Raw genomic sequence first — 115,711 nt, 5'->3', positions numbered from 1 at the left:
TTCATTCTTATCTGACATTTTATGGACAAAACAATTCATTTAAAAAAATAAACAAATGAAGCTAACTAGACTAGTGTTGGATCAGCCTTCCTTCAAAGAAAAAAGGGGATGCCACAAGGTTCTGCACTTGGTCCACTCTTTTTTGTTGTTGTACATGCAACAACAAAATTACCCTACAACAATACACATCTATGTCCCCTTTTGTGCTTATGGCAAAATTTAAACGTGTCTATTTCAAATCGAGTCATATTTAGAAAGATTCTAGAGAATCTTTTAACGTCTTTTGGAAATTGGTGCATGGTCTGATAAGTATCTGGGTGTTTGGTTTGATAGCAGTCTTTTAAACCTCATGTGGAGCAAGTGGCAGAGGATAGAAATTGGTTTCTTATATCAGAACAAAGTGTGCATTTCTCCTGAGGACAGAAAAATTATTGTGCAATCGACCATCATGTCTGTGCCGGACTGCGGAGATATCCTGTATTCTCATGCGGCTCATTTCACCTTACTAGCATCAAGATGAGAACTACACACTACTACTATTGTTGGTGAATATATCCTACTAAAGCAGCCTTATTTTTAAACTACAGTTCGTCAAACCAGACCCCAGGTGGACAGCTCTTCAGGTAAATGCTGAACTGGGGCTGTCTTCCAGTACTTGGCACCATGTAAATGGTATGAAAACACAGGACTTTAAATTTGAAAGTGTCATCCCACTACTGAATTTAAACTTTTAAGTGTTTTATATATGTGTGTCTCGGTTTCTGTTTCTGTATGACTGGCTACTTTTTAATTGTTGTGCCTTATCTGTTTTCCCCTTTACCTGCAGAAGATATCTTGATCTCAATGTGACTCTTTAAGAAGGAGACTTATTATGAAGGTTATGTCACATGTCATTCACTCCTTAAATTTAATTGTTTGGAAGCAGCTAAATTAGAAACGGAAATTGTAACTTTTTAGACTCATCAAGCTTTTAGTCTTCCTTCCTAATCTTCATGTCTTTGAATATATACACTCATGTATATCTGCTCACATACATGCTCACGTGGATCCACGTGTGTACAACATGTACATTCGTGCACTACAACAATTTTCCAATTGAATTTTCTTGCATGAGCTCATTGAGCACTACTAGAAATGGAACTGTACACAAGAACAAGGCAAGCTTGTATTTTTGCTGTTCCCATAATGAAGAGTGTGCAAGACGCATGAAACATTTAGTGGGATGATATCAAGTTTGCTCACACTGGGATTATAAATTCAAGAATTTGTCTTTTTAAATCCTCAAATAAGTCACATTTTCAATTTCAAATATTTCAAAAATGATTTCATATTGAGCATCTACTGTAATTGACATTGGATTAGCACTTTGTGGTGACTTTGTTTTAACTTGCCCCCAGCTGCTTCGCATCCTTGTTTTAAAAAACATTAGGTGACCCACAGTATATTAATATATTAAACAGCAGGCCTCTTAGTTTGGGTAAATTATTGTGATTATTGTGTTGTGTTCGGTGAGATAACATTATGGTTTTCCATGCTGCTTTTAAGTGGAAGAAATTATTCAGGAAATTGAGCTAAGAGACAACCTGCTGCTAGACAAAGTCTATGTTTGCATTAAATATGAGAAGCATCTGAGATTAAATATAAATGCTGGTCATGCTATACATTTGTTCATGTGAATAATCACATCTTTGAGTCTGTAGATGCCCTTAAAGTGTCTCTCTGCTGTACAGCTCCATAAGAAATGACATTAGTCAGGTCTCTTGATTGCTGAATTGGATTGCATACAGGGATTTGCCACTAAATTTTCCTGCGGCCTCCCCCACTGTTAATAATAGAGCATATTAAAATAGTCACCAGAACCACATTAACAGGGATCAAGTAAGTCCTAAACTGTGTGTGCGTCTACAGAGGCACGTGTGTGTCCATGTGTACGAGGGGCATTGAGTGCATGAAACGTATGATTCTGCGGTGTGTAAAAGAGATAAGAATGTGTGTGTTTGTCTGAAGGCAGGTGATGGATGAGATGGTAGGACGTGCTTCTTATTGCCTCCTCGGCTGGCTCCTATTGTCTGCTGGCTTTGGGAGTGTTGAAACAGATAGCAGCTCTCACTGTATTAGGCAATCCCTGTTTGCAGTGGACCTGCGTCTCATCTCCACAGTGCAGCCGCATCAGAGCAGAGGCTAAATGCAACCACAGCATGTAAAAAGTAAATTATTTCCAGAAAAATGACAAATGCATGAGGCATTTGAAAATCTTTTATCATTGAAGGTGTTGTTTTTGCTATATTTTGACTATTTGCATGCTGTAGGGTCACTCGAGCACATTTCTCTGCAAGAATGACAGAAGCTTATAATTATTATATTAAATTTTTCCTCAAATGTTTATTAGCAGGGACGCATATTTAGCTTACAAAACGCCCCACACGCCTCTAGCTTTATGTATGTGATTGGAACACCGCCCACAGTGTTCCACTTCAAGTAATAGACAGATGGGAGTCACTCACAGCGTCGCTATGATGGAGAGAAATTACCCTACTGAATACTGCCCTCCCTCCCACACTACATCAAACTCACTGGACGCTCAATATTCACCAAATCACTCTATTTTTCTAGTCATGATTGCCTTGTCTCGAGGACAAGACAGCTTAATGCACTGAAATGACCAGACATTGCATTGAGAAATGGGTGAGATTCTGTATGACAGGTTTTTTGGGATGAATATTGTGTGTTCATCTGGCTTAACATGTCAGCTTTTAAACATGTGTGTGTCTGCTTACAGCATGGGGATGTCAAAACATTGAAATCAAGGTCTGGGTGAGACAGCTTTGGTACATTAACAGTGTTCATAATATGTTTAGGCAGTGTGCGTGTGTGCTGGGATATGTTTTGTGCCATGTTGTGGCCTAAAGTTTTGTGCCATTCAGCCATACTGAAGTAATTAGAAGGTCATATTGGAGGATTTGTGTAGTAGACAGTGACTCCACAAGCATCACACAGCTGACTAATGTGTAGTGTTCATCATTTCCCCATAGTCCATTTTAACAGCAGTGACTCATTTCATAATAAACCAGCCTGCCATAAATCCACATGTTGGTAAATTGTGCACAAGTCTCATCTTAATTGCATCACATGTACATCACAGCAGCTCAAACCAATCAGATCGCAGTTGAACAATTTCCTCTAAGTCAGAGAAATCTGTGCTGATGTCAAGGCAGCAGTTTCCAGTGAGAACACTGAAGTCATGTGCTTTATTGGTTATAGTTTTAACATCCTGGAGGGTATTGTCTACAATAAAATAAAAAAAACACAAACAGTGGGGATTTTCATATGCCGATCACAGAATATTTTCTTTCCTCATTATATTTAAATGTGACTTTTTTAGGCCATCAGAAGATTAATAAGTAAATAGTTCCCTACTTCTTCCTGTGCCAGAATTTAGTTCCCAGCAGGGTGGGTGGGTTTTGAAAAGCATTTAAACCTTCATGGGAGGAAATAAAAAATTACAGAAAATATAACTGAACAGTTGACACAATGAATAAAATATAAAAAACAAACAAGCAAAAAGAACTGTGAGTTTTCACAGTGTGAGGGATTGAGCTCCCCTCTTGATGTGAATTCAACCACATGTAGCCTGGGAAAAGAAAAATGCTGTTGCGTTAGGTCTAATGGAAAATACACAGATTGTCAAAGGTGCCACTTAGATACAAAAAAGGTGGGGGGAATTAGCAGCATCTCATCATCTGTGTGGGAGCATGACTGCACTATGACAAAGCAGCATCGGCAGCAGGTCTGTTTCTTTGAAATGACTCAACCAGGAGGTGCTTCCCCACATGGTCTGGCCTGATCCGTAACACCGGGAGCTACTTTATGGCCAGCAGCACCTTGAGCAACACGTTCACTAATAAGTAGCCTACAAATAAATAGGAAATAAAACAAACCAAAAAAATAATAAAAAAATAGGGGGCAGACTGCCGGGGCTTGCGTCCAGCAGAGAGACATCAGTTTGTGTTTGTGATGGATGAAACTACCATGCAGAGAGAGAGAGAGTATTTGCAAATGTTTGACACATTAGTGTTGACATAAACGAGTCATGTGACGACCGTGAAGATGGCGCAGCTTATGGTATATTGCAGTTTTCTCAGCGTCTCCTCCTCGCACCGACTCGACAGCTCGGATCGGCGAACGATACAGCGACGTTAATATTAGCGACTAATTACCGAGCGATCGAGCCCCGTTCACGCTGGATGAGCAGCCTATTGTGGATCAGCTGGACTTGAGCGCGATTGGCTGGGAGGGGGGAGGGAATGGAAGAAAGAGGGAAAGAGAGAGAGGGAAGGAGAGAGAGACAGAGACAGACAGAGAGGGGGTGTCAAAGAGCGAAAAACAAAGAAATTAGATAAATAAGCTTCGAGGAAAAAGAGATCCATCCGGTCCATTGAAATGCTGCAGTAGCCTAACACATTTGTTTTGTTTTTGTTTTGTTTCCCTCCCTCCCTACCTCCCCTCTACTGAAAACCGCGTGCGTGCGTGCTTTCATGCGTGCGTGCGTGCCCGTGTTGATTGCGCGTGTGCGTGCGTTACATTAGGTGGACACGGAGACTGCATCAGACTGGAGACACACGCCGGGACATAACAGAGCGGAGATATTGAAGCTTTGATGGTCCTTCCTTCCTCACCCCCACCTCACCTCCCTCCCCTCCTCCTGCACACACACACACATATACACACACACGCACACACACACACACAACAGACACACACTCATACAAACGTCAGGGTACTGATTCCGGTCGAGACATGTAGTCCTCATGTATGAGCAGCCAGGATCGTTTGTAGCCCTCAGCTCTCTTGTTTTTTCAGCAGCATCATCTCTCGGTATCGACATAATGTGGCTCGTTGTACCGGAGGGAAAATAACCAAATATGTGGATACCTACAGAAGAGGAGAAAATCGGAGTTGGTGAGTCCATCTCTTCCTTTTTTTAATTGCTAATCTACTACGTTTGGTGTCGAGCTTATTCCCTTTTTTAATATAATTGACTTGAATCATTCAGCGTCAGGATGTTGCAGTTTGTGCTTGAGGAACACCCAATTTTGCCCATCGACATTTCTATCTAACACCCCCCCTCCCTTCCCCCACCCCCCATACACCCCCCCACCTCCTTCTCCTTGTTATTATGGCCATTACACCCAATGAAAAACACATATACTTATAATGGCTGATATACACGACCAGTGACTGCATAGAAGGGGGGAATTGCGTGGGATGATACAGACTACAACCCACACCACCACCTCACTGATGCCATCGCAGCCTGTGTGCACAGCCGCCGGCGCTGCTTTAAATCAGGCTCCTGTTCTTTAGTTTTGTGGTGTAGTTTAGTTAAATAACAACAAAAAAATCAAATGCGTCAGTGTAGCATTTTAGCCTTTTCTTTCCATAAGCATATCAGGAGGGGGAAGAGAGAGAGAGGGTGAGAGTGAGAGAGGAGGGGGGGGCGCGATTCGTGTTAAAACCACGAGGGGGCATCGTGACTGCGTACCTCCAACAGGTGTAGGCTTGAGTGAAACTGGAGTCTACCTGTAGACAGAGAGCAGAGAAACCCACCGCTGCTGCTGCTGCTGCTGCTGCTGCAATGACAGGCTGCACTGGAGCTCATCACTGCACAGTCCTTCCTCTGCTTGTGAGCACTTTGACCTTTTCACAAAGAGGCGACAGCGTTAGGTGCAAGATCAGCACTTCTCCAGTCAGATGAATATTTTATGATAAAAAAAAAATGTTAAAACGAGCTTGTGAAGCCTGTGGTGTGCTCTATAGCCTACCCACCATAGGGTTATTATAAAGTGGCTGCAGAGCCCCACAGTCACGGCTCAAGTGTCTATATACCCCCACGATTATACTAGAGGGTTTTCATTTGGGGAATGAGTCATGTCCAGATGCTCCACAGCTCGTTACTTGCAGGGCTACTCATGCTGGCTCGCACATGATACCACCCCCACCCCCTCCTTCCCTTACATACACACGCCCACACACACAGGCCTTATACACTTTGTTTAGATGCGTTACATTACATTTGTCCTGGTGGTTTCGTAAAGACCGCAGGATGAGAGCGCGGTGTAATCGCCTGTAATCTCGCCACTTTCTGGTGGCTGTAAATAGTAATGTTATCGCGTCTGAATCGCTCCTGCGTTCACCCCCGTGCAGCCATCATGGAATCACTGCAGTTCTTCTTTCTAAACGAGAAATAACAGTAGGCTTATTTTTGTGAGAGATGGATGGATGGAGGGAGGAGGAGGAGGAGGAGGGGGGCAGAGAAAAGAGGTAGTTGTGTGTGATGGAGCAACAGTTCGGCGCAGCCTCCGCATCAGTCGGTGTGGACTGACCTGGCGCTGTCCGTGGTGCTGAAATGCGGGGAAAGCGCGGAGCCTGTGTGCCTCCACAGTACATACTGTACCTTGTAAAGGCAAACCAAGGGACTCCAGTCACCTCCCTCCTTGCTTCATTCTCCTCAGACAACGTGTTGACATGCTATATATTGAATATTTTTCTCTAAAAAAAAAAAATCATTGTGAAAGATGAAGCCCACCCTGCTGAATTCAACTCACAATGCAGCCCCCCCATGGTCTGTTATCATTTCTTCTCCTGCTTCATCGGTGTCATTGTTGGCACCATTTTTGCACATTCTTTATCTCCTTGGCTAATTTTGTCATGTCCTGTAAATTGTCTCTCACCAATATTACCATAATACACCGATATGAAACAGAGCAGTGGTCTGTCAGCGGCCGGTCAGGCCTTTCTGTTTTTTTTTCTTCTTCCTCCTGGGTTATCTTAATGAGCTCTGTCTAAACAGGAAACAGTTGGAGACCACCTCATGAAACGTTAATGCCTCTCTTAGAATCGCTGCCTATTCATTATTTTCTTCTTGGGTGTGTTTATACAGGAAATAATATTAGTTTGTAAATCACTTGTGGAGGGCCAGCGAAGGCCGGCATTGTTGTGTTGCCCAGCTATTTCCCTCTGGAAATGCAACTGATGATTATTTCAATTAGTAATTAAACAATAATGGCTTGTTTTGTTCCTCAATTAATAATCAGTCAGTTAAATGTCAAAAGTATCCAAAGGTAAATGGTTACTATGCCTAAAAAAAAATAATAGAAGATAATCCTGAGGTTGTACAGTGTAAATATCTGGAGTTTCAGTAGATAAATGACCAATACATGATCAAATTCATAGCCATTAATTCAATAATAAACCCTCATTCCCATCTTCTTGAAATTCTCCTCTAAGTTAAACTTTTTCATTCTCTTATTTGCAAATGAGTCACTGATGGATTTCGAAGCAATATTGAGAGAATTTCTTTCCACTTTTATTGGAGAGAACTGTGACTGTAAGTCAGTACCTGCCCACATGAGAGAGAGTGAAATGAATCAGCTGGCTTCATCTGTGGCCACATGGACATGAGTCAGACACAAACTACTGTAGCAGTAGATGAAATAGTCGAGCCAACGAGGCCACCATTATCTGAAATGGACAACTCTGGGATCAAATGTGTTCACAACGGAACAAAAGATAGAGCTGATGTTCAACCGAGAGTCGGATTAGATAGAGAAATGTAGCCCAAAGAATAATTTGTCCATTATTTTTCAACCTTTTACCAAATCTCCAAATGAAAGCTAATCAACCACATTTGGGTGAGACCCTCTTCATTCATCACAGACCCTGGATCACAAAGCTACTTACATGCACACCAGCACAAAGAATAAATAAACAAATGTATGATTGCATGTGACGATCATGTTCATGTCATTTGAAAGTGTTTCGTGAAGTTTCTGATCTCACAGCTGTACCACTGCACTTGGATAGCATGCTTAGATCTCTGTGGCACTGACTGGAGATCAGATTTGGTAAAATGCACCCCTGCATGTGTGGCAGAAATCCTGAGGTTAGCAGGACGTCAGTGCAGTAATTTGCCTGAGTAAGTGTCCATGCATTGAAGGCATGCTGAACAACATGACTAAGTGGGCGAAGCCCAAAGACCGTTGTGTAATTTTTAACTTTGCTAGATCTGGGACAGAACTACTCAAGCCAGGAAAGCAGGACCTTCATGGTCTGCATACTCACATTGCATAACTGGAATGGTTTAAGGAGGAGCTCAGTAAGAAGCTGAGCTTCACTTGCACCAGTTACGATTGAGACTGGAACTAAAAGGACTAAGGAAACCAAAGAATATAAGTTCATTCCAGTGCTGCAGTTGAGATGAGCACAGTGTCCTTTTTAATAAAATGTTCCTCAGTACAGTGGAGCCATTAGCACACACAAAAAAAGCAGACCATTTATAAGCCGTAATAGTGTTTACTGTTGTTCTGGCAGGTTTTTGATGATGCCTCTCCATTCTCTGCAGAGTATTTCTCCCCTGTGGGTCATTGTACAGTTAGGTACCATGTGTGTGTCTTACTGATTCAAAAGCAAGGTCATTGGGCCATGCATGCTCGGCCCTAGGCTTCACTTATATTACATTCACTTATATATATGTACCACAGATACATTTTTCAAGACATAGCAACATGTAACAGAATGTACATTGAAAGGTGATATCAACCTCATGTCCTCTGTTGTATGAAAAACAATAACGTTAGGTTTCATAAGGTAAGATAAGAGAAACAGGTCAAAGGTCAGGCTCAAACAACTGAGCCTTACACTGACAGTTGTACAGTGAAATCATTTTTTCCTGGGCTGAATATACAGTATCCTCAGTGAATACAGTACGTTGTCAGTGGAAGTTGAAGCTTGTAGGCAGGTACACTGTAAATGAGACTCAGACATACACAGAACTTTGAATGGTTTTACTGCTTGCGAATGTGATGCAAGTGTGTGCTTGTGTTACAAAGACAAACCTCTCAACATGGATACAATGTTTGTGGTGCTACAAATCTCTCTCAGTGTGAAGAGCTCTGAATTGCCACATTTACCTGCAATCATCACTTAAAAGCCCCTTTTACACTGCAACACTGCAGGATTCCTTCAACAAGGGAAGGGAAGGTGGAGGTTTTTAGTATTCACTTTCCTACTTAGGAGGTTTCCTACTTAAGAAAAAAAAAAAGCAAACACTGAGTCTGCTCCCACATGACATGACCATTCTGGTTATATTAGGCTTTTTTCCTACGCACCATGGGTGGCAGCACTGCTGGTAAAGAGAAGCAAGTTAGAAAATGAAGGCACAACAGAGAAAAATGATATTAATTCTCACGCAGGCTGTCTAAAATATTAAAAAACTTCTTTTGAGCCAAGTCTATTATTTATTTTAAACTATGACACTAAGTAATTCCTTAGTTACAGTTTCCAGTATTAAACCATAAATAAAAGGGTCCACTTGATAACTTTTTGCATGAAATACCCAAAGAATACTGCTGTTGTAGCCTTGTAGGATCTGCTGCTGCTGCTGGTGTGGTTGTGAGTGCTGCTATGATAAATCAACTCCAGCTTGTGTTCTTACTTTATGCATTGCCAACACACAAATTTGGACTATTTTCAAACGGTAAAAACCTTTTAGTAGATATCTGAAAAACACACGTGAACAGGGAATAGACAACGTGTGGATGAGCTTTGATACATATTAAATATCCTTAGTCTGTCTAGTTAATTAAATGAAAGCATTTATAATCAACACCTCCAATATTGTTGCATTTGTAGTTTTTGACTAGAGTGATTCAGGCATGTTGTTGTCACGTTACCACTTTAGTAGACCTCATCCTGTCAACTCTAAAAGCTGTAGCTTCTGTGTTGTATTATTGTAAGTGTTGTGTTGTTATAGTGGGAGTAAAGTAAGTTCAACAACTTAAGGCCCCAGGCTGAGCCATATATTTGAAGAGTGTAAGTGGATATGCATACTCTACATGTATACAGCAGTGTGTATGGATCTATAGTGAAGTAAGAATGAAGTGGAGTCCCACAGTCTCCTCCTGTGTGTTCAAGCCCCTTCATACCAGTGAGTTACTGGTTACACAATAAGGGCCATGTGGACTATGAAATCAACTGAATGGAGGGACAGTCTGGACTGATTTTACTGTTGCTAAGTAGAAATGTTTGCTTTTGCCAAGCAATTTCCACGGCCTGTCCTGTCAGTCCTTCCAACATCCTACGTGCAACATGCTGAAGTCTAAGAGGTGAATTCTGTTGGTTTTGTTTTGAGGATATGTTAATGCTCGGCTGCTTTCCTTCACAGTGAAAGAGTGTTTACACAGCTTGGAGGTTTTGTGAGGGAGGACTATGAAAATATGAGCCTCTGTGATGCGCTCATCTCCCTTGAACATGGCAATCTCATCTTGTTCTGACGTGGTATCCACTGAAGAGTTTTCAAATAGTATGAGTGCAGGTTTTGCAATTCAAATGAAATAGAGGCCATTAAAGAACAGGAGGCTCAAATAGGAAATACTTAGTCCTGGCTGGGAAAGGGCCCAAGGCGGACTGAAAAAGGTGACGAGGAGGCTTTTTAAGTCTGTCCATCTCTCTCCCTCTAATACATGCCCAATACGCTTGACTTGAACTCCAGTGCCATGCAGCATCCATAAGCTTGCCATTTAAAAATGCCCGGATCCCTGCAGCAGTTACAGTGAAGAAAGCCCTCTAGTTTGTAGATGATCTGTTGCCATAGTTACCCGAGCACAGGAACTGAGCGCTCGTTACCCTCAAACAGGCAAGGGAGCTGAGCCCAAGCCCCTCCTTCTCTTCCTCCCCCTCACTGGGTCCCCTGGCTAGTTCATTAGCATAATGATTCACACCAAACTCTCCTTGAAGGGCCACCATTTGTAGGTTTTTAAAATTATCAGTGGAGCCCTGTCATTATTAAACAAGTTTGTCTTCACTGAGGCTTGTACACTATATGTTACATGACTATAACCGCAGTGCTACGTCGATGAGGACACGCTCAGGAAGCTATCCTATGGTGAAGGCCTTTTACTGTGGCATCTATCCCCTCAGGAGTAATCATGTTCTTAATCAGGCTTTGAGTCACAAGACGTTGCTGTGTTGTTTGGTCAAAGACTGCATGATGCTGCAAAAGCGGGTGGCACAGAAGGTCTGTGCTAATGCCGACTTATAATAAAGCAGCATTTAGCCATACTACTCAGCAAGCCTGTGTGGGCTCTATTTTGGGAGACAGTTCAATTAACTTAACATTGCACAAAAATCAGGCCGCTTAAGAATTAATTGCCTATTAAAATGACTACCCACTTCAGGGTGGGAGCTTGTTTACAGTTCGCTAAGCAGTGGTTCCTGTGTGACACAGTGTTTAGATGTTTGCATTTAACAGCTTATTAAAAAGCTGCAGTAGATGCCCTGCTACAAGCCCAGAATACATGCCGTGAGGAGACACAAACGCGTAGAGGGTGTACCTTGCCAAACCAGAGATCACACGGGTGAAACCAAGCATCTTTGTAATGTAATTTTGTAAAATATTTATCCGTCACCGTGGTCTCCTGATTTTTTTTGTATCTTTTCTTCTCTACACAGTGATCTGCAACTTCCGGTCACCAATATGTCAGGCCCTGGTCCTGGAGATTGGGGAAACTGTACAGATTCTGGAGAAGAGTGAAGGTAAAAGCAGTGATGTATTCTGTGTCAATACATGCCTGTCATAAACAGTGCATCAACTATTGTGTTTGACTGTAAACAAACTGCAGGAATTTACTGTAAAGGTTAAGACATAAATGTTATATTTTTCTGGGAAGATGGAGGTTTTTTGTATGAGGGCTTGTCGACATTCTTTAGTAACATAAACATCATTGCTATTTTTAGGCTAGTGTTGTTAGACTCAGTATAAATTAGACTACCTTTAGGCCATATAGGCCGTATAGGGTCTAGTATTTCTTCCCCAGAATTTTATTCCTGAATGGAGAGGACTTACGAAAAGAATTTAGATTTTTATGTTAAGAAATAAAAAGTTAACAATTAATTTTACAGCTCCATTACTTATTAATGATTTGCTTATTTATCATCAACTCCTCATTCATTATAGGACAAACAGGCACATTATACTATTTCTTTGGTTTCTAAGTTCTAGGTTAAGCAAATATGAAAAATCCAAATTAACTTCACCATCTTGCCTCGATGACATAATTGGTAGTTTCTAAGTGAATGGTGGCTAATTAAACCCTTTTTATTTGTGATTTCATGGCCAGTAAATTAAGAGACTATGAAGAATCCACAGCATCAGTTGAAATAGCATGGTTTGCATTTTAATAATTTTTCAGTGAAAATCACATAGGCTCTCTTGCAACATCCATTGCTGAGCTACGCTAAGCCAGGCTAGCCAAGTACCAAGTACCACAGCAAAATGGTGTAATTGTGCGCACTTCATGCAATAATGTGTTTCATTGTGAGTTAGCAAGGTTTTCTGATGTGCATTCTTATTTTCCTTTAGGTTGGTACAGAGGCTTTTCCACCAAGAAGCCATCTATCAAGGTAATTATAACAACATACGCAAATAAATGGTTTATCATTGTACTCATTCCTACAGGCTACTGACAGTATTGTGTATTCAAATGAATTCAGAGTGAATAAAATGCATCACAAGACTCCTATTTGCAAGCACAGGATGTAAAAAGACACAAAAAAAACACCATCATGTGATTTGTAAATTAGACCTACATTAATAACGCTGAATTATTCCAGCCTGTTAACTAAAATTGTTGGCCACCAGTGTTTGATATGAGGTTATATGTGTCAGACAAATGAAGTGATACCAGCACATCAGTAAAACCGGTTGCTCTGTAAAACAAAGTGGTCTCCACTTCAAGGTTTCATCAAAGCCCACTGCATTTTTGTGAATGATAATGTGATGTGAGAGATGTGCATCCCAGAAATAACTGTCTAGACAACAAAGACCTTAATGACTGATTAACTTATTGAATAGAGCTTTGATTTGCCAAAAATAGAAATCTCCTGACCTGCATTTCCAGAGGTGCATTTAACAGTAGTTTGGACTTTATAGCACACAAGCACTAAATGTAATGTAATTTTTTAAGTATACATTATGAAAATATAAAATATACAGCACTTAATATGATGAAAAAATACCAGCTGTACATATTGTGAGCACATCACATGTACATGATGCACATTGTGGTATGAGACCCTATTATTCTCTATTAAACTGTGCGACTGCACTTTACAGATCACCGCAGCATCATGGACCCACCCACTGAGAGTATGCAGTATTACTACTGCACTGTTTTCCCTCCTGTGCAGAATTTGCCAAAAGTCTAAATTTTGTTTTCTTCTCTGCCAGCAGATGGTGCAATTAGTAATGTGAAAACCAGTCATTACACTAAAACAAGCATTTTTCTAAATAAAATGGCAGTTCAGTCCAATCTATAACACTAAAGGACTTGTTTCCGTCACTGACTGCTGCAGGACAGATGCGGCGACAGTCTATGTGGTGTTATAGCAAAGCATAAAGAAGGTTCAGATGGAAGGAAGGATGGAGGGATTGAATCTCAGTTCGGAGTTCAGAGTTTGTTCATTCAGCATCGTTGTGATAAATCCTCTGCAAAACACTCAGTAAGAAGCGATCATAGTTGCAGAAGGCCCAACAATACAACACCGTCACGGTTAACAAAAATCAATACTCTGCACTGCAGTAAATGGTTATTAAATATGACTGACACATCTTCTTCCCATTGGATTTATTGTTCAGTAAAGGATGTTCCTGGCAGGCTTCGTTCTTGATAACCTGTAGCAGAGTAGTCACTGTACAAAGTTAGAGAACAAAGATGTGGAGCCTGTCTGTCCACACAACAGACAGAAGAATAACCAGAGTCACAAATTATGAGAAACATGGAAGCAGCGGGTAATTTTTACTACTTTGTACGTCTACCCTGTTTGAGGTCGACATGTCAGAAGCTGGAGTGTTATGTGATGCTGCTAAAATGTTTTAAAGAAAGCACAAAGCTGTCCAGTCCTGGTAAATGTAGGTGTTAGTGGCTACATGCTGTCCTTCTCTACTCTCATCAGCTATTTACAGTTCTTACTAACACCCCTCCATTTTGTTATGTGCTGCGCTGCCCACATTCAGTCGCCCCCATACTCTCTCTGTGCTGAAAAGAATTTGTTGTGTTCACAGTGGCCAATTCTTCACATCTGGTAGATTAGAATATATAAGACGAACTGCAAAGTTACCAGCTGGCACCACTCAGGCTCTCATGCCCTTCCCCTGCTAAGCCAAGCAACAATAGGGTCCCTTGTTTCTTCATTTTGTCTCTTTAGTCTATGTAAACAGTGTGTGTTTTATTTAAATAATTGTAGCAGCCAACATAATTTAGTTAAGAATACCTAATAACAACATAATACCATGTACAGTGTCTACTATGAGTACACAGTGTTTACAATATGTAAATGTAATGTGTAATGCTGGTTCTCTGAAAACTCAGTGAGGAATCCCTGTGCATGTATTTGTAGACTGTGTGCCCTGAAAAAGCAAAGCTCACAGCCACATTTAAATGCTTATGTGAAAACATACATCCTACACACACGCATCTCCTGAAGTGAAGCAGTCCCCTGGTTGAATCGAGTGGAACAGGACATTGTGAATTTGTACTTTTGGAGGTGGCAACTGATCTGGAATTAGACACAACTCACCTCCCTTCAGTGGGATTTAGGAAATACCAGGAGTACTAGAAATCCAGATTCATTTCCTCCTCCAGAACAATTTGGATCGCCCCTGGGCTTAGGAGAGAAGAAATTAGGCAGATCTATTGCGAACTTAAAACCTGTAACCCCTGGCAACCGTTGTCAACACCCATGGATGAGTGGCGCATGCACACCACTCTTTTGCATGAACAACCAAGGGCCTGGGGCTTGATTCTTCTGAGCCGGCTGCGACAGTGGTGTCTTTATTGTCTGACCCTGAAAAGTGCTTGATGTGAGCTTTACAAGACAAAATCTCTCTCTTCCCTCTGACCTGACCCTGTAGGATGTGGTGGTGGGCCATAACTGGGACATGGCTGAAGTCCCCCTCCTGTTGTTGAGCCTCTGTCCCCACAAACCTCACCACCTGAGTCGACAATCACGGGGTCACTGACACCACTGATTGTTGCACCACTGGGGGTCCATAACCTCACCTTCCACAAATATCCAGCCCTGCATATAGCCCTCTACAGAAACACTATGCCTAAAGGGCTTGTCCTAATAATGCCTCATCTCCTTCATACACACTGGGACCGTGAGCAATGATTTGCTTAGCAAAGACCTGACAGGAAGCCAGAATCTTACCATCATATAAATCTCTGTCCTCTCTTTTATCATCTAGTCATGCAGGTCAATCGATAGCCTGGCTGCTGCCCACTTCCACACCTCATGTAGGTCGACCTTGCAGGGTGTGGGGAAGGACTTAGCCTCTTCTTAGAGGAACAAAAAAACCTGATCTGTCCCAGAGAGGCTCAGGGCAGAGAGCTAAATGAGTGCTAAGTGATGTGCTCCGTCTGCACCAACCACAGCTCTTAGGTATTAGCTCTTAAGTGTTGTTTCTTCACTTGTGATGGGTGGGAAAGATGGTTCGATTCGGCAGCAGGGGTGGTGGCGGTGGTCGCAAAATACTTTTTGCCCCACTGCTGTTGGCCCTGGACACCCTGCTGGTGTGTGTGTGTGTGTGGTAGGTTTGAAACAATGGGTCCAAAACCTGAGTGGGACGACAGTAGCTATAGTGAGGAACCAGCTTCTCCAAACAAAACCTTAGCCTCGTTTAGTCAAAAGGGAAAACTGTGAGAACCTGCTTATCCTGGTCAGACAGGTTGGAAAGATTAACACACAGTGATCTCTCTCCTGCTGTGGCTGGGCCCATGTGGCCACAGCTCTGCGCTGCACCTCTGGATACATGGAGGATTAAGTCCATGATGGCAGACCTGGACAAGGTGCTCCCAAACCCTCACCATTCACAATCAACCCTTATGCCAAAAAGGCTTGCCCCAAATAATAACACCTCATCTCCTACATATACGTACGTTGGGACTGCAGACAGGAGCTGCTTAGTAAGGACCTGAGGAGAAGCCAGATGTTTACCATCATATACCTAAATCTCTTTCTGCCAGATGAGCTGAGGGACGGATGGCATCCTCTGCATTGGCCTCAATCTCCTTAAAGAGTAGATCCAAATTAACATCCTCCTCTTCCTTTCTGCCACCATGCTCCCCCCCAACCCCGAACCCCCCTACCCTACAACTCAAGGAGCTTGTCCAACAAAGGGGGTCTTCCTCCACAATATCCCACCAGCATTTGCCAACCAAGACCACAGAACATCCAGACATTTGTCGCCACTAACATTGCCCTCACAATGGCAGCCATGGGGGAGCACAACAGTAGCTGAACCGTACGCCCACAGAAGCGCTCGATTATGTGTAACACAAGGTCCAGGTCCACCAAGAAACAATAAGCGCCACCTGAATGAAAACTAACCCTTGATTAAAAGATGCTAAAACTCTACAATCACCACGCTCAAAGACTTAGCTTGATGGCTGCTTCAATGACACCTAACTGGACAATCTACAGTCAGGATAGCTGAGGAGCAGGAGCGACCTTCAAGGGCAGGAACACTGTGTGCGGACGGCCCCAGGCGGCTATTAAGGAGGACTGGCTGGATCATGCAGCTCAGATGATTGGTTTGTCCCCTGACAGACAAGGTAGTAGTGGAGCTTCCATGATAGGTCGCACCAGAGGGCGCATCCCATAGTGAGATACAGAGGGAGGTTTGAAATAAGGACACAGTATACTGTAGGTTGCAGGAGAATGAAAACGTATACCTGTCACACTCACTAACGTCTCTGCTCCTTCTTCTGTCCACAGGGTATTTTCCCAGTCAGCTATGTCCACTTGAAGAAATCCACAGTGACCAACAGAGGGTGAGTTGTTGTGTGTATGTTTGTGTTTTTATTGGGGCTTGTGTAACATCAGAATTAGGGACCCACAGATCCAACCTATTTATTGTATTATTAGGTATGTGCCCTGTCTTGATATACTCACAAATATACAATAACAACTAAACAAAGCAAAGCAAAGCAGAAAAGGTTGCCAGAGTAGCAAATTATTGTCCTTGGAAACCTGGCTGCACGGATAGAAAAATCCATATTGGCTGGGGTTGCTCATGAGTTTTGACAGCCTGAACATTTAGTACAACTCAACGGGAAGTTTGAATTACAGTTTTACAGCTTGGGACAGGGAGGAAATCCTATCATTAGGCCACTTCTTAAAAGAAGAGTAAGATTACAGTTTAACTGTTTTAGCTGCTCAGTCTGACACAACATTTTTTCTCTTGATACTGAGTGTGATAAATTAATGCAAGGGTGTATCAGGGGTGCCGGTGATCTGAATTCCCCATATTTAGAGTTTATATAGCTGACTGTGTGGAATTCCTTGGAAACATATTTCCATATTTCTGACTTGGCGGCTCTGTGTGAATGAATTGATGAATGAATGTGACTGATGGCAAAAACACAGAACTTTACACTGAGGCTTACAAAGAAACCGTATTTCAAGGCCTAAAACCTATTTTCTCAACTAGCTTTTTACTATGAGTGATGGAGTCCCACAAAAAGTCTCTATTATTTCACAAAAGAGATTCACACATTCATTTTTTCAGCCTTGTTTCTTTCACTTTCAAGTGGGAGGAGCTCAGTGGAAGAGGGTGATGCCATGCATCTCTCTGCACCAATCAGAGTTCATTAACATTTGAATCAAAATGTGGAACAACTTTGGGGTAATATGTTGCTCAGCGGTTCAGAGGCTTTAATCTGGTTTGGTTATGGATGGTGGATGGAACCTACTTTGTTTAATAAAGTAGGAGCTGGTGTTGAGATCCAGTATATCCGACTGGTTCAGTTCTAATTATCATTATGGCAAGGCTTTAAAAAAGCCACTGCAGAAATTCTGCAAATATTTTGAGATATTGCAGATATAGGAATTCATGCTAGAACTTTTTCTTGTACATATTATTGCTGTAATGTGGTAATATTGGAAAGATGTATATTCATGTCAGTTTACTCGTTGGTTTGTTCAGTGTCAGGGCAGCTGTAAAATTGCCTTGATTTATGGCTGTAAAAAAACAAAGTACATCTCAGTGAAAGAGTTTGAGGATAAATACAAACAAAAACAGACTTGAGACTGGTTTGTTTAAACACTTGGGTTGGGCAATACGACAATGTAGTGGAATTAGATGGCAATATATCTGACTGTACCATGCTATATCAGCAGGAATCCCCATCTGTTATTCCAGATAAACACTTTCTCAACTGAATTACCAGAGAATTCAGTATACAGATATTAAAATATCTACATACAAGATGAATCTGAGCCAATATTGCATCTATGCTGACCAGCTGTGGGTTAGACTGAGGGAAGAACTTTTGCATACATACAAAAAGTATTTTATGTATGAAGAGAGTGCAGTTTTAAATACTGAAGAGCTGTTGTACACAATGGGGGCAATGGTCTCTTTCTACAGACCCATACCTACCAGAACTTTACTGAGGACGTACTGGAGGCCTACATAAGCTATGACAATAAAAAAAACTATTTAAAATTGTATTCTCTAAGTGCCAGGAACTCTCACTGAGTACATGAGTGAATGAGATACAGATTCTTCAACTGATCAATGTTAAGGTATGCACATCCCTCCCTGCATTGTTATCTAATTTCAGCTCACCGCTGATTTGTGACGATCTAATCTTCAAGAGAATTACCACCTGGCAGCTGCTGACACAAACACACACACACACACATACACACACAGACACTGGGGTCATCCAGAGATTCTGCCACAACAGCCGTCCGTGGCTGCAGAGGCCAGAATAAAGACAAAGACAGGAAACAGAGCTCTTTATCAGCCTGAACTCATGGTGCTGAAATCTGCAGGCTGGGATCTGTGGCTCAGTGTGGACTGGGAGTTTGCTGTTACATCACCACCCTCCAGTTGAGTTACCACATAGCAGGAGCACTCAAACAATTAAAAGTGCAGACTTGGAAATTGACATTATTATACTTCCTTGCTCCGGGAGTTGCACTTTGGGAAATCTGCTTTGCTGTCTCACGGAGTTAATGAGGTGACACACCTACTGCGTTTCTGTACTTCTCCCAAAGCATCCCCACCACAGACTATCACCCTGATTCATTGTGTAATGGAGATGTTTCCCTTGTTGCGAAAACAGTGATACAGTTTCAAAGTTCACTCTTTTCAGCACAGGTCAGAGCTTAGTGAGCAAAATGCTAAGTGTCACAAGAGAGCTAACCTTTGGTTTAATGTTTCTCTGTGAATGTGGTCACACAGGAAGGGTCTGTGTGTTGTGGTTTTTATTGGACAGCTTCACCCTCGGAAATATTACCTCTCTGTCCTTTCATGGTTGTTAAATCCTTCAAAATGTCTTGAAGCAGTGCCATGCATACATGTGTGTTTTTGTATGTTTGTGTACAATACAGTGTTACAGTGTTACAAAGGCATGTTACATTAAAAAATGTAATCATAACAAACTGCTCAGAAACTGCTGAAAAATCTTCTGGGGATGTATTTCAGACTGCATCTACACCAAACAGTGCAAAGTCAAAGATCTCAAGACCATAAATGATAAAATTAATGGAATATTATTATTTGCAAATTGGTTCATTACTTTTTTTGTGTAATTCCACTGAAAATCAATCAAGCAAATAAACAAGCAAACAATCATGATTGGAAACAAAACCACTGTGGCAGAGATACATCACGTTACATCTCATGTTTCTTTGCTCTCAGCTCAGTTATTTTGAGGAATTGACTAGTATTAATTTAGTTTCTGTTTTGTTTTAGTCTTGAATTTAGTTTTTCAGGAGGAAAGCAAATTTGAGGGATTTTTTCCTATTAGTTGTATCACACAAATGTCCCAATCAGTCATTTCTACAAAAACTAAGCTAATTTGACCTGCAATTCAGTTTAGTTTTATTTCGTTTTGCATTGTTCATTGTAGTTTTTATTTAAAACATCAGTCATTTTTAATTCAGTTAAGTAAATTATTTTTTACTGTTCGTTTTTGTTTTAGTCTTAGTTTTATTAACTATATAACCCTGCTTCAAAGCCTTCATACCCATCTTCTCTAATCAACATATTGAAATAGAAAACAAGACATTTTAGTTTAACAAGCAGGCAGCCTAAAGGTTTGGAGCTATTAACTGACCATCAATAGCTTACTTAAGAGCCAGAGGGCTCCTAAATGTAGCGCTACCGAGGGTAACAGCAAGTCAGCAAAGAAGACACAGCATGTCAATAAGACAACTTTGAAAGTTACCAGGAGGTATATTTGTCCTCTTGGGCTAGCGGTTAACAACATTCCCACACCCACTGTGGCAGTGTTGTGTGGACATTTACTGTGGTCGTTGCTATTAATGTTGTTCAGCCTTTAAAGTACCTGATAATATTTGAATACTGCACATTATCATTTAATTTCCAGGCAAACCACAGTCACAATTTCTAAAAGTCCTGACGCAGATCATCAAAAATACTGTGCCTGGAAATATATACAGCATCAAAATATTTTTAAACAGTGAATTATGTGAATTGTCACTTTGACTTAGAAATAGAAGTGATTGTGAATGAATGTTTGTCCCTATATGTCCCTCCTGTGATAAACTGCTCTTGCCCAATGTCAGCTGGTATGGCCTCTAGCCCCTCCCCCACTGCCCTATAAAGATAAGCAGTGTTGGTAATGGATGGATGGATATAAAGTGTCATTTTACATGTTACAGAGACCCTATGGTCACACTTTGTGATGCTCACAGAATATGGATTTACATGCACATAAAGTAAACTGATGTCAACCATCCTTCAAACCACCAGTAATGAGGCGTGACAGGGGTTTGGGTAACTGTGCTGTAAGACTGAATTTCAAATGGTGTAAAACCTTCCCTTTCCCATGATTTGAAAAAGTAATCACATTACTGTAACACGTCACCAAGTTAAAATTACTTGCCCGACACTGACATTTGTGTTTTTTGCTGCAGGCTGTGCGAGACGGTGGTGCCCCTGGAGGACCCTATTATCACAGAGACCACCTCCTTGCTGCAGGAATGGGGCGTCTTGTGGAAGCAGCTCTATGTGGTCAGTGATAAACCATTATAATAATACAGTTCTTTTCACACACGTCGAAACCAAATGCTAAGCAATGAATATGAGACTGGATCTAAAATTACCAAGATTTTCACGGGAGTTGGAAGAAGAAAAAAAGCTTTTGCAAAAGAAATTGCATCCGTAGCTGTTTCATTTGCATCCTCCTCAGGGATAGGCTTTTCTAGTTTGTATGTCCTCACTGCACCTAATTCAACACCTGGTATAACCAGCAAAAGTGTTGAATAGCCTGAGCTGTATCCCAAACATACAGTGACAGCTCCTTTAGATATTTCCCCATAGCATGTCGTTCTGACTGTCACCCTATATTTCCATATACTATCTATGTAGGAACAGAAATGGTGGTTGGACACAGATAATGGCCTACAGACCTGTCATATGCAATTTCACGCTTTGTCATTCGACCATTGATTGAGCTTGGCCTGCCTCTCATAGTTTCTGCATCATCTTAAGATCCACCACCTTCAGTCAGCCTTTACTTGCTGGGCAAAAGTGATTACTGGAAACCTAAAGCATCCTTAATCCTGCTAAGTGTCGAGGGGGCAGGCAGAAGTGGTTGGTAGGGCTTTGAGTTTGGAGCGGAGTGGATACGTTGCAGAGCTGGCAGCAAGTTTTTACATAACCTCTCGCTGAGGACTGCTCATGCTCTGAGCAACTAAGGAGCCGGAGGCATTGGTGTGGTGATGTAACTTTCTCTGAAGCTCGACTAATGTGAAGGGCTGATTTAACAGTGGCTCGTTTTGGTGCTCACCCCCTGTGTGATATGGGCCATGTTGCCACAGTTGCGTCCATAATAATAGGATGTAGCAATGGCTGGATGTTGATACATTTCACCTTATTGTTGCCAATTAGAATTCATGGTACTACTTCGGGGAGCAATGGCCTAAGCATAACTGTGTATCTGTTGTAATGTACATAATTAGCCCGGGCAGAACAGTCGTCCGAAAGGGCTCATCAACCCTGACAAAAATCTTTGTTTTTCTGCAGCAACCAGCCTTTGAGAACATGTAATGTTTATCCTCATTAAATTTACATGGGCATTGTGGTGGCGCTTAATCTTCCCATTTATGTAAACAAACCTGGGTGGTAATGTGGGCTTGTCCTACCATTAGGCAGAACAGAGAATGCCTGAATTAAAAGGGTTGTCCTTGGCCCATGAGAAATGGTGATGAAATTAATTACCGTGAGGAGGTCAAAGCAGCCTTGCAAGAGATATTTATTATTTTTATTTCATTAACAAAATCAGTGGGCTTAAATCTCAGCGGCAATATGGTTATACAGTAGTGTATTAGTCCTGATCATACTGTAACCTGAGGTAAAATAAATTAAGATACTTTTTGATTTTCTTTTCCTCCGTTTTAGTTTTGTAGTCATATTCACAGACGATTTACATCCCAGGTAGCATGAATGAGAGTTAAAATCTGGGATGAATCTCATTAATAGCCTTTACATGAATGCTGCAGTAGAGGGAGATCTCATATCCTGACTAAATCTTTTATTGGCTACGTCAACAGAAACACAAGGTGGACCTGTTCCATAAGCTCCGTCATGTGATGAACGAGCTCATCGACCTGCGCCGGCAGCTGATCCAGGGTCATCTCGCCCAGGACCAGACCCGTGAGATCAAGCGGCACATCACCGTACGACTCGACTGGGGCAACGAGTGAGTAACTTTTACACTGAATGTACTGTTTTATGAAAGTTGAGGATTGAAGACTTGTTCTCCAAAAAAAAAAAAAAAAAAGCTTTGTATTTAGCTGTTGGCCACCAAAGAATACAATATTTCCTTGGCACTGGAGAGATCTACAGCACTGGGTGAGTGGGTGCGTAATAGCATCCTCTATGATGTCATTTTATGGTCATTTAGCAGATGAGTGAATTTCAAGCAGCTTAAAGTCAATGCACATCCCCCTGGAGGAACTGTGAAGCCATACTCTTACTGTTGCCAGTTTCAAACTCGATCCAACCGAGCAGTGACAGGCATCCATAACAGAGATAAAGATGTGAGGGCTCCAGCTCGGCTGAGGAAGAGCTCTATGTGGAGGGCCCATCTGTCAGTTTCGTACAAGATTCACTGAACAATTGCACATTTGAACATACACGCATATAATCTCTTTGAACTACATTGCTGTATTGGCCAACATTAGTGCGTGTCATGCTTGAACAGTTTTACTGTATTTGTTTTAACTCTCAGAAGTGGAGCCTGAGATGCATAGTATTAGTATTGCATTCACCACGCATGTCAGTGCTGTGTGCCACACTCTGACCTGAAAGCTGTAGTGATTTGATTTCATGGTCACTGCAGGAATGATAGTAGGCTACTCCATGATTCGAGGCTGCACAATTTAGGGTTACAGTAAGGTATACAACAGCATGACATGAAGCAATGGTGCAAGTAAGCAAAGGGTATATTTACTCCAGTGCTATACTTAACCTCTTTATTCCTACAGACTCTGTCAGGAGGTTTGTGAGTATCAGATCATGTTGAGTGGTCAAGCACTGTTGGGAAAAAAAAGGCCAAATAATTCTTAGGAGTCAGAATAAAACGATTCACAAGACAAATCTAAAAGTGCCCACTGGATGTGAGGATGTCGCCATGAAAAATGGAGTCTCTTGTTTGAATATTTCATCCAGTGTCACTGATAGATCAAACTGTAGCTTGCAGCAAAGTTATACAGAGCAGTTATACAGTTTTAATAGAAGTTACACTGGTGAGAGAGCAGGCACTTTCATTATGTATTTAACATTTTGTTACATTATGTTTTTACTCCTCTTTATTTCTGAGGCAAATATCACACCTATTATAATAGACAATCCAATTATTTTACAGTATGGTCTGCATGTGTGTGTGTTCTGTATGACACAAACAGTGATATTACACAATGCTTCAGTAGAATTTAATGTTGGAGCAATGCAAATCTACTATATGAATTCATACCATTTGATACTTGTGCTTAAAATCATTAAGTAACGACCTTGAAGAAGTCTGTTTCATTATCTGTGGTGGCAGCTAAGGCCGTACATGGTAATTACAGGTTTGTTTTACGAACACATGCCACCAACTTAGTGTTAGTGACTCGTGTCCCCTGTGATTTTGTGGGTGAGTCATACCAGACACCCACTTCATAAAACTGTGAAATGCAGGGACTTCTGTATAATTTCATTAGAGATAGATAGTTTGGTTTAAAAAGTAACTTATTTAAATGAAAATCTTCGAGATTGCCACTTAAAAATGAAATTTGACATTTTAGGAAATACATAACATTTTAACGACCAGTATTTTCTTGGCCTTGAGCAGTTGCCAAGCAACCAGCACAGACTCACCATAACTGTAATACCCTAGTAAAAACGGGCAATTCTTGTTTTGTTGTTGTTTTGTTGCTTTTGAGATTCTGGTAGCCAAGCTAGTTGTTTCAGTCATTTTGCTTATACAGGAATGTGAGCTGTGTCAGTACCTCAGAATTATAAGTACAATATTTAATTAAATGTTTATAAATGAGAGTTTGATGATTACCCTTAGATTACTGTACATAGTTGAATAAGACAAAAAATAAAACAACCTGCAATTGCTGTATAGAGCTTCACATCTGATAAACATTTGAATTTTGTAATATGACATTGTTTTTACTCTCTTTTTCTCTGATACATCCCTGGTCTTATTTTCTCCAGGCACCTTGGCTTAGACCTTGTTCCCAGAAAAGAGTTTGAAATGGTGGATCCAGAGCAGATCAGCGTATCGGAGCTATACAAACTGGTATGTTGGCTGGTTTTATTTTAGAACGAGTGTGTGCAGTACAAGTCCATTCCCTGAATTATTAAATGGATTAAATTAATGAAGTGAATGTGTATTCTTTGGATGATTAAAATGCAATTGTATATATCCCTCCCTGCAGCATGCATTCTCTGTATCTGTAGCGATGACTCAAATGATGCTGTCTTTACACACAATGAGCTGTTGTGTCCGCTGTGTGCGTCTTTTTTTTTCTTTTTTTCTGTTGCACAGCCTGGTTATACATATACGAACGTGACGTTGGATGTGTAGGGATGTGTGAATGTACCGATTATCAAATCATCCATAAGAAGGTGACTCACAAGAGAGCGCACGAGTCAGCTGTTGGAACTGCCTCATGTGACCTGTTCTTTATGCTTATCTTACCGCCATATTGAGTGTGTCCCTCTTCTTGCATCAACGTGACTCTCACAAGCGTGATTGCTGGCTAGCAAAGCAGACATAATGCAAAGTGACAGGGCCAGGTGAGGCGACGGGAAAATGAATGAATGATGAATTTTTAATTTATTTATTTTTTCCCAAATAAATTACATATTTTAGTCTTAGTTGCTCTAAACCTCCAACCAGACTGGGGGATATATTTCCATAAATAAATAATGTCTCAGATGTATTTTGGCTGTAGCGATGTGGGACTTCCAAACCTGTACACAGAGAGAGGGAGAGAGGGAGAGAGTGAGAGAGTGAGAGAGTGAGAGAGTGAGGAAGAGAAAGAGGAGACTTTCTGTAGCAGATCTAATTTTAGCAATATGCGATTACAGCACAGATGTTACGAAATCTAATGTAATGCTGCTGGAGACAGTTATCTAGGAGGGGGATCCTTTCTGGTTAGTTGTTGTAGCTCCATATGCTGATCAAAACACTTTCCAACTGCCCCGCAGCCTCCCATTATCCCATTGCCATGTTTCTCAGCTTTGCACGCAGAATGTTTGTGCACTAAATGCTCTGTCCAGAAACAACAGCGTAGCTCCTCCTTGCCAAAAAGCCTCCTGACTCTGTCGATGAAAGTGAGCTTGTTTTTGGCAGGGCATAAGGCCTTGGCACCTCTTCAGGTAGGGGAGTAGAGGAGTTCTTTCAGGCTGCTGAGCAGAGAGGTGTGTGTGGGCGATACTGGCTTTGTCCTCTCCTCTCCCACATGCTCACGTTTTGCCTCATGTGGGCTTCTTTTAGCACCACAGGAACAGTAGTATAGCCACTCTGCAACGTACGTAGGTTGACATTTTGTCAGATTTGAAGCCTCAGCCGATGCATTGCTCAGGCAGCGTGCGTCTCAAGCTGCTATAAATTAAATAACACAACGCTGCATGGGAAGAATAAAGAATGGGCCGACTGATCTGACATCTTTCCTTTGAACTTCACTCTTTTACAGCACGTATCCAGCAGACACTGTGGTCAGCAAAGCACAAATCAGGTACAGTCTCTGCAGACCTGTTTGTTTACAAATTCATCCAAACCTTTCATACTCTTGTCTGTCTCTTCAACTCCCATTTTATGTTTCTCCTCCAAATACGGAACAGTACATTTTGCCTATTCTCCTACAGACTCCTATTGTTGCTCATAATCCTGGTGATCTGGGGATTTCTCTCATCACACGGAGAATAAGAATTCATAGGGTTAAAATCTCTAGGTATTAAATTTAATTACAAGGTGTCACCGCTATGCTCCATAAGAAACTCACACCGCTGCTGCCAGGATGTGAGGGTTGATTCCCACTGGGACCACATATGCCCAAATGTATGCACAAATGGTACAGTAGAGCACTTTGCATAGAAGAGTCCACTTCATTTTATTTGTTCAGGAACACCAGGTTAAAGACCTGTTACACTGAAGCTTCACCGAGCCCTGTAAATATGAATTAAAGGCAGAAATTGCAAAATTACAAGTCACTGTATCTGAAAATAATAATAAAAGTATTCCTTCAATATTTACCTTGAAAGACTAATTTGCTGAAATGCATTGGGTGGCCATGATCACTGCACACGATCCCTGCAGCCTCTAACCACACGTACAGCTGCAGCTCTTCATAACTAATTCATCATTTCTTTATTTTGATGACGCCAAGTATGTCTACTCAGACTACTGTAAATAGCATGCACTTGTGACAGATTGAAACATACAGTGCACCAGTGAATTATTCACCCCCTTGCATTGCTGCCATTGATCTGTTAAATAAGCTTATCTATATACAGAATGGCAGGTACTTGGCCTCGCTCGCAGTAAGGACCTGTCTTGTTAGCGGTCACTTTCTTCTTCGTTCCCAGGGTGACAGCACGAGACAGCGCCATGGTGACGGTTGCCGTGTCCCCGTGTCGCACCATCTCTTCATCAATCTGAAGAGCTTTACTTACAACAGTATCAGCGAGGATGCAGACGTCTTCTTCTCTCTGTACGACACTCGCGAGGCCAAACAGATCAGGTACACGGAGGAATCTGAACAGATAACAGCCCCGAGTTGACCTGCAGCACGTACTGTTGCCGTGCGCATGCATGCAAGGGGGCTCGCACATGTCTACACACGCGGCCACTGTTGTTGATTGAGGCGCTCTGTGGTTGACTGAGCGAAACTGTGACCTGGCTTCTTTTTTTTTGCAGTGAGAAGTTCATGGTGAAACTGAACAAAAACGGAGGACCAAAGAATCCAGAGAAGATTGATCGTCTGTGCGCTCTCTTCACGGTGACGTCCCTGCTCCTTCTGCTTACAAATACCAAAAGCCTGTATTTCAACTGTGCACTGACATCTCTCTTGGCTTCCTATTTCTCTTCAGGACCTGAGCAGTAAAGACTTGAAGAGAGACCTCTACATTGTTGCACATGTCATAAGAACTGGTAAATCAGCGCAGTGTCCAAAATGCATGTTTAATGACAGCTTGTTTTTTTTGTTTTTTTTTATGAATAATACACGTTTTTTTTCTTCTGCTTTTTTGTCCAGGTCGTATGCTGCTGAATGACTCAAAGAAAGGCCCTCCTCACGTGCAGTACAGACGGCCCTATGGCTGTGCTGTGCTTGCCATGAGTGATGTTTTCCACACCATCACAGACCTCAAAGAGGAGAAGGACTTTGTGCTCAAAGTTTACACGTGAGTGTAGATGTGAAGCTCTTCTTCCATTTATTTACTTGGATCATAAATCCCTCTGAAACTTTATTGCGAAACATTGTTTGGTATGCATATGACTGTGTAATTGCCTTGTTAGTAGACACATGGCTTGTGTTCTTTTGGAAAATTTTAAGTGTCTATGTAGTGGGGTGGGAGTGTGTAAATGTTCTGCAAATGTCATGCATGATAACGTAGTGCTTCAGCGTTGATGCCTGGTGTGTTTTGACCAGAATGATAATGAAGTGTCCTCTGGAAAATCAATGGTTGCTCACCCCGGGCCGGTGATGGGGCACTTGGCGTGTTGTGAATCTGGCTGCTTCTGTTAGGCTGTGCCATAGAGAGCCTCTCCTGTGCACCAGCCGACCCAGTGAAGAAAGGAGAGACAGAGGATGAGAGGGAAAGAGATTGAGAGAGATGACACATGGATAAATTAGCTAAGTTAGAGGATGGAGGAAAGTAACATCGAGCTCAGCATTTTTCTCCTGTCACTCAACGGCTGGAGTGTCTCTTTGTGTTAATGCCGTCCTCCTCGGCGTCCGCTCTGGGTCGGAGGTCGTTCACACATGTAGCCATTTAGATATTTTAGACTTCTCTTGCATGGTTTTTCCAGGATAACAACACATCTTTGGTGTGAAATAAAGATTTCTAGAATAGAGGGCTGTCTTTTTTATTGGATTTCTGTGCTGAGGCGCACAGCTCTTCCCTTTAAAAAGCAAGCAGTGATTCAGTGCTGAGCTGCCTCCAAACTGTCGGCTCCTATAACGCTCCAGTCTGTGCAGTTCCCCATGCTTTTCCCAGGGGCCTACGGGCCCACAGTAATGAAAAAGGCTGGTAGAGAGCTAGCTGTCAGGTTTGCTTAGTGTGCTGTGCATTTGGGCTAATGTGCTGCTTGATAGCACCTCCCCCTGCTGCTACCTTTTCTCCAGGAGGAAATCGGCTCTGGGACACATGCTGTTCATATAGTCCCCATGCACACAGTCCTGATCCCTCCATCTGGACCCGCTAATGGGTGCGCTGTTAACAGCACCAACCCGCTTGTCTTCTCTCTCCAGATGTAACAATGAGAACGAGTGGTACCAAATACACGAGAACATCATCCGCAAGTCCAACACCAAGTACTCTGCTCCCAGCACCAACTACGGTAAATATGTCGCCTCTGCAGATCTGTTGCGTGTTTGGTCTCCTGGTATTGAACTTTCACATGTTTTTCCTTTGTAGTGAGAATTTAGAGACAATAAAAGTCAAAAGACAGTCAAAGTTAGTTGTTTATGTTTTTATCCAGAGGAGCAAATAGGATGGATGCTGATGGATGTATATTTGCTCCATAATAAGACATGTAATTAAAATACAAAATACAGCCTCAGTGGTATTCTGCTTAGATTTTCAGAAACCCAACTTTGAGATTTGGAGATGAATGGATTTTCTGTTTGTGTTGCTCAAAACAGTGAAAATAACATTTAAAATTCTACATCAGCATCTCTTTCTAGAAACAGTGTCCCAGTTTACTGTGGCTAATCCGCTGAGCACACTGTCACAGGTTTTTTTTTATAGGAACTATTTCCTTGGTAGGAAGTAGTTCCAAGTAGAAAAAAAAACTGTGCATTGTGATCGGATGATTCAGAGAAACCATTTACCCCCTGAGGGTAAGTGAGAGAATATGTTTTGTGTAATATGTGTGAACCATCCTTTCAATACCTCATAAAGGGAAATTAGACATCCTTCATCGTGATACAGTCTTGATCACTGTGACGGGTTGGGTGAGAAGTGCCATGAGATGATTTTGAAAGACTGTTTCTTGACTGATGCAGTAACTTGTATTCTTCATACTTTAAGAGCAAGTACAAGACATTTATGTTCTCTCCGCAAGAACTGGAACAGGGCTGCCAAATATACACCTGATGACAAATTTTGTTTTTTTTCTCTCCTAGAAAACCACCAAATAATATTCACAACTTCATGCATTTTTGTTTAAGACTTAACCCGATTGAAAAATTGTTGTTACCTCTCTCTTGATTGACTATTTGATTGATTGAGACACGATTTCTTTTATAAAAGTGCATGTGTTTATTTCCTAAAAATGCAAAGCAGTTCCTTTAATTCACTGGATTAGCCAAACACAGGCATTCACATCTAATCATTTTATCTGAAGGTGGTTGTACAATTAAAATTCTGTCCAATTAAAATCACTTTAATTACAGATTGGTTGCTCACCTCTGCTGGTGCAATAATAACCACCTGAAGGAGAAAACATATTGGATCTGAAGCAGCAGCTCAGCCAGTGGGTTAGATAAACCAAAGATATTGGTTATCTCTGCTTGTAAACAATCCATCTGAGTGGAAGTTTAAAAATTGGACTTGCTTTGAGGCTGAGCTCTGTCAATTCCCTATTACTTCTCTTCTTATAAGCGAGTCACACTTTACGTTATGACTCATGCCTCCCAGAAATCTGTCACTAGATTTGTGTGGTACCCGTATTTTTCTTTGCTTCTTTGCGTAATTCCACAACCCTGTTTCTCCTCCCTCCCTCTGTTCTCCTTGGCTTCGATCACGTCTCTCCATCCACTCTCCTGTCTGTCTTCTCCTCCCCCACATTCTGACTAACGTCCCTTAAATACTCCTCTTTCCCTCCCTCCTCCTCCTGTCTTCCCTCCTTTTTCTCCCTCCTACAACCCCACACCTCTTCACTTGTCCTTCCCACCCCATTTTTACACACACACACACACACCAACCCACAACCACCCTCTGCCCCCAGGCCTCATCATTTCCCTGCAGCTGCTGCGGGGAGAGCTGGAGCAGATCAGACGGGAGAACCAGGCTGTGTTCAACAGGGCCCTGGCACTTACACGCAAACTGGGTTTCCCAGATGTCATCCTGCCAGGTAAGGAGGCAAAGAGCAGTATAGGCAGTAATTGGGACGGAGAGGGTCAGGGAGGAGCTGGAGAGCAGAGGCCAGATGGCTTGGAGGAATGAAAAGCACTGGAACGGGCAGATCAGGGTTCAGAGGATGCAGATGAAGGAGGAGAGAGATGGGAGTGAGGGGTGAGGATGGTGCTTAAAGACTGTATAGAAGAAAACAGCAGGAAACAGAATTAGCAGGGGAGTGGGCTGGGTTATGAGTCAAATATACATTACTTTCACAGCATGTGATGGTGAGTAAATAAGTACATTCACTCAAGCAGTGTGTTTAAGTAGAGTTCGGATGAGGATTTCACATTTAACACACTGGATGGATAACATAAAATTACCAAACGTTTGGCTTTGACAGAAAAAGCAGTGTAATAGTATAATGGAGTACGATTTCTGTTAAAGTGAACAATCTTAATACTTAAAGGACTGGTATTTTGGAAACTCTTTAAGTTGTGAGATCAAGATTTAGGGAAGGGATTGTGCAAAATATAAAGAGCAGAGGTCTTCAAAGATAATTCAAAGAGAGAGAAAGAGAGAGGTGTGTGTTTATTTCCATATATTTCATCAGCTAACATTGCTGTGCTTGGTGTCTGATGAGCATGTTATCCTCCTCCTCTCCTCTCCTCTCCTCTCCTCTCCTCTCCTCTCCTCTCCTCTCCTCTCCTCTCCTCTCCTCTCCTCTCCTCTCCTCTCCTCTCCTCTCCTCTCAGCCTGAAATACCGCCCAATATCACTCCTTGTGACTCATCTATCCCCAAGGAAATGACTTGGATATAAATAACTATAATCTGATTGTATAAATAACTGCAATATCTTCCTCCACTGTTGCCACTGATATTTATTCCATTAAACACTGACCTCACAAAAGGTGCTGAGCCAGTCATGAGCTACGGTGTATTACAGCTCAGCGGGGTCATTTCTCATTGACAAGAACAACGACGTGCGGTGCACATCTTAGTCTGCACAGCGGCTTAATTTATGTTGACCACTCGCAGTTCATCTGTAGAGCAGCGGCTGTCATGTACTTATTAACATTGCCAGGGAGGAGACGTGTTTGTAATCATGGTCTGGGAATTTCTGAGATGTCCAGCTGTTGTTGGTAAAATTGAACGTCAAGCTTTGGGGGGTGGGCGGCTGAAATGATACTGGAGGGAATTGAATTTGCATCATGACATATAGTGAGTCAATCTTAAATGTGTGTTCAACCAATTTGGCGAACATTTTCAGACTTACAACGGACAGTTGTTGGGCAGAGATTTGACTTGAATGTGTGAAATGTGGATTTAACTAAAGTCTCTCCTGTGTAATTACCTCAGGTGATACACGTAATGACCTGTACCTGACCCTAGAGCGGGGGGAGTTTGAGAGAGGCGGCAAGAGCGTCCAAAAGAACATCGAAGTCACGCTCTATGTACTCTACGCTGACGGGGACACGCTCAAAGTATGATGCATATTTACATGAGATATTATGCACCATATGATAAATCTCTGAGTCATGATGAGTGTAATGTTCCTTCTTTCCATCCACACATTCATTTGGGGAACTGCTTATGTCACTAAAATTCGTCTTCCTGCGTTTTTTTTTTCTCCTCAGGACTGCATCAGTTTGGGCAGCGGGGAGCCCAACGCCAGCGAATATCGCTCATTTGTCCTCTACCACAACAACGGCCCTCGCTGGAGTGAGATGGTCAAGCTGCCCATTCCCATAGATCGTTTCAGAGGGTCCCACCTACGCTTCGAGTTCAGACACTGCTCCAGTGAGTCAGTAATGCAGCCCAGTGGCAGCCATCCCTCAGTACATGCGTTCATGAGGACATATCGAATCACACTCAGACCTGCACTCTTTTGGTTTGTGCAGAGGAGATACACAGCCTAATACATGTTAGTATGATGTGTCTTCTTTCAGCTAAAGACAAAGGAGAGAAAAAACTGTTTGGTTTTGCCTTCACGCCCCTGATGAGAGAAGATGGGACCACACTGTCAGATGAGAGCCATGAGCTCTATGTATACAAGGTATGAGCAGCTTTAACACACATTGATACATCATGTGTGGTTTTTTCCCCCCTGATGAAGTGACTCGACATAAAAAGTGGTTTTAAAGACACATTTAGTTGCACCTTGTGATGATTACATTAAAAGTGTCCGAGCTGTGGGTAGGTTGTTTCGGTGGCATCCTGGGAGTCAGCTTCATCTTCTCTGACACTGACTCTGACAACATGTGAATGTTGTGCCGTGTGCCATCCTTTCTTTTCTGCTCCCCATCATCCAGGAAACGTGCAGCTGTGGATGACCTATCCAACAGTATCATACCAGGTGTTTTGTCCATAGGCTACTGTCAGCCTTTACAAGCTTCACCTCACTTTCCGTCCCCTGATTTTACAAAATGACCACAGCCCTTGGAGTCATACTGATAAACCATATTTCATACTATTTTCCAAGAGTATTCAGAGATTTCTATAAGCAGATGATTAATACTGACTTGTATCTCAAGTGTGTTTACATGTGCACTAGTGCTAGTATTATAATTATTATTATTATAGTATCCCTTGGTCATGTGGTCATTTGGTCTAATCATTTGAAAGTGGTTCAGAAACCTGGTTAAGATGTTTTCACACCACAGTATCCTGGTTTCTATTGGACTACTCTAGGTTTTTTTTAAACTGGTATAGGGCCTCATCCAGATTTCTGAAACCAGGATTTAAAAAATGAAGCACCGGGAATCTCAAATCATTACCTGGATGCTGATGCCCATGTAAACAGGTTCACTTTTAGCATAAAACAGCTCCACATTTGCTGTTGAGCCGGGTTTGGGAAGTACACGTTACTGTACATCCCTGTCAGTTTTGCATGCTGTCATTATTACTATGCTAGCATTATGTGTTCGTAACATAATAATGTTAAAATATAATTACTATGCTGTAACATGTGGAAAGTAACAATTTAGTTTAGTTCTTATTTTATTTGATAGGATCATCTAACAAATGTGATTCACAAAGAGCTACTTTTAGTTTTCGACACCTGTCGTTAGTTGGGCTTTTACATGTTGAGTGGAAATTAAAAAAAAAAAAAAAAAAACACAGAATAAAAATGATAATACCCAACAATTAGCTGGAGACAAGAACAGTCTGAAAAGAAAGAACAGCACAAGAAGCTACAAGAAATCAAACAAAAAAAGAGGAGTAGAGCTAGCTAGCTTTAGCCACAGTTTGTTGTGAAGGAATCTATGGCTTGGGGTAATTTTATGTGAGTATGCTAAGTTATTATGACGTAACATGCTATTATATCATATATTTTATCATATAATGATATGAGATAAAACATATGAAGGATGCATATGATCATGGAGTGAACATCCAGATTGTTTATTGGTCAGAAGCAGCTCAGGACGATTACTTTACCAGTGAAAAGTGTCTGTGCTCTCCAACCTCCTGCAGCAGCTGAGGCTTCTGTAACCACAAAGTCTTAACGAATCCTCTCTGACCCCCGTGTGTCCGCCCTTTAGTGTGATGAAAATGCCACCTTCAGTAACCAGGGTCTGTACCTGAGTCTGCCCTGCTGTAAAGAGGACTTCAACAGCTGCCCCAACCTGCCCGCCAACCTGCCCTTCCAGAGAAGCCCTAAAGAGACCTTCTGGGTCTCCACGATACTTTGCTCCACCAAACTCACACAAAATGGTAATCTAACGCCGTATGCTGCTCTCTTCATATATTTTCACCTCCTGCTCAGTTCAATTAAACCCGGTTTGATTTTTTCTTCTCTTTTCAGTCGACCTTTTGGCTCTTCTCAACTGGAAGGCACATCCAGACAGGGTGTTGGACATACTTGGTCGACTGCGTCAGATCAGCGGAGAGGAGATTGTCAAGGTCACTGTGTTGAGATAATTTATCTGATAATGTGAAAAATGTGAAAATATTTACCCTGAGTGCAGCAGTGTGATGTAGCAGGTTTCTTCGACTACACACTGCATTAAATATTTAGATTCCCTCTCTTGCAGCATTTAGGCTGAGAAAGCAAAGATATTTTCAGTTTTCTAGGATGAAATTCAAGTGTGACTTTATCATCTAATATTATGAATAAATACTGAGTGATCAGATTAGGTATTGAGCCAATACAGCTTTAAGTTTTTCATATGATTTTGATTTACAGTGCGTTTTCACAAATAATTCAAGTCAAACATCTGTTACTGTGTCCAACAGTGTGTAAGTCACATTAACAGAATTCAAAGAAAGGACTCACTGCCATGTTTTCCGGATGAAGGGGCTACCCTTTGTTTCTATTTTAGTCAACAGCGAGGCCTTTCATGTGACGGTTGTGCTGAGTGTTGTTTCTTTTTTTTTTCTCCCTCACAGTTCTTGCGAGATGTCCTGGATACGCTCTTCTGTCTTTTAGATGACAACACTGATAAATACGGACCGCTGGTTTTCCAGTCACTGGTAGGAAATTTAAAGTGGCACAACTGTACTCGTAAATTAAATTATGCATTGTGACTCGAAGCAGCAGGAAACAAGGGATAACGTCTTTATATACACGTGTGTTCAGGTGTTCATCATCAATCTACTCAGGGATAGCCGCTTCTACCACTTCAGACCCGTCATGGACGCCTACATCCAAAACCACTTTGCCGGGGCTTTGGCTTACAAGTACGACAAACATTTACTCCGTTCTTCTCAGTGAACATGAAAATTACAAAACCGAATGTGATATCGACTCTCACCGTTTCTGCAGAGAGCTGATTCGATGTCTGAAGTGGTACATGGATCGCTCGGCCGAGGTCGTGCGACAGGACCACATCCAGGAAGCCATGAGGGTAAAGTATCAAAGCTCACACACACATATACACACACACAACTTCTCTCTGGTTTAGTTTCAGAGTAGCAGAGTGAATCGAGGATGTCCGGGCTCCTTCTACTGGGATTAATTAGTAAGACGTACAGAAATGGTCAAGCAGAAGGGCTGATAAGGAGTAATGTGACACCGTATGAGGCCTCGGGATGCAAATTGCCTGCTGAGAGAAAAGCTTATGAAAGGAAGTTCAGAAAAACCGCAGCAGATATTGACGTATTACAACATTTCTACGTGGTTTCTGAATTTCCTCTGTGATTAGATCACATGAAGAGATATTCTGTAACATTTCCTCCGTGTATGGAGTTTCAACCACAAATCCATCCCGGCGCTTCCTGTTTATTTTATGTTACGGAGCTGCTTGTACAATATGACGTGTACTGTACCTTAGCTTAGCTGACTGCATGTCTCCATCTGCGTGCTGCCACAGGCCCTGGAGTACCTGTTCAAGTTCATCGTCCAGTCTCGTATCCTGTACTCGAGAGCCACCTGTGGGATGGAGGAGGAGCAGTTCAGGGCGAGCATCCAGGAGCTCTTCCAGTCAATTCGCTTCGTCCTGAGCCTGGACAGCCGCAGCTCGGAGAACCTGGTGTTCACACAGGTCAGATAGTTCACACCTCACGCCAGAGAAGGGTTCATTGTCTGCTGCTCTGACGCCGCATGTCACCACGTTATCTTTGTTCATAGATGATTTTATGTTTTTTTCATTTATTCGTCATCTAAGTCTGAATTCATGTTTCATTGATTACTTTTTTATTTGTTTCTCGTCTCATTCTCGTTACTTTTTCCACCTTTCATTCTGTACATTCTGTGATTGATGCTTCAATCCCTCTACCTCCCACCCACCTATCCACCCACCTACCCCCCCATACTGTTACCACATCCTTGGCTTGCTCTTGGACAGTTTAGGGGTGTGACCAGCTGCATGCCTCTCTGTGGTCACGCTCTGGGGCTCTCGTCCATCTCAGTAAGTCACAGCGCCCCCCTGTGTTGGTTCAACAGTGCAATAGAAGCTGAGCCTACACCAGGCTGCTCAGACAGGATGATGATATATAGTAACTGTCGAGTAGTGAGGATAGATTTGATTTTTTTTTTTTTTTGTGGCTGATATTGGACAAACTGAGATTATTGATGTTCCTACATTAAGATACCAGCCACATTCATAAAGCAAGGCAAGGCATCTTTATTTATTTAGTGCATTTCATACCAAGGCAACTCAATGTGCTTTACATAAAGACAAAACATTTAAAAAGAACAGTATAAAACAGCATAAAAACAAACATTTTTTTAAAAATGAAAAAAAAAAATCAAACATAGGGTTAAAAGCAAGAGCAAAGAAGAAGAAAGAAGTAGAGATAGGAAATAGATAACTGTTAGCTAAATTCAGGGCTCGTCTGTTGGCTTATAATGTTTTGAATAGTGTTTATGTATGTAAATGCAGCCTCTTTGAAACTGCTTATATATTCCATATGTACACTACAAAATCCCTCTCTGTTCTCTGTGTTTTCCCCTCAGGCAGCGCTGTTGAACAGTTTCCCTGATATCTTTGATGAGCTGCTGCAGATGTTCACTGTTCAGGAGGTTGCCGAATATGTCAGGGGCACCCTGGGGAGCATGCCCAGCACAGTGGACATCGGCCAGTCTATGGATGTAGTCAAACTGCAGTCCATTGCCCGCACAGTTGAGAGCCGCCTCTTCTTCTTCCCCGGTGAGAAAAATCTGAAGTTTTTACAAAATGTTTTCATTCTCTGAAGAAACCAAAACAAACATATATGTGAACCTAATGTTTATCCAGCATTTTTCACCCTCATCCTCACTCTGTTTTCCTTTTTCTCTCTCTTCCCTCAGAGTCTCGCAGTATTTTGCTGCCGGTGGTTCTACACCACATCCATCTTCATCTGCGCCAGCAGAGGGAGCTGCTCATCTGCTCTGGGATCCTTGGCAGCATCTTTTCCATTATCAAGACTAGCTCAATGGTTCAGTATCTTATTCCACATGTTTACTCAACATAGATGAATGAAAATCACAGTTGATGACAGAGAAAGTCAAATACAATGAATAAATACAATATAAAATTCCCAAGACATTATATTGCAGTAATGCCACTGAAGAGTTTCTCTTAGGCAATGTATTTACATCTCTGTTGTTCATTCTGTGTTTCTCTACTTGTTCTCGGCGCCCTAGGAGTCTTCAGTTCAGGAGGAGGTGGAGATGATGGTGGAGAGCCTTCTGGATGTGCTGCTGCAGACCCTGCTTTCCATCATGAGCAAGTCTCACTCTGTGGAGACGTCCAGAGGACAACGCTGTCCCCAGTGTACTGCAGAGATCACGGTAAGCTTCTACTCAAATGTGCCTCTCTCTCATGTGCTATCAAATCAAGTGGATTCATAGTGAATATTTGATGGTGAATTTTTCTAAATACGCGTGTCCGTATCTTCCTTTGTGCAGGGGGAGTATGTTTCCTGTCTTCTCTCTCTGCTCCGACAAATGACAGAGCTCCACTTTCACCATCTTCTGAACAACTTCCATAGCAAGGAGGAGCTGAAGGTCGGAAACTCTTTGAGTCACAGACCCAAGCATTACAGGATTTTCACTGTGGCCTGTTCAGTACATACCCAGACTCCATAAACATTGTTAATATATTCATGCAGGAGTTCCTCTTGAAGATCTTCTGTGTGTTTCGCAACCTGATGAAGCTGACTATCTTCCCCCGAGACTGGAGTGTTATGAGACTTCTAACTAGTCAGTGAGTCTGCTCCTCCTGTTCTGTTATGCAGTCTTTATCCTAGAGATGGTAAGGGTACACGCAGCCAACCATTAGATCAGACTCTCCTCAGATAATCCTGCCCTGAAGGTGACGCTTGTGTTGGCAAAAAAAAAAAAAAAAAAAAAATCATCTATTTTTGGCTGCTACCTCGTTTTGTAAGCTGACAGTGTAATGTTTGCTTTCTGCAGCATCATCGTAGTGACAACACAGTTTCTGTCCCCGGCGCTGCACAAGAACTTCTCAGAGGCAGATTTTGATTTCAAGGTGTGTGTCCCAACATCGGGGGGTTTGGCACGAAGAAAACCCGCTACACAATAAAAAATATCACAAAATACCGAATGTTTGTAATACTCGTATTATTTGTTCAACATAACATTAGCTTTCTGTTGTTTTTGTCTGGTGTCTGTGTATGTGTATGTGTGTGTTTGTGTTTCAGGTGTGGAACTCCTTTTTCAGTCTCACTGTACTGTACATCAACCAGCCCAGTCTGCAGCTGGAGGCACTCGGCCCCGCGAAGAGAAAGAAAGTCCTCGACAAGTGAGTAACCATCATACATTCATTCACTGACTGCATCCTCAGTGACACCAGCTCAGTTCTTGTTTTAACTGTTTTCACCTGAATATCCATTCTTTTACTTCTAGGCATGGAGACATGAGAGTGATGATGGCGTATGAGCTCTTCAGCATGTGGCAAAAACTAGGTGCTCCATCATATGTACATGTATAAATATACACATGGACAACATAATATCCATCTAGATCCTCATTACATTCTCCCACACACACGTCACACCTGCTTTTAAATCAGTATTAAACTAATGAGATCATTAACTTCTATTTATGTGAAACCTCTCCACAATCCAGGCGACAACAAGCCTCACTTCATCCCAGGAATGATGGGACCCTTCCTGGGAGTCACCCTCGTCCCTCAAACTGAGGTTCGAAATATCATGATCCCGATCTTCCACGACATGATGGACTGGGAGCAGAGAAAAAATGGCAACTTCAAACAGGTCATTATGACATTATCATGTTGCGTAACACACACAGCAATGCATTACAGCAGTTGTTGCCGTGGAAATGGACAGCTTTTTGTCACATCCTGAAACATAGCCCATCTTTTGGCTGAATGTGTTTGCGTATGTGTGTGTGTGTGTGTGTGTGTGTAGGTGGAAGCGGAGCTGATGGACAAGCTGGACAGCATGGTGTCAGACGGGAAAGGCGATGATAATCACAGAGAGCTCTTCAGCCTTTTGTAAGCATCAAACCTGTGTTTAGAGAGCCTGTGGTGATGCTCAGAATAATGCTGCTCTTTTTAATATTTCATTCTAACAAACTCGTCTCTGTGTTGATTTGCTGTCACACCCCAGGACTCAGCTGTTTGGTCCTTATCCAAGGTGAGGAGCGATGCCTTCACAGCCAAAAGCCAAAAGACGTTTTGATTAATATCTGTTATGTCTTTTGCTCATTGTGTGGACTAACAACATCTGACTGTGTTTTCCGTGCAGCCTGCTTGAGAAGATCGAGCAGGAGACCTGGAGAGAGACGGGAATCTCATTTGTCACATCAGTCACAAGACTTGTTGAGCGACTGCTGGATTACAGGTAAACTGAGATCGCACAATACGCACAATGACATTATCAGTTATGGGATGAACTTGTGAAGCAGTGAGAAAAACTGTCTTTATTATGTTTAGGGACTGCATGAAAGGTGATGAGGTGGAGAACAAGAAAATCAGTGGCTCCGTCAACCTTATGGTGAGACGTTCATGAGCATGTCTGGATTTTAGACTAACTAATGTAATGAATATTTACACATAACATAAATCTAACAAATCTTTTCTTTATTCAACCCCAGAACTTCTACAAATCAGAGGTCAACAAGGAGGACATGTACATCCGTTACATCCACAAACTGTGTGACCTGCATCTTCAAGCAGAGGACTTCACAGGTAACACAGTTCATTTCTTTGTGGTTCATAGTGGAGGCTTTATGCAGTGTTCTATATGCAAGTTTTGAAGTCTGATAAAACCAGGCTTTGAGTGGCAAATTTTTAGACTTGCACTGATTTAAACTTCATTTAGCTGATTAAATGTCTTCTGGAAGTGTTGTCAGACGATATAATTCTCCGTGAAACAGCCTGTCTGGTTTACTTAGTGCAGACTTCAGACTTTTAACACAGAATATCGTGAGGCTCTCAAAAGTCTGGTCAGTTGTCGACACACACACACACACATTGCTCTTTCTTTACTCTTCTTGTACGGCTGCAAAGCAAAAACAGCAAACAGCAGCAGATGGATGCAGCTTGGTTGTAGCTGAGTGTGAGGACAGTGGCCTTGGTTAATGGCAGTTCAGTTAGCTTTCACACTTTCACATGTTTACAACTCTGTCTGCACCATTCTGCTCCTTGTACCATCCTGCATGTTTTTTTCTTTTTGCTACATGATGCAAAGAAAAGTTTCATCAGGTAAAATCTGCTCTCTTCAGGACTCTGTGAGCAGGTGCCGACTGTATTTGATCGACATCTCAGTCGTACTCAAGTTTGTTTTGTTGCTCCTGTCAGGGTGGGACAGATTTAATCTTTTGCGATTTTGTGTATTATTGTTATGGGAGCATAGACCATTAAAGGTGATAGTAGCAGGACCAGTTATCTCTTTTCTTCAGCAAACAGAGCAGCATCATATGAAAACCGGTGAAGCTAAATATCACAGAGTGCACAGACACCCATTAAAGGCTAAATGTCAGGCAGAGGTAGGGAGAGATTATTAAGTGCTTGTAGTTTAACATTTAGACATCAGGCTGTTGCTTGACAGTCTCCACAGTCACCAGTCATCACGTTAGAAAAGACAAACCGTGTCATTTGAAGTGGGGTTGCAGTATGTTTTACTTAAGCCTGGTAATACCACTTTAAATTATGTAAACAGGAAATCAGAGGAAGTTGTCACATTATGTAATTGTGTAAATAGATCAAGTGTTCTTGCTTTACGCTCATCTTTGGCAGTAGAGGTTTTATTGTGTGCATGTGACTATAGACAAATACAACTCACTGAATCCAGCCTTAACCCTGATGTACAACAAACAACATATGATTATATCGCACACTGTGAATGCACTAGATTCATGTCAGGATTTTATTCATTTTTCTAATCAATTTGTCCTTTTGTCAATTAATAAATTAATTCATTATTTGTCTTTATAATGACACCAACATCTTTCTTGTTTTGTCTGATCGCCCAAATATTTAATTAATTATCCAAGAAGCTGAAGGTTCACAAGTGAGAACATTTTATGCTGATCAATGAATAATTTTCTTTAACCCTTTATATTTTTTAATGATATATAATTTTTCAATACTATTTTCACAATTTCACATTTCATTCAGTTCATTGGAATAATCTCAACCTTCCTCCTGTATAATTGAGCACCCTCTCTTTGACACCACTGAACATATTTAGGTTCTGTATAATAGAAATATGTGCTACTTTGTGACATTTGGATTAATTTGTGACCATTTGATTTAAACATTAGAGAAACTCTGTAACAGGGACTGAGAGTAGACGGTATAATTTCATCTGTGCAGGTGCTCTTTCCACCTCTGGCCACTAATATACCAAAACATACTCGCTGTGCTTTGGGCAACTTGTGCTTTGTGCCACTGACTGCGCTTTGTACCACTCGCCATCTGTTCACAGAAACCGGACCCAAAATGTCTGGAAGGTTATCAGTTCATCACTGTGGCCAGATTGTGCAAAGTGCTTTGCTACATATCAGATAATCACGATGACACGCTTTTCACAGCGTTGACTTTTTCTGACCTCTGCTACAGAGGCAGCTTTCACCCTGCTGTTGTACTGGGAGCTGCTGCATTGGGAGGACCGGCCCCTGAGGGATTTCCTCCACTACCCCTGTCAGAGCGAGTGGCAACGCAAGGAGAACCTGAGTCGTAAAATCCTCCACTACTTTAACAAGGGCAAGGCAAGTGAATGTTTTATGGCTTTATCTCCCACTGCTGTTTTCACTGGTTTCAAACCACTGTTTCAAGGAAATGTTAAAAGCCTATCATTTTTGACATCTACGGTGGCCCTTAGAGCTACAGTTATTGCACTGCATCTGTAGAAAACACATGCAAATACATACACGTGCTGTAAATTCAGAAAACATCCTCATCAATCTGAAAACACACTGACAAGGGAAGTGTTTCCATGGTACACTAAAAGGTGATGGACCTGGCAGGGAGGCTGAGACAGTTTTAATGAGCTTGTATAGTGTTGCTAAGTTAAATCAATGCATTATAGTTTATTAACTGTTCACATGCTTAATCTGTAAAATCACAGTGAATTTAGTTTGATAAATCTTGTCAAGTAGATGTAGATGATGCAGTGTTAAATGAAAATATTCAAGTAAACAACAGCAGCATCTTTCCAGTGATGTTATTAATTATCATATTGTCATTACTTTTGACATATGCTACATCATGAAAGATGTTTTATATATTTATATATATGTATAACACTGACTATCATGATATGCGTACTAACAAGTAGCCTTTGTGTTAGTGTTGCTGCTCAGTAAGGGTCAGGTGGCTCAAATGTGATTTGCTTCCTCGAGTCACTCCTCCCTGGCTGCTGCTCATCCACAAAATTAAATTAGTTGACTGGTGTCTGTACTTTGAGGAGGACAATGCCCTCTGGCCTTTGGGAGCAGCTGAGGAAGAAATAAAAGTGGCTTCCTTCATTAACTCTTTGTCATCTCTTTGTATTTATGGCCACCCTCCTTTAAAAAAAAACACAAAAAAAAACACAAAGCTAGTCTGTGTGTATGTGGAAACCCTTTTCTGCTACGAAAGTTAAAGCTGATCCAGGACAAAAAGAAAGTCTAAATGCTCTTAAACACAAACCTGCAGGGTTGTGATTTAATGGGAAAAAAATGTGTAAAGAAACTGAATTATGAAAAAAGGAAAAAAATCTATTGAAACTTCAGTAATATCTGGAAGAAAGAACCTTTTGAAAGGCAGTTTTCACATTGAATCACTTCAGAGAACATTGAAGGACAAACGCTTTAGTTAGGTTTAACACATGAATAGGTGTTGGCTAAATCATCTGGAGGTTATTAAATGTTAGAAACCACAGCACAAAGTCCATATCCACGTTTTTATCAGATCAAAGCAGATCATGTGGTTTTCGAATAATCATTTCCATGTAAAACTAAGAAAGTAAACGTACAAGTTGCTTTTAAAATTGCTTTTTTTTAATATTTCACTACCATTATAATACAACATATAGATGCATGTCAATGCACATGCACCCTGGGACAATCTGACACCATATATTCGCCTCTTTGCTGTGGCCACAAATATTGTGGGTGATGTTCCTACTGTTAGTGCTCACCTTTTGGATGCAAATGTGCTTTTTCCTACTTTCACATATTTTATTTGAATGGACTAAGATGATGATCTTAGTTGTTCTTCCTACAATTAATGCATGTATTAAAATCTATATGCGAACAATCTTAAAATGACAATTTAATGCCAGTTTCCCAGGTTTCCAGACTTTGTCATGTTTATCTCTTGTTTCTAAATGATAAATAAAGCTGTAACGTTTTCTTTCATTCATCCTTTATCGCATTTGTACCTTGCAGTGCTGGGAATATGGAATCTCTCTCTGCCGGGAGCTCGCTTTCCAGTATGAGACTTTATATGATTATCAGAGCCTCAGCTGGATACGGGTGAGTGAAGTCTTGCATGCCTCCTCTCTCTCTCTCTCTCTCTCTGCTGTTATTATCAAACAGGCATCCTCTGTGATGCTGGGAGGTGAGATTTTTGGCTCCCTCTGTCATTGTCATCCTCTGTTATGGGGTGTGAAGTGTGCACAACGTCAAACACAAGTGTCCTAATTACCTGCGCACGCCCACGCTCATCAGGAGATGCAGAGGATTCAGTAATGTGTGTGATTAAATCATTATTTGCCCTGACTCTTCTGTATGTTTATCACTCTGTGGCAGAAAATGGAGGCTGCATACTATGACAACATCATCGAACAGCAGAGGATTGAACCCGAGTTTTTCCGAATGGGCTTCTATGGCAGGAAGTTTCCTTTCTTCCTCAGGGTGAGACTTAATAAATCTCCTTTTGTCTGCACTGACACACTTACGATTATGCTGAAGCTACAGATCTCCTTCATGCCTCAGCAGGAGACGGAGTTGAAATAGACTAAATATGTAACATTAAACCCAAATCCATTCCTGGCAGCATGGTGCTGCAGACTTTAATTACCTGTATCTTATATATGTGGCGTTGAGCTGAGGAACAAATGTAGCATATTCGTCTTTCTAGTTTCTAAGTGCTACACTGGGATGTGCTGGCATAAAGATCAGCCGAGCTACTGCTGTCTCTCTGCCAGCCATCCTGGCATCGTCATGAATATGTATCACGAATCTCATCTCAGTGTAACAGAACTTTATCTGTAAAATTTAACTACAGAGATCCATCAGCCTCCACATTAATATTTACCTACGGCTCCTGAGACCTGAGGGGAAACGCTCTATCATCTTCAAATATAAAGAAATGTGTCCACTACGCTGTCGCAGTACGTCAAGAACGAGCCTAAATGTGAAACTCAATAAAGCAGCGGGAGCTTTGTCATGTTCTTCAGCAGGGGTGCACAGAAAACAAAAACATTATGCAGCTGGGAATCCAGTCGCAGACACTAAAGCTAAAACATTTACAACACTTCTGCTAATATCAAACCAGCAAATGTGACTTGTTACGATGATAAAGAAAAAATCCACAGCAGAGGAGTGAGAGAATGATCTGTCTTCACACATGCATCACTAAAGCAGCTTTCCTCCACCTCTGTTTCTAACACACACATTCATCTCACAGATTATGTCACTGTAACATGCTTTTCTAAGGTTTTTGGACTCTGTAGCATTAAAAGCGTTAAACTCACCCTAAATGCAGCCGCTAGATATTTAACTGCAAGCAACAGCTTTGAACAGACACAACACCATATCTGTATTTTCTCCACTGGCTTCGTGTTTTCGTCCAGGTCAGACTACAAACTGCTATTTGTTATCCACGGAGCCCTCCAGATATTAGCACCGTCCTATTTGGCAGAACTCCTCAGACCTTTTACGCTCTCAGTGCTCTGCAGTTTAACAAGCAAATGTGGGCAACAGCTTGAGAAAACTAAGTTACAGAAACACAGTGTAAAGAAACAGAAAACACGATCAATGACAGGTCATCCAGAAAACAACAGAGGCTTATAGGAGATTCTTAAAAGGGATAAACACCTACACATCTCTGTTGCCATGATTTATGTTCACGATAATCATACATTTTGTGAATCTGAGTCAAGTCAGTGGTGCTGGAAAGTCATATTCAAAATTCTGATGGCATTATTGAGATATTATTTTAGTTCTTTGCCTTAAACCAACTATTTTCTCCCTGTACTCTGCTGCTAGACTTTACTTTTCCGACCCTCAGAGGCAAACACCATTGAGACTGAAAACAGTCATCACCAGCATGAGCTACTCCAAGTTGTCAGCTGCCAGTTTAGCGTGTCAGTGTCAGCCATGTGTACATCCACCTGTTATCTTCCCCTCTCCGCAGAATAAGGAGTTTGTCTGTCGTGGTTATGACTATGAACGGCTCGAGGACTTCCAACAAAGGATGCTGGGGGAGTTCCCACAAGCCATTGCCATGCAGCATCCGAACCAACCTGACGACACCATCCTGCAGAGTGACGCCCAGTGTATCCTTCTAGTTTTACTCTGGCTATCATTTGTTTTAATCGTATTTGTTATAGATAAATATAAAAGTTTAATTATTTTTTTCTGTCTATCTTATTTAGACAGCTGATTGGAAAGGATTTTGTCTGAACAATAGTCCAGACATAAGATGGATAACTTGATTTTTGATATAGTTAATTGTTTTTTAATTGATTAATCAACTAATGGTCACAGGCATTGCAGTTAACTTTATGTATTAGAGATTATGAGGGATCACATAAAACCTCTGAGCTCTCACCTCTGTGGAGTTTGACGTCCAGACTCTGAAGCGTTTCCCCTGAGTGTCCCTCCTGCTCTTCCTCCCCTGTGAGTAGTCGTGTCTTTCTGTCAGCTCCTTGACACTCGGTCTCCAGATCTGCAGATCTATGCGGTGACTCCAGTATCAGACATCTCTGATGTGCCTCAGCTGGAGCGTGTGCCCGAGAGGATCAAGAGCTTCTACCGCATAAACAATGTCAGCCGTTTCCACTATGACAGGCCTTTCCACAAGGGGCCAAAGGACCGCGAGAACGAGTTCAGGGTACTGTGAGCCAGCAGTGCCACTCTCAGTCTCGTCTCTGCCTCACGGCTGAATTCAGACGTAGACACTCGTAGAAGACACAAAATAGATGTAACTGCAGATGATTCATGCAGTGATTTTTTTTTCGAGATTAATCTGGCCTCTCAGGTGATGTAAGTGCATGTAACTCCCCCTGGTGGCCATAGAGGAGGAACTAAAGCGTCTCAGCAGAAACGCCTGTAAAATCTTAAGTACATGTCCATAACTTTGAACACTAGGGACTAAAAACTCTCTTAGACAATATTTATTAACACTTAAAAACACACACACAAATGCTTTACCAGGCCTGTGTGGGTGTGGTTTGATCAGATCTGTTTGACAATTGCCAGATAACAAACAACCCACAATCTGTCATCATATTTCGATGAGGTTTATTGTCATGCTAGAATCAGGTAAACATCAATATAATGTAATGTCAATCATGTACGCCACCATGATTTTGAACACATTGTTAAATCCTCTGTAGCAAGGGAGTCGCTAAAAGTTGTGTTGAAAAAAAAACGTGATTGTAATACCAGAGATTCATCCAAGACTAATGTGTATAGCAGTGTATAGCAGTGTATGTGCAGGTGTATTAGTCATAAACACTGCAAAATGTCCGTCAATGACAGTCAAAAACTGTGTTAATTTAGTCAAAGCTTGTTTTGTGTGACCCAGCGACTGACTTTGTGATTGAAAAACTTTGACTTAAATGATGTAATAGTTGTCAGAATTATTGATGATTCATCTTCTATTGATAAACAAACTGATTTAGTGACTGACTGACCCACCCCCCGTCCTATACAGTACATGGTGCTGAATAATCAAACAACAGCAGGTCTTGGACCAGACAAGATACAATAGTTTCCTCTGACACAATAACCTGAATTTGAGTTTGTACTTTTTACTCTTCACTGACCTGACCTACATGCTGCACTAAAACACTGTTGTGGAGGGAATTCCTATTGCAGCCTGGTTATTTATCTCTTATTACACAAGACAATGCCAGATGTTTTTTGGCAGTTAGACTGCATAACATCTGTTCTCTTGACGTTTAACAGAGTCTGTGGATCGAGAGGACGACCCTGATCCTCTCCCGTCCTCTCCCCGGGATCTCCCGCTGGGCAGAAGTGGAGAGGAGAGAAGTGGTGAGGAGCTGAAACATTATTTCTGTCATCTTATACCGCACATACTGTAGTTTCCTCTCAAGGAATGCTAGAGGGTGAATGAGTGTATTTGTTTCCAGGTGGAGGTGAGCCCTCTGGAGAACGCTATTTATGTGGTGGAGAATAAGACCCAGGAGTTGCGGAATCTGATAAGCCAGTACCAACACAGGCAGCATCATGGCAATATCAACCCGCTCAGCATGTGCCTCAATGGGGTCATAGATGCTGCTGTGAACGGAGGCATCGCCAGATATCAGGAGGTAATGTTGTCGGGAGGGAGGGAGGGAGGGACGGACGGGTGCAGAAATGATGAGTGGTGGTGAATCTGTGTTGTGGGAGATGTTCATCCTCATCCTCTTCTACACCAGGCCTTCTTTGATAAGGATTACATCAGCAGTCACCCAGAGGACACAGAGAGGATCACACATCTGAAGGATCTGATGCAGGAGCAGGTCAGACTCAGCTTTCATCATATGGAAACTGCCAGTTTAATAAACTCATTTTATTATTATTATTATTATAACCTTTATTTAATCAGGTTTGTCCCATTGAGATCCAATATCTCTTTTGCAAGAGAGACCTGGTCAAGAATGGCAGCACATAAAGTTTCAACGCATAGTCACATTAATCATAGACAAAAAAACAAAACAAAAAACAGAATACAAATAACAATTGAATTTACAAGATTAGTTAAAAGAATTTACAAGATTAGTCAAAAAAATAATGTGATGTGATGAGGGAGTGAACATCTTTGTCAGTGCTTTGTTCTTCTGGTTTCTTGTAACAGGTGCACATCCTTGGAGTGGGGCTGGCTGTTCACGAGAAGCTGGTGCATCCGGAGATGCGCCCCCTGCACAAAAAACTTGTGGACCAGTTCCACATGATGAGGACAGGTTTACACCATGTGAGTTGTTCCACCTGTGGCTCAGGTTTTCTTGCTTCTGTTCATTCTTTTACTTTCTGACGTGGATGTGAATGGTTCCTTATTTGCAGACACATCGCAATATGTGATAGTGTTTGGTGCTGTGATGCGTTCACGTGTATGCAAGGTTACACTGTGTTTATGTGCATGTGTGAGCAGTCTAATTATTCAGAGCAGTATATGGTTGGGTCCCAGCAGGGTGTGCAAAGCGTGGATCGATTCGGCCCTGCAGGCTGCCCAGGGGTCAACTCTCAAAGAGGCATCCTCTCCTCCCACAGCCACATGAGCCCTGAGAGTGTGCGCCTCATACACAGACACAGGTCAGTCATGCACACAGACACACAAACACACGTCTGTAATTACAGCCCAAACCTTACAGTAATTTGCAGATCTAAATTTAATTGTTGATGTTCACATGTGAAAGTAAGTCCTTTATCTGAAACTGTTCCTGCATGCGTATCCCAGCATGCACACACATTTGATGACACAATAGATTATATCAAGCACAGGCATAAAGTTTACCATTCAGAGTTGCAGCCCTGATGACACACGACTACAGGCTTATAACACAGTTGTATTTTATATCCAAAAACCTTAGTTATAGCAGTTTTCCCACAATGCAGAGAATAATGTTAACGTGAAGTGCAACCTGACCTTCTCTTGAACCAAACCACTCACTATAAACTGTGATATTCAGTAGCTGTGCAGCTTCTACAGGCAAATTCCCGGATGCTTTTACAATGTCCAACATTGTCTCTGTCCTACAGCCCTCTGAACCTTCAGGGGTCCATCCGTCACTCGTCCTCCTCCCTGTCCTCACACACGTCCAGTGAGGCAGGAAATCTGGTCATAATGACAGACGGCCTGATGGGAGAGCACCCCGAGGAGGCAATGCACATGCAGGTAAGATCTTTAAGTGAAAACACACACTAGTCTGGATGACACCATGAAGTGTAACTTTATAGAATTGCTGCTATTTAGCTGTAAATTATAGGAATAGATAAATAAACTACTAGAATATTTGCTTGCAATTTGGTATTTACAAGGAAGATTGAGTATTATAATGTGTGCAAAGGGAGGCAAAGTGCTACATGGGCGTCAGACACATATAGGAGCCATCCCCTGCAGCTGTAACATAACAGAAATAGTCCATAATAATGGTAGTTCCTATAGTTGTGAAAAAGCCACTTGCTATATTCAAGTTTTTAAGAAAGAAAAGTGATATTATGTTGCATGAAAGTGGAAAGTAGTCCATACTGTATAGTGCAATATAATAAGCAGTGAAAATGTGTTGGCTGTTTGTGGAAATTATAAAGAGATTTTCAAGGAAATTAGCTGGAAAATATAGTACCTGTAAAATAAAACGTTCCCCTGCTTCTTCAGTGCTGCTGCTGTGATGCACATAAACTTTTATCATTAGTTTCCTGTCTGCTAGATAAACTGTAAGAGATAGACAGAGGGCTTTTCTTTTCCAGATCAGTGCTTTAATAGTTTTAGTTATATTTACAATGTGTTGTGTTTTGCAGCCGAGCCCCTCCTCCTCCAGCCTGAGCTCAATCCGCTCCAACTCTTCTCAGATTATTAACTCTGCTCCCTCGAGTGCCAGAGGTAAGTAACGCAGCTGCAGAAAGCCACACTGGAGATGGAAACAGACTGAAATCATCATTACCCTGACCAGCCTCCATATTTCTCGGTGTATATTTCTGTCTTGACCAACCGCCGGGGACGGAGGTTGTTATAAGTGGAAATACTAAATTTTCCACTCCTCCTCTCTGACCAGGCTCTCCATCTTTGCCTGATAAGGCCAAACACAACAGGGAAGTGATGATACTGTTGCCATCTCATCGTGAGAGGGCCAACAACTCCATGTACTACAACGTGGCAGAGAATGGACAGGTGGGACAGAACTGGGAACAGCTGAACATGTCATTTTGATTAAAAACCAAACTGATACGGATTCATCACTGTACATTTTTTCTCAAAATTCATTTTTTTTTAGAACAACCACATGCAGCGTGCCTTACTTCAGCAAGTTAGCCCCTGTAAGCCGTGTGCTGATCCTCACATGAATCTGCCAGAGAAAGGTAACACGCAAGGACAGATTCAAATGTACAGTGTGATCAACATGATGTGTATCACGGCGTGTGGTGACACATCTTTGTTTTCTCCCTCCAGTCTTTCCCAATGCTCCCAGCAGCTGGAGTCTGGATGGAGAGAACAGGGAGCAGGTGTCCTACATGCCAGCTTCTACTGGAGGCGTGATCATGCCCCCTGTCCCACCCAGGTCCTTCCCACCAGGTACTTTCTCTTTTCACTTCACCATCAAGTTTTTTAATTAGCGTTGAGAGCGTGTGAGTTCACATTTAAATGTGTTTCACTTTGGCCCGAGCCTCAGTGACGCAATCCAGACTAAAACGAGTTCCACTTTGAAAACCCGGAAAGCTGTTTGCAGAAAAAAAAGGGAAAAAAACATTGTATATAATGTGAATATATATACAGTATATTGTACATTGTTCAATAAAAAGTTGATCACAAAAAAAGAAAAGCTGGAAAGCTGTTTATGACGCCTCCTCCTTTGATTTCTATCTGCAGGACACTTCCTGATGCACTGTGACGCGTTTCACCACCAGAACAACGAACCTCCCCCCGCCCTGCCTGTCCGCTCTCTCCGAAAGGTACATCCATCACAGAAACACCTCAGTAGCACCTTTTTGTTTTTCATATATTTTACATATTTGTTGCTTAGTCAGTTTTGTGCATGAAGTAGTAGTAGAGTAGCACGTCTTGAAAGAGTCGTGTGCTATTGGTTGATGCTGGTACTGTGTTTGTGTTCAGTTGGTTGTAGGGATGTCACGATTACTTGTTTTCACAATTAATCTCAATTAATTAATCGTAAAGGTTCCTAAATACTGACACTTTCCAATAAAGATTATGTCAGAACCATATCGGCAGATGTGAGCCAAAATAAATAAATGCACAGATACTGTAACCTAACATTGAACTGGTATAGGAATTTAAATGTTAGCGTGTCATTTCTAATGAAAAAAAAAACGATTAAAATAAACTTAAACATTTGGTATAGATGACAATTAATGACTTGAATATTTCAAACACTTCCCCAGGGGGATCAACAACTGGTCCTATATTAATAAATACTTGAAACATTTTGTGTAAATAATTTGTAATGTAATTATATTTTGCCTATATTTGATTTTATAGTGTTGTGAAATTAATTAATGCAAAAATAATCATGATAATTGTAATACCGTGATTATTTCTCTGACAATATTCGTACCAAGAAAATCTATAATCGTGACATCCCCAGTTGGTTGAACTGGATGCTGCAGGCTGATTCAGTCCATTGTTGCAAGGCAAACTGTGGCTCTGTCTGTTTTTCTTTTCAGTTTTCTCTCTCTCTTCTTTGCTGTTGTTCCGGTTTATTTGCATTTTCATAAATACATCATAAAGATATAACACTGCTTTGGACAGCACGTTCAGAATATTTCCTGACGTCACAAAATTAGTCACTTCTCACACGATGCCTTCACTTACAGTCAATTTATTAATTATACGCCACTTCAATGCAAATGACTCATTGCATAATGCCTATAATAATTACAAAGCCATTTAGTGACTCTAAGTAGCTGGCTGCCTGTCTTCTGTCATGTGAGACTTGCATTTGCAATATTTCTGTCGGCATGTGAAGGCAGCACGAACCAGTGTTGAAATTCAGGTTGTTATGACAACACTGCACTCTGTGTCCTTGACTGGAGGTCAAGAGAAACAAACCCATGATGCCAACAGTCTCTCTCTCCCTCTCTATTTCTCCAGTCTCCTCTCCACCCGATCCCTGGCTCCCCCACCAGTCCTCAGTCAGCGTTGGGGGGCAGTAACTCCACGCTGTCCGGCAGCGCCAGCAGCGGCGTTTCCTCCCTGAGCGAGAGCAACTACGGCGGTCAGTATCCAGACCCCGGCCCGATCAGGAACGACGCCTTGGAGCCTCTTCCCAGCCACCTGTGGTCCCCTCCCGACGAGTACCTGGCCTCTCCCTACATGCACCTCCACTACGGCGGCCCGGAGATCGACTCCGTGGACCCGGTTCGCCCGTTCCACTACCGCAGCCCCGCCTCGCACCCGCACACCCACCCGCACCCTCACGCCCACGCCCACCCGGGGCTGGACAGCCATTCCCACGGGCCGCCGCCGCCTCACCACCACGGCGCCCCCACTCACGGCCCTCACCACATCCCGTACCGCCGGCCTCAGCCTCCCGCCGTGCCGCCCAAGCCCTACCTGAGAGAGGGCTGCATCCCGGAGGAGGAGCTGACGCCTCAGCCCATCCCGCTGCCTCGCAGGATCTTCCACTCCCCTCACGGTCACAGGGAGGACCAGGGGAAACACGCCTGGGAGCAGTGCATCAGCGAGGAGCACGAGGAGACGCAGTGATGAGGAGGCTCGGGTTATGTTTCAGTTAGAGCTTTCTTCTCCTTGTCTTTTTTCCCTTCGTGTGCACTGAGTTAAAGGAGCGGTGATAGAAAGAGTCTGACGTGAAGCGGCAGAGTGTGCTCCGCTGACCCTTCTCGCTCCGTGTTTTTAATTTCAGCGCACATGAAGGGAAGAAACGAGCGACTGAACCTCGATGAATCCACAGTATGAGGCACAACTGCCGTCACTGCTCTGCGTGGCCTCTTAGATATTATTAGAAGAAATTTATCTGTTGGGACAGATCAACTTTGTTCAGAAATTGATATTTGATTGTACACGACTGTACAACTCGTCTGTGAGCATGTTTTTTCATTTGAGAATAATAAGACAACAGTTTTGTGAAATATGACGACCATGGTCATAACCAACATGATCCCAGGTGCAGTATAAGCTCTGACCTCCCTTAATTTTGCTTTCATGTCATTTTCACAACACGGGGCAACTACAGAAGGTTATTACTCACAGAGAAGCCACTTCTCTGCTTTAAAGGCTTCATATATATGAATTTCTTATTTTGATAAATTTGCTACATTATAGTGTTTTCAAAGGCTTATGTCCATTGTGTTTTTCAAAACACTGTTAAGTGCTCCTTAATAGTGAATCATATCAAATGGCGCACTGTAATACGTGTTGCTGACGGGCTGTCATAACTCGTAGGTCTCTAAAGGTTGGACTTGCAGCTCTCCTCTTGGACCGGCATCTCAAGGGACATGAACTTCAGTCAAAGACAGACTGATGATTCCCCATCCGCACCGTGCGTATGGAAACCTACGTGAATGTATTCAGACGAGATGTTCTACTTGTATTGCACAAGCTGCAATCCAGTTTTATTATTTGTTTATTTTATTTTATTTTATTTTATTTTTTTGTTCAAGTGCTTTAAGTTCAGTCCATGTTAAAGAAGTCTCTATTTGTCTCTTCTGTGTGACAAAGATATCTTGAGAGCGGTGAGAGCGTTCAGTGGACTGAGGGGAAGCTGAGGACAATGACAGGCAGCACCCACACCTGTCACATTTCATGTTCATGGTGAATGAAGAACGAAGGACTTATCCACTTCACACCTCAACCACCTGCTGGACACTGAAAACCAACACCAGTACCATTCCTTCTCTCTCTCTCTCTCTCTCTCTCTCTCTCTCTCTCCCTCTCTCTTTCTTTTTCTCCCCTCCATCTTTCTCCTTCTCTGTATGGTTGTCAGACCATGTTAAGCAGTGAGGGCTGAGCCTGGACAGCTGCAGTGACTCTGGCGTCACGCCTGATGCTGATGACACTGAAGCCCGCCCGCTGAGTGGCCAGTTGAGGAACCCACTCAGACAGCGTTGGAATTGCCTACCTGCCTTAAGTGCACTCAAATGCAGTTTGACCCCCTTCATCCAGACTGTGAGAAACTCATTTATCGATGGCCGCTCTCCTTTTCATTCTGTTCACTATACACTTCCTGGAGGAAAACAAAAAAAAAAGAGATATCTACCTACAGTAGTGATGTTTTTGTATGGTTTCGTCCCGCTTTGGTTTCAAATTGTTGTTTGGTTTGTAGCGCTAATATTTCTTATTCTGCCTGCGGCTCTTTCTCGATCACCTTCTGCTGTGTGAAAACTGATGATGTGTTCCAGAGAGGGGAGGTTTACTTTGAACACCGCTGTTTATTGCGACGTAGTGGGTTGGAAGGATATAGCTAATATTTTAACAATTAACTTGTTTTCCTGGTTGTTTTTTTGCAGGTGGATGCTTTGTGTTACTGTACATCAAGTTGTCAGCTGACTAGACAACATCTATTTTTGTATGTGAGATCATCAGTTGTGTGAACATATTTCAGAAACCGTACCAAGTCAGAAGGTACTGCATAGGCTGCTGTACTTTGTATGGAGATGATCCTGAGGTTAGATATATACAGTATGTGAGTATCTCTTGTGAGCTTGATGGCACTGAGGAAACTGGTGACTGAAGTGATACTCAAAATATAGGTACAATAGAATTTTTCAATGTAAATTCTGTTATTGTACATACAGCAGTATTGTGAAATATTTTTGAGAATTATTGCAGACGCCCCAAAAAAGGTTTATCGTTGTTTTGTGTATATACATGTACTCCAGAGATCAATGTAATTGATAAATATCTATAATCAGTGTTTGAAAAAGGACAAATCCATTAGACTGTGGCTGTCTCCACCGTTCTTGACTTTGAGTCTTCTCATATAAATACTTTATACACTTTTCAATGTGCTTTCCTGTACATATGGTGTTAGCATGATCGAACAGTGTTTGGTTGTAAAAGTGGTTTTCCTACTCCCATAACTGCTGTGGTATGGAATTCATTAACGATGCCAAACATTAAAGACAATCTTTTATCAGCTCTAACTCCCTCCATCCTTACTGTACATTTGCTGTGCTGTGATTTGACGAGGCCGAGTGTGGAGACGGAGACCGGCAGCAGAGGGCGCTGTCTGAGAGTGGAAATACATCACTGTGACACTGAGATGGTGAGAATGCAAAGTTATGGTAATTTTCTCAATGTTTTTTTTTTTATTCGTGTGTGTGTTTGTGTGAAGTACATGTGTGCATCCCTTGCTCCACCACAGATGAAAATACATGACAAACTCTTCAGATGCACTGACAGCCAAGGTCCCAGCTCTCACCAACTCAAGCTTCACGCTGTCACCACTGTCCCACTTTGTTATTCAGATGCAGCACATCTTGTTATTTGATGTGCTGCTGGTAATTCAGCGGGAGTTTAAAGTTTGAACTTTTCTTTGTTCATATGATGGGGGGAAAATAATTATGTCTTTTCTATTAAATGTGGGGGAGTGCTGTTTACAAATCCTTGAAAATCATCAAGATGGATGTGCTCCGAAGTCAGTTCATCGCATTTCAGTGAGAAGTGTTGTCTGTGCCCACAGATGGCACAAGTGACCCACTGAGACCCTGAGGACCACTTTTAAAACACATGATGCCTTCAAAGACTGAAAGAAATATCAGACTATAGATAGATAGATAGATAGATAGATAGATAGATAGATAGATAGATAGATAGATAAAATAGTCTCAAGGCTTCTCCTCTTTCTCTTTGCTACTAATTTGACTTCAACAGTGAAGGTGCAGGTGTTTTTTGTGTGTTTGCCTCTAAGAGTGAATGTCTTTGGCACCGATGAGGACTGTGCACCCACAGTGTCTTGCATATCCATGATGCAGTCACAGAAGAAAAAAAAATGGGGGTGGGGGTGAGGATGAAAGGATCCTAGCTGCCTCTCCGGAGGATGATGATGCTGTGGTGCATGCTGATGCAGATACTGAATTTTATTTTTGCAGCATCACTGAGACGCCTCTCATTTTTCTACTTCTCTCCCTCTGTTCGTGTCCTTTTCTTTCTTCCTGGCAAAGCCTGTATTTTGTCTTGAGGGACGTTCGGTGATTGATTTCCGTATTATAACTGGCTCTCCACACACACGCACACAGAACAGCGTGTGATTCAGGATCTGCTTTTGTCTGTGCTCACTTACATGCATGTCAGTGCATTGCTTGGCATGCTGGCAGTGCCTCTGTCTCTTCTGGGGTTGCACTGTCTCATTCTGCAGTTATTGTTTGGCGCACAAGAGCACGATGATATGAAAAAAAAACAAAAAAAAACACCTCATAAATTTTGGCAACCTGAATGACAGGCTGCCAACCAGACTCTGTTTTGGAGAAAAACAAAAATAACCTGGCTCTGGCATTGCATCTGGTTGTGTTTGTTTCCTCCTGAATGTGTGTCGCTGTGCTGCTACATTAATTTATCCCTGATTTGGTTTAAATTCGCTCTGTGCTGTGAGAGAACCTGTAAACAAACTGACGGCAAAAACAAACTAGGAGACAAATAAATCCACCATGTCAGGAAACAAAGACTTTTAATAAATGAAACAATACTAATAAATAAAGATTAAACAAGTTGCTCATTCAAAACAAAATCCAACAAAATGAACATAACACTGAACGGTAAAGTAGCACAGATTATTAAAAAAAAAATCCCCCCAGACATTTACAAATTTTCTTAAAAACTTCAAGAGGCAAACATAGACATTGTATAAAAGCATCATACAGTAGAGCATTTGTCATCTGAGTATAATTTACAAATTTATTGAGGATAAATACTCACAGCTGATCCCTCACTTGGGATACACATGTGAAAACTGTTATTTAAACATGTGTCTCTCAGGTGAGGCTCCAGCCCTTTTTTTAGTGATCAATAACAGTGATGAGGTGACGATGAAAGCAGTCCATCAAGTCATGGGAAAACTCACAAATTATGTATAACTGTAAATAACTTTTAATAGCTTTATCCACATCCCCATTGGTCTCTTCTCTGTTGGTGCATCATAGAATAAAAGTCAAGAACATCTCTGCCAGCGGATATGGCTACATCAGGCGTTTGTGGAAGAACACTGCGCAGCTGCTGCCCTTCGTCTCGCTCTCCAGACACGGGACGCAGAGGCCGCATCAGTACGGAGCGAACTTCTGTCTCTCTGGCTTTTTGATGCAGTTGGCTGAGGAGATTTTGGCGGTGTAGGCGGCCAGACTGGTGTGGGAGGGTGCTGCGGTGACAGCCACGGTGGGGGCGGGGCTGGACAGAGTCAGAAAGGGGACGGACTTCACCCCCAGCAGGCCGGAGAGGGGCATGGCGCCGTATGGGGTGCCCAGCATATGAGCCGGGGTCAGCGCGCCCATAGTGGCCAGGGTGGGTGCGGGAGAGGCAGCTGGGGAGGCCGACTGGGTGAAGGCCATGTTGAGGTCGACCGGAGTTGCCATGGTGGCTGCCTGGGCTGTGGATTTGGCTGTCTCTAAACTATGAGGGCAGATATAGGAGGAGGAGGAGGAGGAGGAGGGAGGACAGGGAGACAGGGACGGGACAGAAAAGGAAGATTAGAGGATTATACTGTTGCTGCAACACTGGGTGAAGTTTCTGGAAAATCATTAAAGGGGAACTCCACCAATATTACAAAGTCTGTTTACAGGCTTGGAGCTGCTACTGCGTATGAGGGGGAAAAAAACGTAGAGCAAAGACTTATGTGGGTGAAATCTGATAAGAGTTCCTCAAATGATGCCGCTCGGGTCAGTGTTGTTTGGGTCTGAAGATTACAAACCTGAAAGCAAAACAACAGCTGAACAGCTGAAGTGTGCAGATAGAAGGGAGGTCTGTAGTTCTGTATCCGTGTTTCACACCTGAATCAACAACCACTTGCTTTGTAGGTAATATTCATTCACTTCAGGACAGTTGAAGGCCTTAAATGAAACAGGTACTTTTCTTCAGCGGGGCCTCTTTAAATGGCTCTGCTCCTACAGTACTTATCCTATCAGAGCCTTTTGTATCCGTTGTGCTCCTCTGATCTGTAGAGCTTCTCCAGGCTCCATCCTGGGACCTATTTCAGTCTCTTTGTCCTTATCTGTCAGTTCAACTGTTTCCATTGTGCCCTGCTCAGAGTTCAAGACTCATGGTGACCCAGTGGTCTCTGCTCTGGCTCAGGAGTTTCTCTGTATAAGTCACATCCGCAAACCTATTGATGCTTCCTTAACCTAGTTTGGCTTTTTTTTCACCCCCCTTATGACTGCTGCTCTTAATCATCAAAATGCTTTTATCTTTTTTTTGGCTGTGAAACAGTTTGTTCCATATAAATAAAATGGTGCTTGCTCACTAATTTTAAAAGACTGCTTTGAGGGTATAAAGAAAATGGCACTTTGCTTCTGTTTGGAGATCCCAGGTGTAAATCATGGTGAACAACAACTGATTTTAATTTCCTCTTTATCTGTGATTATATTGACAGTCGTTCTTGCAACACTACTCCTCCCTAATCCCAAATAAGTCCATCTGGATTTCTGTTATTGTATTATCAATATATATTTTTACAGGTTTGCAGGAGATCGGAAGAAAAGCTTTGCTTTTATTGATTCTTTCTTTTAAAAGGTAAAACAAGCTTTCGTCGTGCAGTTTTAATAGGGAGCGATGGGGAAGTAAAGTCAGTCTCAGCAAAACATACTGGTTAATGTGGAGATGTTCTTTTGTTTCTCATTTTAATATCCAAGGTTTTAAGAGAGGTTGCATTAACCTATTGCAGAATCCTTCTTGGTTTGTTTGTTATGGGAGCAAAAATTATGTTCTTGTTTTTCATCAGTGGAAAAGTTGAAATTAATGATCGACACTCCCTCTTTTGAATCACTAATCAGAGAGTACTAGTTATTACCAAAGGAATTTCTATTAGATTTATTCCCATGTTTAGATTTATATAAAGAAAGAAACATAATAACCTACTTTTAATGGTGTTGCTCTATTTTTATTCTACTTTTGTTGTACTTTTTTCCTTTTTATTGTGTGTTTTCTTATAATTTTATTCGTATTAACTACTTCAATGTCTCCAGAAGTAAACAAACTAAAAAGGCTGAATCCCAAAGAGACGCACTTACTACAATGTAAAATACAATCCTGATTTTACTCATTCCCTCAAGGCCAATTACCAGCAGCACAAGGACATACCTTATTATTGCTTATCACACTATAGCATAACCTTTGACCCCTGTATTTTTCTCTCGCCTCTATGTGATTCATTAGACGACTGTACGTGCTACTGGGCCTCACCAGGAGGTAATGAGGTACTGGGCCAGGTTGATGCTGACGGGTGTTCCTGTGATGGTGACGTGGCGGTCGGTCGTCCCGTCCAGCTGGCTGCCGATCTTGATCTGAGCTCCTGACACCTGCCTGATCTCGTTGATTTTAGTGCCCTGACGACCAATGATCGAGCCGATCAACTGCAAAAAAAAAAAAAAAAGGACAGAGGTGAGGCGGATCGTTCAAATTGATGGAAAGATGAAAGACAATGTTGATACACAGAGAGGGATCAGAAGACATAGTTTATGAGGAGAAGGTTCAATAAATCATTTGACTGGATCTGTTATGCTGATCAAAGTGATTCTGACTAAAAAAAAAGGTAAAAGCAAAACAACGTAAACAAAAACAAGTGTGCCGTTGCTGTTGAGCTGACTTAATGCAGACCACTTCAAATATTGCAATTACATTGTTTGTCTTCAGTGGACTGGTCATCCATCATGCATGTCAAAAGCACTTTTTTTCCCCCAGAGTCTTCCTTAATTGCTACTGCGTGTGCTCCGGTAAAAGAGACGAGAGAAGGCACATTTGCCTGTCATTAATCTGAGTGGCTAAAAGGTTATTGATTCCTCTGAGTGGTGATGACTTCCCAAACAAATCACTTCCCAAACACATGCCAGCTAGATGCATCTCCGCACTAATGGAAAACATAATGGGAAAATAACTCAAATATATAATATACGTCCCATCGGCTTGAGCGCTCCCTCTGCTCAGAGTAGATTAGACAGTGACACGAGTTTTATTGCATTCCCAAATACATTATCACTTTTGTTTTGCTTTCATTACCCAACCTGGACCCATGCCTATTAGCCACAATAGATATTTAACAGACCCAGGGCTCGGGGGCTGCGTATCAGCTCAAGTGCAGGGTGTCAGGGCTCAGCGACGGGGTTATGCTGCCAGATATATAGTGAGTGGGGCAGACAGTGATGAAGTGCTTGTAGTATGTGTGTGTGTGTGTGTGTGTGTGTGTGTGTGTGTGTGTGTGTGTGTGTGTGTGTGTGTGTGTGTGTGTGTGTGTGTCCTGGCAGCTTAACGGTGGCTGACACAGAGGTGGAAATACACAACACACACACACAAACGCAGTGATCGTGCTGCACTTGTCCCTGCATTTCACATTCCTTTCCCGAGAAGTAAGCAGCCTGTTCCACAATGTCTGATTTGTCACACAGCGACCTGGTTGGTCTGCTTGACTATTATTGGCTCAGCAGTTTATTTGGGGGGAGGGGTGTATGTGTGTATGGGGGGGGTTAGGGGTGTGGGTAGGGGGCGGACACACAGCCTAAAGAGCAACTCATGAGACAATGGCCACGACAGACCTCAAATCACAGATAACGTCTCTTCCCCACTGAGACCAAGAATCCCCACTGGACTCTGGCCTTTTACACCACCTGTCAATAGATACCAGCTGTCAACAGCTCACCCACTTTGGTATGTATGACCTCAGTCAACATTCCTGTAAGAACGACCACAAAAAAACACTTTACAAGTGCACCCGGAGCTAAATAAATGACCAAGGAGACACTACATACTGTACAGCCTATCCCTGCTGCAGCGATTATTTTCTTCTTACGTATTCAAATACCAGAAGCACTGCTCAACGCTCCTGGTCTTCAGCTGGAAGTGGCCTATATATTGTTGAGTTCCTGCTGAGGCAGTCATTTGAAAGGACACAGGAAGAGGGATGGGATGGTGAGGGTGCAGCCATTTTTCTTCTGGATAAATCCTCCTTGTGCAGAAGTACGGTGCATACTGCTGACTGGGTGTTAGCAGTTTCTCAATGCATCCGTATGTGTGCGCGTGTGTGTATATGTACGCACAAGACTCCTTTGGCGTTCAGTGTATGGGCACAGAGCAGGATTGTGCAGTTGGAGTGTGGCCGGCCTGAGGGCGGACAGAGGACTGAGGAGGCTCAGTCATGGCTATAAGTCCTCTCTTCTGGAACAATGGCTGGAGCTTACAGCTGTCCCCGTCACGTATAGCACTGGACTCACTCATTCCTCTGATGCATTGTGCCGCTTGCTGTGTGGGGGTTCACTTCAGGCATTTTAGAAATGTTGTTGAAAGGTTGTGGTGGCTATATCCTCCACTGTGCAGTGAAACCTTGAGTAATCAATTCTTGTTTTTCTCTTGTTGTTGTTTTTTTAACAAAGACAGCAAAGAAAAATTAATTTCATTGTTTGAAAACATTTTTTTGGGGGGGTTGTGTTTTTTTTTTTTTTTAATTATGTGCAATTCAACAAGCCTGTCAAACCACAGTACATTACTGTTTTGGTCCTGTTTGGTTAACACTTTTTAGGACAACTATAACATTTTTCAATATTGTCAACAAATTCCACAAAACAAACCAACCAACAATGAACTGATCCAAACAAGTATCGTCTGTGCAGCTAAACCCTCATATAGTGTAATTTATTCCTCTGTGACACAGGCCTCCATTGTTTTCCAGAGCTATTAGAAACACATCAATGAGCTACACTGTTGCACCGAGTGATAAGTTCCTTTATTATCACAAATACGCACACTGTAGCTTATTGAGTCACTCCCACAAATGTCGTCCTGCTGCCATAAATGTTTACTAGTGCGTGGCATATTGCTCCGCAGTTGAAAATAGTCCCCAACAAATGCGCAATCAACTTCTATCCAACTGCTTTAGGAAATTACCAAGACTTTTCACACTATAAAGCCTGATTTCGAAGGGTTACGTCTTCAGTAGGAACTAATGAGAAAGTAAGAGATGAATACAGTGTTAGTTTTAATCTTTCCATGGGATTTGTTGACGGTAAAAAAGAAACCACCAGCCATAGCCTTTAATATACTGAGCAACATATTATTCTTTTGAATGATTGTGGTTCTGTTATTGCACCAGATAAAGCTGCAAATTAAATCGTAAATCAAATGGTTTCATTATTAATTTCACGTCATCTGCGAGCTTTATTCCTTTTTTTTCTGAGTTAAATTCAAAATGAGAATTACAGGGAGGAATTGCTATAATTAATGAACAGATGTTTTCTGTCCAAACCAGCCAAATGTAGTAAAGAGGAATGATTTGAGGAGAAATGTTGTCTCGCTCTATTTTGAAGTGGATCTATGCATTTTTGATTCCTACACTCAGATTGGAAAGACATTTTCATCAAACCCTGGCGGAAGCTAAGTGAAGAGGGAAAGGATCTTTGTCTGTTTTCTTATTGGCTGTTTTGACAGCAGACAGCTTCTAAGTAGGTCAGGGAACATGAGAGGATTTACTGAGCACTCATGGGACTCACTCTAAGACACTGCAACTGCTGCCCAGACAATAATGCGAAAGGATCCATATCAGCTCAAAATCCCTTTAACCTTGGGTTAGTCGGAGGTTAGAATAATGAGGATAATTAGTCAGTTGCCAACATGTCTCCCGTCTCTTTTGAAGTCACACCAGACGCTTCTGCAGTTGCAGCTACTGCATCTGAAGTCACCTGCTGCAGAGATGTGTGCACGTGAGACGAGCGCCGACTTCCTGTTGTTTTTGTCTTGTTGTTCAAATGGGAATACACAAGCATCATAAAGAAAAAAGAAAAAAAAGTTGAAGTTGCCTCTCCTTACATCATTGGGTATAAGCAGCTCCTGAGATGTCTGAGAGTTTGAGTCCATCCCTGATGAGAGAAAATACAAGCACCAGCTGAATGAAATTGACATATCAGGCATTTCAATATTTATTCAACTCCTTTGGTTAGTGAGGCCACAAAAACGTACAAGTGACATGTTGGAAAACCCATTCACAGAAGATATAGATACTGCCAGCAGTTAATTTCCATATTAATGGACTGATGTTTAACACGACACTCATTCTTTTCTCCCTCCCAGTTCTCTGAGTCTGTGCAACGTATCATTTCACATAATAGTTTCTCTCTAAGACTGGGAGATATGAGAAAGCTATAAAGCCTCTTCTCCTCCTTCCTCACTGACACGAGCACATAATCGGTGCGGCTCACGACCGTGTGCATTACTTCTTACGTCCAAAGACAGGTGGACAATCTCCGACAGATACAGATAGAGGAGCAATGCAAAGGTGAAAACTCGGTGAGCTAATACTAGCAGTAATATAATCCAGAGCAAATACCCACCATTATTTCTTCTATACGTACCAGGCATAACGGTCGAAGGAGGCTGGGCAATAGGACTCAGGCCTTGCTGCATTGACAGCTGATGTAGCTTGGCCAGCTATAAAACAAAGAGGAAAAAGTCGATGTAGTACACACCAAGCCATAAACTACTCATGTTATATTAAATGATAATATATATCTACAAATGGTCAAACCTCTGAGTGTGGAATGCCATATTGGTTTTGCAAAGTGTAGGCCTGAAAGAGAGCATCCTGCATTAGGTAAATTACAGCAATAAAACATCACACACCAGCAATAAATCCGCAGCCTCTTAATGGAAGTGCTTCACTATCAATACATGCCTGTTTTTCAAAATAAGTGAAATGAGTCTTGATAGTGAACGTATGCAGAGGATATGTACCGTATTTTCTTCAGAACCTCCTACCCGGCTGCACAATGCAGATGTCATGTTGTGGTTTTTTAAGTGTGTGGTTTGAAACATCCTTGTGTGAGATTTTTTTTTGCCTTGACCCCAATACAGCGGAGGTCATTGGAATTTGGTTTCTAGTGCTCACGGCCCTGATGACATATAAAAGATTCAACAGCTCCTCTGGATAATACACAGACCTCGCTACGCACATTTATTAGACAGACTATCATGTTAATACAAAGTATCTTCCTGTGAGATACATGTGGGTGTTGCATGTTTTAACCTACGTATTTTGTTAAAACTGGGTCTATACGCTAGTGTTTATGTCCTACAAACCCTACTGCAGTTTGTGGTAACATAATAATAATTCTCTCTTTTTTTTCTCTTTTGATCTGAGCATTGTTATTACATCAAATAAGTGCCTATGTGTCATATATGCATGAACAATAACAGTTGTTTATTTGCATTCACACAGAAATTATTATCAGTATCCTGTATATCCTATATAATAACAGCATGAAAGTGAAGATAAAGCCTAGAAATATCTGGGATTTGGGAGGATCACTGATCTCTACTGTCAACATCAATCACAGACACAGTGTGTAGAGCAAATTTAAGTATGAGCAACATTAAATTAGGAGAAATTTGAAAATATCATTGCTGTGTTTAGCTGTTCAAGATGGTCCTGAGTCTCCAGACAGAACATTAGGATGAAAGGCCATTTTTCACAGCTGTGAATAGCACAAACTAAATTCCCTTTACCTCTGTTGTATCTATAATTTATTTATGTGAAATGCTAGAATCACCCAACCCCTCATTACTTTTAAATAATGCAGACTCACATATGCCAACTCCCTTTGCAGTCAGCCCACCCGTCAATATCCAGTGTACATGCATCTATATATGTGTGTACATATATGTGTACTGTAATTAGTGAGGGTTGTGTCTGTGCGGCCCACCCCTCCCCTCCTTACAGTTATGGTTTCAGCAGACAGCACTTAGCTTAGCCTGACGCCAGCAGTCTGGCTACTATTACCAGTCCATCCTATATGGTCATAAACTGGAGAGAGACAGAGAGCTCAGCCCTAGCAATTCATCAATACATTAGAGCTGTGTTTATATAGGAAAGTGCACAAACACCACAATTTAGCAATAACCCTGTCATTTATAACAAGAGGGATATCACTCTCTGAACTCTTTATGGGCCGTTTCATTTTCCACAATTAAATTTTTTCAGTGTATGACTGATCTGTCAGAGGCTGCTGTGTCCATTTCATACTATGACACTACGTATGTGCTATTTGCTGTCATGGGAGGAATATTCCTAAAGCTGAAATATTTCTGGTGCAGAGCTAGGCAGGACTAAAAAAGAGACGGCAGAGCTGTGTGAGTGGTGGTGTGTGATGGCGTCGTGTTTCAGGAGAGGTTATAGCTCTTATGACAGGCTAGAACAATAGCTGCAGCTTATTCTCAGCTGTTGTTTTTAATGCCTCATGCCAGATGATGGACTGTGTAAATTTGGACATACCACACAACCCCCTGCTCTCACTCACCACTCAAATCCTCACAGCACTGACACTCATTCCTATGCTGCATGATCATGTTGAAGATCAATGTGTTAGAAACGTGCAAGAGATATGTTTTTTTAATGTTCATAAAAACAGAGATTATTCATTCACTCCACATGAAGGTTTGTCCGGTTACCTGCTGGAGGTCCAGGCCTCCCTGGGTCACTGAGTACAGAGGGTGAGGTGCAAATTCTGGTGCCTCAAACACCTACAAACACAAAGCAACACCGAGTGAAAACATGTTGTTCACTGCTGCAACATATTTCATGTTTATAATGTCTGGACTGAAATTATTTTTGCACTGGGAGTGATGATTACTGAGAATAAATGTGTGTTTATCAGCCGAAACCTTCCAATATCACAAATAAAAACCTGCAATTACATTTTTTTTTCAGGGCTTCAATTTACACCAACTCTGGTCTGAGATCTGCTCCCGGTTCTGCATTTCTGACACTTTCACACACCTAACAAGCTTATATAGGCTATGACTCATCTGCACACCCTTTCCTATTCCACTTCATTTTCTCCTCTGACAAATTATACAAACATCTCTTACCACTGTGCAGCCTCCATTAAAGCCATCTCCCAGTGACCGGGACCTCGCCCCAAGTTTTAATTTGATAAGTTTATTATGTTTGAGTATCAAAAACACAAAACCATTCCAGAAATTGACCGGAGTCTGAGGCAGCACAAACACTGTCAGAACTGCTGACAGCTATGCAGAATATCTGGGTGCTGCTGTAGCCAGAGGAGACGGCAGGTCTCCAGTCTCACTTGCTAATCTTGTGACTTGCTCCATGGGAGGGTGGAGGTCTGTCCCTTCTCAAACAGAAGCATCTCACATAGCACTCAACTGTGTCCACCCACATACACACACATACACACACATACACACACATACACACACACACACACACAAACCACCCAATCCCCCACTGAGGAGCACCTACATGCGTCATGTTTCAGTATAAGGGTTCGGCCAAGACTCCATCCAAGGAATTGATTATTTGTAATGCATCCTCCTTCAAATCCTCTCAAATAACCATTTGGACTTTAATTAAGTTGTGAGGGTGTCAGACCTGAATTCCTAATTCAGTACCATCTCCACAACAACTAGATGAGTTGCCATGACGTGTTGTACAAACATTAATGGCGCCCCGAGGATGAATCCTAATAACCTCAGTGAGTCCTCCACTCCACCACCAGGTCAAAATTTTCCCTTATCTACTCCAAACCCCCTGTAAAGCCTTTATGACCTATAAATCCTTTATGGAGAACCACTGTGCCTCTCGTTCACAGATGAGCCACCCAGATGGCGTGGTACAAATCTCACTCCTTTACCTGGTTACCCGCGATGAGGAGGGCAGCTGGCGAGGGGCTCGGCCGGTAGGGGATGGTGGCGCCCTTCGGAGGAGACTACGGAGTCAAAAACAGGACAAGGGGTTAGAGGTTTGAATCAATCGTTATTATTAATTTCTTAAAATGATAGTAATAACTCCACACATCTCCTCTGAAATGACGTCTGCACTTAAATCAAGGGTCGAGGCTCAAACAATAAGCAATGGACTAAACTGCTACGACACTACATTAATCCCCTCTTTTGATTTCTTTTGATTATACTAATCATTCCTTAAATAACTCAAGTAGTGTGGTGAGAGGTCTTTGCAGCTCTGAGCTTTAGTTTGTATCAGACCTCAAGGCTCTGCAATGGTTTGCCCTCTGGATACATCAAGCATCCACAGACAAGGAGACAAGGAGATGAAATTCTTCAAACAGCAATAAGAAAAAGGAGATTATAAAGTGTACATGACAGTGTATATCTTATCGAGTTACTGCAGCGTTGGTGATACTGTTTTGGGGTATAAAATGTAGAGCATCTTTTCTGCGGGAGCAGTCACAGCAAATTCTTTGTATAACTTTGCATAATTTAAATCTCTGAGCCAAAAGCAAGAAGCCGCTGGTACAGAATCCTAATGAAACTTGCAAGCCTTTGAAGAAAGCCCTGGAAAACTGGATCAAACTAGCAATTAGTCAGTCAGGTCCAGCTGCAATGCTAAAACAAAAAGGACTTGTGCACTTCCATGAACACACAGGGAGAAACTGTGCTTAGGGTTGTTTTTCTCTCATCTCCTCCTCGATTTTCTCAAGAGAACTGTTGTCTAAAGGTGGACAGATTTTGCTGCAGGCCAGTTTGTTCTCCCTTAGTGTCCTCTCCAACAACACTCTGCTCTGACCTGAGTGTTGCACCTTTTGACTCCATCTGATGTCTTTTTTGGCAGATCACTGCACAGGAGGTCCAACACTAAAGAAACTGCGCTGCTTTCTTTGTATTCCCTGTTTTCTATAGGATTATGCTACAGAAGCTGTGAATCTAGTCCACCTCCGAGCAACACCATCGTAGGTTACGTTACATAACAAAGAAAACCGATGCAGCCTACTAAAAATGCATTAACATCTGCTGCAGCGGAATACGCACTGGCTGTATGCCGGTAAACTCAAAACACGGATGTCAACAGCAATTATTTCCTTCATGTAGCCGAAGCAGCAGAGCTCTGATAAAATGGGAGCTAGGTGTGGGTATGTGCACTAACAACAGGAATGGTACACCTCCTACCTCCAGGATTACTGTGCAGATGAGCTTGACGCACTGGATTACTGAGTCCTGATTCCCAGATATCGTCACCCCTCGCTCAGTAGAGTTGGGCAGCAAATCCCCTGCCACCTGTATCTGAGCCCCGGTGCTCTGCAAATGATTGGGGTTTAAAAAAAAAGAAAGAAGAAAAGATAAGTTTGACTCAGGAGATAAGACGACAAGTTGTGATTGTGCTGCCCTGGCTTTTCTCGATGGCTCCCTGCTGGCTTAGCTGACCTTATATTTTTCCACCTGTTCTGAATGAAACCATCTGCCCTGTAGTACATTTTTTAATGTCAAGACCTGCCAGGTTAGGAGTAAAAAGTCACCCACAATAAGAAAATGTGATTCTCCTAATTTGAACAGACACATCCCCAATTTAACATGCCCAAAGGAGAGGAGTATAACTTCTCATGCTTTAATCTATCTCTATCAGACTGTAGGATAACTGGAGGCCGTTGATGAGCTGCACGCATCCCAAAATGCTTTTTCAAGGGAGCATGTGTCCTGTGGCAACCAAACAAACAAAACAGATCTGCAACTGAAACAAATTTGGGATGCGGACGAGACAAGAAAATCCATCTAGCCGCATAAAATCAACGGGATGCTATTAGTGGTGAAGGTAAAGGTTAAAATGAGGAGCCTATTTGTAGAGGAGTACAGAGCTAAAGTGACAGAGTCAGATGTCTCTGGCAGCAGATCTGATAAATGTAATCCTAATGTTTCAACTGGGCCTAAATGTAGTCAGGAGTTTTTCCCTTTCAAAGCTGCCACTGCTGAGTCATGCTGTATGTTGTACTAAGTGATTTATCTTGGCTGTATTGTCTCGCTAATTTCCTGTCTTGATGGTCTAAATCCAATTTCAGTCTAGCACCAACCTAACGTGCAGATAAATGGTATCTGCTACAGATTTGCTTGTTTTTATCCAGAATGCTGCATGCTCTGTGGACTGCTGCGTTTTTAGCCACATTAGCACCGTAACCATACAGATAACAGTAATAGACTGATGGTTGTTGTACAAACATTCACAGTTCAGAGGGGAAATAATCCAATTGGTTTTGATTTTGCTCTAACTTTTCCTCTTGCACCACCAACAGGTCAAAATTACACTATTTCTTGTGAGGTTTGTCTGCGAAATGAAAAGGCACAAAGTTTTGAGTGAAGAGTCTCGACAACTACTGCACAGATTGACACGGCATTTGTATTTATTTCCCTTGAGATGAAATTGTCACTCATCGGTCATCCTCTGACTTTTTCTATCCTGCACCAGCTTAGTTATTCTCTGAAATATTTTGTTGGTGTTTTGACCAAATACCTGCAAACCTAATGATATCCCCTCTAGCCACAGCTGTGCTTTGTGTTTAGCAGACATTAGGAGGCTAACACAGGCTAAATCAGGTCAAATCAGTTCAATTTACTTTGGAGCACATTTAGGAACAGCAGATGTTGACCATGTGCTGTGATTTGTACAGGACTATCTATCAACAACAGCATAAAAAGATTCATGTTGGGTCTTCCCGATGACTATTCTAGGGGTAAAAACCCCTTAAAAAAGCCTTAAACATATCAGTGAAGGGGGGGGGGGATTCCACAGTTTATGACTGATGGTGAAAAATGATCCAATCAGCCATTTGGATTTGGATTTTGGACACTGGATGAGAAGCAGCAATTGGTCAGTGGATCTGAGGGGTCTCGTAGTGGAGTAAGGGGATGGAGATTTTAAACAAGGTGAATATGGTAATCATTATTTTGCTAAAAGTCAGCATAACAGCATTATCAGTACTGTATAACTATGTTAGCATGATATTAATTCAAAGCACAACTGTGTCTCAGTCAAGTCAATGACAGGTGCTCTTAATAATTTTCTCAAATGTTGAGTGCTGTGGATGTTGAGTGCATGAGAATTTCATATCTCATTGGTTTATAGGCACTGTGATCTAAAACCAATTATTACCCCTTAATCACCACCTCTCCATCCTTTTACAGTAATGTATTTCAACTGTATTTTCAGATGGCAGGTCAAAAAACAGACGTATAATGTATGAAATATAATACGCAATGTCTCTCCATCCCAGCTGCAGGTTTCCTCTCACTTCCGAGAGCACATTTGTCCTTTGCATATTTCAGCTTTCGGCCATCCTGTGAAATGAGGATGAGGTAGATTTGCGTTCTGGCTGCTCACCTCTCTGATCTCCTTTATCTTGGCTCCTCCCTTCCCGATGAGAGAGCCACACTGGCTGGCAGGGATGACCAGGCGCAGGGTGACCGGTGGCTTGGAGCTTATGGTGCCGTTGGCCACTAGCGTAGCCAGATCCTGGAGGGAGACACGAGAGAAGAGAAGGACAAAAAAAAATGTGGTGAGAGAGCTGACAGGAGGGAAACAGAGGGAGAAGCCCAGAGGAAAAGATCGGACATCACAGGGGTCAAGGTGGGAAGGGAGAGATAAGTCACTGGAGGGTGTTAACTGCAGCAATTAAGACTGAACAGCCCCTGAATTCAAACCAAGCTCAATTCATCTGAACACCTTGAAGTGAATATTCTTAATACTGGAAATCAAAAACCTGCCCAGTTATGCTACGTTACTATGAGCCGCATCAACATTTCACTGATTATTAGCATAACCTCCAAATCCAAAAGCAGGCCCCACACTCCCAGTTTGATCTAAACCAATCACACTACAGCCAAGCTCAGTTTGCTCTGCATCAACATGAATCGAACAAACAGATAAAACAAATGGGATCCATATTGGAAATGGCAGGTGGAGGCAGAGGGAGCAGAGAGCGATCCAGTATCTCTGCACCTAATTAACCTCCACTCCTGTATCTGTATATTTGAGTATGTGCAGGGAGAGAAGTCCACAGGAAGCTGGTCAGCGATGCATGTTCCCAGTTCAGCGTTGGGGTCTGAAAGGGCTGTTTAATCATTTTTATGAACTGCTGAATTCTGCATGAAAGGGGAAACAAAACCACTGGCTTTGAGCTTTTCACTCTCACTGCTGCATAAAACTGAGCCAGAGCACTTTGCCAACATGTCCTTCCCACTGCCTGAACCTGGTCACCTTGAGATTTCCCTTTGAAGATATTTTCAAAAGGAGCTGAATTAACACATTTACTGTAAAGGAGAACGTCTGTTCATGTGCATATTTCTTTCAGGCATCCAATCCATGCAATGTGTAGATACACATCACCAATATCATCATTTGTTAAATAATTGCACCGGTTGTCACACAATGAGATTCGATTTTGAAACAATGGTTTGACATTTCTAGGAAACATGCTGATTTGCTTTCTTGCCGAGAATTAAATGAGAAGATCAATACTACGCTCATGTTACGTTACATTAAATATGCAGCATACAGCCTCAACATAAAGCCAACAGCCAGTTAGCTTAGCTCATCTTAGCTTGTAAACAGGGAGGAGGGAGGAAACAGGAAGCCCTTCCTTTGGACAGACACAGACTATCCACCCGGTCTCCTGATCAGATAGGAGTTGGATATTGATCTTCTCATATAAATCTCAGCAGGAAAGCAAGAAGTAATACAATAACTGTGAAAGCCCACATGCAGCACATGTAACTAAACAAAACTTAAATGTGAAAACCCCACAAAAATACAACCAATCTAACCACACACAAATGATACAGACTGAGAAAACACATAGAAATAGAAATGAGCATAATCCTACTCAAAATACTGAAATATTCCCTTAAACTGTCGAGAATGTTAGAGCATGAATGAAACTCTAGAGAGCATAAAAACATTAAGAGTCAAACCCTTTAAAGAGGTTCTGTTATAATAGATAACCATCAGTGTATTTATCATTTTAAAGGCATGCAACTTCAAGGTAACATTATTTAATGATAAGAATCACCAATTCAACATCAAACCTTCAAAGTTAAATGTATTTCAACATGTCTGGTGGTGATAACAGTCCAATAACAAATGGCTGTGAATATCTCTGTGTTATCTATACAGCGTGTGATTGTAAGTTTAGACAAATAAAAGTATTTAGACAAGGAACCTTTACTGATGCGTATAGTGGCAAACAGTGTTTACGGCACAGGTAGCAAACATCCGCCTGCTCTGCTTGTGGGTGGAGACTGATCTTTTAATTAATGAACAGCGTGTCTCTGCGAACCTTTGAAATGTAAATTCACCACACCGTCTCTCTTCCCATCAGAGTTCAACACACACGCACAACAGACGTGTGACAGAATGTTTTTTTTTTTGTGTGTGTGTGTGGTTTGTGTTGAGGCCATTTTGCAGTAAAATTAGCAGAGTTTGACTTGAGAGCTGAGTCAAGCAGGGTTGAGAGAGACTTCTCCTATAAGAGCATGAGTGGACTATTGAAATCAATGTAATCATTTTAAGAATGAAAGAGCTATGGACAAGTACCTAGCACTCTGTATGCAGAAGGAAAAGATTAAAGTATAAAACAATGTCTGATACATTATTTCATACTTAAATCTTAATCCTTCCTTAAAAGTGATGTGAATAAATCAAGATGTAATATAAATGGGGTAAAGGGAGCTATCGATCTGGGGTATAAAAAGAGGTGATTTCAACTTGAGAGTGTAAACGGGACCTGGTGTGAGAGGACATCTCTGAACTGTCCACCAACCCATGAGGACCTCGAGGACTGGTAGTAGAGATAAGTAAGTGGGTGGCCCAGGAAAGGTCAATTGCTGCTGGTAGGATTGGCAATTGGGGAACCTCCACTCTCCCTGCCATGTGAGTAGAGAGTAACCGAGAGATTCATTGAGACTTTGAGCTGAGTTCACCACCGTTCCTCTACTTGCACCTGGATCAGAGTTCACTGTCCTTCTCAGTGGAAGTTTCTTTCCGGCCCGGCGGAGCCCTCTTTCCTTCCCAAAAAATGGCATAACAAAACTTTATTCCTTAGAGTCAGGGTTAAGACACTGCCATTTAACTGTGATTTGATGCTGCTTTGCCTTTGCTAATTCCTGCAATAAACTATGTCAATCTAGATTTCAAGTGAAAAAGGAGACTTTATTACTCTATAGAGCCATATAAATTATTAGGAAAATTAACATATTGGTATTCCTTATATTTCCAAAGATTTTAAAATGCTATGATATATTTCTATCTACTCATAGACATTTTGATTAGGCTCATCAGGTTTCTGCTCTAGGCGTTCAAAGTAAATTTACAACAAGAAGTTAACTTCCTCTCTACACTTGCATCAGTGACAGTCAAGAAAGGAGATATTGGTTTCGCTGATGTTTTTAATTCTAAATGAATCTACATTTAAAACAGGAAGTTCTCTTTATTTCTCTATTTTGTCGTTCAAGATAGGTAAGAATTAAGATAATCAGTTTCCCCAAAATATCCAGAATTATTAAAGGCTAATATAGGATTCTGTTCAATTGATTAAACTGATCAATTGATTAGCCCTAATAGTTATATTCACCAAGTCTTCGCGTCTTAATTCACAAACAGGAAGTCACTCCCCCCTCACTCTTCGTTGCAGTGCATGATAGTAAATAGTTAAAGCTGTGGTGTGCATAACATCTTGCCAGGGTTTTAAAAGGCAACATAACAAGAGCTCAGATCATTGGAGGAAAGCTGCCGTTAACGGGCGTGGCAAGTGACTGGTCCTGGCTGCTCTGCTCTCCAGAGGAAACTGCTGGAGGAAGTGGGCTAAACGTCTGGCTAAAAGCTAGAAGCTAGAAGCTAGGCGAGCTTCCTCACTACCAGCTTAGACAAATTTCAAGGAATACTATTGGATTACATCTTTCCCCGTACTGAGGATTTGCACCCTTTAAACGGAGAGCTGGTCCAGTAAAGAGACCTGTAGTGGTCTATTACCGGGATCTAACAGGTGACAGGGTGGATGTGTAGCCTTGAGGGATTTTACTCATGAAGGGAACTGCATAATGTTTCCAATAACTGAACTTTAAATTTGAAAGGCATATTCTGATGTGGCTCTTGTGCCGCTCTGCTCCGTGTCTATATTTAGAGAGGCAGATCAGGCTCTCTGACGTCTCGTCTCATTAGAAGAGAAGCACGCAGCTCGTCTGTACAATCAGAAGACTCTAGGCGTCATTTTCTTGATTTGATCTAAAAATATGAGCCACATTTTAACAACTGTGAACGCTCCCATACTTTCCTGCTCCATCCCAAAGAAAAAAAAGGAGGCTCTCAGAGCAAATTGGTGGAAATAAAGACACCGGGTTACACAAGCACTGCTCACACAAAGAGTTGCTGGGCTTAAATCCCCGAAGCATATTGTGTTGCCGGTGGGATAAGGACTCCAATATAGAGAGATTATGAGGCTTTTATGCATGCTGTGCCTCGACACCTGGGAACACAATACATGCATGATACTGTCTGCATGTCTAGTGTTCTCAGAGCACTTTTAAGATTATTAGATCACTCTATTCGCATAAAACTGGCAGCTATCTGGGACAACTTCATCCATTAAACAAAGACACAAGTGATCAGCTGCCAAATGAGAGTGAGTGTGCGCTGCCACGTAATCACAAGCTACCGAGACAGAAACAAATCCAGCGGCCAAAAAAGAATCTGATGATTCTCTTTTGTTTTTAATTAAAGGTGTCAGACGTACAATAACTCAACTACGGTGGAAGCGGCTCGCAGTGGGTCAGCCAACGCGTTGCCATGGAAACTCTGGAGTTACGGGGTTGAAAAGAGGTGAGTCCGAAAGATCTTTAATTAATACTGCAGCGTGCTCCCTGCCAGCATGTGTGTTTACCGAACGCTGTCGACCTGAGCAGGGAGCACCTGTTTCCTTGCCAGAGTCTGCTGTGATGCTAAATCAGAGCGAGGACGGCGCTCGTTCCTCCGTATTAATTAGCGCAGTGATGGACAGTCACCGTGGGGAATAATAGCATGAGGAACTTTGTCATCTATAATTAATTAGAAAACCATGAAAAGACATACAAGTCCTTCTCATTAACACATACAAATCAGTATCATTTGTGCTTGTGTGATGCTCACATGGCCGAATGTACTGCACAAAACACATTACACCATTAGTATAAAAGGTGTTGCAGCAGCGGATACATGCACTTATCCCAATTTTTATCTGCAGAGTAATCCTATCTGGAGGTACATCAAGTGCTATGAAACACAGGTATAATTTTCCCTTTCCATCACTTTAGTTTAGGACAAAATCGATAGCAATAACAGCACATTAGTGGTAATGTCAAGATGAAGCCGAGGAAAGGATCGTTTTGTTTTTGTGATTGTGTGGTGAAAAAGCTTCTTGCACTTTTTCCAACTCTTTCAAGTTTTCTGCACATGCATGTCTTACTGTATCCTGATTATTTATAAAACAGTTTATGGTGGCTTGTTTACATAAGATGACATGAGCTAGTGTGACGGCAGTGAGTATGACGCAGCATTATAGAGTTAGAGCTACCTCCTCCAGCTTGTACGTGATCATGGTGAAAGCTCTGAAGACGCTGTCTGTGGAGCCGGTGATGGTGATGATCCTCTCCGGACAGGATCCCTCTGAGATGTTGACCCGAGCGCTGCTCTGTGGGGACAGAGGTCAATACTTCACTGGACAGTCAACTTTTAAAGGAACAGATGGACATTTTGGGAAATACACTTTTTTTTTTTTTTGCTTTCTTGCTGAGACATAGAAACTGTACAGAAGGCCACCTACCAGCATTTTTCTGCTGCTGGAAGCAACTTCTTGGAGGCACTGCTTTTTAAACCTGCCTACCTGTTTCTGTCTGCCTCCAGTCTTTATGCTAAGAAACGCTATGCAACTGGCTGCCACTTCATATTCAGCATACATACATGTATCATCCTCTTATTTACATCTCAACAAGAAAGCAAATTTCTCAAAATGTCAAACTGCTCCTTCGCTCTTCATGCGGTTGTATTTCCAGAGAAACTGCAGACACACTGTACTGCTCTGCCCTCGGGCAATAAAGCCCCTGCCCTCATCTCCTTCCATTTTGTGTCCTTGTATTTCTCTGAGTTAAAGTCGCATGAGCAGAGACAGGACAACACTCTGACCTCGGGGCCATTTTCTCCAGTCACTCCAGTGAGTCATGCTCCCACTGTAGCTGTAAGCCCTGGGGACGGACTGACAGGATGAGGCTCACACAGTTGGGAAGTAACAAAGCCAAATGTAGCTGGATGACTGGGTGAATGGATGGATGACTACCGTGGGTGAGTGGTTTATCCAGCAGCTCTGCAGGGCTGCATTGTCCCATGACCTCACTATTCCCCTGTTTATTCTTCTGCCTCATAAAGTACAACATAAAACCTTAGCAGCCTAGTGAAAGAATCAAATGTACCGCCACAGTGTCAGCCTAATTACTTTTTAATACAAAGAGTTAACCAAGCGGCATGAGTTTGGCTGCCCCCTTGAGATTTATAAAGAGGCTATGGAGGAGGAGACAGAGAAAAGGGAAGTTGTTTTAAGTAGGAAAAGGAAAAGCAAGGGATTTTGAGAGGGCAGCTAGCGGAGGGGTAGCGAATGATGGAGAGAGAGGATTTAAATTGAAAAGGTGTCGTTACTGCCCAAAAGGCAATTCGGACAATGTACGAGTTCTGTATGCTTTTCAGACTCAAAGCTACCAAACAGGCTTTATTATTAGCTTACTCCCACAGCTTTATTATTAGTACACACATCTGCCAGAAGGCCTGACCAGTTTTAGAGGGCCTTCTGAGATTGCATTACATTTTCTGGTGATATGAACCTGCTTGACTTGTCACAGACACGAAGGGCAGAAAATGAAAGAGATGTGGTTGAGTTCATGTTTAAGAAACAGGGAATAAAATGGGCTAATTTGCACTGGGCTAATTTGCAAGATGCCGATACATGCAGCAAACAGCGGCACTTTGTAAACATAAAGTAAACACACAAATGATTATTGTACCTCTTCTCGTATTCGTTTCACAGTCTCTCCTTTCTGGAAAACAACAGATCAAAGATAGATTTAATCAGATACAAAAGTGCTTTGTTTAAAAAAATACAATTACATCAGTGTCCCCATCCTCTAAGTGAAACCTGCCATTTCAAACCACGTAGGTCTGATTAGGCTTCATCAGAACAAATCCCAGCTGTCTGCAGTGTATCGCGGTGGTGTCCTCTGCACCGCCGTCTCAAAAAGATATCAAATAACATCTGAGTGTCTGAAAGGAAAGTACACCTGCAGTAATGGCTGTACATTCGGTGTGTGTGTGTGTGAGGACCTCCTGCCAGGGACAGGGACATTTTGTCGGGCTTGTGTCATACTGCAGCACATCCTCTGCTGGTTTTTATGATTGCTTCTTCCCCTCTCCCACATTGTCTTTTGGCTAAAGTCCATCCGAGCTGTCACACCTATGTTTCACACCTTTATGCACCCGCTGACGATCACTTTCTTACAAGAGCATCAAAAACAGTGTCATCTCTCACCCTGTGCCACACAGTTATTTATGTTATGTCCCGGGAAAACGTATTATTTGTGGTCGATTGTAATTCTGGTGTCGGTCTTCTATTGATGGGGAGGAGATGAGAGGTTTGAGATAGGAAGAGGGGGAAGAAAAAGGCCTTGAAGGTGGAGTGGCAAGTTATTAGCACAAGTACTGCAGATCAAGTGCACCTCTGTGTCAAGCTGCACTGTATGAGCAAAACTCATCTCTCTCTTTCACAGCCTCTGTTTTCTTTCCCAATTTCCTTGTAGATATTTTGATTTCTGCGACACATTGCAACATCCATTGTCAAATATGTCTTTTCAGCACTCTTTACTTTCTCAACGCATTTATTTTTTTGTCCCCGTTCCTCCTTGAATTGATGTCTTTTGTAGGTGTTGTGTTACAAGGCGTGATGGCAGGATCTGCTGAAGCAACACAGTGCAGCCAGGCCCTTCCTAACAGACATCAAAAGTGCCCACAAGGGGCTGAGAGTAATATGTCTGTGGAGCTCAGTTTCAACTGGAGGCTTGCAGCCAGTGCACTAATGTTTTTGTTTGATGGATCACTGTGTTGCATTATGGGTGGTGAGTGGGGGTGGCGGCGCAGTCTTAAGAGGGTTGGTTTAAGGCAATTACATTTAGAATGGGGATATTCAGAAGAACAATTGTTTGTTAGGAGGCTTTGTGCTCTGCGTTAATTTCAAAACAGAATCAAGATCGGAGAGAGAAAAATTATTCTACAAAGGCTGATTATGAATTCACATCAAAGAGATCAGTAAAAGATCTGGCTTAGCACGACAGAAAATCACTACGGATTTACATAAGATAAGACAGAGGTATAACATTTTAAAACATCGATCTCATCTGATAAAATAATATTATTTTATGATTCATATGCAGCTTTTTGTACAGCAGAAGAAAAATAGGTCATCTCACCTTTCCTATGATGCTGCCAACCTCCTACAACACAAACAAATACATATAATTACATACACTGAAACAGTTACCTTTATGCATCAGGTATAAAATGTATAAAGCAAATTTTAAAATATGCTAAAAAGAATAAAATAAATAATAGTCCAGGGTGCTGGAGTGTGAATTCATTCATAAACAATGTGAGCAGAAGGCTTGTACCTTTCCATGCATGAGCAGTCGTAGCGTGAGGGTCACTCCCAAGCCCCCGTCTCCAAAGTCCTGCTCACAGTTCATATTGTTGTGGGAGTGGCATGCAGGGAGACGCATGAACGGGGCTCATTCGCTGGTCACGCAGTCAGACGAAGGCCAGCGCTCGTTCTCTGGCTCTCCGAGGTCTTTCAGTGCTGCACTGAGAGAGACAGAGAGAGAGAAAAAAAGAGAGAAAGAGAAATGGTGTTTAGATGTATTGATGTGTTTCTGTAGAACACGCTCAGGGACATATAATACTTACAGTACATCCTTCCAAAGAAATGTGTGCATCATGTCATAAATATATGCATTCATCCTCTCAAACACAATTGTTTGCACTCATGATTATAGTTCATGGATGCACACACACACACACACACACACACACACACACACACACACACACACACACACACTACAAACCCTTGTCAAGAAGCATTAATCCACCGTCATTACTCACTGAACATTATGTGCCACTATTAAAACTAATGATCGTGTTCTAGTTCAGTTCTCAGAAACCACATGCTTGCACTGTATGTCACAGCACCGTTGACTGAATGATAATTCTCACTGATCAAAGATGATAAGATGAATAGATGACAAATCAAAGCTGAAAACAAACACGTTGGAAGGCCTCTCAGGGAGCGATTGTGATCAAGTATCTCCGGAGGAGCTGCTTCATTGGTTTGAGTCAATGTGATATTGATGGAGATTCAAAATAAAGGCATAATGAAGAGCATTGTGTGCGCAGGATATTGACCATGAGCACCAGCAGTGTCAGCAGCGTTGCGTCTCATCCAAGTTTGCGGCCCTAGCAGACTGCGTGTGGCCATCGATGACTAACACACTCTCTGTGTCTTCATTAACCGACAGGCACTTTCTCTCGCAGTGAGCTGACTGATTTTTGAAATTGGATAAGGAAAAAAAAAAGAAAAAAGGAAATTTTCCCTCAGATGAGCGTGGCATGAGATTCATGCAAAGTTAATCAAATTCAATTCGAAACAGTTTTCATAAAATTTAAAAATGTTTGGATTTTCTTTGGGGACCTGGTTTTATCTGCTTCATCACTTTGAGCTGTGAAAAAAAGACAGATAGAGAGAGAGAGAGAGAGAAAGAGAGAGAAGACTGATCTGTGGAGTCAGAGCAGATTTCATACATGCACAGCAAATGAAAAGCATCTGTAATGATCCCAGAATAACAATGTGGCAGCGGGTACGTGCGTGTCAGTTATGTGACATATGATATAATGATTAATGTGTGTGTCACCTGGCTGCTCCCAAGTCTCAGCCCGCTGTGTACAATTAGTTCATGTAATCATTCACATTTCCTCTTTATTTATATTTCCTTACATGTGTCAATGGGGACAGGAGAAGCAGACAGATAAATATGTGGGCAATAGCTGTAGCCAGGAGCTGCACGGTTAGCAGAGGCAGAAAGTAACTAAGTGTTTTTACTCAAGAGGTGTTGAAGTATTTCAAATTTAGGGAAATATTTAACTTATTTATTTTACACTACTTACTTTTTTAATACAAAATATAATCCACAAATAAAAGAAACAATATAAAGTATTTAAAATTAGCTGCAACATTATAGTGGTGTATACACTACTGTAATGCATCAATAATTATAATAGCAGTATTTTTTTGTTCTTTATTTTGATGCTAATACTTTAAGGCGATGCTTCCTTGAAACAGAGCATTTCCATAATATAATGTTTATACTGTATTATTACTTTAACTTGGGGATAAAATACGAGTACCCCTCCCGAGTCCCACCACTGCATTTGGCATGACAAATGCATATAATGTTTTCTATTAGAGCTGATAATTACTGTAACTAAACCAACTACTGTATGACTTTATTGTATCAGCTCCTCTTGCAATTCTACAATAAAATATATTTGATTTTAATAACGCCTCTCAGATATTGTGGAAAAACCACAGCTCATATTCAGCTCCAACACAGTAACAAATGATTGTCTCCTCTTTGACTCATCAAGGCCACTTGTTTGTCTGCCAAGTGAATTCCACCCAACCCACTGTCCCACTGTCTACTTGCCCTCTGCTGCAATCCTGACGTGTGTGTGTGTGTGTGTGTGTGTGTGTGTGTGTGTGTGTGCGTGTGTGTGTGTGTGTGTGTGTGTGTGTGTGTGTGTTTTCTTTTCTTTTCTCTAAATCTGCGCACTGTTTGTAGATTTGCTACGCTATGTGAGGAGATCATGTGTAATAAATTGGTGTTATTTTAGATGAGATCCGATTCCTGAGAGACTTGTTGTGGGCTGGTTTATTGCTTCTGCTCGGTGCACAAGGCCATCGCCGCTTGGTTGATTTATTTATGTGCTGGATGCTTTCAAAGTCACGTTCAAACGCTCACACACATGCTTCTTTAAGATGTCACAGAGCCTGACTGCCTGCATGTGTTTTGTATTCCCTCCGTGTCTGTGGCACAGTCTGATATGCCAGCCTGTCAAAATGTGGGAGTAAGTGGAGCAAAGTGTCATTTCGCCGGATTAGATTGCATCAAATCAAACTTCCGCTACTCTTTTGAAAGGGATGCTCATTGGATTGACTTGCACAACTATCAGTTAGAGGCTCATCTCCATACAATTTCCATAAATATCAAACAAAGGCCAGAGGGTTGACTGCAGATAAACAAAAACTGGAACATTTTACTTGCTGTCAGCTACAGATGCGTAGCCGAACAATCATGACTTTAAGCGTGATCGATGCGTCCTGTGCACATGTGTTATCACGGAGCACATTTGTGCAACCCGTGGGCTTCATTATGTTTAGGCACTGAGGGGCATGGCTAAAATGTTAGCACTTTATTGCATTAGGAGTTAATGGTTGGAGGGATCATTATCTTCTGCTCTGTGGGTTGATAACAAGGCATGTGCTCTGTGTTTGTGAGGGCGGTGAGCCTCTGAACTACTCATTTCCAGAATCCCAAGCAGCAGCGTTCCAGGATGAACAGAGCCCCTCTGTTCTAAATTAGACCTGGTAACTCAGAACAGGGAATCCAGTATACAGGAGCTCCTGTTGTGAGTCATTGCTTGTCTTCATCTTTATATACACTAGATTAAGCATGACTTTGTGAGACCAAATGGCTGACACAGAAACAAATGGTCACAAAGCCATGTCTTTCTTCGGTCTGCTGCACTTTAAAAAAGCTACAGAAGTTAATTTTTTTTTTTAAAGGATTATTTTGGCTTTATTGCAACTGGGGTCACATTTTTGTACTCTTGGCCATCATTGTGTCACTGTTATGATAACACTGTGCTCACCAGAAGAACATGGCGACCTGTCCGATGAGGCAAAAAAAACAGCAGCTGTTATACAGGTTGGAAATATGGCCAGATTATTGAATCCCCTTTGTTTAGATACAGTGATGAAATAAAATGTTGATAATGACCTCAGGATGTTCACAGTTTCTGCGCACGGTTTGCATGATGGTTGGTTTGTGGCCGTGTTGGCTGAGTGGCTGTTGACACGTCATTTTATCGGCTAGTCCAAATTCAGATTTCTCAAATATCCCTCCAGCCCCACTGAAACACTTCAAACAGTGATCCTCTGACTTTTCAATTAGTGACATTGCTGAATAAAAATTAAGAATTTGGCTCATGACAAAACATGCAACTGATTTGACTCGGCCTCAGCTGTAGGTCACTGTGGATTTCATGCAAATAAGCACATGTTATCATGCTAACACGCTTGACCGATGTGGTGAACATGGTTAACATTCCACCTGCGTAACACCAACATGTGAATATTGGCAATGTGAGCCTTTTACCATGCATCTTAAGACACTACTGTGCCTATGTAAAGCCTCATAGAGTTGTTTGCATGGTTTTAATTCAGACCTGATTTCAGCAATTAAGTTGATGTGTAATTTAGTGGTATTTTTTAAATCATATACTGCTTAATTAAGTGCACATCCATTTAGATAATGTTGATGTGTTCAGTTCAATCTTTCTAGTTGTGAAAGACTCAGCCATGTACAGTATAGGCTACTCACAAGTCCAGGAGACAGGAAAGATACTGAATGAGGGTTTATATTTCAAGACACCAAAATAGATGTGCTGTTGTTATTCTAATATTTAAGTAGAGAATGATAATGTAAACACGTTGAGCCCTGTCTACAGTACCTGTAATATACTGTTTTAAATGTCACCGATATCATATGACCTATATAGACATAAACATACAACAAACTATGTGTTTGACTGTGTCTTAAGGGTACAATGTTATCCAATTGATGGGGGGAAAAATTGAAAATAACATAAAATAAACCTGAAATACCCAGAATCCAGAGGTGTATTTCCCCTAACATCCATGAAGCATACATCAAAGATGTCATGGATAAAAGCAACCAGCATACATCCTTCAACAGCCGCCAGCGACACTGTTTTTTTCCTTGCCATGTTTCCAGGAGCATCCACTCCAGAGAGACTGTCAAGATGAAAAGGATGTTGTACAACCCACTTGTGTCAAGGACTGGACACCTGTTCTGAGACAACCATGTCCCTCACAGTACCAGCAAACAGACGGCCCTGGGCCGGCTTACAGGAAATGAGGAAGGAATGAGGACATGCCTGGTCTCCATGGTGAAAGACGGAAACAGGGTTCCCCTCTGCATACAGTACATACAAGGGGTCGGGGGGTATTAAGTGTCTGCTTGATGAGCGCACAGACGCAGAAGGGATAGGGTGTTCCCCGGGTGGGCACGTATAGAGAATAAGTGAGAGGGTGTCAACGTGTGTACACGCGCACAGCGAGGGTAAGAGGTGAGAGACCATTCACACACATGCCCGGACAACCCTCCGCACGCACACACAGGCAGCCGCATTCTCGGGTCTCTGTACGGCAAAACAAATCACACACACACAGACCCACACGCAGCTGCTGGGATGAAAGGAAACAACAATTCACACACACCAAAAAGTCCTGTGGAAACACAAGAGCGGACAGCCTTTGATCTGCTGAGAAGTGCCACTGGAGGATTTTATGCCGCTATCTGTCACAAACAAACTCAAACGAACTGCCAAACTGGAGTACATGAATGACACAATGAGAGTGTGAGCAGCTGAGATGACGAGGATATAGAAAAACCGACTTAGGGGACAAGAGGGGGATGAGACAGAGTCCTTTAGGCTCCTCTCTACTCGCGGTCAGTCTCCTCCGAGCTTAAATGAGACCCTCGGGGAACAAACATGTGTGCACACATCCACACAAGGACACACAAGGGTACACACACACAGGCACGTGTCGGCATAGTGTACTCTGGACAGTGTGTAGAAACTCTAACTAGTGGAAGATGATGAACTAACACTGCTAATGACTGCATATTAACACCACTCTGAATACTTGAACTTCAGCAGAATGACGACTCTATGCAGAGGCCTCGTGATTAAATGAACTCGATTCTGTGTGAATGAAATATTCAAAGAGGGGCTGCATGTTTGGATCAGCTTTAACCACATCACAGCCACGAGTGATGCTGGGATTCATCATCAGTATTATTGCTTCATGAGCCGTAAAACAGAGTGATATTAACACAGCTGAGAGAGAGAGAGAATATGCAACAGCGTATATGGAATAAAAAAACAGCCCTGCACATTTACAGTGACATTCATTCATTTGGAAGACGCCCTTGTCCAATGTGATGTAAAAATGAGGCCACAGTAGCTCAAAGATAGCTCACAGTAGCTATACTATACTGTATATAGTTCCATGTCCCACCTGACACGAGGCTTACAGGTGCATGAAATAACAATAAAAAAAGAGTAGAGAGTAGGATCAAGAGATGGAGTGAGAGAAAGAGAATTGTAGGTGAGTGCTCTTGACAGAAAGACAGAAAAGGCTTCAGCTGACCGAATTGTATAGTAACTCATTCCACCAGAGAGGACAGGCACAAATGAGACGTACTTTAAACCTCCTGACAGATGTTCAGAAATTCTTATGCCCTATCAGCTGGAGCCACAGTAAAACAGGCTGTTTGAAAGACCCCCAAACTTTTTTTTCTCAATGACATTAAATGGTCATGACAAAATAAAGTCAAAGTTAAAAATCCTGTGTGTTTAAAGCTAAAAAAGCAAAACAAAAAAACAAAAAAAAAACACAGCTAACCTGCTTCCTCTGCATCCTAGAAAATAAACCAAACAGCTGTCATCACATTTTCATACAAATATTATCAGGTTCTGATTGATCAAGGGAAATCATTTGATCCCATTAAAATTGATCCACCAAGAAGAGCAAAAAAAAAAAAAAAAAAAGCAGAAAATGTCACATGAGAAACAAACAAAACTCTTCTATCTTTAGAGAAAAAGGGATCAACCCCATCACTAGTAACAAGAAGCTGATTGGGAAAATACGTTTCAGAGCCTAAATAATGTATACATGTATCCAGTTGGATTACTCAGAGCAGAAGCTCACACCTTTAAGACTTAAAAGCACTTGATCTGAGTATGAAAAGCTTTCTTCACCATGATTGCACTTCCACAATCTCTCCGCTGAGATGAGAGAGAGAAAAGAAGAGAGACAGCAGGAGAGGGGCTTTAGCTGTGAAACAGGAGAGGCTTGAAATTAAAGAGCAGTGTTTCATCTCTCAGCAAGTCTGTCTCAGCTATGTCACATATAATGGGAGGGGTCAGCCCTCGGCGCAGAGGGGACTGTCCTCTCCTATCAGCCCCCGGCTTCGTCTGGTGTTAAAGCACAACCGTGTCAGCCTGCAGCGCGAGCCGACTGTCAACCACAGGGCCCCAGAGAAGGTTATCAGGCCCCCGAGCTGCTCGCTGCTCCTGGAAGCAGCTCGGCTTCCCCGCAGAGAGGAGGCCAACAGCTGTGTTCACTGCAGCCACTGCACCTACGTGTGGGCTGATAAGATTACCCTCAGGCAGTGTTTTTAATTCATGATCTGTTTGAAACAGTGACTATACCAGATTTCCTTGCAAATTACACACATCAGCTGAAAAGTTGCGATATAAGTTTCTAATTTTCAACTTCCAAAGGGCGGAGGCAGAATTACTCAAGTAGGAATTTCCAGGCAAAATGTGTGTGTGGGTTTTCTGGCTGACATGAAGAAATTTGAGCTTGTGTCGTGTTGGTTATTAGATGAGGTTTTTTATTCATAACAAAATATTATTATAATATCTCCCTTATTCTCAGTCTCTTATCTACACAAAAAGCAGATTATATCTAAACGTTACACCAACTGTCATTGCGCTTTTATCAGTGTGAGGACAGCTCTGGAGCTGCAACACAGACAAATTATTGACATCAGAAACAGGAACTTCTGCAAATTCTTTCATATCTCAAAGTGGCACGAATCAATACTTTCAGGGCTTCATCTTGTCACGGCAACTTGCAATCATGTCAATCTGTCTGCGCAGCTTAGACAAGGATCACCTTCAGTGGCAGGGGCTGCATAATTACGAGTGAATCCAATAGCTAATGAACGGCAGCGTAATTGACACTCTATTGTGCCAGTCCATCCCATAAGCCATCAGTTTCTGCGACTGTCAGGCTGGGGCAGAGTTAAAGGGATAGTTCAACATTTTGGCAAATTAGCCTATTGCCATAATCCCTATAGTTTTAGGGGTAGGTCCATTACCTTTAATTGCCAGTGCAAGCTGTTTTTAGATTGGCGGGGCAGAGACGCAAGCTGCTCACAAAATGGTACTTCACGCATTTCCCTCAAAACTCATCAAATGCACAATCCAACAACGCCAAAATGCTCTTGCCACACTATAAAATAATATATGAAGCAAATACATGGAACTACCTGCAATTTTGAAATAACTCCACCCAGGAGCCATGTCTGTAACGTAGTTTCGGCTACGCATTTGCCTCGAAAACAGCTCTGTCTCGTAATGCTACATTATTATTTCATAGCGTTGTGAATGTGCAGGTCACTCACAACTTCTCTACGAGAGTGTTTTGGAGTTGTTGGATTGTGTATTTGATGAGTTTGATAAGGGAAAGGGGAAAGTACAGTGTGCCTCCGTTGCAATCGCTGAGCAGCTCGCGTCTTTGCCCCGCCGATCTAAAAATAGCATGCACCGACAAATAAAGGTAATGAACCTACCCCTCAGACTATACGGATTATGGCAATAGGCGGAATTGCCAAAATGTTCAGCTATCACTTTAAGTTAGCTCCGGCTGGATGGTTTTTAATAGGAGTATACCTTTATAAGAACACGGCCATACACATCGATCAAGTGTTGATGTACTTGTTTTCACAGCAGATCCCGTCTACTCATTAGGTAAACCCAAGTTCTTTCCTCCACCTCATTACTGCCAGCAGGGATAAAACAACACAAACATACAGATAATGAACCTTACAGGGCCGTGTTTCTGTGCTGTCAGTTGTTATCTCCCAAGTGGCTGCTGGTTCCAGACACACAGTGACACCGTCTGAGCCTCTATTTACGCTGGCTCTGGTTAGCATGGGGACAGAGTGGCCCAAGCCCATACACTGCACACTTGGCATTTAGCTTTTGCTTATCTCAGTTTAATTCTCATCAATTAATCTGCTGATTATCCTCCCAGTTAACGGATTACTTGTTTTTCTATAAAATGTCAGAAAATGCCAATTGAGCCTTCAAATCACTGCTTTATCACACAATCGGTCCAAAGCCCAATGCTATTCAAATTACTATCATATGTGATGTGACAACAGAAGCAAATTAACATACTGTATAAGAGGCTAAAACCAAAGAGATATCTGGCTTTTCTTTGGCTTGAATGGTGACCGAAGCAATTCACCAACTATCAAAACAGTTGGCATTGATTTTCTCCAGATCCACTAATCATCGTAGCTCTATTGCAAACTATTTTTTTCATAATATACAATTTTACTGCAGAAAATCACTAACTGGCTTCAGATGTCAAATGCTGCTGTGCGGTTTTCACTCTATTGTACAGTTTGACTTCTTCCAAGTGTTTATCCTTCTGGATTCAACAGTGGAAATTTTCTGGTCATTTGCGTTGCCTTGACTTACAGTGGCATGCTTCTTATTATTAGAGAGCTTCTATTAGAGACCATATATCATTCTGAATGGTTTTTTGGCATGGTGGAGAATACACTTTGGCAGGGTATTAACTCCAGCTTTTATCCCATCCCTCTTACTGGATGAAGGTCACTCCCTCTATCTGCAAAATGACTTTCCTCTCTTCTCTTTCATCCCTGCTTTCCTCCCATCCTCCACACCAGGGCGTGAGTCAGAGAATCTGACACCTCGGAGGAGAGAGGAGAGGAGAGAGAGGAGGACCGGTAGAGGAAGATGGGAGACAAACTGAGAGAGAAAGAGGGACAGATGGGGGCAGTTGGAGGGAAGAGGGAAGAGTTGATCGATATCTCGGAAAAACAAGTAACCTGAGAAGATGTGGACCGGCCCTGCTTCCTTGATGTACAAGACAGACACTGAGTTAAAAATGGCAATTAAATTCACCGCTCCTGACTCTGGTGAACAGTATGGTATCCTTTATGGTGGTACTGTATGGCTGCAAAAGAGAAAAAAAAAATCATACTGCAGCATCACTGTGCTCAAGGTAGCCAAGCCGATGGTGTGCTTGCTCTTTGGTACACAGTAGCGCCATGCACGTTGAGCTGAAACTACAAATTACATAAGCTCCACAACAAACTGAGCACAAACCCAAAAATAGTGCAGTCCCTGTTAAATATTTCAGGCGCTCGGCAGCTGAAGGGGGGTTGGGTGGGGGGGGGGGGGGGGATAAAAAGCTTTTCTCCTCCTTGGTCGCAACACAAAACACACACACATACACACTGATGCAGATGGCCAATTGAAAGGAAAACCTCCATTTAGTGTACTGTAGAGCAAAGCGGATTATCGTCACGAAGGCAGTCTCGTAGCTTATTCGCCTGATGTACAGCACTTACTCATGGAGTGGCGTACTTAGCGTACACCTATCCTCATTTCTTGAGTCACTCTCTCCATATAGTATAGACACACAGCATGAAAGCTGCTCTTTCAGGGTAACTTCTAAATAAATCACGCTCATGAGACCCTTTGCAAGACACAACAGGAGAGTCACGGGGCCCTCTGGGTCGATCTACGGAGCTCAGCACAGTGCTATCTTTTCATAGCAGGGACAGCCCGCAGCTCTGTCAACCACTGGGTCAGTCTTAAGAGCAGCAGGGAAGGTCACATTCTGCTTCGTAAGAAAGGCTCTCTTCATCGCGGAACAAGAAGCGCCAAAAAAACAAAGAAATACACACTGTTTCATTTGCATCGGAGCTGCAGGATGATAAATCATTGAGCACTCATGTGACTTCATGCCTCTTCTTGTACAACATAAACGATGGTAAAACGTAACGATAATGAGCATGCAGCGAAAATCTATTTTAATTGACAAAGCTGGAGAAGGCATGGGAGTTGAGCCTCAAGAGTCCGTAGTTATTAGATAGCGACAGGCACAGGTTAATTCCTCAAATGCAGGTTAATTGCTGCAGGGGATCTATCTCAAATATTGGAGAGGAAATTAATTTGTTTCACAACAACGCTCCTGTGACAACAACCATCTAAATGAACGCCTGAGTGAAAGTGTTTTGCCTCATAAAGTGTGGAGTTCACACACAGAGCAGATGCCATGTAAGACACATTTGATGTTGACATGAATATAAACAAACCAAAAGAATACAATAGGAATCTCCACACATCTCAAGTTTTTTTTTCCCCCAGTGTAAACAAGAGTGGTCTTGTAGTATATTATACTCCTTAATGTTCTTAGTTTTAATATCTTGCTATTACCATTATGTGTTCTTCTTTGTGTGTGTGCTTTCTCTGAACTGAAGGAATGTGTGAACTGATCAGCTTAATGGGTTCTACTATTTGTTTAGTCATCTGACCTAAGGAGATAGGCATGGTCCAAGACGACTGAATGACCCATTGTCTTCTCTAATGGGTAAAAGACATAGGATACAGGATATGGGGTTTTTCGCTAGCCTAAAAGTTAAAGGGTCGAGTCAAAGGTCATTGGACATCTGGACGGGAGGTTTCTCTCTGTCCGGAGAAGGTGGAGTGTTGGAGATAAGCCAACATATAAAAAGGAAGGTTTTAGGGTTGAGAGAGAGAGATCTCATTTTTGACCAGAGATGCTCCAGGATTCGGCATTTTTGTACACTGTTCTTCTTCTTGTTAATAAACTTCTTTTTTGAATACAAGCGAAGACGTGTCGGCGGTGATCCCTTCTTTTCATCAGCACATCAATATACCACAATTTTGGCGTCACGAACTTGGGCGTGTCTGTGGCCTCTCAGCGTTGGCTGGCAGCTCCACCGGGCCGACTCCCGCAACAGCCGGCTTCTACAAAGGGTGAGTTTTTCACATAAGTGTGCGCTGGTTTGCTCGTGGGGGCTGCTGTCTGCTGTTGGGTCACACCGTTAAAGAATCTTTGTGTGGGTGCTTGTTGCTTTGATGATTAGAAGTTGATTATCGTTCTAAATTTTTTTTAGGGGGGTCTTTCATTTTGGTCTTTCATTTTTGTTTTTTGGTCTTTGGTTTTTGTTTGCGTTACAGGCAACGCAAAAAGGGGGAAATAGGGAATTTGGGGTAAAAGTAAAATAGGACATTTGGGGTAAAATGGGTAGGTAAAGAAAATGGGTATGTGGATAAAGAAAAGGGGTAAAAAGGGGATTAAGTAATGGGTAATAATATAAGTTAAGAATTGGTCTTAGTGGGTTTAAAGGAACTGGGGTTAAAGAGGGTTAACTAAAATAAAGGGGTTAAAGAGGGTTAACTAAAAAAAAAAAAAAAGGGATTTAAGAGGGTAAATTTGAATAAAGGGATTTTTTGAGTAAAAAATAGGTAAAATAAAGGGACATTTTGGGATATTAAAAGAAATAAGGTTAAAGGGGGTTTACTAAGAGTAAAAATAAAAGTTAGAAAAGGTGGGTAAACATTTGATAGAGGGAAAATTAAAATAGGGTAATAAAGAGTTAGAAAGAAGCTTTAATATATATGTGATCACTTGTTTTGTGTTTGTTTGTCAAATCCCCATTTTTGTGTGTGTGTGTGTGTGTGTGAAGATTGGTTTTCTTTTGTGAATAAAGTTTAGGAGTACTTGATATGATTGAGTGTATGTTGAATAGAGGTATATAATATGTTATATATTCTTTAGCTGCTAACAAATATGAGCCTGAGGAAGACGCTTTAATGAGCTTCCAAAGGACGTTTAATAAGAAATAAAATGTATAAATCTTCCAAGGGGGTTTTGGTTAAAGATGTTTTTATGAGCCTCTCTTTTCAGAGGACTTTGAAAAAATAAACAGACTTGTTAAAAAAAAAAAAAAAAAAGGAACCCCGGAGGAGGATTCTTTTTGTAAAAACTTTGACAAAGGGTGAAAGTTTGATAAAAGGGGGAAGGAATGTTTTCAAGTGTTCAAGTGTTTTAGTTATATTGATAAGGCATTGAACTATTTGTCTGTTTTCCTTTCATGGTGTGAGAGTTCAAAGAGGAGGCAAAAGGACAAAGGGTGTGTCTGGAGGCGCAAGGACAGCTGGTTTGCATCACAGGGACTGAGGCTTGCGGACGACAGCGCTTGCATCGGGATCCAGTGACAAAGGCCAGTGAGATTTTATCCACAAACTCTTTCTGACAAATGTACCTGCATTTATGCCGCTGTGCATACATTTATAGTTGATATTGTTGATGCAATTTGATTGATAATAGTACTTTCATTTACATTTAGTGCACACACCTATAGTACATGCATCATACATATGTTGTAGTTAATTAGAAGAAAGCTTGGCAACGGACTGATCATTTTATTATTGAGATACTGGTTTGTGTGAGATTTTGTTGTTGGCTTGTGATTTGGTTTGGTTATTGCTGGGTAAAGATTATTGATTTTGTAGTTGAAGAGCTTTGTGTGTGGACCTGGCGTTGTGAATTTTTACCTATAGAACTCTCTTTTGATTTCTGAAGTTGGCAAATCTTTTCATCTGTTTTTCATAAACTGTGGCAATTAAAGGAGCATAGGTAATTAAAATAGATTTAGTAGTAATTAATTAGATATAATAAAAATCACAATAAAATAGAATAAAATTAATCTGGTTAAAATTGGATAAGAGAAGAATATCAAAATGTCAAAAATAGACAATCCAAAAGTAATCACTCCTGTTGAAGTTGTCCAAAAGAATAATCCTTTAATTAAAGGTATAACAGAAATGTCAGAGAAGTGGCATGGCCGTTGGTCCAATATTGACCAACCATGGCCAGTCGTAGGGACTTTTAACCCAGATGTAATTAAAACAATGCAGGTGCTTGTGTCCATATATAAAGCAGGTGAGAAAAAAGGTAAAAAGGGAGAGAAGCGTAAACAGAAGAGACAGATGGAACTAGACATGCTCCAGCTGTTTGAGAGAGAGGGACAGCAATGGTCAAAGGCTAAAAAGGAGGAGAAAAACAAGGCTCAGGGAGAGTTAGAGAAGAATGCAAAGAGTGTAGAAAAGTTAATGACAGAAATTGATGCACCCTTCTCACACGTGGTCCCAGTACAGAGACCCCCACCTTATGAGAAGGAGGTAGAGCTTAGAGAACTTTATCCTCAGCTCCCAGTGATTACTCAGGAAGGAGATTATCATATTACAGATGATAATGAGAAAATAATAGAGACAGGAAAAGCAGAAACAACTTTAAAAATGTATCCCAGCTCCAAAAGCAAAAGTAAAAGCAAAACTGTGCATTTCAAAGCTAAGGATAAAATTAGAGTTAAAAAGATTGATTTTGGAGATGATGATCAAAGTGATCTGGAAGGAGCTGTTGGGGGATACGATCCTGCTGTAAAAAAGATATTAGCCAGTGCAGAGAGGAAAGGAGCTAAGTCAGGAAAGAAAAAGTGTCCCAAAGATGACACTGAGAGTGAATGGGAGGACAGCGAGGAAGAGTTAGGAGGTGAGAGTCCATCATACATGGAGTATCTAGAGAAGAAATTCCTTGATAGAAAGGAAGAAGAAGATAGACAGGAGTGTCTAAAAGTAATCAATGAGGAAATGGACAGCTGCGTTTCACGCCTATCTATAACATCCACACCCAAGGTAAAAGAGTTTTTCGAAGACAAATTAGGGGAACTACAGGCTAGAAAAAGTGATCTAGAAGCACAAAGTGCCATAAAATCAAATACAGGATATACATTCCGTTCGAGGAAAGTCAAAAATTCCAGCTTTATGGGCCCAGTAGTAATTAGAGGACAAAGTCTGGAATACAAACCCTGGCAAAGCACTGACATGTCAGATATCCTGGAGAAATTACCTATCCTCCAGAATGGGGCGCATCCCTGGATATCTAAACTAGAAGAAATCATGGTGGGAACACAATCTGCCATGGGTGACATTAAAAGATTGTTAGCCAACATTCTAGGAGTTCCTGCCATGGAAGAAATTTTGCAGCGAGCAGGACTTAATCGTTATGTGGGAACTTCTGTAAATGATTCAGAGCTGTTTTCTGCAAATAGAGCTAGAGTGTGGAGATCTTTGAAGGACACATTTCCCACAAATGTGCATCCTGATAATATTTTGATTGAACCATTGGGATGCGATGAAAATCCTCGTGCTTATGTGTCAAGAGCGCATCAGATGTGGAGAAGTGTTACAGGACATGATCCGGATGACAGTCAGATGGAGCAATCAATCTTGCGAGCTAAGATTCAGAAGGGGTTGCCCCTGTCAGTGAGGAGTAAATTAGCAGAAGTGGTTGGTCTAGGGAGCATGATAAAGAGTGTTTACACAGATCATATAGCACACCAAGTGGAGCTGTATAGGAAGAAAGAGCATGAACAAAAGGAGCAAGACCAGGAGATCCTTAGAAAATTAAACCAGATTCAGTTGGTAGATAATAAGAAGAAGGAGAAGAAGCAGGCAGTAGTTATGCAGAACCAGCCTGAGATAAATCAGCCCATGTCACAGCCACAGCCACAGCTGCAGTCACAGCCAAATCAGTACCAGGCACCACAGCCTTGTGCAGCGGTACCTTTTGTTTATAATGCACAGCCGACCTTTGGCCTGCAGCAGCAGGCATGGAGAGGAAGAGGTCGAGGAAATGTAGGGAGAGCAAGAGGAAACTTTAATCCAAATTTTCAACAAGTTCCTGAAGTGTGTTATAATTGTGGACTGGTTGGTCATTTTGCTCGTGAGTGTAACAAACTAGGAGGAGGAAATTTCAGAGGGAATTTCAGAGGAATCCCAAGAGGAGGCTTTAGAGGTCAGTCAATGGCATTCCGGGGACCGGTGAATCCCTTCAGGGGCCCGGAGCCAGGATTCTAGGGCTGCCCAGAAAATCCGAAAGGGAGGTGTCAGCTGGTAGTGTCAGGGCCGGAGCAAGATCCAACAATAATGGTGAAAGTAAATAATCAACCATTAGAAGTGATGGTAGATAGCGGAGCAGCTTTTACCTGCATTCGGCCTGAAGATGCTATACATCTCCCTATGTCTGGTCAATTGATACGGACAATCGGGTTTGAGGGAGTCAAACAGCTGGTACCTCTTACAAAACCAATTGAGCTCTGCTACAAAAATCAAAAAACTACAATACCTATACTGGTATCAGAACATACACCGATTGCACTTTTGGGAAGAGATGCTTTGTGTAGATTGAATTGTGTAATAAAATGTACTCCAGACGGCTGTCTGGTGGAAATGCCAAGTGATACTGCTCGTCAATTGTCAATGAAAACAGATGCTGAAGCTTCTTCAGTGTTTTGGATTGGAGATCTCACTGCAGGACTTTTGGAGCCTGTTCAATTGTGGGAGAAGTTTATTGTAGCAAATATGCCTGATGTGAAGCTTCCAGAGTATCCGCTGCATTGTACATTGAAGTATTTTAAGGATGCTTCTCAGTCAGATTTTGAAAATTGGGTGAATCGTCAACCAAAGCAAGTTGAACTCACTTCATGTTGTATCATTTTGGGCCCACAAGGAGCAGCTATGATGATTGATATGAACGATTATGTGAGTAAAGAATTTGACATCAAGAAAAGTGTGCCGCATGTAACTTTGATGGTGTCTGAGGACTATGAACAGAAACATATAGGAGAAATGATGGTTGAGGCAGGGAAAGCTGTTTTTGCTCCAACAAAAGAGAATCTTTCCATTTGGAGGAGTGAGGATCAGCGCTTTCTTAAAATTATGATTTCTGCTCAAGGTCATGGGCGACCACAAACTGTTCAAATGACACATGAAGCCATTTGCAGTGTTAAAGTGGACACAGATGTTATGAAAGAGGAGATGTTGCAGCAAGTACCTGAATGTTTGTGGTCTCGATACAGCACTGATATAGGTCTTGTGAAGTCAGCTCAACCTGTTAAAGTGGAACTTAGACCGGGGACTAGACCTCCCTGGAAGAATCAGTATCCACTGAGAGAAGAAGCAGTTGAAGGGATTGAACCGCAAATTGAGGGACTTTTGAAAGCAGATGTTTTGAAGATAACTCAAAATCCTCAAAGTAATACACCATTGTTACCTGTGAAAAAGCCTGATAATTCTTATCGCCTGGTACATGATTTAAGATTTGTAAATGAAGTAGTTGCTGATTTTCCAGCAGAAGTGCCGGATCCGCACACTTTGTTGGCACAGATTCCTTCAACTGCTACACATTTTACAGTGTTGGATTTGTGTGGTGCATTTTTCAGTGTTCCACTTGCCATAGAAAGTCAAGGCTTGTTTGGGTTTACATACAAGGGACAGTTCTATGAGTATAAAAGATTGCCACAAGGATTTAAACACAGTCCTCACATTTTCAATAAAGTATTGAAAGATGATCTAGTAGGACTGGATCATAAATTGAAAAGTACAGTGGTACAATATGTGGATGATATTATAATTTGTTCACCTGATAAAGAAACATGCCATGACGATTCAATTAAACTGTTGCAGATTTTGGCAGAAAATGGTCACAAGGTTTCTCAGAAAAAACTGCAGTATTGTCAGGAGAAAGTAGTTTATTTGGGTCAAACAATAACACATGGACACAGAAGCATTTCTGACAGTCATTTACAAGCCATTCGAGAGGCTCCTAAACCCAGAACAGTAAGAGAAATGATGACATTTCTGGGTATTGCTGGATATTCTTCTGCATGGATAGAAGATTATGCTAGTTTAACAGGGCCTTTGAGAGCTATGATTAAAGATACCGGAAGTGTTCAATTACACTGTAATCTTTCTTGGACACAGGATGGCCTTTTGGCATTTGAAACAGTCAAACAGAGGCTACAGGAGGCTCCAGCACTGACACTTCCAGATTATTCCAAGAATTTTCTGTTGTATGTGTCTACCTCAGTTGGGGGTAAATATGCATGTGCAGTTCTTTGTCAGCCAACAGGAACAGGGAAAAATCCTCAACCCATTTCCTATTATTCCACTTCCTACTCAGAAGTAGAGTTGGGATTGCCATTATGTTATAGAGCAATGGTAGGAGTTTCTTTGATGTATGATAAAGCATCTTCTGTAACAATGGGATATCCTGTGACAATTCTCACTCATCATAGTTTGAGAAATCTTTTGAACTATGGTAAATATACATTGACAATGCCTAGGCTTAGAGATTATCATAGGCTTTTAGAGCAGGAGGATGTTACATTAGTGAGGTGTGTTACAATGAATCCAGCTGGAAATCTGCCAACTGCAGAAGATGGTGAACCGCATGACTGTGTACGGGAGGCAGAGAGATATTCAAGGCTGAGGTCAGACTTGCAAGCCCTCCCACTGTGTGAGGCAGACTTGGAGTATTGGACTGATGGATCATGTTACCGTGTGGGGGATAAATTGAGTGCTGGTTATGCAGTGGTCAAAGCCCAGGGGACAGAGTTTGTGATTGAAAAAGCTGAAGTGGTTCCTCAACCTGCATCAGCACAGCTTGCTGAACTTGTAGGATTAACTGAAGCATGTTTGTTGGCAGAAGGTAAACGTGTGACAATTTACACGGATTCTGCCTATGCTCATAATGTGTGTCATTTGTTTGGATCAGTGTGGAAAAATCGAGGTTTTAAGAAAACTGATGGTTCCCCAATCCAGCATCATGCTCAGATTATGAAACTTTTGCATGCTATGATGAAACCAAAAGAAATAGCAATAGCGAAATGTGCAGCACACAAACATGACATGTCAAGAGTTACTCAAGGTAATAAAGCTGCTGATGAAGCTGCCAAAGCAGTAACAGGAGCAGACAAATTGGGCAAAGTTTTCTTGGTCACACATGACGTCGATTTAGAAGATAAAATAACACTTAATGATGTGATCATGATGCAGGAAGCAGTTTCTGCATTGGATAAACAATTATGGATTGACAGAGGTGCTACTCAAGATTCCACTGGTCTTTGGAGAAATCATGAAGGACTGATAATAGCACCTCCTGACCTGTTGGGATTGATGATCCAAGAGGCACATGGGTTGGCCCATGTTGCAAGGGGGGAGGTTAGGAGAAAGATCATGAAAGAGTATGGATTTTGGGCACCATATCTATTAGAACAAATTGATCATGTTATAGGCAGATGCACTATTTGTCTGAAAAACAATGTTCGAAGAGGTGTTACAGTTCCACCAGGTTACATTCCAACGCCAAGGGGTCCAATGCGAGAGCTGGTAATGGATTTTGTTGATATGATAAAACCAGTTGGAGGTAAAAGGTATATGCTGGTAGTTGTGGACAGATTTTCCAGATGGCCAGAAGCCTGTCCAACCAAGCGAAAGGATGCTCAGTCAGTTGCCAAGTTTCTGTGCAGAGAGGTCATAAGCAGGTGGGGACTTCCTGATCGAATATCTTCAGATAATGGAAAGGAGTTTGTGGATAAAACTGTTAAGCTAATTTTGCAAAAGTTAGGAATTAAACAGCGCCTCGGATCAGTTTACCACCCACAGAGTCAAGGAATTTGTGAAAAAATGAATGGTATCTTGAAAAATCGCATTGTAAAAATCTGTCAACACACGGGTCTAAATTGGATAGCAGCACTTCCATTAGCATTAATGGTGTGCCGCTCCAGTGAATTGCGTGATTTGCATATGACGCCTCATGAGTTGGTTACAGGTAGACAGATGCCAACACCTTGCTTGCGTACGACTGGAAAAGGTCCAAGTCTGGGTCTTTTGGAAGATGAAATGCGAGCATATGTAACATATATGGCTACTCTCCATAAAAGAATATCCATGTATGTTTCCGACAGGCAGAGACAAGAGGAGGTGCAGGAGAGACTTGATGAGCAAAAAAGGAGCACGGTGCAACCTGGAGATAAGGTGTTTGTAAAGGTGTTTAGGAGAAAGTGGTATAACGAACGCCGTGAAGGACCATTTGAAGTTGTTCGCAGTACAGGAACTGCGGTCCAGGTTAAAGGATCCCCAACTTGGTACCACCTGTCTCACTGTGTTAAAGCACCAGTAGAAGAAACGCCACCCTTACAAAATGGAGGTGTTGAAGACTCACATGAGCCAGATGAAGTGGTTCAGGATTTGGATGCTGTTGATAATCTTGTGCATGATTCTGATGATGCCACAGGTGACTCTCCAGTCAACGAGCAGGAGAAAAGATTTGAGGTCATTGATTTCAGGCATGTCCCAGAAACAACAGAGCCCGTGGAAGGTGAAGCATCAGAGACTGCAGAGAGCGGTGATGCCACCCCAGGACAGTCTGAACATTCAGCTAGGCGAAAGAGCCCAAGGCCAGTCAGAAGAAAGACCAGGCCTAAACGATATGACGATTAAGGTTGAAGTACCTCTAGGAGGCTCAGTCCAGCTTCCATGTAAGTGTGGACAGAAAACTCCTGAAGGTTCATTACAGTGGAGAAATAATCGGGATGAGCAATTGATGCTAAGAGGAACTAGAGTTGAATCTGTACCTGTTAGCAACAGAAAGTATGTTTTGACCAATGACATGGGATTGACGAGAGCTAAGGGAGATTGTTCACTTTTTCTGAATTTTGCTGAATGGGTAGATCAAGGAGAATACACATGCATTTATTTGGAACCAGAATTTGAATTTGTTTCACTTAAACAGCAGTGGAAATCAGGGTATGTGACTCGCAAAGTAAAACTTGCTATAGAGCAATTCAAACCTGATGAAGTGCCAAAAGTGGTTGAGGAAAAGCAGGAATTAACCACTGTAACAACTACAACAAAAGTGACACCTACTACTTTAGGTTTGAAAACAACTAAGAAGGCACACACATTGAAACCTACGACTATTTCAGTTACAACTACATTGATGACAACTACAACACCTATTCTTACTACCCTTGAAAATTCTAAGAGTAAAATAAAGCTTGAGATAACCACAAAAGCTACAGAGTCTCCAACTTCTAAAAAATCTGTAGTAACAACACCAAAACCTGATGTGATAACTTTTAAACCCAATCAGGAGGAACATGTGACACCGAAGTCTGAGGTTAATGTGGATGGTAGTCATGAAAATGTTGAAAGTAAAGAACAAATTGAGGGAAAGAACACTGAACATCTGTCGGGTCTGATTTCAGATGATATAGGTAATCAATTGTTGAATTCTGAAGACATATCAGAAGAAACAGTTGAGCAGTATCGTCTACTAAAGAAAAGGGAAATTGAGTGGAGAGCATATGGATTTGATGCCAAAGCATTAGATATCCCAGACCCATGGGCAGGTAGGAATTTGTGGTTTCAGCAACTAACCCATTCTATAAGATCAGTGAGAAGAATTAAAGGTCCATGTGTGGTAAGAATTCCAACACCAGGCACATGGCCTGCAATTTTGGAAGCAGTACCAGAACCACTGGTTCCAGTTTGTCAGTCTTATGCGCTATCATGGTTATTATATCAGCAGCAATCAGCAGGAGATGTGTTTATGCGTTTGTCAACTAATCTTTTTAAACCCAGATTTGAATGCTCTTGGTTGAGTAACTTACCATATTTGAGTATATTTGGCCCAAATGAAGAACTAGCGAAGGCTGTTCCTGATGGAATGGTAGTGGCAAGAGTAAAAGCTGAGAGTTGTTTTTGTTCAAACTCTACTTATAAAGGTTCTGAGATGTTTATGGGTATATCGGATTGTAACACTTATATGATGCATTTTGGTAAAAGTGAACATAGAGCCCTAAATGATGAGTATTCAGTGACCTTTCATGCTCCAGATTCTGAAAGGAGTAGAACTTTAACTGTGAAAAATCAGACTTTGCCAGCAAATGTGACTATGGGAAATTTTAAAGATCTATGGTGGGTATGTGATGAGAAAGCATATATATTTCTGCCATATGGGTGGACAGGATGCTGTTACATGGCAAAACTGAAACTCCCATATGAAGTATTCACTTTACATAAAGAAGAAGCATCTGATGAACCAGAATCAGAGGATGTTTCTGAACGACGAAAGAAGAGAGAATTGGCACAATTTCACAAAATGGAGGCCTACCATTTCAGAGTAAGTTTAGCAGAGAAATGGGGTATAGGTCTATTTCCATGGTATGGAGTGACATACTTAGCAGATCACATTGATAATATTACATACACCCTGCAGGGATTCGCAGATCAAACTGTGATAGGGTTTACAACTTTGACAAACACACAGAAAAGTCACAGACTGACATTGCTGAAGCATGACATGGCACTTGATTATATTCTGGCCAAACAGGGAGGCCTATGCATGGCTTTGAATTTTACTGGAGATGCTTGTTACACTCTGATTCCCGACAGCTCAGATAATATGACTAGTGTTATAGATGCACTGAAAAACATAAGAGATGCTTTTGGTGCTTCAGAAGGTGCTGGGAAATCTGCAAATTCTTGGCTGCAGGAGCAATTAGGACCTATGGGTGCAGTGTTAGCTCAAATTATGATAGCAGTAGTTGTAACACTATGCTTGTTGTTTTGCTTCTGTACAATATTATTGACCTTTGCGAAGGCGATGATATTGAAGTGGGCTGGTGTGGTGTTACCAGGAGATCAGAACCAGATGTTACTGCGAGAAATTGATGTGAATGAAGACGAAAGAGAAGCGAGAGGAGAACTGATGGAGACATATCCATATTGAAAATGATGGCAAATGAGACAATAATACATTTTGATAATAATAGAGTGTGTTAATTTGTGACAATGTTTGAAATGTATTTATTGTTGCAAAGATACTGGTTTGTTTTCTCTCTCCCTCCTAGAATAAATTGGAGAGAGATCACTGTGAAAGTGCCAGGCTGTTCGGGGACCCAGATGTTCTGAGGAGATTCAGACATCCTCACATGAAGAATGTGAATGAAGTGAAGGGCCCTGAACATGGACACTTAAGTATTTTGACCACATTGAAGATTGACACTGTGGAAGAACTGCAGTGTAATTTGGTGTTTTTATTGTATGCATTTTTGATATTAAAGTTTGATGTTTTTTATGATGATATGTACTCACTATTGTATGTTTCTGCTAGTATGTGGATATAATGGAGCCTCAGATGTTTTCTTTCCTTTTGACGTTTAGGGAGAGTAATGTGAGGCAGGGATAGGTCCAATGGAGGATTCGATGGGTTGACCAGCCTGAAATTGGATACTGTTTTGATTTTATTTGTCTGAGGTTTTCATATGTATCTGTTGAATTATTTCATATAAGTTTAAAGAATTTCTTCTTTTCTAATTGGTTTGGAGTGCTAAACAGTGGTTGCCTAAGGCAGAGGGACCGTGAGAGAATTTCCTGTCTTGATTGTTTGATGGAAACTTTAAGGAAGATTGGCTGCCTGGCAGGTTTTCGCTCTCACACTCCACAAATTGTTTTATTGTTAATGATTGTTTTGTTGTAAGCATTATATATGAATATCTGTTTGTTTCATTATGATAATCATTTGATTGTATGTTATGTTTTATGTGTCGAGACTCTACGAGCCTCGAAGGGGGGAAATATGTAGTATATTATACTCCTTAATGTTCTTAGTTTTAATATCTTGCTATTACCATTATGTGTTCTTCTTTGTGTGTGTGCTTTCTCTGAACTGAAGGAATGTGTGAACTGATCAGCTTAATGGGTTCTACTATTTGTTTAGTCATCTGACCTAAGGAGATAGGCATGGTCCAAGACGACTGAATGACCCATTGTCTTCTCTAATGGGTAAAAGACATAGGATACAGGATATGGGGTTTTTCGCTAGCCTAAAAGTTAAAGGGTCGAGTCAAAGGTCATTGGACATCTGGACGGGAGGTTTCTCTCTGTCCGGAGAAGGTGGAGTGTTGGAGATAAGCCAACATATAAAAAGGAAGGTTTTAGGGTTGAGAGAGAGAGATCTCATTTTTGACCAGAGATGCTCCAGGATTCGGCATTTTTGTACACTGTTCTTCTTCTTGTTAATAAACTTCTTTTTTGAATACAAGCGAAGACGTGTCGGCGGTGATCCCTTCTTTTCATCAGCACATCAATATACCACAGTCTCTCCTGTGATGTGAGTGGATAAATGATCCCAGGAAACACTGCTTCTATTTTCCTCATCAGTAAAAGGTGAATGAAAATCCACCATGTCCCTCTGCAGAACTGTTTAATGGAGTAAAGCTGCTGCACTGGGCTGCATTTACTTGATGACTGCCAACTAAAACCAAGCATTGTGCCTGCCCTCCCACCCCCACCCTTCTCCAGTCTGCAAGAACAGCATCTTAGTAGATGAGGTGGATTATTGGCAGTTCGCAGACGTTGGAACAGCACGTGTCAGGTCTGGCTTCTGTTATTTATGGAGCCTCTCGGCCCCAGCCCTCACTCTGCAGCACAGATGCAGGTGGGGTTTCATTATTGAAGATGCTCTTCCACTTCTTATTAGATCTCTGACTCTCAGAGTGCATTAAGGAATTACATTTGGACAGAGCGTCAGCAATACATAGAGGTCTGTCTTTGTTACCCCGGGAGTCCCTCTAAAACCTGTGTGTGTCTAAATTGTATGTCCGCTTCTTTTTTTTTCCCCCTCTCAAGAATAAAGAGTGTGTTTGCACTCAAGCTGATCCTCTGTACACCACACACACACACACACACACACACACACACACACACACACACAAGAAAATTATTGCTTATTGATCTCCGCTTGTGAAGATAAATCTGAATCGTGTTCTCCTACCTCTTCAGTAAAATTGTCGTACAGTGCATTGCATCCAAATGAATTCTCCCACAAACAGCTCAGAGTTACACCCTTAAGTAATGAACAATTCTCTAGTTGTGACCCATTTCTCTCAAAATGACAAAGAAATCTTTTGTCTGAGCATATTTACACACTGGGAGGTGTGCATGCAAGATTCATGAGCATCTCCAGGCAGCTGGTCCATGATCTTCTTAATCAATCAGCTGAGCTCAGATGCTTTTTTGTATTGATTCTACACAGAAGAGTCTGAAGATGATCAGTCTCTTGAATCTCCTGCGGGCCTCTTATGCTAAAAGAACAGAGTTAAAGCCCAAAACATTGAAAAAAACAAAACAAAACAAAACAAAACAAAAAAACACTAGTGTTAATTAAACTATAAGTAAATACAGGACACATTTAGATTCCAGCTTTTACAATCTTAGAGAAATATGAAGCTTCATTTATACTAAAACCCAAAACATGGTTGATTCAGATGATAACAAGCCTGCCTGTGCGCTGGGTATCAATAAGCCTTACTGACTGTAAAATAGCAAACCAACACTCTGTGGAAACCTTATGTTTAGGAGCACTAATGAATACAACTGGTAGGTACTTACTAACTTACACTAATCAGTAATCAGATATTTTCATAATGGTACAATTAAGGAAACATGTGCAGCCAAACGACATCTGCGCTGAGTTTTGGTTTTCATGAGGACGAGCTCATCAACACACCTTTTTTTTCTATCCAGTGTAAGACTAATGTAATTAGGCATCTTGGTGAATAATGGTGCTGTCACACACACTCGCTGCCTCAGCACCAAGCAGGCGCCCACACTATTTTGTTGAGAATGATCTTTGTGTTCAGGGGCTGGCCCGGCCAACGGGGTCCACTTTCATTATCATAAAACCGTCCACACACAAGAGACCAATTGTCTCCTCGGTCTCACCGTGTCCCCTGCTCATCTGGCGACTTTCTACCATATGCTGGATTTAACAGCCCGGTCACTTTATGTCTTCATTAAGTGCGTCCAAGTCAAAACAGTATAGGTACGGACTGAGAATGGAGTTAAAAGGCCTGATCCTGCTTTTTATCTGGTGATTGTACATAGAAAAATAGTTTAAAGGGTGAAACTGAAAATAAATACCTCTCTTCTATATTCGGTGATTCCACTGATAAGGGTCAACAATTGACAGTCGATAGCGGTCAATAATGTCACCCAGTGGATAAGAGCTCCTTTCAAGTTGGGGACTTCGGAACATGCTGTCCAAAAAATAATAATAATAATCTTAAGTCACTTACCAGTTTTCATGTAAAAGGTCGCAGGCTGTAGATCCAGTTCCCACTAAAGTCTCCCCATGTGTCTGTGTTGACCGGGCTTTGTATCCATAGAGTCCAATGACACGGACGCGTAGTGCGGACTGTCCTCCCGGTGTGTCAGCAGAGCGGAGCGGAGCGGAGCGCAGGGCGCCTGTGCGCTGAGGAGGAGAGAGAGAGAGGGAGGGAGGGAGAGAGAGAGAGAGAGAGAGAGAGATGCAGGCGGAGACCACCTCGCTCACCCTGATCACCATTAACGGAGGCAGCTCGTAGGAGAGAGCTGGGTTATAAAAAATAAAAATAAAAATAAAAAGGGCTCTAGCTCAAGCCTCCAACCTCCTGTGTGTTTGTATCCGCGCCTCGGCTCCTTCTGTCCCCACAGGACCTCAGTCTGCTGGAGCAGCGCCTCGTCCTGCGCGTCGCGCCGCAAATCGACACATCCAGGATCACTGAGCTCCTGCGCGGTGTGAAATCATGACATGATCAGGAAAACGAGGCATCTGATCAATCAATCTGCCTACAAATATGCGGATTTACCTCGTTTTTTAAGCACAGTGTGTGTTTTCTTGGGTTAATTTAGGCTAGGCTGCAGAATTTCCGGTCATATCTAGATGTCAACAGATTTTTTCACGGCGGCTTCATTTACGCCTATAAACTCCAATCAAGTGTGAATAAATGGACCTGGCTTCATGAAATAATCACAGGGTTTATTGTAAGGCCTATATGTCTAATATACATTTGAAGCATACATATTAAATTTGACTGGGTTAATGAAAGTCAGTGTGCAAATATTGGCTAAAACTGAAGCTCTTGGAATTTCCCTTTGAAGTTTTTAGTAAGTGAGGGATCATTAACTTTCTCTCAAGCAGCGCCATCTAGTGTAGTAAGTGTCACATTGCGATTTTTAGCTATCAACATATCTGAAAAAAAAGAAAAGGCAGTGTCTTGTAATGTTATTCATCCATCCACCCATCACTCTGTTTTTTATACATCAATCCTCCAAGGCTGAACAGGTTCTGGATTGTGGTCACTGATAATAATACACTGTGTCAGTAAAGAGGAGACAGTTTACCTGTGAGAAATGTGAAACAAATAAAATGCAAGGGACACAGTGGAGTCAATTTGTCTGTTTCACTCCTATTCTAATTTCCACACGACTCATTAGTTTACAGACGTTGAAGCAAGTCGTCTCAACAGCTCCCCCTGCTCCTGTGTGAAGGAGGAAACGCCTGGGCAATTTGAGCATGACATCTCCATCTATTTCACAAATTATCTCAGTTGTTTCTCGCTCACGCAGAAGACAGATAACTGGATAGATGTAAAGTTCAAATATTTATATTTCTAAATAAAAATACCTTTATTCATTACAACTTGACGTTTTTATTACCGTCTTTCTGACCTCTTACATTTTGTTGCTTTGCTTGTCTGATATCTGACAGTGACATTTTCTCTTGGCCGAGAAGAAGGTGGATATTTAAAGTGTGTAAGTTCAGGGGTGGGCAAAAGAAGCTGATGTTTACAGAAGATATTGATACATAAGCTTGAGGAAAGGCACCTTATATCATGTTTTGGGTCATTTGAAAACCACCATAACTCCAAAACAAGCACTGGAGACATATTATGCCCAATTATTGTTTAATCTGTCAGTAATGCAAGGACAACTCTATTGGTGTTTCTGCATAAGGAAACCCGTAACTTGCTGTGGTGCGTCTGGTCCACTGACAGAGCGAGATGTTGTTTTTCAAACAGTAGGAGGTGCTGTGTGATTTAAAATCCATCTAGCAGAGACAGGGTGCTTTGTTAGGGGGGGGAAAAAAGGAAAGGAAAACGCAGCCACCACTAGGAGTGTGCGGGTCAGAGCACTGCCACCCATCAGTCATGGTGATGTGGCTTTAAAACAGTTAAGGTGCTCTGTTGGGTATGACACAGCCATCAACCGGGAGAGGGAATAGTGATTGCATCAATACACTATAATAAACACACAGTCAGATCTGCACTGAATCACAGCTGGACAAGCTGACAGAGCTGCACTCCGTGTGGGATTTCTTAGGAATTAATCAGATTTTCCCTGCTATGTTTACGCTGCACAGACATACTGTATACACACATATATAAAGGCCTAGATGTTGCATTTCAAAAGTGTTAGGTGTAATGGAAGGAGAAACATTTATATGTTAATTCTCCTTTATTCACTTTCTAGTGAGTGAACCACACACTGGGGATCTGTATTTGAATAATTTCTAATTTACCTTGGTTAAGCATGACCTGCTTGCATGTATTTTCACTGTAACATCATCATTTTTTAAATCAAATAGAGCTGGAAATTAGACAGCGATGTCGAATTCACAAAAGCCATGGCGTACAGACCCCCCCTCCCTCCTTCCTCCTCCATTTGCTTTGGCAAACACAATGTATATCATCACTGCTTGTCTGAAAGCATTCAAGCTTAGCAAATACCTTTCATACTAAATGGCAGTGAAACAACGAGAGATGACACAAGGGCAACAAGTACAATTACTCAGCCGCGGAGCGTCTCTCTTTTTCTCTCCAATTTTCTCATGCACAAACAAATATGGCATTGCTTTCTCTGTGTTGGATTCCATGGCATTTTCTAACTTTGTCCTGACAAATGGTGACTGAAGACATATTGGGGGGGGGGGATTTTTTTCTGCTTTTGTCTGAATGCACATGCCAGATCTCACAGTGGGTTTGCCTTTCATTTAAGTAACTTCTGCAGCAGTTTGATCTTCTTGAAACCTGAAATCATCTTTCATTCCCTCTCAAGCAAGAACCTGCTTTTTTGATGTTTACTTATCAAGCATGAAAGAGATTTCTAGGACAAACTTAAAAATAACTTCCTCTATAATTCACATGATAACACTACAGAAGATACAGGTGTTTGATTGCATGCTGCACCTGTATGGAAAATGAAATAAACCCACGCCGGCACAGTGGGCTCCCACTGTATGTTAAATGCTTAGCACTGTGACTATGATTTGCATTTAGATGCAGAATGGTATTAGAAAGCACATTTCCATATATCGTTCTTTGAAGATGTATGGCTTTGCTTTGAAGCAAGTATATTAATTACAACAATGGAGGCAAAGGAGATACTGGACAGAACAGACCAACGTTGGAATACTAATAGGAGATTTAATATGAAAAAGCTTACAGAACTAGGATTATCTTCGCTATGCTCTGTAAGTGTTGTTTTGTTTTGTATGTGCTTCAAGGAGACAAAAAAGACCTGACGCAGAGGAGACACCGGGGACGGCAGGTGACCACGTGATTCCTTATTTCCATTTGTTTTACATTTAAATGTGACATAATCAGATTTCACATCACCCTGCTTCGTTTTCAATCAGTTAATCAACCCTCATTAAGACAATTTATACTTTAAGTAAAAACATTAAAACACACACACCCACACACACAAACAAAACAAGATGGAAATGGAACAAACAAACTCCAGAGGCAGAGAATGGGAGAAAAAAAAAGAAGAACAGATGAAATAAGATGGTTAAGTAAATGACAGGTCTACAAAAGCAGCTTTGTGAAACAATCTACTGATGAGTTTCCCACAGATCCACAGAGGGTCTGTTCCAGGTGATTAAATACACTCGATGTTTGTATCTAAACTAAGATCACACAAAAAGTGCTGTGTTTGGGCAGCCAGGAAATCTCCATGATTTCAGCTGTGTAACCAACAGCAATGCTGCAGTGTGTATCCAATCGTGATTAATGCAGTGCTGAGCTGATGTTGTATTCCCAGGGAAACTGACAACTGTTTGCTTCACAATGTTATCTACAAACATACTTCCTCACCACACTTCTTGACATTCTTCAGTGGCAAAAGGTACCTGCACATTTGTTCAAGAACTACATACAGTAGCTACTTCTATGACTATTACAAGGTTAACATTATACTTTTCTACTGCTACTTTTTTTTTACTATAATGCTCCTATATAAGATTTCTTACTATGAATGAGGTATTTTACTTAAGCACTGTACTTCTACTTCTGTGCTTTAAAGCAGATATCAGCTTCACGGCCGTTTCGGCTAATGCTGCGTTCAAGGCAGGCTTTTGAAACCGTAAGTTACAGCTTCAAGTCACAACTACGACTTGGTAGCGTTCCAGGTAACCCGTAGCTTGTGTTTTTACCATCCTGTTGTCTGTGAAAGTTCCCTATAATGGCCACTCGTAACTTCCGACCCGTGAACTCGTACCAGATCGAACTGGTATGACTTCACAGGAAGGAAAAACACAAAGTACGAGTTTCTTTGAACGCACCATGAGTTAGCAGCCCCCGCCCTTGTCAGGCATCAATTGGTCCTCGTGCTACGTCACCACATTCACGCGCATCCCTTGGCTGCACACACAGCCCTTCATGCCGTTCTCTCTCCTCATTGGATAACACTTGTATCCCACAAGGAAAATTTTCTCCTCGGGTTACAGCAGAGCAGAGTGACGGAGAGACTCGTGTTTAGGCTGAAATACTTCATGTAAGTGATTGCTGACGGAAAATAGGACTATTTAGGACTTATATTAACAAAAACATTCCACTGATATCTGCTTTAACTTAAGTGACATGTTGAATACAGGACTTTTAAAAGTGCTTGAGTATTTCTATATGTGGTCTTGTAGGCAAGAATTATGTCCTCACACAGATGAAAACTGTTATTCAATAGTACTTGACGTGGATAAAAAACATGAAAAGATTAAATATGTCAACATGGCAGTGTAATCTACTTAAGCCTTTGCGTCATCTTCTAAGGAGCAGTGATGACCTCGTTGCAAGGTAAAGGGTCAGATCTCAGCGATGGCCAGCAAAATGAGGCCTCGAGAGCGACTTATGAACGCTCTCCTCAGCTCCCATGGTCCTTGAACTGAACTGTCTATAGCTATAGCTTAACTTTGACACCGCAAAACAAAATTTTCATTTTGTAAACCACAGCAACCATGGTAACATAATCAATTAAAGCTTTAAAAAAATGTCTCCGCAGATAGACATCCTTTGCCCTTTGTTTAAAACTGAACTGTACGCGATGACAGCACTTAATACAAAAAAACTTCAACTTAAAGATGGAACTTTTTAAAAAGCACTATTTTAGACCCTTGTGGACCCAAGACTTTGTGTAACACACTCCTTCCTTTTATAAAAGAGAGAGATCATTACTACATTTTTCTTTCATTTAATAATTATGAGTCCTCTCCTGCACCCCGATAAATGAGGCTTTGCTCAAAATCGTGCACCAGTTTTAACTGAACCACTTAAAAAATGGAGATTTCATACAAGACCTCTTCTCTATTTTTTTTTTTTTACAATCATGCAGCAAAGCGGGTTATGTCTCAATAACAGGACACAGTCAAGTCGCTGGGTCGTAGGTCCCTCAAATCAGTGTCTGAGGATGAGATCATGGCAGATGTGAAAGGAAGTGCTGCTCCAGGCTATGTCTCCAAGAGGCCGAAGGATACTATGTCATCCACAGGTGCACAAATGTGCAATGTAGGAAACATTATGACGGTATGGTTTCTAGTGTTGTGGCTGGAAAAAGCCCGTAGGCAGGAACTTGATCTGATAAGTGTGGTGAAAAGTGTGGGAAATTCTGGCTTTCATTTCAAAGGGTGCAAAAGAGGGAACAAGAACGTAAGACTGCACAAACAGAATTTAATTAAAATGAGAACGTGGAGACATAATTATCAATTATTAAAGAACTTCAAACTATCAGAATACTATTGCCAAAGCTGTGCAGATGGTATATTGTGCTGTAAATCTTGAAACTCCACTTTTAATAAGAATAGTGTGAAATAAAGTTTTAACATGACTTAATGGTAGGAATGTCAGAGCTAGTAGTTTCAGAGACAAGGCTATCTGCTGTGTCTAAAGTTTCCAGGTATCAAGAGCAGCTTCTCACAGCTTTTGATCTTGAAAATGCACTGAGGTGGGGAAGCAGGTAATGAGATCTGCACTCGAGCACAATACTGTACTTGTACACAATATCACAGCATGGCAGCACTGACTATTGTGAAGTTCTTAAAGTGCTAAAAGTTGGTGGTTGAAGCATGCAGCCTTTCTGCTGACACTGGTATCAATAGGAATATACATTTATGGATATTTAAGTGCAACTTCAAATAACATAACCCACATTTACACCATGGTGCATTAGTTAATAATGCAGCATTCCTCATATACTGTAAAAGCACTATGTCATGTTACCTAAGAGCACATGATCTGCAGTTATGAAGGCCAGACATAGGGGATAAAGGCTGAGATGTTTGTAACAGTGCCAACAAAAGGACAAAAACAGTTTGCAACAAACAGTGTTTGAGACTAGTTAGTGTGCCAGTTTGTGCCTGTTTCTGTGCCCTAGGCTTTAATTATTGAAACCATTGTTTATTCATTAGTTTTTAACCCTTTAAGTTCCCATGCAGTATTATGATCAATGCACTTTCAGTTAGTTTTTAGTTTCAAATGCAATTTCAAGGGAAGCTAACTAGCATAGCAGCATTGTCCTGCTGTTGGCTGGGGATTAGGGTTGGGTATTAAACCTCAAATTTCTTTGTAACAACTGAGTGTTAAAAACCATTAAGTGGTCACTACTACTGCCACATTGTTTATTATTTTAGGCTTATCATATAAGCCTTAGGTTTAAGCAGAATCCTCCCTATGGTACATTACTTCACCTTTAGGAGGTAATGGGCAGTGGCTTACTTTAAACATCTGAAAGAGTCGTCTTTGTTTGTCTTTGAAAGAAGATGTTTACATTTCTCAAAGTACAAAGTATTCCCTTGGCACTGATGGCGAACAGTATTGCCTTGGCCAAAAGAGGAGTTTTGCTGAAAACATACTGACTGTGCTGATAATGGAGAGAAGCCTGGTGGGTGCGTATTCACCAGCCCACGGACTCAAGGTTTAAAAACGACCAACATTTTCACGTTGGACACTGATTAATTGTACAAACACAAAAGTCTTGTCATTCTGCTCGGAACTATGATTATGTGCTTACTATGGTACAATAAAAACATTGACGACTATGATTTACATTTGAAAGAATAAAAACAATGCAGGCAGATAAATAGAACAAATACATCAGGATTTACATTCTATAGCATCGTGTCTGAGTCGGGGGGATAAAGGAAAAAAGATCCTCAAGGTTTTGTTTGTCTGCACATGCCTATACAGATTCCAGGAATGTGGAGAATGGTGAGCAAGCGACAAGAGAGGCCTTGTATTTGGAGGTCTATCTCCTGCCCACCCTGTAGATTAGCCTCTTATCTGTTAAATGAGACAGTGCCGACGGATTTGGATAACAGGACTTTGGCATCAGCACCACACTCCCTGCACTGAGAGCTTTGCTGTATCACAGAGAGTCCCTGTGCGAGAGCTAAGCAGCACAGGCAGCCTTGGACCAAGCAGTGGGTGGATATGGGGAGCCACATAATAGGCAGCTTCAGACGCTGCCATTCCTTCTTCTTGAACTCTGCAGTTTTTTTTTCTTTCTTATCTCTTCTTATAGATATGACATTAGCACAGGATTATAACTAACACCCCAGAGTCTAAGTTCAATTCACTCTCTCACACATATCACCTGTATGTATGTATGTGCAGCAATGCGTCCTGTAGTCACTGACTCATTTTTTTTTTTTTTTTAATCTCTGTCTGCACTGTGACCATGTGACTAGCCAGGCAATAAGGAAGGCTGAAAAGCATCCTCCAGCTCTGACTCATGATTTGATCTGGCTTGTAGTCTAGTACCTCACCCCAGGCCGGAATTGATACTGTAGGTGGCGTTAAGTGCACACCTGGGACCCAATGTTGGGTTTCGTCACTTTCTCCCCATTTCCATCTTCTCTAAGCCCAGGGCCTCAGCCATGCAGTTATCAAGCACAAGTGCTGCACCGTACACTTGGCGTCCCACGCAGACTTACTGAGACAGGGCTGCCTGACACATTAGGCGTGAGTGCCAGTCACCATCGGGTCCGGTGGACAAGACTGGAGCAAATTCCTGAGACCTTACGTGTTCTTGCTAGTTAATAAATCTCTTAGCCCACCGAGGACAGAAAACACAGGAGGGTGATGATTATCTAGACCAGGGAGGTAACAGGAGAGGACACAGAGTCAGGTTACACAGAATAGGCTTGTCACTCTGTGCAGGGATTGTACACTCCAAGATATATAGGCCACATACCACAGGTAAATCTGACATCTAAGGTTACCCAGAGAGACAGACAAGTAGGAGTCTTCTTCAGCTACGGTGGCAGCTCTGTGAGCGTGGGTTTGGGCACAGCACTGCTTTGAGCTAAATGTTAACATGCTGATAAAGGTATAATATAAAGCGGATGTGATGTTTACCACATCCACTGTCTTAGTTCTGCATGTTAGCAAGTTAATTGCTGACTGGCATGAAGTGCAGCTGCGGCTGAACTTACTTTAACGAAACAAAACTGTTTCAAAAGTCAAAGTTGTTACACTTTAGTTACCAAACTGGTGCAAACAAGGAGATGATAAGGACTGGAGAATCTGGCATCATAGTTATAATGTGCAAAAGTGTCATTTGGAGTCCTGTTTAGGGCTGTGTAATCAAGTTACTGCATTGTTGGATTGGGTTAAAGGTACGTCAGGTGACGGCTAAGGAGTTGCAGAACACATTTAGGTGCTTTGAAGGGCTATTCTGTCATTGGGATTTTGATTTGATTTCTGCTCCTCATTGGGGTCATTCTCTGGCCATGCCATTTGCTGATTTCAGTATTTACTGATGTCCTCTTGATGTGTTTCAGAGTCATTAAGCATCATTTGTCTCCGATAACAAAACTATTACCCCAGTCACAAAAGCCATTAGGGGCTCTTCCTCACACTTCCATTTAGCACGAGGCCTCACTGAAAGCTGCATGTTTACCCTGTAATGGAGTATCCTGATCTGCCAATGTTCGGACATACAGAACTGCTAATGACCAATCCCCTGTAATTGCCTTCAGACTCTCTGATGGTGGATTAATTATGTTGGGTAATTTGCAAATTATCAGCTAAATCGCCTAGGCTAGACTTGGATGGGGTAAAAGTATATTGAGATACATGTAAATATGGCAAGATGGACCTGTACAAGTCACAATTTTCATTTCAATGAGACATAATGCTTGGTAAATTATCACCATTTGGTTGGTTTTTTACATAAAGACAATGTTTTCACAAGGCTGAGGCTTGCTAACAAACTGTCTTCAGTGTAAACATGTTCTAATGATGATGGTAGCTCTTAGAAAACCTCGTTTGTGCTGAGCAGTGAGAAGAGATAACCAGGGGGCAGGCACAAACGGGAACAGTACTCTGGTCTAGGAGCGGTGCTGAAAGGAAATCCTCCTTCTTCCTGTTCTATTATCAGCTCAACAGAACAAGTGACGGCATAAGCAGACACCCACTGAGGACCAAAAACAAAACATCTAACAGGTAAATCATGTGCTCCTGACACGTTCATCCAAGTGTTACACCACTGATCTTGATCAAATGCTCCTGAAAAACGCTTTTCATGTCAGATCCAAAAATCTATCATACTGTAGATATTTTAAATTATGACTGTGACCATAAGTGGGTTGAAAAAAAGAGAGAGCACTCTGTGGACATATAAAAGGCAGAAAGGGCCTTTCCATTTGTTATTGAGTAAAGCTGAGAAGGGCTGTCTCAAGTAATCTACCATTGTGAGAGAGGGGAGATTGGCTCCATTGAGGGTCTTACTACTCAGCCAAACCCCTCAGCGGTCTGCTCAGAATAACCCTTCTAATAAGTCACTTGGAAGAAAATGTGGGGAGTCAGCTGATTCCTAATCCGCTCTCTTTCTCGCTCTGTGCTCACACATCAAGAGTCAGATTGATATGTGCAATCACATGAAAGCCTCTCTGCGGTGGGGCTATATCATGGTCTAGTAGACCTGCAGGTGTTTTTGTGTTTGTGTCTTTTGGCGAAATGGGAGCTGGTTGATGCATTTAAAATGGAAATCCCTCTCCCACAATAGGCCTGAAGTGTAAACAATAGGATGAGCGGGCAGAAATGTGTTTATTTGTCTCTCTGACATTGATACAATTTACATATTATGGCTGTGCTGACTATGTATTCATTAGATCTAGAGGCAGTTGAGAGGTGTAACACGATCACAGAAAGATTATCATTATGCCAAATCTGTTATGTGTGAATGCAATCTGTGATTTAAAACTGAATCCATGGAACATCCTATATGGGATCAAAGATACTGGAGGTGCTTCATCACCTCTGTGTGTTTACTTTGAATAGAACATCACTTTAGATAACTAAACATACAATCCGCCACAACATGCATGCCCCCTCTTTCATACTGTTACTTTGCAGGGGTGAACGAAGAGTCAAGGGGATTCATTTGACTGACAAGTCTATGAACTGTTACAGACAGGCTCAGTTTCTCTATCTTAAAATCCTAATCATACTTGCCAAGGGTTTTTATTTGTATATGAAGGCACTTTCTTTTGTTGTCAGGACCATCAAGCCATTTTTTTCCCTCCAAGATATTCGCACAGTTTATGGTTTATGATAATGAATGAAGATGGCGTTACGTAAATGACACCACATATTTCACGCAAATATTTTCAGCAGCGTATAAGACTGCTAATCATTTGTTGGCAGTGCAAATGATAAAAATGTCCATATCCACTGGTGTATTAGGCAGTTTTATCTGACACTATAATGACATCTGTGATTTTAGTTTCACTTAACTTTTTTTTTTTTTTTTTTTTTTAAGTTTTGCTTCCTCTTCTGCAAAAGCAGCCGCCAGCCTGGGAGATGTTTCTCTTTCTTTAAACTTTTCCTTCCTCTCAAGTTTTGTTCCCAGTAGACTGCGTGCCCTATTTAAAAACCACAATAATGCAGACTAATGTAACTAGTCATTCATATTAACTCAAAGAGATCTCAACAAAGTAAAGTCACCTTCTTTGCATGAATCTGTTCCACCTTTAAAGGGGAAGGTAGGAAGTCATCAAGGTAAAGAAAAGTGAACTC

The 115,711-nt window shown here is 41.7% G+C and overlaps 2 protein-coding genes across 4 annotated transcripts; one reads left to right on the top strand and one right to left on the bottom strand.

Annotated features, from left to right (window-relative positions):
- Window positions 1-4,922: 4,922 nt before the first annotated feature.
- Window positions 4,923-53,389, top strand: LOC310988287 (dedicator of cytokinesis protein 3-like; the record flags this gene model as incomplete). The annotated part of the gene is made up of 55 exons (XM_083974830.1): window positions 4,923-4,959; window positions 11,509-11,592; window positions 12,419-12,459; window positions 16,834-16,889; window positions 21,010-21,106; window positions 22,648-22,796; window positions 24,803-24,887; window positions 26,290-26,331; window positions 27,182-27,336; window positions 27,513-27,594; window positions 27,686-27,746; window positions 27,850-27,997; window positions 29,068-29,156; window positions 30,768-30,893; window positions 32,238-32,362; window positions 32,516-32,678; window positions 32,828-32,934; window positions 34,424-34,595; window positions 34,687-34,784; window positions 35,271-35,354; window positions 35,461-35,561; window positions 35,647-35,728; window positions 36,194-36,364; window positions 36,668-36,730; window positions 37,279-37,471; window positions 37,612-37,739; window positions 37,948-38,094; window positions 38,212-38,310; window positions 38,415-38,509; window positions 38,719-38,794; window positions 38,967-39,067; window positions 39,172-39,230; window positions 39,394-39,542; window positions 39,699-39,784; window positions 39,900-39,926; window positions 40,038-40,133; window positions 40,226-40,286; window positions 40,387-40,480; window positions 42,356-42,504; window positions 44,167-44,253; window positions 44,530-44,634; window positions 46,139-46,280; window positions 46,671-46,837; window positions 47,917-48,003; window positions 48,102-48,281; window positions 48,390-48,473; window positions 48,809-48,925; window positions 49,121-49,263; window positions 49,711-49,846; window positions 50,470-50,551; window positions 50,724-50,839; window positions 50,943-51,027; window positions 51,119-51,241; window positions 51,536-51,618; window positions 52,775-53,389. 55 exons carry the CDS (start codon window positions 4,923-4,925, stop codon window positions 53,387-53,389), a joined length of 6,330 nt encoding a protein of 2,109 aa, XP_083830956.1.
- Window positions 53,390-57,359: 3,970 nt separating this feature from the next.
- Window positions 57,360-104,896, bottom strand: LOC310989218 (poly(rC)-binding protein 4-like). 3 transcript variants are annotated; one of them, XM_083976205.1, is made up of 14 exons: window positions 104,678-104,896; window positions 79,301-79,490; window positions 79,103-79,126; window positions 77,648-77,680; window positions 76,171-76,287; window positions 70,950-71,081; window positions 68,750-68,878; window positions 67,477-67,551; window positions 66,272-66,343; window positions 64,353-64,394; window positions 64,180-64,255; window positions 63,638-63,687; window positions 60,029-60,198; window positions 57,360-58,243 (listed from the first exon to the last, which is right to left on the bottom strand). In XM_083976205.1, exons 2-14 carry the CDS (start codon window positions 79,406-79,408, stop codon window positions 57,898-57,900), a joined length of 1,374 nt encoding a protein of 457 aa, XP_083832331.1. In that variant the 5' UTR covers window positions 79,409-79,490; window positions 104,678-104,896; the 3' UTR covers window positions 57,360-57,897. The 3 variants fall into 3 exon arrangements, with proteins under 3 accessions (XP_083832331.1, XP_083832332.1, XP_083832333.1); XM_083976206.1 differs by having other exon boundaries at window positions 79,301-79,485; XM_083976207.1 differs by lacking the exon at window positions 77,648-77,680.
- Window positions 104,897-115,711: the final 10,815 nt, after the last annotated feature.

The sequence above is a fragment of the Trachurus trachurus genome (genome assembly GCF_905171665.1).
Source record: "Trachurus trachurus genome assembly, chromosome: 7".
Lineage (NCBI taxonomy): Eukaryota > Metazoa > Chordata > Actinopteri > Carangiformes > Carangidae > Trachurus > Trachurus trachurus.
The sequence above is the reverse complement of the archived record's forward strand: the minus strand, read 5'-3'. Positions and strand labels throughout refer to the sequence as shown.

Excerpts from the sequence above, each read along its gene's own strand:
- LOC310989218 (XM_083976205.1), bottom strand. The coding sequence starts at position 79,408 with ATGCGTCTCCCTGCATGCCACTCCCACAACAATATGAACTGTGAGCAG. Across the intron at positions 79,127-79,300 it reads GACTGCTCATGCATGGAAAG|GAGGTTGGCAGCATCATAGG; the intron begins GTACAAGCCTTC and ends TTTGTGTTGTAG. Across the intron at positions 67,552-68,749 it reads TCTGCACAGTAATCCTGGAG|TCTCCTCCGAAGGGCGCCAC; the intron begins GTAGGAGGTGTA and ends TTGACTCCGTAG.